This window comes from Hypomesus nipponensis, chromosome 17, assembly GCF_054491055.1.
Source record: "Hypomesus nipponensis isolate SF chromosome 17, ASM5449105v1, whole genome shotgun sequence".
Lineage (NCBI taxonomy): Eukaryota > Metazoa > Chordata > Actinopteri > Osmeriformes > Osmeridae > Hypomesus > Hypomesus nipponensis.
This window is the reverse complement of record NC_140377.1, coordinates 11,349,101-11,459,594: the sequence shown is the minus strand read 5'-3', so window position 1 is coordinate 11,459,594 and position 110,494 is coordinate 11,349,101. Positions and strand designations below refer to the sequence as shown.

Genomic DNA, 110,494 nt, shown 5'->3' with positions numbered 1-110,494 from the left:
ACAGCTGGCAGCCTGAATGAATTATTGTTGTTCAATATAAAACTCCTCTTTAGAGAACTGCTGCTGTCACTTGGCCCTCCTCTAATAAGCAACAGCACGGTGATTCATTTCCAGCAGGCTGATCAATCTATGGCTAACTAACCCAGCTCAGCATGTGCTATACAGACTTAAGATATCCCACAACATTTGTTGCTTGCATGTCTGTCTTTCTGTGTCTGCATGTAGGTGTGTGTGTGTGTGTGTGTGTGTGTGGGGGGGGGGGGGGTCACAGGTTGTGTTTTGAGTTGATCTGCAGTGCAGGGTCTGTCCAGGTCTAGAGAAACAGGGCTCAAAGCTGTCAGCCATCTCTAATGGACTGACTCAGCACACAGCCCTGTCCAGGCTCTTCTGGGTGGGATGTGTTCAGTATAACCAGCTCCTGTGCTGTCCTGGGCAGGGCAGTGTGTGTGTGGGGGAGCCTATGTTGAACATCACTCTCCTGTTAGGACTGATACACACATGCAGGCACACACACGTACGGTGGTTTACATGTAATCCACACCTGCCCACATGCACAAGAAAAAACACTCCCTTTGGGCCTCCCACTCAACTGTCACTATGACAACAGGCTGCAGGTGTTGTGGACCTGACTGTTTTTATCACTGCCTCTGACTCTCTGTGTATGTGTGTGTTTATAAATATTTGTTCACAGACCTATTTATTTGCTTCCCTGAGTGAAAGAAGCTTTCTACTGACAGTGTTTGTGTGTGTGCGTGTGTATGTTTATGGACTGTGCCTCCAGACAGTATCTACTACCTTTCTATTAGCAACAACCCATGGATCTAGTCAGCAGTAAAACGTTTTCCTACGTTTCCTTAGTGAGTATAATAATAATAATAATAATTTTATACCGTACCATACAATACTATTAAGCATGTTAACTAACGACACTCAATATTTAATCAGAGTATGTTTTTTACATAGCCTCTCTAACTGAACAGGAAGAGTTGAGGGACATTCACTTCCTATTGGAGGAGATACTGAAGATTCGCTCCCAAGCACACAACCACACACAGACTGAATAGTAACCATAATGCCAAGAAAAACAGACAAGTTCAAAGCGATTTTACTGGTCAAGTACATTTCCGTGTGTGTATAGGTGTGTGTTTTGCATGCCAGACCTTTGCTACAGGTTTATGTTGTCCATTGTAACACACACAGTCATATCCACGGAGCACTACAAACTAGGTCAAGCCCTGAGTGCTTCAACTCCCACAATCTGTTCCCCAGTGTAGGATAGAAGACTCAAGACCCCCCCCCCTCTCCTCACCCAGGATGGAGCTAATTATGCTTATTAGGAAATTAATCCAGGGTTTCAGACGACTTTGTCTCAAAAGCAATGATTTGTTTACCAGTTTGGTGTGTGAAATGAGTATGTGAGTCATTGACAATATGCCAGCCTCTTAGCTGCCACAAAGAGTAGGCCTGATGTCCTCTTGTCAGAGTGTGGAAATCTGAGGTATAGAGACATGCTGATGTTTCACCTCCTTACTGTCTGTGTATGTGGGAATGTGAAGGGGTTTTAACTTTATAGAGAGGTTGATGTGAAGGGAGTGGATTTTGGAGAGTGAGACAAGGACTTAATCTCTCCCCCTGTCTCTCTCCTTCACCTCCTTCCTCTTTTCATCCTTCCCATCTTGGCACTAGTGAGCAGCTCTGGAATGGGACTGAAAAACGGCCCGGGACTTTGAAACGCAGACCGACCCACGGCTGTGTATTATGATTATATTTTTTTTTTTTTTTGCATTATGCCGTGGCCGTTTGACCGGCCATTCAGGAAATCTCCCGACGGCCAGTTCGACCCTGCTGGTGAGCTACTGGTATTAACACAAGCAGAAGCTATACTATTAGTATCTATTATGGTGATAACACAAGCCATTCTCCACTCCTGGGCATGTGCTAAATAACCTACCAGTGCTTAGCAGCCTCGATCAAGCTGATAGATATTACACTCCCTTTCAAAAGTGTAATGTGAGTACTTCAGCGACTGAACAAAATCCTCTACCTTCACATTGGATGATTCAGGAGATAACTAGCTAGCTATTAGTATGACTGCCATTGTTTGAAGCAGAGGGGAGATTGAGATAGAAAGTTTATGCAAATGTGGGAATATATGCTTCATATTCAAGCATAGAAGAGAGACCAGCCACATCTTAGGAGTCCATGCAATACTCTTCTAAACCTAACCATATATGTGTGGAAAGCTGGGACACACTTTCTACTAACTCTCCACAACCATGATGTTGCAGTTTTAGACTCTACTTCTGTAACGCTTTACATTCTTTTTTTGTCTTTTTCAGACTGTCTCTTAGTTTGCATCTGTCTGATTCATCCTCTGTATGCTGTATCTCGTTCTTACCGTCACTCTTTACCTCTCTGTTTCACTCTCTCCCTCGTCACTCTCTCTGTTCATCGTGTAATTGGGTAGATTATACCTAATCCCCAACATATCCTTTGGTTGTTTGCTGGCTGTCTGGCACTGTTTAAAAGGGATAAGAAAGTGCTAAATGTATTTGTGTGTGTTTGTGTGTACAGTACACACCCGAGTACATAAATACACTACCATAGATACTCCACAGTCTATCAGCTTACTTGTTTCAAACAAGCCACTCCTCATTCCTGTAACAAAGGTCAGGTTCTGCCTGTGCACAATGTCACAAAACATGAAAAAGATGAAAGCTAATGGTTGACATGGCAACTGCTCCTCTCGTTGATGAGGTTTGTTCTTTGAGGAGTTGATGCCTGGTTATGCCTGGGGAGATGGGAGAGAGAGATGGAAGGGGGGAATAGGGGAGCAGAGGGAGTGACGGTTGAAGAAAGACAGTCAAGCATAAAAGATTGGGAAACAAAGCAGTTTGATCTGGAACGCATGAGTGCTCCTTCTCTGCTTATTTGTTTTTCTATCGTTTATTTATTCTTCTCAAAAGAAGGATGATTTATAACGATGATACACACTAAAGCCTGTGAGCCAGATAGTCTTTTCTGCATTTTCTTTTAGGATTATTGCCATGAACAGGTGGTTGGAAGAGGTCTACAGTGCAGTTGGAAAATCATGGCCTGGTCCAAACATTCTACTTAGGTAGTAGTGTGGCACCATATCAGTGGTGTGTTTGAGGGTTTCACCTGCATGTGTTTTACCACTCTTCACATTTCCTGAAAATAGCCTTTGATTTCCCTGAGGGGGGATTTCCTCCCTCACTGCTACCCCCCTTCAGTTTCTCCATTTGTTTCATGAGCTGCATTATCGTTCATTACCTCTTAAGACAAAATAAATTACAGTAGAATCATCAACATGGCTTGTAAATTAGAATACAGTAATTGTAGGGATTGAATTATTTTCCAAATATTTTCAAATACCAAGTACTTTTTCAAATACTTGTTTTTCTTACTGGATCAGTTTTATATTTTTCTGTTACTGTCTCTTCATCTCCTTACTAATATATATATATTTGTGTCTCCCCTCCATCACTGTTCCTCCTCTTTTACCTTGACACTCTCTCCGGTGTTTGTGCTGTGTTTCTGGGGCATTACAGTTGCGATGGCTGGGACACATGCACACACACACACACACACACACAAACAGTTCCCTGAAGAAGGCACTTGTTACCTGTTCCACTCTGACTGTGTGTATGTGCAGTGGGTGCGTGCGTCTGTTAGAGAGTACTGTCAGGCCTGTGTGTGTCTGTTGGCTTTGTTAGTGACAAGTGACTGCTCTGTCAGCTACTCTCTCTCAGGATGCCATTCCGCCCCTCACTCAACACCACTCCTCTCTTCCTCTTTTATGATCTCTCTCTCTCGCTCATTCACTTTCTGACTACCACTCTCTCTGTACCCTATACCATACTTTTTTGTAATCTCTCTCTCTTTCCCCATCCTATGAAATTTCTTCTATCTTCGCAAATAAATAATATCCATTACTCTAACCAAGTGGCTGAACTGAAGGAGACATTAACATGCTTAGTTTGGAAATGCAAGTCAATTGTATTACATTTAGAAAGATCCATCTATGCATCCATATATCCAGTGGTCATGCAGGACATGTATAGGCTGTGTCTATCTATGTATATCTGCCACATGACGCCCACCCATCCCCTTCCCCATCCCTGTCTCTGTCTGGCTCCCTCCTTCAGTCTTTTTCTCCCACCTCCATCTTTACCTCTCACTTTCTCTTTCTTTGACTGACAGTTGGACATGTTTAGATTTAGGTAGGTGTACCTAGCTTAGAAAAAGGGATTTATTGCCCTTCCTAGTCCCCTTACAAACATAACATTGCCTCTGTCTTTCTACTCCTACTGTCCTTTCTCCACCTGACCCCTTTTTCCTTCACCACATCCTTGTTGTTTCCCACCTACATGTCTCCTCTCCTTCCTTTAGCTTGTGAGGACATGTGGCGCCAGGCTTTAGCTGATTAAAGTGGCCCTTGCTAGCATTGATTAATGGGATGAGTGTATTGTCAATTTGCCAGCTCTGAGCCTCATTCAGCGGCTGCACACAACTATGTACTCAGGGCTGCGTTCAGGATCCCAACCCCAGAGGTCCTTAAACGGTGTGTAACGTTCTTGAACAACATTTTTTTAAATAATTGTATTTGGAAGTTAAATGACAAATGTGCTTTCCCTTCCTGACATACCACTACATACCATACATTTTAACATTCATTTAGCAGTCGCTCTTATCCAGAGCGATTTACAGTAAGTACAGGGACATTACCCGAGGCAAGTAGGGTGAAGTGCCTTGCCCAAGGACACAACGTCATTTTTCACAAACCAGCAACCTTCAGATTACTAGCCCGATTCCCTAACCACTCAGCCACCTTGACTCCCTACCTCCTCCCTACCAACACAGTATTATTGTACTCCTAGATTTGTCTCAAAAATTTACTGTCCAAATGACAATACAGGATGGTGCCGTAACATATCATACAGTACATTGAGTAGTGGTAGAACTACTTCTAGTAGTAGCAGTATTTGCACCTGACCACTTGTGGCCTACTCTGTTCTAAGTGGGATCCTCTGGGACTTTTGGCTCCTTAATTCTATATCCATGAATCTCAAGCCAGTCTCATCCCCATTTATCAGTCATGTTTTAGTCTATCCTATCATTTCGACACGCCAATCTCCTTCCCTGGCTGCCCTCCTCTCCCTTCTCACTTCTTTGTTGTGTTCTTGTTCTTCAAGGACTCAAAGGCTCTGTTTCCGACTCGTGTCTGGAAGGTCCTCTGCTGATGCTTTGCTTCCCTGTGGCTTTATCCCACTATCTCTCGATCCATCAATATCTCTATTTTTCTATCTCTATTCATCTCCATCTCTCTATTCACCTCTATCTCTCTATCCGTCTCAATTCCATTATCCATCTATCCTTCTGTCTCGCTTCTCTCTCTTAATTCTTCTCTGTTGCACTTAGCTCTCTATCCACAATATCCTTTCTATGTTATTCTTACGTAAAGTTACCTGGCAACGCAGGAGAGTGACATGCTTTGTCATCATTCCGGCCTAGCGAACAGAAACCTAGAGGCCATTTAGTCTGCTATCGCTTGTTGAATCTCTCACTATATCTTCCTCAATGGTCCTTTTGATAAACTACCTATAGTTTGTTACCACACATTCATGTATGTATGTATGTATGTATGTATGTATGTATGTATGTATGTATGTATGTATGTATGTATGTATGTATGTATGTATGTATGTATGTATGTATGTATGTATGTATGTATGTTATGTATGATGCATAAATGTGTTCATGAATGTGTCTGTGTGTGCGTGAATGGCTTTGAACTTAGTAAAGAACTAGGCAAAATAGCTCAATAACAACAAGTCGTCTCATTTAGACAATCAGTGTGTGATTAATCATCTTGGTTCCACTGCATTGAGAAAACCCAAGTGCTCAGCTATGGCGATTTGTGGGCCATTTTGTGTCCCATTACTGTGAGTGTGTGTGTGTGTAGGACGGGAGGGTTTGTTGTTTTCGAGTGAGAGAGTGTTGTGATGATCTGCTACTCATTCAAGCACGCGTTTATGTTTGTACATCCCTCCCATTTATTTTCTGTAAGAAACACATCCCCCTTTCCCCCTCATTTGCCCTCATCCCTTGTAAAAAAAACATTGTGTGTCTGAATATGTGTGTGCGTGTATACCCCCCAATCAGAGATAGCTCATAAAGCAGCTTAAATGATTGGCCCTTTCTGTCAAGCTATTTGTAAAGGAGTCACATTATTCGTGTTTTTCTATTTTGTGGGGACCACAGCTTTCAGCAACACAACATGCAAGTTATACCACAGGATGAGGGGTAGCATTGAGGAGAATAACTGGAGGTCTACAGGTTTCTATACATTTTGTCACAGGGCATAGTCCATGAACCGCTAGTCCCTTTCATTCTGTCTAATTCATACTACTACTAGTAGTAGTAGTAGTAGTAGTAATAGTAATTAGAGTGTCAATATTAGTATAACCATTATAACTAATATTTTTCCCTCTCAGGCTGTGAGCCCTGTGGAGAGTGGTCATGACCAGCCAGGGCAGCAGTAGAAGTGGCAGAGGGAGTGGCCATGACGCCTCTGCTCCTCCCCCGCCTCATCAGACTCCTCCCCAGCGCTCATTCCCCGGTCCCAAGCTGCAGGTGCAGCGCTCGCTCTCCCGCGACACCATCACAATCCACTTCTCAGCCCTGGGCAAGGAGGAAGAAGAGGAGGATGAGGAGTTGTATGGGGCAGCTGTGGCATCAATAGGGGTGGCGGGACCATCTAAAGGTCAGGAAGGCCCGGTGCCTGAGGAAACCATGGGAATTGCGACAGCCCTGGAGGCGAGTGAAGAGCTACTTTTTGAGGCTGGGAGTCCTGATCCAACCATTACCTCTGCTGCAGCGGATCTGCCTCTATCCCAAACCCAACCTGTCGTACCCAGCAAACACTCACACACCCAGGCTGTGGCTATCATCCCAGCCTCCCCCCACCCCACTCCACCAGCCAGCTCCTCGTGGCCATCAGAAAAATCTCCTGTACTGCCGCATGCATCTGTTACCGGCTCCTCCTCCTCCAGTTCCTCCTCTCCATCAAGGTCTGCGGCTACGTTGTCCTCTTCCAAGCCATTCCTCAGTCTGGTTCGCTCCCTCTCCAACGACGTTGAGTCGAAAGACACCGCGTCCGCCCTGCCCCCTCCCCCTGGGCGCCATCGCCACCTGATGAAATCTTTCGTCAGGTCTCTGTCCACCGACACGTCCAAACCTGACCACCAGGAGATGTTGCATCCTCACCAACTTGCCCAGACCACGCAGCACCAACGTCCTCCAGAGTCCAGACGCAACATGCAGCTCTTCAAGCAGTTCTCCCAGCCTCGAATGTGCACCCCCACCCCCCCTGTCACCCCCAGGGCTGGGGGCGACTCGAAAACTGCTCCGTCCTCCCCCCTGCCCTCGCCAGATGGCAGGTCCTTCTTCAAGGTCCAGGAGGTGGAAGCCAGGATAGAAGATACCAAGCGCAGGCTGTCGGAAGTGATGTGCGAACCTTTACAGCTGCTGAGTAAGATAATGGGGGATGAAGGTGGGACAGTGAGTGCAGGAGGAGGAGGAGCCGCCACCTTCACGACCCCCCATCGATCCAAATCGCTCTCCTCCAGCACCTCAGAGCTCAGCACTGTGCCAGCTGTTAACGGGCATGCCGAAAGCAACAACAACTACAGTATCAAGGAGGAGGAGGGGGGCGAGCTGGAGGAGGAGACCCCCACAGGCCAAGGCCCAGACATGGTTTTCTTCTCCTTCCCAGCCCCTGCTCAAGCTCCAGCCCACAGCCAGAACTTCTCCCCCCCTCTTCCCAGGTCGCCCTCCTTGGGCCTGGGCCGCTGCACCATGTCTGCCCTGGTGGCTCGGCAGGAGGAGGAGGACTTTTGCGAGTTGTACAGCGAGGACTTTGAGCTTTGCACAGACACGGAGACCCCTGAGGGGGAGCGCCCCGAGTCACGGCAGCCTCACACTGGCAGCACTGGTGTCTGTAGCGAGGTGGAGAGTGAAGTGGAGGAGGAGGAGGAGCTGTCTAGCGTGCCTATGACAGCGTTGGTCTTTCTCACGCAGTTGGTGTACCTCTACCTGGTTTTACCCGTTCCATCATACATGTGTGCAGTGGTCCAGGGGGTCGTGGCCGGGTTCATGCTGGCCATCCTGGTCCTCTGGTTGTCCGCCCCTGGAGGAACTTCATACAGGCTGGGGAAACTCAGACGAAGGGGCCCGCAGTGGAATGTAGCCCAACTGGACATCAAAGAACCAGGCGTCTTCAAGGTAGGTTATTTCAGACTTTGTGACAGTTGGATCGTGTTCACACTTGTAGTTCGGTTCTCTTGGTCCAGACCCAAAAAATAAATGATACATTTAGTCTAAGTTCGATTAGCGTTCACACTGGCATTTTTAACACTGAACTTAAACAAAAGTCACAAGGATAAGGTTGTAACCTGATTGGACAGCTTTTATGGTTTGTTTGGAAGTGAATCTGACACACTTGTCAGGCGGTCTCGGTCCGCTTGTTTGGTGCGCACCAAGGTTCGAATGGTAGCGTTTACACTTGTTCACCTGATAAGTGTGAAAACAACCTAAATCTTAATTTACTGAAGAATACTTGTCTTCAGGAAAACATTTTATTTATTTAAATGATCTTACTATGGGTCTAACCAACTCATCAACAAATACAATGTTAGCAAAAAGTGACTGGGCGTTCTGTAATTTAGTTTTTCCTAACTTTTCATCAAGTGTATACCAGTAGCCTATAGATGCCATTGTACTTGTATAAGCAAAAAATATGGGTGGCACACCAAACAATGGAGTTAGTCTGTGCAAGAAACAGTTCCATTATTGTAGAGTAAATGCTAAGGATTTGGTCAAAATGTGGTTATCAGAGGTATCATACGTGGCCTCCGAGGTGTGTGGCCAGCTCACAGTGGGCTAGCTATTTGTCATTACTTGGAACTGATGGCCCATAGCTACATCTTACAACAAGATTGGCTTTGCTTGCTGCAAGGACTTTTGTTGATATCATCTACATGATACTGGCTGGCTAATGCATTAAATGTACCCACTGGCTTTTTATGTGGTGTACAGAGAGGACAGCTACATCTCTCTGTGTCATTACCTGATGTGTTCAGCTGAGGGAAAAGGTTTGTTACAGTTTTAGTGGTATGGAGACGGCATCAAGCGTTTGGTTTCGTAATGAGTGATCAAATAAAAAATTGGTGTGTTTCATGAGAATTTTAGTACTTGTTGTAGTACCAATGACAAGAAGAGCTCTATATTTTAGAAATTACTTGAAGCACACATGCCAAGTTTTCCGATAGAATAAAGATAACACTATTTTATTTTCTCACTGTACCTTTATCCTGGGGTTAACCAGCAGTATTAAAGTATATGTTTGTTACGCGTGCTTTCTAGTGCTAGTTATTTGCCTCACAACTTCCTTTAAAATAAATCAATTCACTGGAAATCATCTGAAGGAGCAACTGTTATGGTTATGCAAGAGATGATATATAGGTGTGTGTTTGTTTGTGAAAGCCTGTTCTGTATGTGTGTGTGTGTTAGTGATTGTGGTGCGTGTGTGTTTCTAACCTGCGTGGGCTTCAATTTGCAAAACAGAAAGCCCTGATGCCCACAAGCTATATCTGTGCCGGAAAGAAGCAGCCACATGAAAACGGAGCATAGTGTAGAACCTAGCAGGCTGACGGAAGAGGGGACAGTGGTCATCTCACAGCTCTTTCACCCACACCCATTCTGCGAGGTCATTCTAATCCATGTCTCAAGATAGAAAGTATATTTTTGTTTTGTTTTATTTTTTATGCAGCATCCTGATAATTAAACACTTGGTGTGTGAATTTCACACTCCTGTACCAATAACAGTTGAAAAACCCTTTTTATGTGTGTGTGTGTGCGTGTGTGTGGGGGGTTGTGTGTCTGTGTTCTTGTACAAATCCATTTCTTTGTCATCAGGGCTGGATGAATGAGATCCAGAGCTATGACCCACAGACTTACCATGCCACACTGACCCACTCTGTCTACGTGCGACTGGAAGGCGCCACCCTTCGACTCTCCAAGCCCAACCGAAACATTGCACGCCGCGCTACCCACAATGAACCCAAACCTGACGTCACCTACATTAGCCAGAAGATCTATGACCTGACTGACAGCAAGGTAGTTTAAAATCTTTGTATGTATTTGTAGGACAGTGTGTATGTCTCTTGCACTTGGAGTGGAGAAAATGTTGACCATGCATGTTTACACGTGTAGGTTGAATGTGTCTTTGTGTGTGCATGGAACTGTGTTAATAGGGAGAGACAGAGTATGTCTTGCCATATCATGCATTTGGGAGTGATCCTTTGCAAATAGGTCATGTTTGTACATAATAGGTCATGTGCTTGGGAACAAAGTACATGTTCCTATGAGACATATTAAATGTCACATAGTACCTCACAAGTCCTGCATTGTGTATCCTTTGTGTATTTAGTTTACATGCTGCTGGTTTATTGTGGAGACACTCATTTTAGACTCTCAATTGAACAATGCCTGTTTGTCTAATACAGATTCAGTCACACAAGACAAGGAAAAGGGTGTCCCCTGTAGCTTGAAACTGACAAACGTTTGACTCTATAGAGACACTTTAGTGTGCGTCCATCTGCATGTGTCTATTTGTGTATGTGTCTGTCTCTGTGTCCACAGATCCACCTGGTGCCCCAGAGCCTAGCCAGAAAGCGTGTGTGGAACAAAAAGTACCCCATCTGTATCCAGCTGGCCAAGCAGGATGACTTCATGGCCAAAGCCCAGGGAGAGAGGTCCGAACCTGGGGAGGAGAGGGGAACCGTGGGGGTTGAGAGGCTGGAGGGAGCCGGGGTAGGAGAGGAGACCAGGAGACTGCCGGGGGGGGAGATGACTCTCTACTTGTTTGGGAGGACTGGGAGAGAGAAGGAAGAGTGGTTCCGGAGGATCCTGATGGCATCCAGGTCAAGGTTGGAGGGGAGGAGTGGCAGTCTGCCAAGAGTGAAGAGTGGTGAGTGGATGCACACAGACACATGCACACACAGACACACGCACACACACACGTGCCATGCTCTTTCTCTGACATACTCTTTGTCTCTCATTCTCTTTTTGTTCTGTCTCTCATGTTCTCTCACACAAGCACAGGTAGGTACATCACCTAATCACAGCATGTGTGTCTAACTGCACAAGTATGAGATATGTGCCTAAGCTGCCTAAGAGTGGAATCCTAAGCTTGTGCTAAGCTAGGCTTCCACCCCTCCACAAAGCAGTGGGACTGGGTCATGAGGATTACACACGTATTGAGACGTAGTACATTGTCTGATTATTGTACTGCACTGTAAAATTTGTCACCAAGTATAAATCCATGCCTCATATTTCACTTTGGAGAGCTAGTACAGTATGGAATATCTGCAGTGTCTGTGTTTGTGCAAATATAGCACAAAAATATCAAATATACTGTATAAATGACCTAATTGTATACACATGACTGAACAAAAGTAGTATGTGAATCCTTCTTCTATTTTTTTCCAAACACACACACTAACACACACACAGCCTTCCCCCACTCCCACAGTCGCAGTGGCAGTGGCCAGTCTGGAGGAGCAGGTGCAAGCGCAGGAGGAGGAGCAGGAGGAGGCTTGGGCTCCCAGAGCAGGAGCAGCAGCCGGGGCAGTCTGATGGAGGAGGTGCCCCCATCCCATCCCCATAATTCCAGGGGAAGTCTGGCTGGGGGTGTCCGTCAGAAGATGATGCTGGACTATAGCATCTACATGGCCAAGTATGTGAGCTCCACGCCCCCCCTGGACAGCCCTACCGCCTCTACCAGCCCCCCTGCTCTCAGCCCAACCACCAGCTCAAGAACCAGAATGAAGGTAATAACTTACTGCTTGACTATAGATCTTATTTGTTCAGAACATACATTCTATGTTCTAATGTGCTAGTGTAGATAATGGAACAGTCTCACAGTACTGTACATTCTTCCAGTTGCCAAGCAGTCAAGGTGAGCGGGCTGAGCCAGAGGCCTGGGTCAATGCCCTCCTAGGGAGGATCTTTTGGGACTTCCTCGGGGAGAAGTATTGGGCTGACATGGTCTCCAAAAAAATCCAGATGAAGCTCAGCAAAATCAGGGTGGGTGCTGACTCTGACCTGCCCTGTTTCAAAAAGAGTAATAAAAACACACACACACATATCCCTTTCTCAGTATTTGTCCCAGCTGAGAGGTGTTGTGTGTTTCAGCTGCCCTACTTTATGAATGAGCTGACTCTGACAGAGCTGGACATGGGTGTGGCCCTTCCAAAGATCCACCAGTCCTCCAAACCCTCTGTGGACCATCAAGGTAGACCCCTGTGGAAGTACAACCCTCCACCTTCTCTGTCTCTCTCTCTTTCTTCTCTTTTTTCCCTCTCTCCATTTTCCCTCTCTGTTCTCTGTGTCCCCCACCCCCTGGTCTGGAGTTAGACTCTCTGAATGAACACCACGCTCTAGTGGCTAGATTCACTAAACTTCCCGTTCCCTGTCATCTTTCCCTTTTTCCCTTCTTCCCTCCCCCTCTCCATCCATTTCTGAATCCCTGAGTGGTCTGAAAAGAGACTCTTCAATTTCCACATCCAGAACTTCAGGGGAAAGAGTTGCTCATTCTCACAGTCACCAGAGTATCTGACAGAAAACTAAGGAAAGGAGGGGAGAGAGGAGGGTAGAGAGGAGGGAGAAGGGGAGGATAGGGGGGTGCACTTTACTATTTGATTCAACTCTCAAGTGACATGGAGGCAGAGGGTGGGGTGTGTGTTTATGTGAGTTTATGGGTGTGTTTGGGGAATATAGTTAACAGGGGGTGAATGTCTTTAACCTATAGAGATGGTTTACTCAAGTACCTTTACTCATTTGCTATCTTGCCATTTCTCCTTGGTTCACAGTAAGACTCAAAAATGCAGTCCGTGTTTCACAGGGAATATTCCCCAGGCATTATCAGCCTACCACTGCACTTAATGAGTCCTGGGGGATTACTCTATGGTCATCAGCAGCTATGTGCTCCATTCCACCAGAAGTGAAGCTAGAAACTGCACATAGAGCTAAAAGTTCTATTGACCTTTTTTGATGAACATTCTAGAATTTTCATTCGTCAAGTTTGGCCCTTGAAAGCTTCCGGTTTCAGACGCGCGAATGATTGTTTTGATGGAAGTCAGCTAGTTTAGAAGCATAAGTGAGCACGTGCAGGTGCCAAAAAATGGGACAACGATATGACTGGGTTGCTGCTGTAAATAATAGTTGATCTTTCAACGTTTCAATAGTAGCTAATATTGGTGGAAATACCGTTAGAATAGCGTTGATTTGGGTTGTTTTTTTCAACGTTGTTTCAATATTAAATAAGGGTGCAAAATGATGATGGGTCAACATAGTCTGGCGTTGGTTCAATAAAATTAGCGTTGAAAGCGTAGTTTTAATGAGGTTTGCTATCTGGGTTAGTAGGCTACTTTAAAAAGGTGGTTTGGGGTGCCATAACTTCCCTTACAAAAAAGAAGTATACTTCAAGTTTATTTTGTAAGTATACTTAGTATAAAAAGTATACTATTATCATGTTACTTAAAGTATACTAGCAGTGTACTTATTTATATACTTTTTTTGTTCTAAGTAAACTGAATTGGCCCACTTTTTAGGTCATTTAGTACACTTTAAAGTACACTTGTAGTGTATTTCAAGGTGTATTTTACTTTTGAATACTGCAAAGTAGCCTGTGTAGTGAACTTTCAGTTCATCAAGTATACTTCCTCAAGTACTTCAAAGTATACTTTGGAATACTCTAAAGTAGCCTGTGTAGTGCACTTTCAGTTCATCAAGTATACTTCCTAAAGTACTTCAAAGTATACTTTGGAATACTCTAAAGTAACCTGTGTAGTGCACTTTGAGTTAATGAAGTATACTTCCTAAAGAACCTCAAAGTATACTTTGCAATACTTTCAAGTGCACTTTCATTTAATGTATGTACATCAACAAGTCAACTTCTAAATGTAATTTTACTATTATTTACTAATGTTAAAATGTTTATGGGCCCCTCAAACACCTCAGATCTTCAGTCACTTGGCGAAGAGCTATAGCTCTAGCTCTATGCTACTGTACCTTAGGTAGGCTATCAATTTCAGATCAGCCTAAAATAAATTATAGTCTAAAATAAATAACGTTCTGATCCAGTGGGTCGGTTAGGGGACACTATTCGATGTATCGCTGCTATTCACAGCCAGTTAATTGATGGTAATATGCGTTAGTCATGTTAACTCGATGGTAAAGTGGCTAGCGACTAATGTATGAGATGCGCTAACCGGATGTAGTTCAGGCCCTTGTGTTCTAAACTGGTCTGTTATTGTTTACGTTTCAAAAGAGGTCTATAATAGATCAATCTTCCTGAATGTGCAGAGAACTTGCCCGTTCTTTACTGCTTTGTCATTGATCTTCATTTCGTTGTTCTTTGAATTTTGAGAGAGCAGGAGACAAAAAGAGAGATAGGGAGAGAGAGACAGAACGCGAGAGAGAAAGTGTTCAGAGAGGGAAATTAAGTGTACAAAGAATAAAACAAAGAATTTCCTTAGAAAGGAATAAGGCTTTGGTATTTTTATTACTTTTGTTGAGCCCAAAGACAAGAGCTCAGCTTATTTAGTGTTGGCTCACTTTGTCTCACTACAGGGTGTTACTGAGTTCAGTCAAATAGTACATCAGCAGGCTACATCTCCAATAGGACCCCAACCTCTCTTCTCTGGCAGGAATTCAGATCCCCCCTCCTATATCAGGAAGTTGCCTGGCGACTCCAGCCAATCAGTGGAGAGGCTGGCTGAGAGATGACCTTTGTGGTTTTGGGGAAATGCTTCATCTTTTTGGCAGCTCAGTGTGACATTTTACAGCTGTTGGGAGTCTGGCAGGCAGGAGAGTCTTAGGTTAGTCCACTGAAACAAAATTCATTAAGCAGACTCCCATTTGATAACTTAATCTAAAGGTTAGTTAGTAAGGTTAAAGCCTCGTACCAATTTTAGAGGGAGTGCAGAGAGAGCGTTGCTTGATATTCTGGCATTGCATTAAAAACTATTCATGTTTGAGAACCTGTGTTGTAATTGTTTAATACAGTTTTTTTCAAATTCTTACACACTTAAAAAAAAAATGTTTTTACTCACACACAAATCCATCAACTGCACACATAACATGGACATGTAGATTTAACTTGGGCGGAGTGGATGATCTAAGGGAAGCACTCCCTGTCTCCTCGATGCAACATATACATACATGACATATCAGAATCAGAATGGGATTTATTCGCCATGAAAGTTTGCACAGACAAGGAATTTGCTTTGGCAGGAAGGTGCCATACAGTAAACATATAGGAATCTTAAATTTAAATATGTGGTCTAACTATACTAAGGTTACATAAACTAGCAGTACTAAGTGGAATACAATTAAAATAAAATAGAATATACAATAAAGTAGAATATAAGCTGCCAATTTACAATATAAAATACAATATAAAATACAAATATTACAGGAGTTGAGTGTAGTGCAAAAAGTTTTTAAGGACATTCAGTCAGTGTGAGCTTTGGCCTTGTTGAGGAGGCCAACAGCGGAAGGGAAGAAACTGTTTGTATGGCTTGAGGTTTTGGTCCTGATGGACCGCAGCCTTCTGCCAGAGGGGGGGGACTGAAACAGGGGAGGGAGGAATGAGGGAGGAATGAGGGAGGGAGCAATAGAGATATAATCCCCCTGGTGGATAGAACATAGACAGCATGGGGGAGAAGGGGATGGTGAAGGGCGGCAGCAGCACTGATCATACAACAACCGGGGTGAGTGTGTGCGTATCCGCACGTCTTTTAAAGACGCCTTATCAGACGTGGCCCGATGGATATGCACTGCTAACATGAGTGTGGAAATGGGCGGAGGAAGGAAGGTGGAGTAAGACGCCTTACGTCCCCGATGACTGACGTGCGCTGTCCGATTGCCCTGCCTGAACGAGCTGCGCTTATTTATTCCTGAGCTCCTTTGTACATTTCTGTACAAGATTGAAATGGAAGAGATGATAAAAAAATTCATGGCAAACACGAAAACAAGATTGAAACCAAACTTACCATTTTTTTTACTATAAGCATTTGTGGTTGTGAATACAGTATTACACAGTACAAAAGAAAGAGTGTAGTAGGACAGAAACCAAACCTAATTTTGAAAAAGGTGATTACGGAATGGTGTGTCTGTGTGTGCCATGAACTGTAGCATACAGTAATATATACTATTTTTGACAATGCTGTCAGAATGTCTTCTTACAGTCACTGTACTGTTGCACGGTATGATACAGTAATCCACCAGACTGTGATCAATCATGCAGTGCACTGCAGTCAATGGATGCATGGGTGATAAAATATATGTTTGTGTGTAGTATACTGTGTGTTGTGCTGAAACAGCTAGAATGTGTACATTAGAATGTGTATATTACAGTATATTGTTACATAACTGTTATCTATTCTACAGTAAAGGTTCAAATTATACCCACCATCAAGTCAAATTAGGCTATTTATAGGCCTATTCTAAAGCCATGATTTGTTGGGGTTGAGTAAAGCAATGAGTGTTCTCACATGTGAGGAGTTAGTGTAAGGCACTGATGAATTAGTGTGTCATTTTGATTGGTTGTGTTTTAAAAAGTAAATTAAGATGCTTCCTGTTAGTCTGGAGGGTCTCGTATTGGGGACAACTACAGAAAACCCAGAATCGGGACGGACCAATGAAATTGCCAGGGCGGGCTTTATATGATGAAGGAAAGATGATCAACAGTAAGGTAATCAACAACGTCATGAAAGAGCCCTTGGGTTGAATTAGTTTTCAACAAACAACATAATACGTTGCTCTGATTGGTTGTAGGTCTATCCAATTGAGCGTAGAGGCATTTGTTTTACGAGTTCGGTTGAAACACGCTCCGTATTCAAAGCCCAACGGAGAGTTTTCAGACTCATATTCTGACTAGAATTATGAGTATGACAACGTCAGGCTATTTAAAACTGAGTCAAAGGCCCAAAATGTGCGTACGGTTTTGCAGATTTGAGGTGTGGTTCTGTTGTTTGAGTGTCAGGTTCAGAAATTGTGTGAAAAGCAAGGAATTTGTGTGTAAGCATTTGAAAAAAACTCATATCAAACATGTCAACATGTATTTGTGAGCTGCCATAAGGGGGGGATCCCGGGCCTACTCAGACCAGGGTGCCCTTCCTGCTCCGGATGGACCTCTTGGGAGACTGTTGTGTGAATCACTTTTTAGTAATGCCTCATCTCCTCTCCCTCCCTGTTTATCTTTACACCCCCTCTTTTCCCTCTGCTCCTGTCTCTCTGACTTTCCTACTCCCTCTCAACTCCTCTGCCATCTCTGCTTTCTTCTGCCTTCCATACAGGGCTGTGGTTTGACCTGGAGGTATCCTACACAGGCTCTTTCCTCATGACCCTGGAAACCAAAATGAACTTGGCTCGTCTGGGGAAGGAGGGTGAAGGCCTGGGGGAGCAGGGCAAGGAAGGGTAGGAAAACACAGACACAAAGTCTCTAGCTCGAGGGTGTTGTAATGTGGTCTTATTGAGAGAATGTGTTTACATGGTTCAATGACCCTGTCTTTGTTACTGCTAATAATGTCAGTGAATGTGGGGAGGTACAGCTGCTTTCATTTCTGTCTTCCTTGTATTTACTGAACTATTTCTTTCTGGTCAATCCTTTTCTGGATGCTAACCTCCTTGGATGTGCCTTTTCTGTGATGGGTGAGTTTGGAAAAGCTTGCTATATCAACCCCAAAACGAGCAAATACATATTTTTTCGATCTCTCAAATGATGCATCTTTGTTTTGAAAGTCATTCTTACAGCCAAAACCTCTGAATGAACACTGTTAATATTTTGTGTGGAATTGTTAAGCTGGAACTGGAATTATTTTATGCTTGGAAAGTGCCCTTTGTGGATTCAGTCTAACAGAAATCTGAGTAAATCCTCCAGCTTAACATTAGAGATGGCATTTGGAGTCACGGGGGAATAGCTTTAGTTGTTGGCGTAAATGTCTCTCTTTTTAAGAATACTCAGGGGTTCAAATTGTAGAATTTTCTCTGACAGAAATAAGAGCCTTGTTGAAAACAGATAAGCTTTGTGGCATTTCAAGCCTGGTGGTTGTCTGGTGCCACCCCAAATTCTGATCACAGTTTTGGTCCCATCAAGAAGATACTTACCGTGTAACTGTGTGTGTCCAGGCCCAGACCGCGGGCCTACTGTCTGGCTGACAGTGATGAAGAGTCCTCCAGTGCAGGTTCCTCGGATGAAGAGGATCCCCCAGAACTCCTCACCGACAAAACCACTCTGCCAGGGGCAGAAGGGTGAGCAACAGTCAGTCATATCTGCTGTCACACAGACATACAGTACATACATAAAGTAAAGCAAAAATTATTTAAGAAATAATGAAATTTCAATCAGGACACTCACATACTTATTCATTTATTGATAAGCATAGACAAAGAAATAGGTTTGACTTTGGTGGAGTGGATGTATCAAGGGGAAGCCCTCACTGCCTCTAGCATTAGTGAGCAACATACACCACATTACAAATCATGCAAATTATATATTTCTCTGATTTTCCTAAATAGTTTATGCAAATGAGTATAATTTTCAAATCATCAACCGTTAGGGTATAATACAAATTTTATCGAACAAACCTCCCAATGATAACAGTAGTTTTTTTATAAAATAAAAACTTGCTGTTCCAAATGATGATGCACAACAGTGTTACGCCTACTGGGAGATCCAGGCCACGACACTCCCCATCTCCCGACTATTAGGGTTCCTTAGGATTGTCTCAGAGCTCCGCTGGATATAAGCGTGATTTTTGTTTCCGTTAATTGTTCTTTAATAAGAACACCGGAGTTTGTTTGCTGTCTTGTTTTTGCCGATGGACATCCATTAAAACCACAACCTCCAGCATTCATATTCGTCTCCTGCCTACGTTCAACTCAACTGCATTGTGACAAATAGGTTTTATAGGTTGTAAAGAACTGAAAATGGTCATTTGTTGAATTTGCAGCATTAGGAGGTCATATTTACTGAAATCAAAACCTATTTCAATCAAAAAGATCTTAACGGGGCAAGTTACATGTTAACATAGGACCCCTTTTTTATATCACCTTCACAATTCTTGCATCCATTGAACTCATCCATTGAGTTTTTGTAGAGTTTCTGCTTGAATTTCTTGCAGGATGTCAGAATAGCCTCCCAGAGCTGCTGTTTTGATGCGAACTGCCTCCCAACCTTTTGCTTGAGGATGCTCCAAAGGTTCTCAATAGGGTTGAGGTCAGGGGAGGATGGTGGCGACACCATGAGTTTCTCTCCTTTTATGCCCACAGCAGCCAATTACACAGAGGTATTCTTTGCAACATGACATGGTACATTGTCATGCATGAAGATGATTTGTACCATGGAAGAAAGTGGTCAGTCAGAAACTCTATATACTTTGACCAAGGTCATTTTCACACCTTTAGGGACCCTAAAGGGGTCTACCAGCTCTCTCCCCATGATTCCAGCCCAAAACATAATTTTTCCTCGCTGACATTTCAGCCGTGTTGGGACATGGTGGCCATCCACCAACTATCTATTACTCAATCCATCTGGACCATCCAGCGTTGCATGGCGCTCAGTAAACAACACTGTATGAAAATTAGTCTTCATGCATTTCTGAATAGTAAGTTTATGCACAACTGCAAGCTGCAATCTGGAGGATCCACCTTGAGGTTTGTGGGACTCCAGAGGCACCAGCAGCTTCAAATACCCGTTTGTTGCTTTGTAATTGCATTTTAGCCGCTGCTCTCTTAATCTGATGAATTTGTAAAGCAGAAACCTTCCTCCTTATGCCTTTATCTGCACAAACTCGTCTGCGCTCTGAATCAGCCACAATTCTTTTCACAGTACGATGATCACGTTTTTGTGAAATATCTAATGTTTTCTAGTGATGTTATGCTCGATACCGTGCTCACGAAGCGGTATCGACCTTTCGAAACAATTTGTACCGATACAAACGTGTCGAGCGTGGCTTCAAATGGGCAAAAACCACGTGATCAGAGTCTAAGTGTCGAAGTGACGTCCGAAGCATTGGACGTCACACGAGCAGCTGAGACAAACGGCGTTTTATTCAAACGCTTACAAGACATCAGACATCGCTAATATTCGTAGGTTATAAAGAGGAGAAAGGCCTATTTACGGACACTACATTCATTGACAGAACCAGATACAGATAGATTGCCAGAGCTAGATAGACAGAGATAGATACAGATATGAGATAGTAGGTGTACACAAGCACATAGCCTACATCTTTCTCTAGTTTTACCAGCCTTCAAATGTGGCCATCCCTTTCCCGGTGGCAAAAGCATGTTCCAAAACCTTCACCGCTAGCTTACATTGTCATATAGTAATATATTATTTTAGCATATACTTCTACTAAAACAGGGTGAGGAGAGGCGATCTCAATGTATTTGAGTGAGGGGTTGCGCTCTTACCCCGAGGCCATACGCAATTGAACTTTAGGTTAATACTGTAATAAGAACCTAAAAATAAATTTCATAAACGTAAAGTAGCAAAGACGTTACGTTGTTTATAATACAACAAGATATATGATAACATATTTGACACTTGCAAATAGAAACATTTGTCACATAACCTATATTTATCAAGTTGTCAATGACGATTTTGAGACTGCAGCTCGAGGACTTGACGTCACTTGATTCCTTCCATCGCTCGATACAGTCGCCATACAATAAACTGACCAGCAGATGTCCCTATGGAGAAGATGTATCGAACGCTTCGAAAAAATGATACTTTTTCGAGACAATTGTGTCAAATAGCTCGTTGCTTCGAAAAGCTTCGTTTCCCCCATCACTAATGTTTTCATGCCTTGTCCAAGGCATTGCACTATTTGACACTTTTCGGCAGTAGAGAGATCCTTTTTCTTTCCCAAATTGCTTGAAACCTGTGGCCTGCATAGTAATGTGGAACGTCCATCTTAAGTAGTTTTCCTTTAATTGGGCTCACCTGGCAAACTAATGATTACAGGTGTCTGTGATTGATTTCAGTGACAGAGCATACAGAAGGTGTGATATTGATCTTTGGTGCTATTATGGTAAAGTGAAGTTCTGAACTCCACGTAGGTTTGAAGGAGGTCTTTCTTTTTGGCATCTGAAAGCCCACACGAATGGTAAATTGCGATGGTGGGCAGGAAGGGTCAAAAAGGAGGACAAAAGGGCGAAAAGGAGGACACGCAACAGCTGTCTGGAAAAAGGGCTGGAAAACCATGGGATTCAGATGGCTGAGCGGTTAGGGAGTTGGGCTAGTAATCAGAAGGTTGCTGGTTCGATTCCCGGCCATGCCACTAACGTTGTGTCCTTGGGCAAGGCACTTCACCCTACTTGCCTCGGGAAATGTCCCTGTACTTACTGTAAGTCGCTCTGGATAAGAGTGTCTGCTAAATGACTAAATGCAACTGTAAAACTGGACTGTCTGGAGAAATCCCCCCCCCCCCCCACCAACTTTTTGGGATTGTCCTCCTTTTTGGACCCAACTGTCCTCCTTTTCAGGGTCATGCTTCTGGTCACCCTAATTATGAAGCTACCCGGAAGCTAACTAAAGCTAGCTAGCTACCGTTTCGGAAAAATAACTTGCGCTTTGGGGCCGTTGGAAATATTAAGAACTCACACGTCTAAAGGTAAGACTTGTAAGACCGCCTATACTCGTGCATTGCTTGGTGTGGTATCTATTCCAGTGCGGTTTATACTCAGATTTACAAACACAAAGCTCCCATTCTGGTGGGGTGCGGTTTATAGAAAATGCGGCTTATTTTCCGAAAAATATGGTAAGCTAAAAAGTTCTGAAACTATAACATTCCACTTTTATACTGGTGCAAAAATCAAGAAGACTAACAAATAAATATTTAAGACAATATGCATGTAAAAAATCTCGGGTGCCTTAGACTTATGCACAGTACTTGATATACTGTATATAAAGACATAACAATGCATGTATAGTATACATACTCACAGAATATACGTACATAATGTACATACACACCATCACCATATCAATAATTCACAGCATTTATAGTTATAGTAGATACAGTACAATCAAAAGCAACAGAAACCCAGGAACTGTTGCACTGAGGCTGTTCAGCAAGCGTGGCCTCCCACACACAATGCTGGGAGGGCCATCACCTACAGTAGCCACAGCGCTGGAAACGAGGGAGTTCCCATTGAATAAGTGATGACCCTGACTTGCTCTCTCAGCTATGTGGGAGGCCACAGGCCCAGCAAGATCATGCGCTTCGTGGACAAGATTGCCAAGTCTAAGTACTTCCAGAAGGCCACGGAGACAGAGTTCATCAAGAAGAGGATGGAAGAGGTGTCCAACACGCCCCTGCTACTCACCGTGGAGGTCCAGGAGTGTCGCGGGTCGCTGGCTGTCAACATCCCCCCACCCCCCACTGACAGGATATGGTATGTTCCAGGAGGACTTCTCACTATGGTGTGATTATTCAACTATAGGGAAATATTGTTTGGCTAAATCAGGAACTCCCTCTGCTGTTCAGGTAAGGGGCATGCATGTGTACTTCTCTGCACACAATCAGGTGGTTGTGTCTTCTGCAACTGAAATGCAAAAATGTTGAAAGATATTTACAAAAATGAATGAATTTTTATGTCCGTATGTAAGCTTTCAATTACTTAAAATCTTTCCTGCATGGCTCAAGTTACGTTTCACATTCTACAGAAAACACTCTGGTCAACCCAGTGTAATAGTTGAACTACTGACCCCCCGCCCCCCCCCCCCCACACACACACAATTGCAGGTATGGCTTCAGGAGCCCCCCCCACTTGGAGCTGAAAGCCCGGCCCAAACTTGGGGAGCGGGAGGTAACATTGGCTCACGTCACCGACTGGATCGAGAAGAAGCTGGACCAGGAGTTCCAGGTAGGCCCATAACACCCTTCCATGATCACTGGTTTAGACGGATTTATGGTAAGTCAATAAGTAGCAATTTGTTTGGCGAATTACATCTGTGCGCATACTTTTTTAGATCAATAGGATGCTATCCAAATGTTTGCTGACATTCTGGTCCCTGTTCACCTCATAATTAAGAACTAGTTTGAATAGGGTGAGGTGAATTTGTGAATGAGAGGGTGGCCATGAAAGGGGTTTTGGCTCTCCCACAGCCACTAAGTATGGGTCTCACCTCACCCTTGTCTGGTTTTTAGAAGAGGCCCATTTATCCAGGTTTTACTAAGTAATCATTATCCAGCCTCACTTCTCCACCCCCTCCCCTGAAGAGAAAAACAGATATGCTTCGTTTTCCCTGTCATTTGTTAATGAACCACAGCATAGTGTCTCTGGATGTAGCCACAAATACCACATCTGTGACAGTTAAATGCAATGGAGCTTTTGCCCTTCTTTACCTACAGAATACAGGGAACGATGGACGTTCTCCAGGATTTTGTTGTGGAGATCAATCATTTTTATAGCCATTGTAACCTCGCTGCTGTGGCTTGATGATTTGATGTTTGTCATTCTTGCCGGCACATTAGTCAACCCAGAGTTTTCTTCATATAAACCAGATATACAGGCATTCCATCCAGCTGAAATATATTTAGTTTGTGGGGACACTAGGCACATTTAAAAAAGCTATGACATAATCTTGAATTGTTATACACTTGACACTTCCAACTGCTCCACTCTGTTTTTGTTGGCTTACAGAAAATATTTGTGATGCCAAACATGGATGACGTGTGGCTACCCATCATGCACTCTGCCATGGACACTCGTTCCAACACATACTTTGGTACTGTGACATCCGATGCCTTGAGAGACATGGACCACTCTGAACCTGAGGTCTCTGATATGTGAAAACACACACTTACGGTGTGTGTGGAATACCATGGCAATACGACAGAAAGGCACAGGCCCACCTGGAGACACTTGTTGTGGACTTGAGAGTTGGGGCCTACTGTTCACTCTTCATGGCAGTAGTTGAGTCCCATTGCCGTGGCCACACTTACATGAAAGGAAGGTAAATCGTTTACTTTGATGATAAGTAAATCTGTTGCTAAAGGTAATAGATCTGGATATCTGCAAGTTGTCTGTTAAACAGGTCCTCAGTTAATTTGCCAGTCCCCTCGTGAAATAAGATCAACAGAAAATGTTGCCTATGAAGACTCGCAGGAGACACTGTTAAACAAACATCCTCACTAAAAGAAAACTAGGCCTATAGACTCATGATTGTGACATAATAAGGCTTAGATCACAGTTTTTTCTCTTCCAACAAGATGGCCGTCCCCTGAATACCAGATGAACCACAATACCTGTGATGTTTAGCAGCTTCACCAAACAACATAGATGTACACTTCTGACAAGTGTGTGTATCCATAATGTTGTTTTTATTGATGTGCCCCAGTCTTATTTTACTGTCAGATACTCAAATGCCCATGAGCCAAGCCTGGGTTGAGGGTTTCCATTTCTAAACACATTGGTGTTTTTGATTCAGTGAATTCATTGTTTCATCATGCTACTGCATCTAATGCACACGTAATGGGGTTCAGAGACAGTTGAGTTCTCCTGGCCCAACCCACTTTGCTGCCTGTGTCATCTTCGCTGCCTGTGTCACCTGCATGGCACCCCGTATATGCAAACAGATCAATGCCACTGTGTCCATTAAACTACGATACCAGCTGGAACTTCTCCCTGTGCCAAAAGAGCCCACAGGAGACAGGTCCGAGTAGTCAAGGAAACCTCAACTCGTCCTTCAATGTCTTCAGCAAAACAATTGCTCTAAACCAGTTCAACTAAAAACATAATTTTTGCAGTGTATCACAAATGACAGATTACTTATACAGATATCTATGTTCCAATTGTTGTATGTAGGCCTAATGAATGTACAATAAACTGGGTTCAGTTTCATAAAAGTACAACCTACTTAAATTGATGTCAGCGGTGTACCGCTTGCTGATAGATGGGGTTGTGAACACAGCTGACATTAAGATTAGCGAACTGTCAGTTTTCTTGGCCATAGCAGTCCCATCTTTACACTTACAGGGATACTGAGCTTCTCCCCCCTCTACCATTGCAGGTGATAACTATACTGCTCAACTGCCAGGGTTGAGCCAGTCTGCAAACAAAAATTATGGTTTTGTCTATGTAGCTATTGTTGGTGTCATGTTTCACATTCTGTACAGTACATATGAAACACAAAGGTAATATCAACTATCTGCAAATGCCAGACTAGAAATGTGTTCCATGAAATTTGCCAAGAACATGCTTGCACTTCTGTTTTACAGTTAAGATCTGTTTTTAGTCATTCTTTTCCATTTTTGTGTTGGCTAACAGTGTATGAGGCAGAAGTGCCTTTTAAATAATCTGACATTCCTCTCGAGTTGGTCCAATTGGTTCCAGTTTCAAACTGAAAGCAAACTTTTGAACATGTGTGCCATCTACTGTGTATGCTCTTGGTTTTAAACTTGTTTAGCTTTTATTACATTTGCAGTGGTAAAAAATGACATTGCTATTGTGTTCAGTGATTGTGACACAACGTTATATGGTGGCTCAATAAATATCCTTTTGCTTCAAAATGAATCACCTGATAATTTAACAAATTCCTTTAAATGGTTAGCCATCTTTGAAAAACGTATGCTTAGGTTATGCTTAAGACACATCTGCAGCATAAATGTCATGATGACATTGATATAACTCGGTGGACTGATCCAAATAATACTGGTTTATGTAAAAATTATGGGTTAAGATATGTTAATGAACTCACATTCAAAATCCAAACGTTAGACAAACTTGAAATGGTATACACTTGTGGGTTGCCTTTAAAAGAGAGACTTGGTAGAAAAGCCAAGAAACCCCAGTTATAAACAATCCGTTTTCTGCTCTTGCACTATAGCTTGGCCTAAGCAGCCATTGTTAAGGCCACCCAGGTTCAAAGAAAGTGCATACCACAGAATGATGACTACGGCAAACTGCAATAAATTGATTTTTATTTAGACACTTCACCTTCAGTCAAAACATTTCAAAAGCAATTTCAATGAAAGCATCTTTACAGCCACAGGAACAGGCCACGTGGCGAGGAAATGGGCCGGATTACCTGGAATAAAACAAAATTGGTCACAACCCTTCCATTCGTTGGAGATTATACCTATAAACAATATTGGTCATGTCAGTCATGTAAATTGACTTCATTATCATTCAGAAGTCTAACGCGTTAAACACATCACGCATAACCCTCTACGTTTCATATACAATACGCAAGTTAAACCACTTGACATTACCCACCATTCTCGTCGGAAACATGGAAGGCTTATCTAGACTCCAGTCATGGACACTGGGTCAGAGGGCCATGCCGACCGCCATGTGCTCCTGCAACGTGGTAGCAGCACTTCGCAGACTGACGCAGATTTCCTGTTAAACATATCGTCAGCAATCAAATTTCTCATTCCTTAATATAAATCGACGGCGACTATTTATAAGAGGTACCACTTACCTTGGATAAATTGTGGACTGCGTTTAAGCAGGCTCACGAGTGTCACGACCTGCCTATCGTCCACATTTGTCTTGCAAACTTGTAAATGACTATCCATTTATCCATATTTATCAAAATGGTAAACGTACAATACATGCTCTACCACCAAAGCTAAATATGACACCCACATTATTAAATATGTTTAGTAACCCGCTTCACACACAGAGTAAATTACAGCTATACATTGAGTCAAGAGCAACGGTCGGCTGGCGGAAGCTTTTATATAAAGGTTTTACAACGCCTATCCGGTAGGTTGCCGAGTCCTCATTGGTTGTCAATTTTCTCCTCGTTCTCTCTGTGGACGTCAGAAACACAGTCCCTCCCCCACATATCATGAGGAAGCCAACTGAAGCAGGGAAAACTCTCAATAAACTGAGATAGGAGAGTGCTCTACGGTTACCCTGAAGAGAAAGCTATTAAAAAAAAAAATGTTCAGACAAGCCCGTTAGATCTTGGTTAGCTATATACAGCGCCTGTTTTCTATGTCAAACTCGCTCTGTTCTCGGTTGGACTCGAGATGGACTGGACAGTTTTCAGCCGGGGCCCATGGTTCATTTTCACGTTGCTGTGCTGCATTGACCCTCTACGGATGGTAAGCTGTAAACCCAGCTTTAGCTAACAAACTAGCTAGATGGCTAGCTGGCTTGTTGTTATTGACTGTGATACAGTGTTCAGTAACTAGTCATTTGGTGTGATGCCATTTAATAAGTAAGGTAAAAATGGCACGACAATGGCATTCGCCTTAATTTGCGGTAAAGTACGCTGTGCTTGAGACGTGGGGTTCATTGTTAGCAAGCTGCTTAGCGTTACATCTTAATATCTTGGCTCGCTAGGTAACTAACTACTAATGTTAGCTAGATACGTTGCTAGATATTGTGTGGTTAAATCTAGTCGGCCACTTACACAGTACTGGCCAGCTAACGTATGCATTGCATTGCTTTAGACAACACCTAATTCTGTAATTTACGGACCTGTAGGCTATGTACTGTATATGTAAATATCAGCGTAGCTGTCAAGTAAGCACGCTCTGATTAATGCAATCATAGCTAGTTAGCCATTTACTTTTAAGCGAAGATTAAACCAGTGCAATATATACAGCCTTCTACTTGCCAGTTTAGCTTGGTGGATAAGATTAACTAGCTTTAAACCCCTCCTGGAAGGGACCTCCTCCTGAAAACAATTAGACTATTTGATTAGTAGAACCTCTGTCCTCTGCTGGTTTGTGTGTAATAGCTGGTTGGGTCTTCAGTTTGTTGATTTGAAATGCCACTCGGTAAATAGGTGGGAAGGGCAGCTGATGGGGCAACAAAGTAAATATAGTTTAATACTCGGCTTCTTCATAATCACACTTGATTATGAATAACTTGATTTGAAAAGCGAAGACCCAAGAAATATCTAAATGGTTATTGTAGCAGCCTAGTCGGTTTTAAATCCAACAACAATATGTTGGAAGTAGAAAGTGATGTGTAGTTTAAATTTGTATGTCTGGGTATTGTGTTGCCCTTGTTGGGTCTACATGAACTGCTCCCCAGAATGTTGACAAATAGAATGTGTTGCATGAATAAGTGGACATGTGCTATGATGAGTCAAACATTCACGTTATGGTGAGATTAGACTTTTGAGTGATCTCAAAAATCCTGGTTATTTGGAATATTGTTTTAATAGTTTTGAAAGTATTATAATTATTTATGCATTACATGATTACGTGATAGAGTTTAACACAAGTCATGCACGTCGTATAAAATGCAAAAAGATAGATTGACAGACTGAGTAAACATCTACTACTGCAAACAAGTAAGACAGACGTGTTGCTTGCCTTGCATGGTACCTCTGCTAATGGAAGGAACGTTTTTAGACCAATTTGGAAACTTTCCGTGAAGGGTGAGTTAATTGAGGAATAAAGCCTTTACTAGAATGAACGGGTACACATAAGGGCGCATGGGTAGAGAATATTCAGAGTCTAGTTTACAGGTGTATAGCCTACTTTTTATTGGTTAGTATTTTTAATCATAGGGGAATTTATGCTACTCATAATCCAGCCGAAGTTTGGTAAGTGACTATATTTGTATTTGTAAAAAGTCGGCAAGGCTACAGGTTCATAAGAGTTCTCTGTCCTGGTCCTCTCAACTGTTTTCTATCAGTCTAACTTTTGTCATATATCGTGCAAAAACGTAATTTCTAAATGTATTAATCCCTTATGCATTGAGTTTATGATGGAGCCAGGAGCTTGCTGCAAGATTCAGTTGCACTGACTTCAGGAAGCAGCTCACAGTTCTGGTTTCTGTTCTCATAGTAGTTGCATCAGATAAGGTTTTAGCCGCATTTTTGTAGGACCTTCAGCAGGTTATCAGACATGCTCAATATTACTTTTTTTGCAGCAGGTGTGTAGGTTGGTGGGGAGTGGGGACCTACTGATGTTCCACCAGGCACTGGCAAAAAGCAGTGCAAGAAAAGTGTCTGTCGTGAGAACTTATGCTCTAAGTATCAGAAGCGTCACATTACCCTGAAAAAGATGCTTGTGTTTGCCTCTTTGTGTTCCCTGAGAAGTGTCTATTACTATCGACAAATGGTGGGAACCTACCAATTGCACGTGCTTGTAAACTTCTGGCACTGATGTTAGGAGTGTAGGAGGGTGAAGAGACAGTCTCTACTGGGACGAATGGGCACGTTTTATATACTGTCCCTTTGAGCCGCCGTCTGGCCTCATTGGAGTAAGACAGAGAGAGCCCGAACCTGCCAAGAATTTGGTTTCGCCCTGTTCTTGTGCATTATGTAACACGCTTTCGCAATGTCTGACTTTTCCATGTTTAAAAGCTGTTTAACATTGACATTTAAGGAAGGAATCCTATGTCCCTTTGTTTTTGTTTTTGTCTTCCACTCTTTAATCCACCAGCATAGCCGTGCGACACATCTGACAGATGTATGAGAGTTCTGGGGTCGGGTCTAAGGGTGCTGCTATTTCAATAATCATGTTTCTCTTGCAGCACATGTTGTTTTTGCTTGTGAAACTGAGTGTAATGGAGGTTATGGAGGGTGAATCAACTGCAAGTTGACTTGTTGATGTTTTTTCTAAACTGTCATGTCCTGTGGTTCATGTGTAGTCAGTGCTGCTTTGTAGGAACTGCCACAGGTGTACAGTATTGACACAAGCTCTCACACGTTGTGTACTGTAAGGTTAGAGTATGGGAACTGTGCCAACACGAAGGGACAGACACTTACTTTTCATTGCGCTGGACAATAAAATATTTTTGCTTGTCAGATTGGAAGTTCCTTATTCAACCCTTGTAAATTATTTTCACGTGATTTGGCATTTCTGTTTTTTATTTTATTTATTAAAACACACACAAAATAAGCATCAAATGTATGCACAGCTGATTAAAGTGTTAACGCCAGGAGTTTTAAGATCCATCCTAGAGAGTAGCCTTGTATAAACACTCAACAAGTAAAATGAACACTCCACGTGTTAAATTAGCTGAAATGTGCTGTGTAGTGGGCCGTTGCAAGTCTGATTCAGCTAAGGCCAGGTCGTACACTGAACTGTGCTCTGTTTGTCCTGCATGCCATGCGCTCAGGCCTAACTGTCAGGGTCTGGGGGGCTTTTTATGTCTCAATAGCAATTTACTCTACCACCCTGAGCCCCTGGTAATTGGCTGAGTGCAGAAAGAAGAGCCTCTTAGTAATTGGCGGTTGGTGATCTGCCTCAAACAACAGGGGCTATATTCAATACCCTGAGGTCTTTTTCAGAATAGGCTGCAGTGTTGCCATTGATACCAGTGTATACATTTATACACGTATAGCTATGTCTATAAATGGTTTAGTGTAAGCACTCCTCTGCTATGTCACTTCCTCTTGTATTATTAGGTGCGTTCAACTTCATGGAGCGCCGTCATCGCCGGCAGCTGCCTGCAGCCAGGCTGACTTGAAGCAGCCAATGGCATTTTCAGCTTCAAGGCATCCGGCTGGTGTTGGCGCAGCCGGCTGTCGGAGCCGCCGGCGCTGCATGAAGTCGAACGCACCTATAGTGTGCCAAGAGCAAGATGAAAACCAGAGTTTGGGTTATCAGGTTAATGTGTTTTTTTTAAATAGTGCATACACTTCACTTCCGGCTAGCCCAAGCCTGTTCTTGCAGGCCATGTGGTGAGAAAGTTGATTGTTAGTTTGCTGCTGTCTGATCTCCCTTTTCAACTGTTTATACCTTGCTTCATGCTCACCTCTTTCTTGCTATCTTTCTCTCTGCCTCTCCCTCCTTCTTTCCCTCAGTCGACTGTATCAGAGACAGTCCACCCAGTGTGTGTCCACTCCCTTCCTCCCTGTTGAGTTCTTAAGACTGCTGAGCCCAGTCCAAGCCTGCCCATGTGGGCCTGTGTCTGTCTGCTCAAGTGGGAATAGAGTCTGGAAGGAGCCTCAACCACATGGTCTTCTCAGCCCACTGTTCATCTGTGTACTTCCAACAGCCCCCTTTTCTCTCTTGCCATGTCCATGCTTAAACCTGGCACACTTTATCAGGAATGAGGCAGTGTAAAAGTGTGGAAAGTGCACGTGTTGTGCCTCGAACGCTTTGTGACCCCCCCCATATCTCCCCTACTCCCCACTCTTATCTGAGACTTGCTGTTTCAACTCCTGGAATGGTTTCATGCCTGCAGGTAGCTCATTTGACTTTGTTTGTTTGCCCTAAGGTATTTACTTCATAAAACAATCATTTGGGGCTTGTTCAAAGAGAGAGAGAGAGAGGCGGGGGGGGGGGGGTGTGTGTAAGAGCTGGTTAGGGTAAACCCCTCTGGGCTACTCATCCCCACCACCCCCTCCTGGGGTGTGACTATTCTCTGGTAGAAGGCACTCCTGGTGCAATATAACCTGCTAGGGAAGAAGAGCACATGTTCATCGCCTATGGTCTTTACCTCTTTTATGGATCTTGGGCTATGTCACCAAATGGCCTCATAGAATAGAAGGAATGTAAAATGAGTTTGTTAGCTGGATGGTTAGCCAAAACCTAATGGGGGGGGGGGCGACTGTGATCTGTAATTAATTTTGTTAATTAGTGGCGTGAGTTCATTCCTATTGCACATGCATAAGGACGCATTGGATATCAACCCCTACCTCCTATGGTTTTATGAATGCTAAAAAAGTATTAATTCATTGCTAGTCAGTCAATTTTACATACAGAAACCTGTACAGTTAGATGAGGCCTCCTGTGTGACTTGGCTCATCAGTTTTTGTATTTTGTTCAGGGTTTTTGCCAAGGCAGCACTGTATCTCTTCCTGAAAGTCTGCTGTTTGTGTCCACCCTCGACGGAAACCTGCATGCCGTGAGCAAGAGATCTGGCTCTATCAAATGGACGTTGAAAGAAGGTAAGAGAGAGGGAGAGAGCTCTACTGTACAATTCACTTGTTTGTTACTGTGTTTCTTTCTAGCTAACGTTCAGGTTACGCCTACAAAACAAAAGCCTCTTTGTGGTGTGCCCCAGGACCCACAATGGGACCCCACTAGCTTTTTGAAAGGGAAGATATTTTAAGTGTTTGTCTATTGTCAAGCAGAGCCAACCTGATTTATAACCGAGACATTGTGATGAGATATCATTACACGAAGAATGCTCAAAGTGTAGAAGGGAGGTGGGGTTTGTAAAGAAGCAGAGCATCCTCAATCAGAAGGTTGCCGGATGGATCCCCCGCCGTGCCAACTGACGTTGTGTCCTTGGGCAAGGCCCTTCACCCTACTTGCCTCGGGGGGAATGTCCCTGTACTTACTGTAAGTCGCTCTGGACAAGAGCGTCTGCTAAATGACTAAATGTAAATGTAAAATGAGGTGGAGTAGAAAGGCATAGAAAGGCATAGCAAACGGCATTTGGTTTAAGTGAAATGTCCCAATTAGTAAGGAGAGGTTGTTTGCTGTTGTCGACTGTGTGAAAGTTGTTCAAACGGATGTTTCCCTCTCATGCCTATTGCTGGCACATGAGTTAAATGCAGTTGTCTTCTGCTTGTTCAGCTGGTAATCATTAACAGAGAGAGTGGAGCAGATATAGCCTAGTTGTAGTCAAGGTCACTGTGGGCAAGGGTGAATTACTCTGTGATGATTGTACCTACACTCACATTCAAACATCAAGTCTTTCGATTACTTAGATTTGTTAGCACAATTAGCATGTTGATGCAGGTCATATCCTAAGTCATACGTGCCAGCAAGGTTCAAAGAACATATTGATATCCTTGCCAGACAGAATTGTTTAAGCTGAAATTGGAAAGAACAAAAATGTGTAGTTCTTCTCAAGTTACACCTAGTAGTCAGTCAGCATCACTGACACAGGTGAGTGTGGTTGCTTCTACCAACGCCCTGAGTTTCCTGAAACACCTGTTGAACTTGAGCCTTGGTGGCCCACACCGTGTGTGTGTGTGTGTGCGCGTGCGTATGGAGGCCTCAGAGCCGGCAGCATAACCAGCCAGCCCAGCCCAGCACCCTCCTTTGAACCCCAAATGTGATGTTCAGGTCCATACCAGAGACTCCTCCTCGTGACCTAAGTCACCCAGACAAACACACACAGATATGGTTGTTGTTGTTGTTGTACCTTGGGATTTAAACTTCATAGGGTTTGTATTTCGGCTCTAGAGTACTTTGCTGAGAAACGGCCGTTGATGTCAAGTAAATGGAGTTGGAGGCATGCCTCTTAACAAATGTTTGTTTTACTCCCTGAACCATGTGGCGTATGTTCCTGTACTCAATATTGATGCATGAGGATGAATCAGACCCAGCAATAATTCATGAACCACTGCAGGCCAACATAATGTTGTTTTCCCAACATCCCAATACATTCTTTGAATATTGAAACCTGGCTACACCCTCCCTCAGAGGTTATTTTCCCATGTAATTCGCCCCCCCCCCCAGTGTTGGTTCACTGCAGCATCGTGTCTCTGAGGCCTGGGTGTCTGTCTGGCCCTCAGCTAGTGTCAGCCTGACATCAGGGGTCAACTGAAGCCTCCTCCCCATAAACTGTGTTTAACTTGTTTTATCAGGAAGATTGGGGGGGCATTAGCCTCTTATCAGTTCCTGCTCTCCCATAAACAGTAAGAGGATGCAACCTAGCCTAATATTGGGTTTACACTAGCACAAACAAAGGCATTAACAAGAACAAGAATGTATCATACAAGACTGTATGTAGGCTTGCAGTAACATGTGTACTGTGCGTGTGATTGGTAGAGAGAGTCAAATGAGCTCTGTATGGCTCTTGGAATAGTTAACCTTGTGTTCACATCTATGCACAATTGCTCAATAGGCATTGGAAATGTTTTTGCAATTCACAGAAACGTATTTCTGTTTTTCCTTTTACAGATCCTGTTCTACAAGTCCCTACACATGTGGCAGAGTGAGTAGCATTTTGTGTGTATGTACAAACGTGTGTGTGTGAGTCATTTACAGGAAGCCAGATGCTGACTATGCATATCTCTACTCTTCTTCCTTATTTTAATGACAGAAATGCAGTTACACTATGCCTAGTCTAAAGAGACCAAATTGTGTATAGTTTGAGAGGGAAAATAACGGTTAGGTTATTATCTCTCTAATAATGTGTAATATCTGTGTGTACAAATGTAGAATGTACAAATGTACATTACTGGGGAAATTGTAGGGTGTGCTTGCTTGCGTCGGTTGCAGGTGGGTCCGTTTTCCCTTCTAGTGATATTTTCAAGCATTTAGCCTACTCATATTGCATAATTCATTAAGAACACCCATTGAAACAAGAAACCCCCTTTGAAACAAGTGACTGTAACAACGTTGTCACTGGCAGTATTTCAGATGGAATTGCGATTCAAATAGTACCGTCTGTTAACTGAAAATAAGCCCCCCAAAACTTAAATAAGTTTGATATTAATTTAGGGGGACATGGCTAATTCAAAAGCAGTTTGCTAGAGGCACGCTAGCTGCCGTTGCTATCCACACTTCACTGATTGGCTGTTTATCAATCCACGTTTTCTTCCGTTCTTGTGTTCTTGGGAACTCGTTTGACGTCATCTTTCATTACCCAAGTACGGTTCCAGTCCAAAGAAGTCGCCAAGAATGCCAAAAATACCCGGAAATGTTCCTGATCCGCTCCTTTTATCGAGGATGCTTAGGATGGTGACTTGACCGGCGAGAACGCTTCTGATTTCCCAGAAGTCCTTGCGGACTTGCAAGACCATTCTCGCAAGAACGATCTTCAAAAGAATGCCAGCCATTGTTTGAAAGCGCCAGAAATGAGAATGTTTCTTTTGTAAGGGATAATGTACAGAACGCCGGTCATTATCAGGAAAATAAGCCCTGACAGAGCGAAATTGCACCCTGACGCGAAGCAGAGTGGTTTTGTTCCGCCCTGAAGGGGCTTATCTGTGACTCTGAGGCTAACTCAAATTCTAAGTTTTACACAAATAACAAAAATATGCTGACCCGCTGGCTGTCTTCGCAATCGCCATATCTTTAAAACACTGCTCTCCATTAGGATGTAGAATTGACCCTGGTACGAAATTTAGAAAATACTCATCAGACATAGATCGGCAACACTGTTGTTGACGAGTGTCAACACTCGTTGACAATACTGTTGTTGCTGCCTCAATAAAAAAAAAAGTCAATGGAGGCTGACGGGGCTCCTCACGTAGCAAACAAATCTACGTTTTTACAGCAACCTACATTAAAATCCCACCACCTGGCTGCCTTCACAATAGTCATATCGTCTTAACATTTCCCTCTTTCTGTTTTTTTGTGTGTAAAATTTAACTATAAAATCGTCTCGTCTCGTCATCTTCCGCTTGTCCGGGGATCGGGTCGCGGGGGCAACGAGCTAAGCAGGGAGGCCCAGGCTTCCCTCTCCCCGGCCACTTCCACCACCTCTTCCTGGGGGACCCCGAGGCGTTCCCAGGCCAGCCGAGTGACATAGTCCCTCCAGCGTGTCCTGGGTCTTCCCCGGGGCCTCTTCCCAGTGGGACGTGCCCGGAACACCTCACCAGGGAGGCGTCCAGGAGGCATCCTAATCAGATGCCCGAGCCACCTCAGCTGGCTCCTCTCGACACGGAGGAGCAGCGGTTCTACTCTGAGCCCCTCCCGGATGACCGAGCTTCTCACCCTATCTCTAAGGGAGAGCCCGGACACCCTGCGGAGAAAGCTCATTTCGGCCGCTTGTATTCGCGATCTCGTTCTTTCGGTCACTACCCATAGTTCGTGACCATAGGTGAGGGTAGGAACGTAGATCGACTGGTAAATAGAGAGCTTCGCCTTTCGACTCAGCTCCTTCTTCACCACGACGGACCGATGCAGAGCCCGCATCACTGCGGACGCCGCACCGATCCGCCTGTCGACCTCGCGCTCCATTCTTCCCTCACTCGTGAACAAGACCCCGAGATACTTGAACTCCTCCACTTGGTTCAGGATCTCCTCCCCGACCCGGAGATGGCACTCCACCCTTTTCCGGTCGATAACCATGGCCTCAGATTTGGAGGTGCTGATTTGCATCCCAGCCGCTTCACATTCGGTTGCGAACCGCTCCAGTGAGAGCTGAAGGTCACGGCCCGATGAAGCCAACAGGACCACATCATCTGCAAAAAGCAGCGACCCGATCTTGAGGTCACCAAACCGGACCCCCTCAACACCCTGGCTGCGCCTAGAAATCCTGTCCATATAGGTAATGAACAGAATCGGTGACATAGGGCAGCCCTGGCGGAGTCCAACCCTCACCGGAAACAAGTTCGACTTACTACCGGCAATGCGGACCAAACTCTGGCACCGGTCGTACAGGGACCGGACAGCCCCGATCAGGGAATCCGGTACCCCGTACTCTCGGAGCACCCCCCACATGAGCCCCCGAGGGACACGGTCGAACGCCTTTTCCAAATCCACAAAACATGTGTAGACTGGTTGGGCGAACTCCCATGTACCCTCCAGGACTCCGCGGAGGGTATAGAGCTGGTCCACTGTTCCACGGCCAGGACGAAAACCACATTGCTCCTCCTGAATCCGAGGTTCGACAATCCGGCGGACCCTCCTCTCCAGGACCCCCGAATAGACTTTCCCAGGGAGGCTGAGGAGTGTGATCCCCCTAAAGTTGGAGCACACCCTCCGGTCCCCCTTTTTAAAGAGGGGAACCACCACCCCGGTCTGCCAGTCCAGAGGCACTGTCCCCGATGTCCACGCGATGTTGCAGAGTCGTGTCAACCAAGACAGCCCTACAACATCCAGAGCCTTAAGGAACTCCGGGCGGACCTCGTCCACCCCAGGGGCCCTGCCACCGCGGAGCTTTTCAACCACCTCGGCGACCTCGGCCCCAGAGATAGGAGGGCCCCCCCCGATGTCCCCAGACTCTGCCTCCACGTCGGAAAGCGTGTTGGTGGAATTAAGGAGGTCTTCAAAGTATTCCTTCCACCGATCCAGGACGTCCCCCGTCGAAGTCAGCAGCGCACCGTCCCCACCGTATACAGTGTTGACAGAGCACTGCTTCCCCCTCCTGAGTCGCCGGATGGTGGTCCAGAACCTTTTTGAAGCCGTTCGGAAGTCATTCTCCATGGCCTCGCCGAACTCCTCCCATGCCCGGGTTTTTGCCTCCGCGACCGCCAGAGCCGCGTTCCGCTTGGCCTGCCGGTACACATCAGCTGCCTCAGGAGTCCTACCAGCCAATAAAGCCCGATAGGCCTCCTTCTTCAGCTTGACGGCATCCCTCACCTCCGGAGTCCACCACCGGGTCCGAGGGTTACCGCCGCGACATGCACCGACCGCCTTGCGGCCGCAGCTCCGGTCAGCCGCTTCAACAATGGAGGCCCGGAACATGGCCCATTCGGACTCAATGTCCCCGGCCCCCCCCGAGACATGATCGAAGCTCTCCCGGAGGTGGGAGTTGAAGCTCCTTCTGACAGAGGGTTCCGCCAGCCGTTCCCAGCAGACCCTCACATTACGTTTGGGCCTGCCAGGCCTGACCGGCGTCCTCCCCCACCATCGGAGCCAACTCACCACCAGGTGGTGATCAGTTGACAGCTCCGCCCCTCTCCTCACCCGAGTGTCCAAGACATGCGGCCTCAAGTCCGACGACACGACTACGAAGTCGATCATCGAACTGAGACCTCGGGTGTCCTGGTGCCAGGTGCACATATGGACACCCTTATGCTTGAACATGGTGTTCGTTATGGACAAGCCGTGTTTAGCACAGAAGTCCAACAACAGAACACCACTCGGGTTCAGATCTGGGGGGCCGTTCCTCCCAATCACGCCCCTCCAGGTCTCACTGTCATTGCCCACATGAGCATTGAAGTCCCCCAGGAGGACGAGGGAATCCCCGGGAGGAGCGCTTTCCAGCACCCCATCCAGAGACTCCAAAAAGGGTGGGTACTCTGAGCTGCCGTTTGGTGCATAAGCACAAACGACAGTGAGGACCCGTCCCCCCACCCGAAGGCGGAGGGAGGCTACCCTCTCATCCACCGGGGTGAACCCCAATGTACAGGCACCGAACCGAGGGGAAACAAGTATTCCCACCCCAGCTCGACGCCTCTCACCAAGGGCAACTCCAGAGTGGAAGAGAGTCCAGCCCCTCTCAAGGAGACTGGTTCCGGAGCCCGTGCTGTGCGTCGAGGCGAGGCCGACTATATCTAGCCGGAAACTCTCTACCTCGCGCACCAGCTCAGGCTCCTTTCCCGCCAGCGAGGTGACGTTCCACGTCCCTAAAGCTAGCTTCTGCAGCCGAGGATCGGACCGCCAAGGCCCCCGCCTTCGGCCGCCGCCCGTCTCACACTGCACCCGACCCCCATGACCCCTCCTGCGGATGGTGAGCCCACTGGAAGAGGGTCCCACGTTGTCTCTTCGGGCTGTGCCCGACCGGGCCCCATGGGAAAAGGCCCGGCCACCAGGCGCTCGCCATCGAGCCCCACCCCCGGGCCTGGCTCCAGGGGGGGGCCCCGGTGACCCGCTTCCGGGCAGGGGCAACTGGGAACCATTGTTGTGTTTCTTCATGGTTGGTTTTTTTGAGCCACGCTTTGTCTGGTCTTTCACCTGGAACCTGTTTGCCTTGGGAGACCCTACCAGGGGCATAAAGCCCCCGACAACATAGCTTCCAGGATCACTAGGACACGCAAACCCCTCCACCGCGGTAAGGTGGTGACTCACGGAGGGGTAACTATAACTTTAACTATAAAATTTGCTACGAAAATACTACTTTGACACTTTCTAGCATGGCTGCCGCCTAAAAGACTAGGCAGTCTCACGGGCGACCCGCACTCGCTCAAATTACAAAGACTTTCACGATCGAAATCAAAAATCCGAGGTTGCAGTTCCATTCAATCGCTTTCTCAACAAAGCCAAATGGTTGGGATTTTTGGGGGGTGGTACAAAAACGTTGTAACCTCCTAAACTGTGCAACGGAACATAAATCCCAATACAAGCATCGCAATCGAGACCAAGACAAACATTTTGACACAGGCGTTGTCTATGTAGTCCAAATATTGACTGAGCCTTAGGGGCGCGAAAATAAACAATAATAACAATAATATTATAAATGTATTATGTAGGAAACAGCAAACAAATGAAGGCTACATAGTCATTTGCATGAATGTAGGCTAACGAAGCATTGTAAATTTGACTAGAATAGATGTGGAGGTTGACTTCAGAGATGACAGAGAATTTAAATTGTGATCTGAGAAATATAGTTACTAAAACCACAGAGAATAACTGTCATCCCCAGCTGCATCAAGGCCACTGCTACAATTCCAGAAATACTTCTGTCACCGACATCATCGCTAGCACTGTGCCCTATCTATAATTCCAGCAATCTGTGTGTGTTACCAATTTGATCATGGACACAATACTTTAGTTTATTAAAACAAACAAAAATGTGTGTATTATCCACAGTTGGACCACCTTCATCACTTTTTGAAAGTTGCCTTGGAGAAACCCAAGACAAATTTCCATCACAAAAGTGGTGTTTGTCTCTGTTATTTTTTTCTCCAGACCAGCATTTCTGCCTGACCCCAATGATGGCAGCCTGTACTCTCTGGGGGGGAAGAACAACGAAGGGCTCACGGTAGGAGGAATAACAGCCTGTACTCTCAATGGTTACTAAGGAACACTCGGTTTCCTCTCTACCTAGAAGTGTGCTACATCTCCTTACCACAGTCGATAAGCAGGTCATGAGTTTGTGCACCAACTTTGAGTGTGTATGTGTGTGAGAGATGTCTGTGCTAATTCCCCATATTTTGACAGAAACTGCCCTTCACAATACCGGAGCTAGTTCAGGCATCACCTTGTCGAAGCTCTGACGGAATCCTCTACATGGGTAAGACCTTTACAAAGCACCTGGTAACACACACTCACATACATATACAAAGCACAAAATGACACATACTGCCTGAAAGGGCTGCCTGGTATGCAACATCAACTTGTGAAACTGCAGTAATTCGTTTTTCTTTGAAGACCACCATAGTTTCCAACAATCTCAGACTGGATTTGACACAACAAAGACAGACATGCAGAATCAGGCTGTCTTTAGTTTTAAAAGCCACTCACAGAAAATAATATTTGCATATTATGTAGTACACAGTGTGTCAGGCTTGACTCCTGAGTGAATGTTATCTCTTCGGAGTAGAAGACGTTAGAATATTTCCATCCCGTTCCAAGCCCCAGCTCTTTGGAATTCAACACCGTTTGAAGCTGTTGAACACGTTATCGAGTCACTCGTTATCTGTGTAGTAGTAGCCAGGGCATTCCTTTACGGAAGCCACTGCTAGCACAAAGGAAGATACTATTGTGTAAAAGCTCAGTGTACTTGTTTTCTTCACAAGACGCCCGTCACTCAATGCCAAACCAACAGCAATCATCCGCCTGTCTGAACAAAGCCCACAGAGAGGAACTACTCAGGCCTTAACAGCATCCCACTCTCTGGGTGTGGTTGGCTCCACAGCAGGCGCTGTTTCCTAATCCGTTGGTTTTGCCAAGGGCCAGCCAGACTCACTGTCAGTGCCACTCCCTTCACCAACGAACTAGGAAGTCGGTCCGAGGCTGTGGTAGTTGTGACTGTAAATAATGATAAGCTGTCACCGCCCAATCCCATTTGGTAAAGTGACATTTGTATGTAAACATGGGGTAATCAGCTGTTAACTGGACCTCCCATTAAGGTTGTCCGTTGTCTGAAGAGTGTGTGTGCGCGTGTGTCTAGGTAAGAAGCAGGACCTGTGGTATGTGGTGGACCTGCTGACGGGAGAGAAGCAGCAGACGCTGACTTCATCGTTTGCTGAGATGCTGTGTCCCTCTTCATCGCTCCTTTACCTGGGACGCACTGGTGAGGCCCTGCAACGGAACACCTTCTGTCCTAACTGTAACCTGCACACACCTACCATCCTACCTGTAACTTGCACACACCTGCCATTCATCCTACCTGTAACCCACACACACCTACCTTCATACCTGTAACCCACACACACTTAGTATCCTACCTGTAATCCTCCAACCCACATGCACCCACCATCCTACTTGTAACCCTCTAACCTACACACATCTACCCAGATATAATATACTCACACGTATACTGTGTGTTACACCCTGTCCCCCCTCCAGAGTACACCATCACAATGTACGACACAAAGAGCAGAGAACTGCGCTGGAACGCCACCTACTCAGACTACGCCTCTACTCTGCCCGACGACGAAACCAAATACAGTAAGAAACCGTTTATCCCCCGACTCCCCCCACTCCTAACTAGGGTTGGGTATAGTTTGGATTCATACGATTCCGATGCCTAACCGGTTCTTTTAATATGATTACGTTTTCTAAACAATTCTTAAACCGATTCTTGAAAAAATGAAAATAATCAAAGAAAGGCTCTTTTGTAGAGTTTTTTTTATTAACTATTTAAATGTAACAATATATTAACGTTTTAAAGTAGCCTACTTAAATATATAATAAATAAACCTAAGTCACCTAACACACAACTAGAATAATGTAACAATAAATAACATTACACTATTAACAAGTAACAACAAAATAAATATTGGTATGCTAACTCAACCAGCTTCAAACTTTAGCAGTTCTTTTGCAGAAGAATTACCATAATTTGCCTTCTCTGGCAAGATTCGACACCGCTCTTGACTTTTGACATGTCCTGTACAGGAGAAAACTCTTTCAGGTGGTGTCGAAGAGGCCTGTACACACGGGTATGAGTTTGAAAGGGTAGGCAAATTGGGGAGGCTGTCCCGGGACCAGGGACTGATGTCCGCAAGCTGTTGAACACGGTGCATCTCTCTGCTTTAAGATGTATTCCATGTGTTGCCGCATGTTTCAATACATTCAACGTGGTTCCCCCTTTGCACATAATTGTTTTGAAACATTTGTTGCATTTTGCGATGTCCGAATCTTTGGCTGTGAAATACAGCCACACTTTCAACCGCTTCGCTTTAGGCATTTTAACCCTTCAGCCATCAGGTCACAATGACCCCAAGATGACACAAGAGTTAAATGCACTAAAATCTAGCTAACGATAGACTAGCAGAGCAAGTGTAATATGTAGCCTAGATTTACGGTAGCTAGTTAACGGTAGACTACAGAGAAAGTGTGATATTTTACGTCTGTTTCGGAGCGACAGAGGGAAAATATTTCAGTCGACACATTAAGTGGAACCAAAATGAGGAACAAAAATGTGCGTTCTATTCCGGTCCGATTCCTACCGATTGCATAGGAACCGGTTCCATAGTGGAACCCAGTTTTTACCCAAACCTACTCCTAACCAAACTCTCATCAATGTCGCCACAATATATCACATGAAATCACCTTGACGTTTTTTAATAGACGAGTGTACAACTTGACAAGCCCCTCTCCGGTCTCGGCAGAGAATGCCCACTTTGTGTCGAACGGGGACGGGCTGGTGGTGACGGTGGACAGTGAGTCGGGCGATGTGCAGTGGGTCCAGAACTACAACTCCCCCGTAGTGGCCATGTACATCTGGCAGCGTGAGGGCCTGCGCAAGGTGGCGCACACCAACGTCGCCGTGGAGACTCTGCGGTACCTGACCTTCATGTCCGGGGAAGTGGGACGTATCACGCAGTGGAAGTACCCCTTTCCCAAGGAGAAGAAGCCCAAGAACAAGCTTATGTAAGCAGGGCGGATACACACACACACACACAGATACATACATACATACATACATACATACATACATACATACATACATACATACATACATACATACACACACACACACACACACACACACACACACACACACACACACACACACACACACACACACACACACACACACACGCACGGTTACAGAGATACAAACCAACATGGATGGAGATAAAAGAAATGGAGATGCAGGTGGACACACACAAACGCACCACCGAAACTCTTGTTTCTCGTTTCTTCTGAAAACGGCTGTTGTGTTAATAGAAACGGCACTGTGAATTGAAACCGTGATCCAAAGACACCTCCTGTGTTCTCTAAAATCAACAAGGCCTCGCATGTCTACACAATATTGCCTGGTTGTGCAATCTAACTTCAGCTTGAAACCCATGCAGGCCTGTATAAGGGATTCACAGCTGCTGCATTCCAGTCACAGCTGTCACATGCCCAAGTGAGTTAAGCAAATCCACGGTGGATGTCTCTTAATGAGCCTCGAGATCAAATGTGCCCATATTACGTTAAAACTTCAAATGGCAAAACAAAGGCATGTTCATACTGTACAGGAAGTGCCTTGAAGGAGAAACCCATCACAAGGGCAGGGATCCAATTCAACGGATCATTAAGGAAAGAATTATCCGACTCATTAGAGTCCGTTTTCAGTTTAGAAACACTTCACTATAGTCTTATTTAGAGGAGAGTGGCCTTGCTATACCCACTAAAAATTAGTGTTGGACATTGATATGTACATTTGTGTGTTTAGAATCAACATTCACAACTGAAACACTTACACTTTAAAAACCTATCCAGTGCTAGGCTAACATAGCAAACAACCTGAAGCAACACATAACCTAACAAGACATTACCCCCCCCCCCCCCCCCTTTGCTGTCTGTACCACAGGTCCACTCTCTATGTGGGCAAATACTCCACCAGCCTGTATGCCTCGCCCTCCCTGGTTCATGATGGAGTCACAGTTGTGGTGAGTCACACCTGTCCTGGATTGGTCTTCAGCCGGGTGTATGTGGATGGAGTCATTATGACCCTGTCCCTGTCCTGGGGTAGTCAGGCATGTTTACCTGGCCCTGCCCCAAGTTGACTCTACCTCTGGACAGGATCCCAGCACCAGAGAACCAGGTTCCGAGAAACAGATTACCAGGTTCCCAGCTACAAACAGGGTGTTTTGTCAGTGTTGAAGCAAGTTGAAAGGGACGTGATTCCATCCGCTTTCTCTTTCTGTGTGTGGTCCGATCTGTGTGTGTGGTGCAGCCCCGTGGCAGCACGTTCCCCATGTTGGAGGGCCCCAGCAGCCGGGAGGCGAACGAGGAAGAGTGTGTGATCACGCCCAGCACTAGTGTAAAGTTCAACGCCGCCCTGCGAGAACGCAACCGCATCAACTTCATGAGGAACCACCTGCTGCTCATAGGTACACACCACCTCTCTGGTCCTTGATATTCTCCTGCCAGGCTAAATAGTCGACATAGTCCCCCCCCCTCCTCCGCCCAGGACCTAGACGCGTTCAGAACTGTCTTTCAGTGAGAGCGCTGCCCTCTGCTGGCCACTATGGTGAAAGCACTGTCTGTTAATGGAGTGTATTCCTTCCTTCTTTCTTTCTTTCTTTCTTTCTTTCTTTCTTTCTTTCTTTCTTTCTTTCTTTCTGACTCTCTTTGTCTGTCAGGTCACCACGAGACACCTCCTGATGCTCATAACAAGATCTTGGAGAAATTTCCAGACAGCATCCCTCGACATCAGGGCAATGTCATCCCTCCCACCACCGAAAAGACATTAGAAGAGGTGTGTGTGTGTGTGTGAGAAAGAGAGATAGGCCGAATCCCAATACTCCCCCTTACCTCTTCCCCTTAGCCCTTCCCCTTAACTTACCCCTTCCCCTTGGCCCTCGAAAGTAAGGGGTAAGGGCTACATAGCCCTAGGAAATGGGACACCACTTGGTTACAGGTACGTCATCTAACACGTATCGATATCTCCAAAGCAAGTAGTGTTATGCACTGATTTAAACGAAATTCGCTGCTAATGGAGTTTACTTTAAACTGTAGACATGCTAGTCAAAGAAATGCGGGACTGTTGTGCAATTCAGCACTGTAATATTAGCGTACCAAACTAGCGATTTTTAGAAACGTTTCAATTAGGAAAATGGTTGCAAATATATATGTTCATGACTGCATATAACACAAAACAAGACTGTCATAATTTTCTTATCAATTAATTAAGCCGAAAATATTATATTTAGCGGACTCTCTGGATGATCTGGCCGCCATTGTTGCTGGTCGCGCAGTTTTCACATAGCCCTAGGGTTCAAGTAAGCTCCCGACCTCACTTGGTTTTAAGGGGTGTATACCCCTTAGTCTTAGCCCTTCCCCTAGCTCAAAAAGAGTATTGGGACACCACTAGCTCTCACGGGAACGCGCAAAACGAAGGGGAAGGGGTAAGGGGTAAGGGGGAGTATTGGGATTCGGCCATAGTAAATGCTTGGGTTACTCGTTAGCGCCAAATCACTGCTAATGGATCCCTGTCGCACTACTTCCTGGCACCCCTTTTACATTTAATCTTCCTCTCCTCCATGTACTATTGCTCCCCTCCTCCACCGTTCCCTCCACGCCAGAAGGCGAATGAGAGCGGCCGAGAGGAGGGTCCCCCGGCCCCGCCCCACACCGCCGTCCAAGAGCAGCCTCCCGGTGGGGGCGGAGGAGGAGTGGGGGGGCGATCGTCAGCCAAGCCTGAGGCCCCTGTGGACACCATGCTCAAAGACATGGCCACCATCATCTTCTCCACCTTCCTCCTGGCTGGCTGGCTGGCCTTCGTGATCACCTACCCAAAGGTGAGCGTGTGGCCAGGGCTCCACCTACTGGTCAGCTGTGGAGCAGCAGGGATCTTTCACTGCTTGCCTCAGATCTGTGCATATGCAAAATCCCTTTTTGTTGTTGTTGTCGTCGCACTACAAATAAATCCGATCAAACAAACACAGGTTGAATGCTTAATCTCTTTGAACATGTGAGTGCATGTGTCCACTCCCGTAGTACCCCCCCACATGCCCACGTACACACCAACGGTGTCTCACCCCGGCCCTCCTCCCCATCTTCTGTCCCCCAGAGCGTGCACAAGCAGCAGCAGCTGCAGCACCAGGAGTTCCAGAGGCAGATGGAGGAGAGGCTGGAGCTGCTCCAGAAGCAGCAGCCCTTCCCCCCACCCTCCGACCTGGGCCTGGCCCCGGACACAGACTACCTGGAAGTGGCCCGCGCCCGCTTCGAAAGCTCCGACCACAGCAGCCCCAACATCACGCCCCGGGCCTCCAACCACTCCAACCTGTCTGTGTCCGAGCTGGGCAGCTCCGCCAACGAGCATGACGATGGAGGTACGAAATGACACACACACACACACACACCGAGTACGCACACAGATTCATTTATACATATTTCTTTAAAACAATGAGATTCAAAACGGCTTAGCCTTAGCCTTCTGGATTGATCCATTGTTAGTGTTCATAAAGGTAAATGCGTCTGTGTTTTACCAGATGAGGACATCAACACAGTTCGTGTGGGAAACATCACGTTCAGCCCCAAAAATGTGCTGGGGCATGGTGCAGAGGGAACCATCGTGTACAAGTGAGTCTCCATCTATGCCAGTGGACGACACTAACACCTCCTAAGCTCTTAAATTTAGTCTGTGAGTCATAGTCTTACATAGGTATCAGTTTTAAGGGCAGAAGTCCTTCACCTGTTATAGTTTCACAAAGGATCATTCCTGGTCTTATTTCAATCAGGAGAGACCTGGATAAGTGAAAGATATTTATTACAGAATAATAAATGAACTACAATGTTTGGTGCTTGGACCCCGCGGGGAATTATATAAATCAACGGGCGCCTGCCCAAAGCCCGAAGAGAATCCCCCGCGGAGGCCAGACACTGGTGGCGGTGGCACAGCCGACGACTAATCGAGCCGAAGATGGAGACAGGAGCCGGGCGGCGACGGGGAGGTGGAGGGTCGCGCACTTGATGGCATGAACAAACTACACAGGGAGGGAATCGTGTTTAAAAGGCACTGATCCTATGACGCCATGTATTGTAGGCGGGAGCACTAATCAACCTGAACCCCAGTGACCGCCCGACCCGGGAACGGGGAAAAGAAGGGCTTTCTTAGCGGGGGGAGTGAGCAGTGTTTACTACGATTGAGCCCGAGTGCGGGGATCGGTCTTGCCTGACTGAACTTGCGCTATGCTTCATATGTAAGGAGAATGATGTGACCCTCCTGTGAGCCTTGGTTCTGTGTTCTCCAGGGGTCAGTTTGATAACCGTCCGGTGGCGGTGAAGAGGATCCTGCCGGAGTGCTTCAGCTTCGCTGACCGAGAAGTGCAGCTGCTGCGCGAGTCAGACGAGCACCCCAACGTCATCCGCTACTTCTGCACCGAGCGAGACCGCCAGTTCCAGTACATCGCCATCGAACTGTGCGCCGCCTCGCTGCAAGAGGCATGTGCCCTTCACTTAACCTCTCTCCCTCTCTTTTGTTTCTCATCCTTGCACCCTTTCTGTTGTTTGTCTCCAGTTACTTTTCACCTGCGCTCACGTACTTGTTTGTGCTGGGGTGTTTATTTCAGTATGTGGAGAGGAAGGACTTTGACCGGCGCGGACTGGAGCCTGTCGTGTTGCTGCACCAGACCATGTCAGGGCTGGCTCATCTGCACTCTCTCAACATAGGTACTGCTATCATCTGTTCCATGTGGCTTTTCTGTCATACACTCACCAGGGCAGTTTCCTTTCACTGCATTAATAGTCCTGAACCAAGAACAACTTTGAATTAGACTCGGTGGTTCTCAACTGGTCTATCCTCAGGACCCACATTTGCGCTTGGTCATACACGACCCCAAAATAAATTAAATAACTTTTGTGATGCTCTTAGCTCCTGGAATTCTTGTTGAGAATACGCAACAGTTTTTTCTGCATAGCCCAAGTGTTTTTGTCTAAAAGGTGCTTTAGCTTTGATGGCTTCATGTTTTTGTTACCCAGTCTGTTGCTACAGGGCTCCAGACTGTGACCAAATGGTCGCATTTTGCAACCAGTTTTTGAGACAGTGCGAGTATTTTTTACAAGCACTCGCGCATGTGTGACCTACACATTTTTAATTCATCGGGTTTGCACAATGTCAGCACACGTTAGCAACAACGCATAGATACAACGTTCTATTGAGACAGCAAAATGTACTTTCCTTCTGCATTAGTACCGTAGCTTAAAGTCTAGGAAAGTTGAGGCTATTTTTCGCTAGGTACCTATAAACCTTAGCCTGGCTGCCAGCCCAACTTCTCCCAGTCCACAAAAAGATTTGCTCGGGAAGTTGGGTCTGGAGGGTCTCGTATTGGGAACAACTACATAAAACCAGGATCTGGGCGGACCAATGAAATTACCAGGGCGGGCTTTATACGATAATGGACAGATGATCAACAGTAACGTAATCAACAACGTCACGAAAGAGCCCTTGGGTTGAATTTGTTTCCAACAAACAACATATTACCGGAGCCTGTTTAAGGAGAGCCTGCCCACTCCCTATTAAGCCCCATTGTACCGAATTTTATTGCAATTCCACCAGAGTTCCACTGGGAGTGATCGCGGTCGAGAGCAAAATGAATGGGAGTCTATGGAGCTAAACGGCTAAATTTGTCTCTTTCGCCCTGATTGTCGTTGATAAATCTCAGATTTGATTGTAGTTTTTGCATGTTCAATATGGATTACGGGTCAAAAGTTGAATGAACGAGTACTTATGTCCTTTCGATTTCTTACAGGGTAAGTCGTTGTTGCCCATTACACGCTAGCATTCTGCTAACGAATGCTGATTGGTTAGTGAAGGCCTGACTACCATATATATATATATATATATATCTATATCTATATCTATGCTGACTACGACCAGAGATCCCGCTTGATGGCATCCGAAGCAGAACCAGAATGTCAGAGCATTAGCAACAACATTAGCAAGCCAAAACTCTTTCTAGCATGTGTATTGACAGGGAGAGCCTAACCTGTCAGCTGTGTTGTCGATGCCTTGAGAGAAAAGTGGAAGTAACCAGAGCTCGCCGTCAAGCAGTAGCTCTGGTCGTATGATGTGTATGACGTCAATGCCATTTTAAAAGTATTGTATTTTTTTTTGCCTCCCCTTTCGAATTCAGAATTCAAATTACTAGACAAAAAATTTTATCCTGAGAAAAGTGGATTTTGAGGGGTATAGCTCCATAGACCTCCATTCATTCTGCACTCGACCGTTAGCGCCCTCATATGGAACTTGAGTGGAACTGCAACCAGTTCAGAACCCGGAAGTTTCTCAAGAGTAGGAGTTCTCTCTTTATTAGACTGTGGCTCTGTTCGAAAACTCTTAAAATGCGTCCTTCCTTCCTTTTAATACAGCGAGGTCTGTTCGAAATGTCTTAAATCCTCTCTTCCTGTCTAATAAGATACCTTGAAATACGTCACATAACGGTCATTTTTTAAGAGAGCATATGAGCTGCCTTGCTGTCATAATGGAGGCACGTATTACCCATAACTCTGTGCGCGGGGTTACCGTGAGCAACAAGTTAAACAGAATCCTTTGACCGCCATTGCTCTACGTTTTTACAAGTACTTATTTTATTGATGACACTCCTAATTTGTAAATTTGCTCCGACTTTTCGATAACGCACAGTAGCTAGCATCGCCGTGCAGTGCAAACACTAAGTAGTTGCTGCGTTTTATCATAATCCTATCAAATGAGTGAAACACAAACACAAATGTTATGAGCTATTGAGCCTATATCTAACACAAGTTTAAATACAGCTTAACTTGATTTAGTGTGACAATAAACTCAATGCAATTGACTGCCGTCTGACAAAGCGCGCTAGTGCCATAGATATAGTGCGAGCACATAAGTACACGCAGCGCGATGACGTACATCCTGTCTTAATAGGCTGTTCGAAAACAACGGTTTTTAAGATACCTTACCCCGAAGAGAGCTGTCTCGTTAGATATGGAGGACCAAACCTGCCATATTTAAAAATGAATGAATGAATAAATCAATGTCCACATCCATGCATTTATCCATAAATAAATGAATACATGTTCTAATTAATGCACAATTGTCAATCAATATTACCTTATAATTTACATGTATTTATGTATTTATTTGTGTATTCATTTATCTATTCATTTATTTATTCATTCATGTATTCATTTATTCATTCATTTATTCATTCATTTATTCATTCATTCCTGTATTTCTTCTTCTCAATATGTTAATGAGATGTGTCAATCAAAATAGGTAGGCGGTATTTGACACACCATTGGCTAATCGTTTTCCACGCTTTGTATTTGATTATGTAGCCTTACATCCATCCTTGCTGTCATGGACAACATAGCCTACATGGACAGGCTGGCCGACCTTGTTGAAAACAAAGATTTAATTCACCATATATGATATTTGGATAAACAAACATGTTATAAAGATTTTAATACGTTAGTTGTGGGCTATCACTTAACACCCAACTTCACTACGCTGACTGGCCAACCATGTGTTTACCCCGATAAAAACGTAAACATTTTAAAATAAAAAATCCTGATTGTTGATTGTCAAACCAACATATTTGTCCTGTGTGTAAGAGCGAGATAGACAATCTGGCATATAGCCCCCAATCAAGCAGAAGAGAAATTTGTGAAGATTGACGACACAAAGTTAATCATCGAAGATGAAAAGTAGCTTAGTCCTAAATGGAGTTGTATGCCCCATAGCACATATTTTACAAAGACTACGGCAACAAAAGCCAAATGTTGCCACGTTATATTGGGAATGGGATGCCGTTGCGACGGTTATTGTTGGAGCAACAAGTTGCCTAAATAGCCTGTAGCCTATGCCATGTTTATGTACATGTCAGCTTTACATGTAGAAAAGAAAATCTCAGAGAAGGTGAAAGGCTTGGTGACCGGCGTGGAGAAATGCGCGTCTAGTGTGAACAGCATCGCGCCATTCGTAGTATATTGTGGCGCTCCAGGGCGCTTCGCAGCCAGTGTGTCCCAGGCGTTAGCTAGATTGAATCTATGGCTCTGGATTGATTGCAATGTCTGAACATCAGTTTCCACGCCTACTGGCCTCCTCTCATTATCATATTGGGAACAATGAATGAATGAATGAATAAATGAATAAATAAATGAATATATAAATGAAAGAATGAATGAATGAAGACATAAATAAATAAATCAATCAATAAACCAATACATAAATGAATACAAAATAAATAAATACATAAATGTAAAATATATGTAACTATTGATTGACAATTGTGCATTAATTAATATATATATTCGTTTATTTTTGTCTAAATGCATGGATGTGGACATTTATTTATTCATTCATTCATTTGTAAATATGGCAGGTTTGGTCCTCCATAGTTAGACACCTGTCTAGTAAGACATCAAGGATTAAGACAGCTGTCTAAGTTTTCGAACAGAGCCATTCTCTGATATTACGTTGCTCTGATTGGTTGTCGGTCTATCCAATTGAGTGTAGAGGCATTTGTTTTACGAGTTCGGTTGAAACACGCCCTGTAGTCACAGCCCAACGGAGAGTTTTCAGACTCATATTCTGACTAATTATGATTATGACAACGTCAGGCTATATAAACCTAGCTAAAAGTCTTGGAAAGTTTAGAATATTTTTTGCTAGGTTCCTACGAACTTGTTTTAATCTGCCAGACAAGTGGGTGCCCCTTCGTTCTTTTGGTGATTAGTTTCACGATCCCGTCTTACCCGGCGTCATGGAGCCTTGCAGCTAAATACTTATTTAGCACTAGCGTTGCTACTGTACCTATCCCTGCATGTGTTTGAGCTGTTGCGCTGTTATACTCGGCAAGTATCGTGTTGTGGTGTCGGAGGACTGATCGAAAAGTGCATCATACATCTAAGTTATTTAGCTAAGACTTGCATGTACAGTATATAATGTCACATTAAATAATGTATTTAAACTCAAGCTTATATGGTGCGTTGCAGGGGCGATTCTAGGATCAGACCTTTAGGGGTGCTCAGCCCCCGATGAGAATGTGACATGAATACAGTGCCTTGCAAAAGTGCTAAACGTAAACCCCCTTGCTAATATAAATCCCTAATTTCACTGGCTAACAATTAATACATTTATGTATTATTATGCAAAATATTGAATGAAAAAACTAAGGATGTCCCTTTCTTAATGAACTACCAGCATCAAATTATAATAAACAATATATTTAAGAAAATATTTAAAAAATATTTGGAGTGCTTGAGCACTCTGCAGTTTTAATTGACAGACATTTGTGTTTTAGAACGCGTTCACAGGTCACAGGGGCATGAGCCTACATACCTTTAAAAATAAGAGCGCACCATCGGAAGTTTTGTAAAGTTATAAAAATGTAAGTTAAACTTTTTGATGGCGCCTAAGCAACGGAAGCACACGTCTGTGACTTGCATCACACCAGCTTGCGAGCCCCTTTTGGGTCGGACTCGGGACCCATCAGTTGAGAAGCACTGAATTAGACCACTCTTACTCTGATCCCTCACTAAATTGCTCCTCCCAAGGTTTCATACAATTCGTTCCTCAATTAGTTTTCCTGGGAGTTTTTCCTTGTCTACCTTGAAGGTTTAGATTGTTTTAGGTGCAGTTCTATGGGCATATGTGAAGCCCTCTGTGACACTGCTTGAATAAAGGGTTATACAAATTAATTAGGGTTCGTCCGTCAGGAGGACCCTATTGTAATTGTTGGTATTATTATTATTATTATTGTAATTTATCTCATGAACACATTGGTAAAAAGTTTTGAAATTTGGCATATTTTCCAAACACAGACTGGCCCACATTAGACCATTGGGGGCGCTACAGGCCACGCCCAAATGTCCACTTTTTAGAGTGATTGTATTTCCACCCCATTGCTCCAATTCTTCTGAAACTTGGTTTGCATGCCTCATTTTTCATGAGGAACAATAAAGCCTAAAGGACCCATAAAGTCCACCGTGATGTATTTTCCTATACAGTGATAATTTGGGAAAACCTTCTAAATAGATCTCCTCCTACAAAAAAGGTCAAATTGACTTGACATTTTGTACAGATATGTATCATTGACATATTTAAAAATGTTACTTAAGACAGTTGAATCAAATACAAAATGTCTGAAAGGGGTGTATTTATGTAAATGTCCACATTGCCTCAATAAGTTTGTGTCACTAAATCAAATTTATTTTTGAATGATGGTTTTTCAAACCCAATAGGCTTTAAGATGACACCACCCTGAAGTACCCTGCAAAGTTTCACCTTGATATGTAAAAATATGACTGAATTACAGCTATTTGAGCTGTAATTCAGTCCAAATCGGACAATGTTGCCATTGGAGAAACATCTTATTTTATTATCCAGTTGATGACTGAACATAGCAGATTCCAAATCTGTCAATGGCTCAATTGGCTGAGATGTTGTGCTGATAAACAAATGGTTGTAGGTTCAAAACCTGTCAGAGGCAATTTTTTGAACACTTTTTTTTGGACAGACCGGTTTCTAGTGTTCCGGTCAATCGTCCGGTTGTAAAACATAGCAATGAGTGTTTATTTGAGCCCATAACAACACTCCGATCATTTGATAAGCGAGATTGTGTAAACCACTGCAAAACAAGCCAAGTTTACAACAGTAGCTAGTTACTTGGAGTCTACGTATGGTAGTTCGAATGAAGTATATTGATCATCAGAAATCTCTCTGAAGTACCATTAACAATTTCACCTTGGTATGTCAAAATATGATTGCATTAGAGTTGTTTCAACCTTGGCTGGACAGCTTACTTTTTTGTACAGTAACTGAACATGACAATATTCAACACTGAGAATAGCTCAACGAGTTGGAATGGTGACCTGCAAAGTATAAGGGGGTGTAGGTTCGAATCCAGCCACACTGTTTGAGTCTGTCTTAAATTTGAATATGTTTAGTTAAACAGGATGACATAGTTCTGAAGTACCATGCACAATTTCACCTTGATATGTCAAAAGATCATTGAATTACAGCTGTTTAAACTTTGGCCGAATTGACCAATCCACGCTACAGGAGAAACGGCTTTCTTTTTTTAAACAGAAACTGACCAGAATTTCTCAGCTTTGAGTGTAGCTCAATAGGTTGAATTGTTGTGCTGCAAAGCGCAAGGTCACAGGTTCGAATCCAGACACAGTCTTTTGGCCTGTCATAATTTTGATTACTTGTTTAACTAAACAGGCAGACATCATTCTGAAATACCATGCGCAATTTCACTTTGAAATGTCAACCGTTTCTTAACCTTTGTCCCAAAGCTGACCAAAAACTAATACTCATATCACGCAGTCGGAGCACAGCTAGATAATTAGCGTCAGCCACTTGGGTACTCAGCATGCAGTGCGGCATGTCCAAAAACGCAAAGACTTGTGGAAAATAGTTTGGTTACAAAAGCCGTGCGAGGGATTTTAGTTGTTGTGTTCGTTCAGTTAGATGTTTGTAATGTTATTTTTGGTTAGTTAATATAATCTTGTTGGTCACCCTGATTGTGTATGTTGTGTAGTTTAACCAGAGAGTCGGCTGCTATACTGTCACAGGCTATTCTTGCAAGGCGCTGAATATGAGCTCTGCCTTAGCCCGGTTGTCCACATGACTTGTTAGTTGTGCATTGACTGAGAGTCTGGAAAGAGATCAACTCAAGAAGAGTTTCAATATCCTATGAAAAGTTAATACTCAGCCCTTACTAATTATAATATCTCAGCCGTTGATGTGTAGAAGAGAAGCTAGAGAGACTGACTTGCTCATGAGTTCAAATCCCCGTTCAGCCTATTGTTGTTGGCCAAACATGAAGTAGTTTTGCTCTCTTGTTGTCCAAGTCTCGATCTTCTACAGTGTACATGTTTACAATATTTTGCCATTTTGCGGAGGAACCCACATCGCTGCTTGCAGCTATATTTTAAATTAGATTTATTGTCTTTAGAAAGCTGCATTCAATTAAACTACTCTTAACGCGTTTTTCCCTCTTCACCCAGTCCACCGGGACCTGAAGCCTCACAACATCCTTGTGTCCATGCCCAACGCGCATGGCCGCGTGCGGGCCATGATCTCAGACTTCGGCCTGTGTAAGAAACTGGCGGTGGGCCGGCACAGCTTCAGCAGAAGGTCGGGGGTCCCGGGCACCGAGGGCTGGATCGCACCGGAGGTTCTCAGCGAGGACTGCAAAGACAACCCTGTGAGTGGGGAAAAATGAGTCCAAGAAGCTGAGCTTTTTGTTCCTTTTTTTTTTCTTCTGATAAACAAGTAATCCGTTTTGAAGAAAGAAAAACTAAGCTGCTCTTATGTTTTTGAAAAAGACACATTTTTACGTTTTTCACTGATGTTTGCTGAGAGGACACCTCTCATCCATAAGTGTACCTACAGTATCAGGGTTGCATAATTAGTTATTAGTCCATAATTCATTCCAGTTTGGTATTTTTGGGCATTTGTTCATTATTTTATTATTCAAAGTATTTATTCTTGGGGGGGTATTTTTTATTTGATCTTGAATTTATTAACTACATACATTGTTCTTTCTCTCAACCTCTCCCTCCATTCGTCAGACCTGTACTGTAGACATCTTCTCTGCCGGATGTGTGTTCTACTACGTGGTGTCCCAAGGCAGTCACCCGTTTGGCAAGTCCCTGCAGAGGCAAGCCAACATCCTGCTGGGGACCTACAGCTTGGACCAGCTGCAGCCTGACAGACATGGTGAGGGCTACTTCCTCTTCCTGTCTGCTGATGTCACTTCCTCTGGAGAGGCGTGATGTTTTTATCGTTTTAATCTATGATTTTAAATGTGTACTGAAACAGGTTCACTATTTGTGAACGACTTGAATCTGGATGATAAAGTGTTGCTTGGTTAATAGTTTTTCCACACAAAATGTCAACAACAAGTGTGTTTTAAAGCTTTTTTGTGCGCTTGTCTCTCCCAGACGACATAGTGGCCAGACACCTGATAGAGCAGATGCTGAACATGGATCCACAGAGGAGGCCCTCAGTTGACAGTGTGCTCAAACACCCCTTCTTCTGGAGCCTGGAGAGGGAGCTGCAGTTCTTCCAGGTCTGATGGACTCTCCAATCAAACCCCCTCCTACAACAAAGGTCAAACAAACTAACCAGTCAATGTGCATAAATATGCCTTGATCTTTCTCTTTCAGGACGTGAGTGACCGCATAGAGAAGGAGCCACTGGACGGACCAATTGTGAGGCAACTGGAGCGAGGGGGGCGGGCCGTGGTGAAGGGGGACTGGAGGGAACACATCACAGTGCCCCTTCAGACAGGTGAGAGGCCAGAAACAGCTGCTCTGTCACACAGCAAGCGCAGAGATGGCTTCTTTCTGCTTCATGTCACTATTTACTGGAACAGCAGGTCTGAGTTTACCTTAAGCCTCAAAGTTCTGCTGCCTCAGTCACCTACCAAGTTAGATACTGCTGTAACAAGCATGCTACCGGGTGGGGATTCAATACGGTTTGCAGGCATTAGTCACACAACAGTACTTAAATAATAATGTAACATTATTATGGAGCTGTAGACTGGAGTACATTGATCTGTAAGTGATTGAGGATGTGTTATTTCCTGGACAAGCCATTGCTTTTTTTGACTTGAGCGCAAGCTGAAGTTCCTGCAGCCATCTTCACCATACCACCTGAGCTGTCAAGAACTATATACAATATAACTCTCTGTCAGATTGAGCATTTGTGATAATATAACTTAATTTTGTGCTTTTCTGTTGTTTATTTACAATTTCTGTATTGTCTATAATTAGTGCTGTCAGTTAAACGCGTTATTAACGGCGTTAACGCAAAAACATTTTAACGGTGTAATTTTGTAGTTAACAGCAAACTTTGTAGTATTTTTTACATGCTGTTGCAATAACTACTGGCGTTAGAAAAACTAAAACACACTGGATCTAGCTAGACCGGAAACAAAACAACAGGCAGACACTTGTTTGGGCTTGCGAGCCGGCTAAAGACAAGAAAGCTAACGTTACGTTTTGAGTGGATGGCGAGCGCGAGATGCCGAAATGGATGCCAATAAGATTCTGAATGGAAAGTTTACTTTTAAAAAGTTGCCAAATGGTTCCATCAAAAAGACCAAAGTGATCTGTGTGTTTTACTGTTGTGAACTGAGCTATCATACCAGCACGTCCAGTCTGAAATACCACTTGATGGCCAAGCACACAGCTGATGCAAATTCTCCGCCCCCTCGTCAAAGCCAGGCAATTGCAATGTTGTTTTCAATAAAAAAAACAAAAACATTTGCACTAAGCAATCCAATCCACTTTTTCATTTTGATAATTTTTGCTTGGCTGGTGCCAGTGGTCATCATTTGACTGGGGTGGTTGAAGTGCTTAGGTCATGTTCAGTTGAAAGGGTCTTATGGTGGGGTTCAAACATTCCTGATGATTCTCTCTTGGGACAGATCTGCGTAAATTCCGGTCATACAAAGGCGGGTCAGTTCGAGATCTTCTCCGAGCCATGAGGAACAAGGTGAGCATGATGATGCAGCTCAGTGTTAAACTATTACATATCAAGAAGTTCAAACCAGTTTAACTGGGTTCATAGTGTACTGAAAGGTTTTCCATTCAATTTTTACAGTCTCTTTTGTGTGGTTAGCAACGACGGTTGAATGACTGGTTTCATCTCCTTGTCTGTCTCCTCTACAGAAGCACCATTACAGAGAGCTGCCTGCAGAGGTCCAGGAGACCTTGGGCTCCATCCCTGAAGACTTTGTCTCCTACTTCACCTTCCGTTTCCCCCACCTTCTGCTGCACACCTACCTGGCAATGCACACCTGCGCCCTCGAGAGGCCCTTCCTGCCCTACTACCCCAGCCCAGAGCAGCTCGCTTGGGCACGGACTCCACACATACCTCCCGGACCAGGCATGTCAGTCAAACTTCCCTGCACTAAAGAATCTGCGCAAACACACACGTCCATACAGTCACAGTCAGAAGAGCCTGTGGCTTTATTCCAGCCTCTTCCCACTTCAGCCCCCACACAGCCTCTAATTGCTACAGCCCCCACACAGCCTTTAATTGCTACAGCCCCCACACAGCCTCTACCCACTACAGCCCCCACACAGCCTATAACTGCTAAAGCCCTCACAGAGCCTCTACCCGCTACAGCCCCCACTCAGCCTCTACCCACTACAGCCTCCACACAGCCTCTACCGGCTATAGCCCCCACTCAGCCTCTACTGGCTACTGCCTCCACACAGTCTCTGCCGGTTACAGACCCCACACAGCCTCTACCCACTACAGCCCCCACACAGCTGGTGCCAAATACAATTCCAGTAGAGACAGCATCGTTCACCTCACCTGAAGACCGAACCTTGCCTAGTCTGCCAGCCACGTCCACACCTCCAGAGCCATATGCACAGACAGTGATTCCCTCCTTACCTGCAGAGACCACTCCTACATCTGCGCCATCCCGAGCTCCAGAACGTGTTCCTCCCCAATCACACATGGAACCAGGGCCTCCTATGGACCCAGTCACTCTGAACCCAGAGCCTTTGTGAGACAGGATGAAAACTGATGGATGCAGTACAGGGTGGAGCTTTGCCTTACTAGTGAACAGGAACTGGGGTTTATGATGTTCTGCTGTACCTGTATTGGTGAGGAACAGGCCTGCAGTGCCTGGGATTCGCCACTAGGGTTGCAAGCAGCAGTCAAAACCTTAGTTATGTGCCTTCTGTTGGACCGGTACACAAGATGGTCTGGCTCAGTACCCCACGATTCTACCTTCCACAAGTCAGGGTGTTATTTTTTAATTGACCATTTTGGGTGGACATAAACTTGGGGTTAAATTCAGCACAGACAGAAACTATTTTTGCCATGGAGTCCCACTACAATGTAATGAATTGCGTAGTGTCAAGATGTTGTGGAGTGCAAAATGTGAGGAGGTCTGTGTTCATGTTGTCAAACACTGAGTTGAGTCTGACCGTGGTAGTTTTATCAGAAATTATATTTTACTCAGTGAACATGCATTATGTAAAGAGGTGTATATTTTTGTACAGATTAAGATTTTGATCATGATGTAATTGATGTGGCCATTGTGCCTTTTTTTATAACACTGTGCTGTGTGTCTTGGGGCCTAAAAGGCATGGGTTTTGCTTGCTGCTACTGCTGATGACTGATGCTGCTAGAAACTGCTATTCTCTCTTGAACCAGATATCTGTGTGTTCTTGAGTAGAAGGTATTTATTCCAAAAGGTAAACCGGTTAGATCTAACATGCCATTTTTTTTGACAATTCGACATGTGACTAATAGTGTTACGTTGAAAAGGTACATTTGGGTACAGCTAGTATGAATCCATGTCTCTCTAAATTAATGGGCCATCTGAAAATAGCTTTACACGTAAACTAACTACTGTTATCAATTCTAAAAGAAATCTTGAATTGTCTTTGATTCAAGAAATTCTACATACTGTACATCTACATGTTTCAATCTTTGCTATAATTGACCAAATAAGGCCTTTAATTTATTAATCTTTATTTTAGGTTTATTTTGTTCTTAGTGAAATTACGTTTGTCAAGTCAACTGTGCTTACTGCTCACCTAAGAATTAAAATAGTATATTTTACAACTTAGTTATGTTTTAATTTAGGAAATTGTTATGCAATCAGGAACACCTTTTTTTTGCTGTTGTGGAAGGAGTTTAGGGAATCCTTTCAGTGTCTGTATGTCTGAGAATGCCATGCATAATATGCAAGACCAGAATAAACTTGAAAGCCAGAAAGCTGTCAATGTATTCATCAGAAAATATCAGCACGTATTGTTATGTGCACAACAATCATCTCCATGATTTCCATCCAGAACCAAACTCCTCAAAACAAGTTTGGAAACGTTATTTTGGTCGATTATTCCTCCCCTTCAATAATACCAAATGGTATTATATGGCAACTACAGTACGAGCGTTCTGATCATCTTTAAAAAATCTCAGAAAATAGCATTACATCCTTGCTAATCTCAATATCTTTGGAATTGTATTCAAAACATTATTGAAAAAGTAAAGGGTGTGGAAGTAGGCCAGACTGGTGTATATTTTAGATTTTTTGACACAAGTCTGGAAAGGTTATTGAGATAAACAAGGATTTCATGAGTTTTTCAGAGATTAGCGATTTTCGATCATTTTTTAAAAAACATTATTGAAAAAAGTAAAGGTTGTGGAAGTACGCCAGACATTGTTAGAATAATCTGGTGTGTATTTGATATTTTTTGAAAAAAAATTGAAAAAGATATTGAGATTAGCGAGGATTTAATGCTATTTTCAGAGATTTCAGCGATTCTATATCATAAAAAAAATGTTTTATTGAAAAAGTAAAGGGTGTGGAAGTAGGTCAGACATTGTTGGAATACTCTGCTGTTTGTTTGAGGTTTTATAGTCGTACAAATATTATTGTCATAATTTTTCAAAATTGTATGGGTAATTTTCATCCGGTCCCTAACTCGACGCTGCAATTTAGCGTCTTCCGAATGTGAGACGAATGTCGAAAATGAAACTAACAGGTCTACTACACCTTTTATGATAAATGAAACTAGTTTTATCTTCTTTTTCAAGGATAAACGAAACTTACTGAAAGGGGTATTCGTGTTGTCGATCTCGCCAGGGCAGGGCGAGACCGACACATCGTCTGCACTCGGAAATTGTATTGAACGAGTTCGCTTGTGAATTTAACAGATTTTGCTTACAAGTTGTAAGAACAAAGGACATGAGAAATCAAAAAACGTGGAAATGGACGACTTCTGCATGAACCTATCCAACTGCTGGGAGAAGTAGGCGACGGTAAATCATGTTCGAGTAAATCATGTTCGCATTCCCGGATGATACCTACTCTTGTATAATTAATTAATTAATTAGTTGTAGTTTGACGAAACGATGCTATTTTTACAAGCCTAAATTCCCTCGTCTTAAACTTTGAGGAAACTGTCAGTAGGATATTTAATTAATGTTTCATCAAAATACAAGTTTTGTTGTGCTGCACTTGAGAGCCAATACGATTTGTATGTCATTCTTCTCGTAAAATCCGAATGATTCACTCACGAAAATAGACGTAATTCTGAGCTGCACTTGAAAAACGACGTTGATGTCGATGTTGTGCTACACTGTCCTATAATCGGATCGAGGGTAATATGTGAATTATGTTGTAGTTGTGACTGCTGTTATGTCACTGTCTGGTTAAAGCGAGCATCTTTTGTATTCATTTGTAAAAATCACTTTTCACTTCTGATTCTTGATCACGTTGTACTTGTTGTAGGCTACTTACTAAATGCCAATTGTAATATAATCGTCTGTTACATGAGCAAGGGCGTAACCACGCATTCTTTGGGGGGGGGGTCGTGTCCCCCCCAATATTGAGAAAATACCAATCTGTCCCCCCTAATATACAGCAGAAAATATGTCAAATATATGTTCTTTTTTTTTTTTACCCATTCAACGGATCGGTGTTATGTCTTATTTATTTTCAATTTATTTCCGTTTGTTAAGAAAAACATAAGTGTGTAAATTCCCCCTTCTAATTGTACACTTCTGTGATCCACCTTGCGTCGGTCTGCGTTGTCATGGTTACCTAAAACTTGTTCGTCAGTCAGTTGAGCGCAAAGAAAGTAATGTTAGTTAACTAAACTTGTTGGAGAGGAGGTAGAGTAGGCTAATGGAGGATTTGAGGTTACCCTAAAAGCGAGAAAACCTGACCAGCAGCCAAGCATATGCGTTTTTTCCAGACAGTAAGTAACTTGATACTATGTGTAAGCAAGTAAAACCAGTAGCCTCATAAAAGAAAGCATGAGTCGCTGTTTTTCTGATAGAATGACACTTGAGAATGTGATCACAATGCAGGCACTGCAATGCCGTGTCTCTGAGAAATTTCACTATTCCTTTAGATGTGAATTCAAATGGTCAATGTAGTCCTTGAAACTATGTTCTAAATGTGCACATTTTCATAGGCCTATATAAATTGTAGGCAATGCACGTAACAACAACAACAAAAACGGGTACAAACTCTTCGCCTTTCGGCGAAATTTGCAGTTTTTGATCCAAAATAGGTCATTTGTGTGATTCGTGTATCTGCAATAAAAAAGGGGTTCCTCCGAGTAGCCTAGTCTGTGAACGCAAACTGTCATGAATAGCCTATCTTTTTCAAGCTTGTTTGGCCAACCAATGTCAACATGGCACGCACGCTTTTCATTTCGAGTCTTCGGGTCTGTAACCATAGATATATATATATATATATATATATATATATATATATATATATATATATATATATATATATATATATATGTCTGTAACTGCCAGAGCCCCAAACATGACTTCCGAAATTTGTGGTCACGAAATTCTAATTTTTGGCCACGAAATGGGGATAACTATATTGCGGGCAGTTCTGCTATAGCTTACCTGTGTGGGGCTAACCAGAGCAAGCTGAAGGTGCAGTCATGGACAGAGATGATTGTATTGTATTTTAGGCTGGTGGATGTCCGTGGTAAAGTTGGTTTGAAGTTGGATTTCAACAGATATTCGTACAGTATTTTGTTATTTTAACCGGTGTTAGCACCGCTACGACTGGCCACTAAGCCAATGCCTAAACAACGCGTATGTTAGGGACCATCAACAAATTACACGTTTCAAAAGTCAATACCTTCTCAACAACATGAACTAGGAGCGTCAAAGTAATGTTAAACTGTTGAAGATGTATGCATTCATGCTGCTAAGCCTTTATTTTGTTCATTTTCATCTCAAGTTATTAAAAATGAATTCTTTATTCAAAATAAACCTTCAAACTTCAATAGCTTTTTGGTCATGTGACATATAATCCTCAAATTCTGTTAACTGACTGTCATATAGGCCTATATATTATGTATTTATTTTAAAATATATTCCCCGAGGAGCATGCCCCGGACCCCCGAGGGGGTTTGGATCCTTGTCACCTTTTTCATCCCTGATGAGTTTGCACCCCTGAAAAAATATGGGGAAGGATACTCATTTGGACCCCCCCAATGTCTAAACCATGGTTACGCCCTTGTACATGAGTATTGCTACATTATTTTACAAATGTATATAAAATGCCCCTGCTCACAGGTCCCTCATACCAGAATTCAACTCTTATTTCCCTCTCAGTAAATTACGTGCTGCACAACTGTTTTGTGTTTACAATCATATCCATTTTATAGATCCTGCTTCCCACAGCCTAGTGAGTATCTTCTAACTTGCAATGTAGGCTACAGTGCTTGGTTTTAGTACCTGATAAGCCAAGCCTGGACCTTCCCTTTGTGAATGGCAAGTGAAAAACATCTAATAAATGATGACAAAACTTTTGTCGGTCTCTAAATATTCTGGCTCTTCTGAGCGCACCTCTCACTATCCGCGCACCAAGCTCCACAGGATCTTCTATGAACGGTGACAAAATGATCGTCAAGAATGAGTTAGTGGGCAGGGTTTTTATACCGGTTGATCTCTGATCTCCAACTTAACCTGCCCCCGACCAGGTTAGCCGTTCAGCATGTGTTACTATGGTGATCTAACCCGGCAACAAGTGATCAACCGTCGTAGTACAGAAAACCCTGGGTTGAACCTGAAGTTACCTTGCGAACGCCAAATCTTGATTCGTAGTATAGGCCCCTGGTCATTGTGTACAATCCAGTGTGTAATCTAGGGGGCAGTGGTTCTCAAACCTGTCCTCAAGTACCACCTACCCTGCATGTTTGAGATGTTTCCCTGCTCCAACACACCTGATTCAAATGCATGTTCGTTACCAGGCTTCTCCTCTACCTCCCTCCCTCTGTAGCATGGGCATATCTAGCCCTATTTTGGGGGGCTGGAGCCCCCCCAAAAGTTTCATTAGCCCCTTCAAATGTTTATCATGTATATATATTTTTCTTTTTTCTTTCATATTTTAAATCTAAGTTTGTAAATTTCTCTTCCTTAAACCCACTAGAGGAAACTATTTAAAAGGATATTTTGAAACATTTCTTCTGGGGGAACATGCCCCCAGACCCCCCTAGTTTTGCTGGGTCACAGGAAAAATAATAGGTTTTATCTATAGGGCTTAGCCCCCCCAAAAGTGGGAACCTAGATTTGCCCCTGTAGCTCCTTAACCTATTTGTAGAGGGAAAGCATCTTCCTCCTTTCCTCAGCTGCTGAGTTTGAGACGGAGAATTAGAGGGAAGGAGGGCTGGGAGCAGGGGCAGTTTTAGGCACGGGCGGACCGGGCAGACGCCCGGGGCAGCATTTTTTCATGTCACATGGGGGGCGAACCGCAAAAAAATAAAATAAAAATCGCTGCGCGGTTTTGTCTCATCTATCATTTCACTTTGTGAGGAATTGGGATATTGGCGCCCCCTTTAAGCAGCTGCAGGCACCCCTGCTTGCTGAGACGGTGCCGTGCAGCATTTTCCGCAGTTTGTGCCGCCAGGTAGTAGCGGTCTACGTTCCGTGTACTCTCGGGGGCGGCCGGCGGGGTAGGGGGCGGCACAAGATTGGGCAAGGCACTTACCCTACTTCCCTCGGGGAATGTCCCTCCTTGTACCTTCTGTAAGTCGCTCTGGATATGAGCGTCTGCTAAATGACTAAATGTATATTTGAACAAGAAAACCTCAAACTATTGTGGTTTAACCTTTACCTTGATATTTTGGCACTAAATATTGCATGCTATGCATTCTTGTGTCTGAATTAACCATAGGACAGAATACAATCTGTTCCAGACGATATTCAGGGAAATGTTTGTCTGGACAAACAAAGCATTTAACGTCAATGACTAAAACTTGTTTTTCAGTATTTCCTAACAATCCTGAACATCCTGATTTACATTGGGGAGGAGAAACCCAAATCTACTGAGCCGGTAATTTTAAAGTCAAACACACACACACACACACACACACACACAATAAAGCAACAGGTCCCAGTGCTTACCTTGTGGCTGTGTGGGATGGACATGCATTATGGCTGTGGATGTGTCACAGCATTTTAAATAGACCTGAAGTTATTTACTCTTTTGTTGGTGTTGGTAATACATGCTGCTTAAAAAGAACACATTGTGAATTTCACTTAAACTTTTCTGTTTGTCAGATTGATGCGTACGAGATTCGTACGTTCCAGCAGTGAGCTTTGACACAGAATACCAATAATGGGTAAGAAACATTTCAGAGAAATGTGTCTGACTTTATACTTAGAATACTGAATATTTAACAATGGTATTTTGTAGTGTAAAGCCCTTTTCTATGATGTATGTTGCATGCAACAGCAGAACAAGAAGACATGTTGCCGGTTGAAGAATGGACTGAAGTTCAAGTGAGCTCCTGGTTAAGGACTATTGGAGTGAAGGAGCAGTATATTACAAGGATTAGAGAGGAAGAGGTAAATGGGACAGTCCTTCTTGAATTGACTGAGGACTTTCTGAGGAAAGAATTTGAAATGAAATCAGGACCTGCTTTGTTGATTCTCAAGAAGAGAGACAGCCTTCTCAAGCAGAGATCAAAGGTCGAGGAAAAACCACAAATTGCCCAAAATATTAGAAAAGGAAGTAAAAAGCATAAAGAGGTTCCAGAGGCAGAACATGTCCCAAAGGATACAACTCCTCCAGAACAATCTGTTAGTGTGTTGACCACAAAGAGAGACTGTAAGCCACGACCATTTGATAAGGAAGGGATTGATTCCACTTATGTCAAACACAATGTACTGCAACCTGAATCTGGTGCTTTTGATCTGATTTGTCCTTGTCATGAGTACAAGTCTTTCACCATTGCAGCCACTCTGGACCGCACAAGACTGCAGGCAAAATTTGCCAAAGAGGTTCTCAAATTTGGCAGTGGCTGTATGAATATAAGATCAAATGGTACAATACACTTTGGTGTGATGGACAGTAGAGATGATGCGGGCTATGTACATGGTGAGATTATTGGTTTTCCTGTGCCGGAGAAAGACATGTATGTTGACGCATTAGATTACATTGAGAAGAGCTGTTCTTCACACAGTGAACACATGCGGCAATGCATTCGTCCCCCACGTTTCATAGAGGTCCTGGACATGGATAGTGCAGAAAAAAGGTATGTGGTAGAGGTTGACATAGTGCCTTCCGTCAGCATTGTGAGGAAAAATATGTATTCTGTTCGTCTGCCAAACTTCAAAGAGTCAAATAACAAAATTTACTATGAAAAAGACACGTTTTTCCGAAGGGTAGGCTCAAAAACAGAGCCAGTGAGCGATCAATTAGACTTCTTCAAGCGAGTCGAGGACAGAGATGCTCTACGAGATGAGGCAGAGCATTGTCAATATTTAAGCACTCCAGGCATTGGCCAAGATCTTGGAAGAAAGCTCACAATGCTGGTAACTAACGGTAAGAAGTTCATAGAGAAAGAGAAGTGGTACATTCTTGTTGCAAACAAATTCAGACCTGACGATTTGAGAAGCATTGACTTCTTACTCAACATGAACATATTCTGTGTGTTTGACTTTGACCCAGATTCCAAGGTGTCAGGGCTCTGCAGTAAATACATTCAGCACCATGCTGCAAATATGCATTTCATGCAGAACTACAAAATACCAAGTGGTATGCCCCTTGACCAATTTGTGAGTCACCTTCATTTATTTGAGCAGACGAGCTGGATATTCTGCAATGGACGCAAAGATTACAAAGGAAATGAAAACCCCTGTGACGAAATGACATGGATCAAAACAAAAATGACCCTCCTCAGAGAATCTGTGTCGCTGATCTGCAAACAGATCTTACCAAAAGGTACATTCTTGGTATTGTTTCTCCTCACATCCCCAGTTGAAAAACCTCTCTTGCATGCCTTCTTTGAGTTCTTCACTGATATGGAGGGCCATGACGACATCATATGCATATCAGAATCTGAGGAAAACTACCAGAAGTGGCAGAGCTTTACAGAAAGTTCTTGTGGAACAGAAACTGTTAACCGCTTCAGTGTTGTTGGGATGAAAATTAGTCATGTTGATGCTACTCTGCAACAAATCCAACCTGTCACCTCTAGAGCAACTAAGCACTTGCCTATCTTTGTTAAAGGACAGTGCCTTCTTGAAACAAGAGAAGAAGAAAGAATGTACTCCCTGGAAATCATCAGTATGGACCATTGTAATGAAACAACTGATGACTTCATAAAATCAAACAAAGATACCAATGAACGTGAGTTTTACCATGGTGGAAAAGTGACCTGGTTGAATTTCTGGCTTGCAGAAAAGGGGTATGTTGGAGAAGTGATTCAGAGGGATGCATATCGGGAAATATCTGACATTCTGACTGAGACCCTGAAATGGAGTGTGGAACAATTTCCTGTGAACAGTATCAACATCTACCATCACCCGGGGAGTGGTGGAAGCACTGTGGCAAGACAGATCGTGTGGAATAATAGGAAAGACCTCAGATGTGCTATTGTGAAGCCATCATACTCAGCTGCAATAGTCGCTGAACATGCCGTTCAGCTGAGAGAGTATGAGGAAAGAGACCCCCAGAAGTGTGTCCCTGTGCTGCTTTTGATTGAAGACTGCGACAAAGAAAAGTTAGATGATCTGAGAAATGAATTAGAAAATGCCATGAACACTAAGAAAATAAAACAGGGGCGATGCTTTATTTTGTTGAGCTGCAGACGTTCACATAACCCAGAGAAGATGTGCAAAGACTCCCCATTGAATAATGTGTCTGTCACTCACCAACTGTCACCTGAAGAGAAGATCAAGTTTGCAGGGAAACTACAGAAACTGGAGAAACAGTACAACATAGAATTCATCTTGACTTTTGTCTTGATGAGTGTAGAATTTAAGCATCAGAAAATTGTGGAGTATGTGGAAAACTTTGTGAAACATTTACTACAAGACATTGACCGCAAAGATGTTGTCACCCGCCTCATTCACTATGTGGCTTTGCTGAACACCTATGTTCCAAACTCTTTCATTTCCCAGTCCCACTGGGAAGCCCTGATGCCACTACCCTTACACATGGATAGGTTCCGGCAACATACTTTTGAAAAGTCATTGAGTGATCCGGCCAAACTCGTCTTGGTACATCTGAAAGATGTCAAGACACACATTGAATCACTTCGAATAATCCATCCATTAGTGGCAAAGGAAATCCTTCAGCAACTCCTTGGTAACCAAAAGCTGCAAAGTTGTTTGGCAATGAATCTGCTCCGAGAGGATGTGCTTTTTGAGCATCGATTTGGAAGAGAGGAGTATGTAAAATTCCTGAGAGCATTGTTCATGCAACGCTGCAGAATCAGTAATGGAGATGAATACGACAGCTTTTTTTCACCTCTTATTGAGCATGTGTGTGCAAATGAAACTCCTGCCATAGCAATAGAGCTACTCACGCAAGCTTACCAACGCTTCAACAAAGATGCATTCTTTGCTCAGCAACTTGCTCGGCTCAATTACACCCATGAGAAATTTGAACAGGCAGAACACTGGGCAGAAATGGCAGCCAAACAAATGCCTAGTAACTCATACATACTTGACACAAAAGGTCAGGTGTACAGAAAGTGGTTCCATGCCAAGTTTAAAGTAATTGAGAAGGTAGCAAAGACTGCTGAAAACACAGCAGATGCTGTGAAAACTGCCCTGAGAGCCATTGACTGTTTCAAAGAATGTGAAAATGCAGCCATCTCAGACCGTGAAAACATGAATAACTCAGGTTTCTTTGCAACCGTTGAAGTTGGATGCAGCTTGTTGAAGCTCATTTTCTCATTGCACATTTTCTCAAACAAAGCTCAGGGCCACTCAGAATGTATGGAGTATTTGCTCACAGAATACATTCCAGAAGAACTTAGGAAGCCATGGGAACCATTTCACTGCCAGCTAAAAAAACTTCAAATGAGGCTACATGAGTCTCTTGAGTGGATCTCAGAAGACCTGAGTTACTTCCAGACAGATATTGATGCTGATGAGGCAGAAACCATTGAATGTCCTGAAATTAAACGTTATCCACTGAAATGGCTTGTGAAGAAATCCACTGAGTATGGGAAATACTTCTGCGAAGCATCTACCAGTACAGCTCTGAGTCAGTCAAACCCAGCTACGTTGACTCCATTCATGAAACGCTTGATCATTTATCGCCTTGGAGGGGGAAATGTAACCACTGTCTTCTCCATTATGACAGACCCAAAAGAAAAACATTCGGCAAAAGTTCTCGAGAACATCATATCTCTCTATCCAAGCAACCCTCAGAAAGCTAGACTGCAACAAATGGATCTGGTCAACTACATAGCAGTACATATTGCTTTGAGCTGCATGTCACCTCAGTCTCCAAAGGTAGCTTCCCTGAAAGACCTCCAGACACTCAGTCAGCAGTTCCCTACAGACAAACGAAAGTGTCTGCCCAGCGCCCTGTTCCTACTCACCTTACTGTTCTGGCCAGAGGACGACGACACAGACAAAGAAAACAAATATGACATGGTTCAGTCAGCCGTTGAGTGTCTTAAAAAGAGCTACTGGACCAAAATGAAGGATATTCCTACCAGAAAGAGAAGAATTTACACACATTTTTTCTTAAGCAATGGAAGCGGCTGGAGCAAGATTGTCCACAAGAGCAAAGTGGAAGCAAACACAAAGATCCTTTCTGTGTCTGAGAAGAGAATGAAGTGGTTCCGTGGAGAGGCGTGGAAAATGCCTGAAATAGCTCACCTTTTGAAGACTGTATCTGGGTGGACAGAAGATGGAGTCATCTATCTTACTGGCCCAAAACAGAAGAAATTTTGTATTCCTCCACTGAATATAGCCTCTGTGCCCTACAGCAATGAGAACATTACTTTTTACTTGGGCTTCACATTTAGAGGACCTGTTGCATACAACATCACAGTGAAAGAATAGAATGTAAAAGTGATCAGAATTATTTTTTTCCATAAATGGAAAATGTCTTGCTTTTGTTGGTAACTGGATAATAAATCTTCCGGAGTTTGGGAGAGATGTAAATACTTAAGCAACGAGTGAATTACTTTCCTACTTTCTCAATTGCTTTCTTTTTTTCAGAATTTAACAGTTGCACAGTGTGCTTAATGCATCTTAGGCAACCAGGCATCTTTAGTTACGTAGTCATGCCTGGAATATTGTCAAAGGAAGTCCTACATAACAGCTTCACCTTTTATCGATGTAATGGAGCAAACGCTGTAGATATATGTAAAATCTGATTAAGACAACCACTATGAATATAGAAAGATGTCTCATTCAATAAATGATATGGAACACGCAAATTGCACTTATAGCCATTCTACATTTTATGGGGATGGTTGCCCACCCTATACATTTGACAGTAAAAATGTTTTACAGTATACCCCACTATATGATAATATTAGGGTATTGCATGCAATTATTTCCTTATTCTTATTGACTATTTTTGTAAGTGGATTAATTTTTGATTTCACATTAAAATGATCATGATTGTGACCTGGTTCAATTGTTGAATTGTTATTTTTGCCAGTGAAATGTCAGGTAACACCAAAGCATTAATACTAATGTATGCTTTTGAAATATGTAGATAAATAAAAAGAAATGCTAATGTTTTATTTCGCCATTTGTTGTGTTGTCACTGAATTATAGTAATTTATAACTATTGGAAAACTGTACATACTGTTTAGGACAATAGTTTAGGACACTAGTTTTATTCTTAACCCCCTATTTTGACGATCTGAAACGCAAGTATCAAAACGCAAAGCGCAAGTAACTTTGTGGGCGTGACTTCAGCTTGGTTGTTATTTTGCCGGCGGGATAAATGACTTTGCGCCTGGCGCAAATCTAAAAAGGGTTGGTCTGAAGTAGCTACATTACTAATGGGTGTGGTTTGGGCGTAACGTGCAATAAACCAATCAGAGCATCATCTCACATTCCCTTTAAGAGCAGCGCTTGTTCCATAGCGAATTGCTATTATAACGGCGGATTTGCCAGGCGCACGCCAGCAGTTCACAGCCGAGGAGATTGACGTTGTCGTCAGGGCCGTAAAATATAGAGAAGTGACATTGTGTGAGAAAAGCAGAGCAGTTTTCTCATTGCACTAAATTGCCCACTCATGCTACTCATTCAAATTATTATTCTTATTTTTACATATATATATATATATATATTTTGTTATTGTTATATTTTAAAATTGTTTAGTTCTTAGAATTAGTTTAAGTAATGTACTTAATTTATACCAGCATATGTTTATTGTTTGCACCTTCCTACCACAGCAAATAGCGTATTTGTGTAACATAAGCTTCATGGCGAATAAACCGAATTCTGATTCGATGGGCATGGGAGAAGAAACCTAACCAAATTAGCTTCGGTTAAACAGTCATGGGAGGAAATTGCCACCGTTGTTACAAATGAAGTTCACATACATAGAAATTTCTTATGAAAATATTTTTATAATCACTGAAGAAATGTAACACGCCATAAATCAAAACAAAGTAACTTAACTTCGCAGAAAGAAGACCCTGGCCCCGCCAGCAGTGTGCACGGACCAAGCTTGCGCCCTTAAAATAGCATCTGAATATTACGCCATTGACTTTAAACCACGTTTTTCCTGGTCAGTGGCGGAATTGTTTTTCGGAAACTGCAAAATAGCACCAGGGAACGTTCGCGCCGGAACACGCCTCCTTTTTCACTGAACCGCCCACGGGAGCGCAAAGTCATTTCGACGTGCGTCTGTGGAGGGAAAAGTCGGCTTTGCGTCGAGTGCACACTAGGAATGACACTTGCGTCGTTGACTAAGTCAATTGCGCTGGGTGCAAGATAGGGCCCCTAGTGCCTTAATACATATTGTTTAAGACAAAATATCGGTAAATTAGCAAATTATTCTCCATCTATTAATTACCTTGCTATTCCTGTTCCTTCTACTAACCCAATTTTGCAAAATGTTTATATTCTATGGATAGATAACCATAACACCAACAATGAGCACTTTCATATTGTGTAAGCATCCAGTGGAGCACAGTAGAGGTTACTACATGTTGTACAATATATTGACTATAGTACACTAGCTTACATCTCAGCCAGTTTGTCTCTTCTTGTTCCTGAGGTGGGTGAAAGCCATCTGATGTAAGGTCTTGTTAGTTAGTCTTCTGATGTGCCTCTATTTATTTTGTGATTCATTTTGATAGTAACACCAGGTTACTTGTTACCAGTCCTGTCAACCAGAGGCCAAATGAACCAAACTCTTCATTTGATTATTATTATCAGTAGTTATTGTTTGTTGTATTTGTTTTGTTTTATTATTTTTGGTAAGGCTAGTAATTGTGGTATGGGATGCAGCTGAAAGAAAATACACACTGTTGGGTGTTACATTTTTTAAAGTCTCTTTTTTGTTCTAAAAGCCTTTAAAAATGTCAATGACATCATACAATCTATGGAACGCCGAGTTAGTCACAATTAAATAAAGAAATAGGTAAATACATACATAAAAAAGATGGCTGTGAAATAAACTCTGAAATAAAAAAATATGGCTATAAATATAGCATTATATAATTATATAGCTGAATCAATTTACCGACATCAATAAATAAATACATTTATTTATTTCAAAATGACTTTTTTGTAAGACACATTTATTTATTTCATGGGACTTTTATTTCCTACTGCCACATTTATTTATTTTTTCAGACTTTTACGCACCACATGTATTCCCATATATATTTCCACACCACATAAGGCAAAATTATGAAATTAAAACTCCCATTAGCAAAGGTACATTCATTAGTAACTCATTAGCACCACCAAGTTAGCAAACACATCCAATAAACTCAATACAATTAAACTGCACTGTTGCCACATGTTGGGAAATAACCAAATACAAGCAATATAACACATTTAATGAATGCAAACTTTACAAGCATGAAACAAACTGTATTGTGGTCACCTAGACTATTCTAGGTTGTGGTTCAGTGAAAGCACGGATTCTTCGGTAGGCTATAATTGTTAAATCCTACTTGAGAAAGTATACTGTTCACAGCTGTCAATAGGAAATTACCATTACCTGAATGACTTGTAGTGATTGGGAAGTTATGCCTGTTCTGATGATGGCATAAACCATGTTATATTGTTTACATTTACGATACAATTATTCATTTAGGAGACGCTTTTATCCAAAGCGACTTCCAAGAGAGAGTTTTACAAAGTGCATAGGTCACTGATAACAACAAGATAGACCCAAAAACATTGCGAGTAGCCAAAACATGAAGCACATATTGTGAACAACCAAAATAAGTGCCAAAGGGAAGAACCATAAGAGCATGTAGTTAAGCAAGTGACAATTAAACAACATGAACCGCTATAAGTGCAAGTGTACCTGTAGAAAAGCAAGCAACAATAAAACAAAAAAAATTCACAGCGAGTACAACGATTTAAATCTGTTACCACTAACCACAAGAGCAACAAGTCTCTAAGCAAGAGTCATTGTGATCCTTGAGGAAACTAACAGTGGGTCAAGCAAACCAGGCGATTCTAGGTTTTAAAACTGGGTGCAAAAACATGCTCAAAATTTATACTAGATCTTAAAATGTATAATTAATCATTAGAGTACAACAAACCATGATAGAACATACAACTCTGACATCACTTTAACGTTGTCTAAAAATATTTTTGTTTTTTTACATTGGCTGTTTATCAATCCGAAGAACGCTGAGAACGCAAGAAGGCCTACAATCTTTTGAAGAACGTTATTGCAAGCGTCCTTGCGAGAATGGTCTTGCAAGTCCGCAAGACTTCTGGGAAATCAGAAGCGTTCTCGCTGGCCAAGTCACCATCCGATGCATCCTCGATAAAAGGGGCGGATCAGGAACATTTCCGGGTATTTTTGGCGTTCTTGGTGACTTGTGTTCTTTGGAATGGAACCGTACTTGGGCAACGAAAGATGACGTCTAACAAGTTCGCAAGAACACAAGAACGGAAAAAAATGTGGATTGATAAACGGCCATTAATTTGAAAATGTACGTAGCCTTATGCACGACTTGATTTCACTCAATAAAGTTTGAAAAAACAAGTCAATGAAGTTCTCAATAAAGACATTTTAACACATGAAACATGTAGCCTTATGCACACTTGATTTCACTCAATAAGATTTGACAAAACAAGTCAGTGACGGCGGCGAAGTTAGTAGGTGTGTTGTTTGGCGACGATGTCTGTCTCACACGGCTTAGTGGCGACGTACTTATCTCAGACGTACTTAGTAGGCGTATATTGGGAGTGGAAAGGGACATGGATAACCTGCCTAAGGAGACTGTCGTTTGACATCTACTTCTGGATACGTTGCTACGTCGTCAGACCTATTTATGGATTACATACTTGTGGATAACATCGCCGCCATACTTTTAAGTACATTTTAGAGTAAATTTATAGTTATAAAGTTTTTGCCATTCATCATTTTGGAGCTAAGTTGCTATGTCGTCGCACCTACTTGTGGATAACGTACTTTTGGATAACGTCGTCGCCATCGCCCCCTGACGTTTGTTGTGAGAGTAAAACTCCCCATATTGTGAAATTATTTAACTGCCCTGCTTCCTGTATTCATGTCTTCTGTGATGCTCAACTTGAGTGTATCAGACATGTGCACTTTATAGATCTATAATAAATACCTTGAATTTAAATATTGAACTTGTACTTGGTGATTCACTTCATTGACTTGGTACTTTCACAGCAATTGGGTGCTATCTAATACAGGGATTCCCAAAGTGTGGTGGTGCGCGAGCTGCCTCTAGGGGGTGCGCGAGAGGAAAAATGTAATGGTGGTCTATTGGTGTAATATGATTTATTATATGGCAACGACAGTACAAGCTTTCTGATTGGCTAATGGGTCCTGCTAGCCGCGTATTGCCCTCCTCGCCCGTCTGACACAGATCCGGACCAATTATTTGTTTGTAAACATTCGGGATGCGCGCGCAGCATGGTGGCAGAAAACAGGGAAAATATAGCCATTATAACGGCAAGAGAATTACACGGATTATTCCAATAGTTAGATTTTAAAAGACCAAAAAGGTCGACCTTTTTGAGAGAAAGCAATTCCACATTGATCTGTCACATCAGAATTTTGATTTGTGGCACGAAAGTCTTGAAATTTGAGTGAGAATGTCGCCCGGTAGACCGCATAGGCGGCAGCCATGTCAAAGTTAATCTTTTTTACAGTTTTACAGTCAGTCCTACAACAACAACAAAAAGTCGAGCAGGGCAGCTTTGAAGAGATCTGGGAATTCTGCTTTTTGCCAGCTGGTTTTTGTGATTTGTGTAAAACTGGCAATCTGAGTGAGACTGCGTCCCCGTTACTGTACAGTAGTAGCCTGGCTGCCAGCCCAACTTCTCCCCACCCACAAAAAAATGTGTTCGGGAAGTTGGGTCTGGAGGGTCTCGTATAGGGGAACAACTACAGAAAACCAGAATCTGGGCGTACCAATGAAATTAGCCAGGGCGGGCTTTATACGATGATGGACAGATGATCAACAGTAACGTAATCACCCACGTCACAAAAGAGCGCTTAAGTTGAATTAGTTTTGAACAAACAACATATTATTGCTCTGATTGGTTGTAGGTCTATCCAATTGAGCGAAGAGGCATTTGTTTTCCAGACTCGTTTGAAACACGCCCCGTAGTCAATGCCCAACGGAGAGTTCTCAGACTCGAATTATGAGTATGACAACGTCAGGCTAGTACAGTAGTGTTTTGACGTTAGCCTCAGTCAGACTCGGGTCGCTCACTGGCAGTCTGTTTGCAAGGGCGTAACCATGGTTTAGACATTGGGGGGGGTATCCTTCCCCATATTTTTTCAGGGGTGCAAACTCATCAGGGATGAAAAAGGTGACAAGGATCCAAACCCCCTCGGGGGTCCGGGGCATGCTCCTCGGGGAATATATTTTAAAATAAATACATAATATATAGGCCTATATGATAGTCAGTGAACACTGAAATTAATTTGAGGATTATAGGTCACATGACCAAAAAGCTATTGAAGTTTGAAGGTTTATTTTGAATTAAGAATTGTTTTTTAATATCTTGAGATGAAAATGAACAAAATAAAGGCTTAGCAGCATGAATGCATACATCTTCAACAGTTTAAAATTTCTTTGACGCTCCTAGTTCATGTTGTTGGGAAGGTATTGACTTTTGAAACGTGTAATTTGTTGATGGTCCCTAACATACGCGTTGTTTAGGCATTGGCTTAGCGGCCAGTCGTAGCGTTGCTAACACCGGTTAAAATAACAAAATACTGTACGAATATCTGTTGAAATCCAACTTCAAACCAACTTTACCACGGTCATCCACCAGCCTAAAATACAATACAATCATCTCTGTCCATGACTGCACCTTTAGCTTGCTCTGGGTAGCCCCACACAGGTAGGTTAAGCTATAGCAGAACTGCCCGCAATATAGTTATCCCCAAAATAGCATTTCGTGGCCACGAATTAGAATTTCGTGACCACAAATTTCGGAAGTCATGTCTGGGGCTCTGGCAGTTACATATGGAAGATCATAGGGGCCAAAACTAAATAAATAAATACTTGGATAAATAAATAATGATATAACACAAAGCTTAAATAAATGACACAAAATATATAAATGTTACAATTATTTGTGTGTATATATATATATATATATATATGTTTACGTTTTCATGTGTTTACATGTATTTATTTATACTTACATTTATTTATTTATACTTACATTTATTTATCCTTACATTTACATTTATCCACGGCGTAACTTGCACACAGCAAAATAAATCTGTTGTCTCACGTCACCAAGTCAGGGGGCGGGTTAAAGCCTCTGATTGGTGAATGAACAGTATTACACACCATGCAGACTCCACCAGTCGATCAAGCTCTCTTCAATCAAGAGGGATCTCTCTACAGCTGCTAGGGGTGTGCGACACTGGTATAGATCCGATACCAAGGAGTAAATACAGGGCTAGTATTGCCAATACCGATACCTTTGGCTTAGAAAATCAGTTTATCTACTTTCGTGTCGGGGAAAGCAATGCATCAAAATTGATTAAGTGAATGCATCTTCAATATGAATATTTGAATGAACATTTAAAATGTTTCCTTTAATGAATTGTTCATGATTATGATCATAATAAAACACAGGACAACGAGTTTTGTCAAAAATACAAATGTGTACCACTGAGTCGTGTTACTGCACGTACACGGCAACAACTCAGCCTAGCAGGGGAGGGGCAAAGTGAGTTTGAGCGAAGCTAGACGGTGTTTGCACAACCACTCTGGTGTAAAGGGAGTTGTGTACTCAATGTGGAATTGAAACTTAAGTATCGATCTTATCACATTATCAATCAGGCTATTGATACCAACGTTGGTTGGTCGGTCTTGAGATCTATTTGCCCACCCCTATGCTGTATCATCTCGCAGAGGATCGTGAACACATTTTCATCGATGTCTGTGTCAGTTAGGGTCAATATTATTGCTATAAATTCAGCAAAGCTCTCAATATGATGTAAAAAAGAAGTGAATTGGCAGGTGCCTCCATCTCTTCAGCTACCGCCAACTTTTCGACCACTGTAGCGTTCAGTATTTCATTCATTGAATCCGCACAATGTGCTGCCATCTTGGATTAGTCAAAAGCAGTCGAATCAAGTTGAACCACCAATCAGAGGCTTTAACTGGCCCCCTGACTTGGTGACGTGAGACAACAGATTTATTTTGCTGTGTGCAAGTTACGCCGTGGATAAATGTAAATGTAAGGATAAATAAATAAATAAATGTAAGTATAAATAAATAAATGTAAGTATAAATAAATACATGTAAACACATGAAAACGTAAACATATATATATATATACACACACAAATACATGTAACATTTATATATTTTGTGTCATTTATTTAAGCTTTGTGTTATATAATTGTTTATTTATCCAAGTATTTATTTATTTAGTTTTGGCCCCTATAATCCTCCATAGTTACAGACTCGAAATGAAAAGCGTGCATGCCATGCTGACATTGGTTGGCCAAACAAGCTTGAAAAAGATAGGCTATTCATGACAGTTTGCGTTCGCAGACTAGGCTACCCGGAGGAACCCCTTTTTTTTATTGCAGATACACGAATCACACAAATGACCTATTTTGGATCAAAAACTGCGAATTTCGCCAAAAGGCGAAGAGTTTGCACCCGTTTTTGTTGTTGTTGTTACGTGCATTGCCTACAATTTATATAGGCCTATGAAAATGTGCACATTTAGAACATAGTTTCAAGGACTACATTGACCATTTGAATTCACATCTAAAGGAATAGTGAAATTTCTCACAGAGACACGGCATTGCAGTGCCTGCATAGTGACCACATGTCATTCTGTCAGAAAAACAGCGACTCATGCTTTCTTTTATGAGGCTACTGGTTTTACTTGCTTACACATTTACTATCAAGTTACTTACTGTCTGGAAAAAGGCATATGCTTGGCTGCTAGTCAAGTTTTCTCGCTTTTTAGGTAACCTCAAATCCTCCATCAGCCTACTCTACCTCCTCTCCAACAAGTTAACTAACATTACTTACTTTGCGCTCAACTGACTGACAAACAAGTTTTAGGTAACCATGACAACGCAGACCGACGCAAGGTGGATCACAGAAGTGTACAATTAGAAGGGGGGATTCACACACTTATGTTTTTCTTAACAAACGGAAATAAATTGAAAATGCATAACACATAACACCGATCCATTGAATGGGTAAAAAAAAAAAAAAAGAACATATATTTGACATATTTTCTGCTGTATATTGGGGGGGACAGATTGGTATTTTCTCAATATTGGGGGGGGACACGACCCCCCCAAAGAATGCGTGGTTACGCCCTTGGTTGTTTGTCACTCCATTCTACACTTAGAACGTCAGGAAGGACTGCCTTTGGTAGATACGAGCTCGTGAAGATAGCCAGAATCTCGGATTTCTTCAACCAAGCCTGTTTCATTCATCATTTGCCTGAGAAAGCGACCTCCGTTACTAGCTAGCCAGGCTAGTTTTGCCCGTTTCACTCCTCAGGCTATTTAAAGGTAGGCCTACATGTTAGCCAATGAATGCCAGCAAGATTGGCACGTGACTTAAGGAAATATATTGATGTGTTCCTGTCAAATAAATATTTCTCTAGTTTCTCTCCCATGAGAACTAGTTCAGAAAACGTGTTTCTTTCAACTGCACTGTTAAAACTGGGTCAAATACTTACGCCAGGATCGCTGCAGAAACCTACTCTGCTAAAACAGGGCGTTTTCACCCATGTAGTTTGTTTGCTTTGTTCCGATTCAGGCACTAATATGATAAAATGTTGCTGTTGCCCCTTTGTTCGGTTTGTGTTTACATTGCAACCTTTAACAGTGGACTAAATCTTGTAAACAAACTCCACGCGCTAGCAAACTGTTCTCTCATTGGTACGATTTAAATACGGCTTAATAGGCTGTTGCTTTTTTTTTTTTTAAGGTGTGGGGGAGTGGGGGTGCGTGAACCCGGTCGGGATGTAGTAGGGGGTGCGTGGCCTAAAAAGTTTGGGAACCGCTGATCTAATACATCTTCAGTATTAACCCTGTAAGTTGTGAATTTAATGGTAAAGAATCATGTTTAAAGCAATTACAATAGGCTAGTGACAAATAAACGTTGTTATCATGTTATAACAGTGTGCTAGGTTCTGTTAGTGAAGTGTCCACACAAAAAATGAAAACCTTCACTGATGGTCTGAATATGTTTAATTTGCTGTCTTGCACTTCTACACCAGAGCTAATCAGAGAAGTATAGTCAGAAGGTAAAATTATCAATTAAAACTCCATTAGCAATAGGCTACATTCATTAGTAACTTTGAACCACCAAGTTAGCAAACACATCAAACAAACTCACTAGACTACACTGTTGCCACATGTTGGGAAATAACCAAATACAAGCAATATAACAAATGTAATGAATGCAAACTTTACAAGCACCAAATACACTGTATTGTGGTCACCTAGACTATTCTAGGTTGTGGTTCAGTGAAAGCACAGCTTCTTCAGTTGGCTATAATTGTTAAATAATAGACAATGGCAGACACAAGGACACGGTAGGGCAGGGCAAAACCAAAAACGGGGGCACGGCTGTGGCCGTGACATTATGCCTGTCCAAAGGTGGGTGACTGTATTATACCAGACTTCATGTACTGTTTGTACAGTTGTACATGGGTTGTGTGTATGGGCAGTCTCAGGGTTATGTCACAGGTGTTGGCCTCTGGGAACACCCTTGGTGCTGGGGGAGGACCAGGGGGACAGAAAGATAGTCAAAATATAGTATTTTCCTTAGAGTAGAGGTGCTAGACATGTCGTAAATGGATACAGGTCACTATACAGACGTTGAATGTATTCATTTACACAAGATGGTAGCCTACACTAAACCTTTCAAAGTGCCAATACACACATCTGTATAAGCCCGGCATGAGGTGTGTAGCCAACCAGTGCTTGTTTAATGCTGTCATAACTGGATTCATAAGAAGATTAGATAAGAACTTCAGGAAGTGACAAGCCACGGTAATAAGAATAAACATGTATTTATTTAATAAAATGTGCTTACAAAGAAACGGTTGGTAAATTAGTAGTGTAGGGAATGGGTGTGGGATCAGTGCAAGTGTTGAGTGTAAAGAATCATTACAAACTAAAAAGCAAACAGTAATGATGTTCCTGCTTGTAATGGAGACCCAGCTTGTTATGGCACAGCTTATTAAGGACCGAGGCACAGGTCACAGCTGTGCCCCTGCAGCAATCACAGCTCCTCTACCTGCCTGCCAACCTGCAACAGAACCAAAGACACAGCAACAGAAGACAGAGAAAGGAGACCCAAACAGTGCACATAAAGGCAACAATCTGGTTTATACTATCATCACAACAGGCATAGCCTCCCGGTCACTACAAGTCATTCAGGTAATGGTAATGTCCTATTGACTCATACAGCTGTGAACAGTATCCTTTCTGAAGTAGAGCCATGGCTAGTGTTTGATGACCATGGCAGTGTTTAACAGCATTCAACTCAAGTTAAAAGCACTAGGCCTACATCTTACACAGCAGAAAGACAAATATTTATTTCAGGTCATCTACAAGTCCCAGTGTGCCAGCAGCAGCTTGGTTTGGACTGGTTGCACAGTGAAACCCACCTGCAAGGTTGCTGCCATAAGTTGACCTGAAATGAGTTGGGCCTTTGGGACGTCATAGATGATCTGTTAAGTATAAAGACAACAGTGTGTGAATGTGAAGGACAGCCGATGAACCTTTATTTATCTCACCGTGTGTATTTCACTTTTCTAAGTCTATACAAGAAAGATGACCGCTCAACAAATTGGCATCACAATATATTGGCACGAGAACCTATCACTTCATAACTGCTACCTCCAATCACTGTACATACTGCCCTGTCACTGTACATACTTTCCTGTCAGTGTACATACTGCCCTGTCACTGTTGGCTACATATACGTTGACCCTGGTACCTTACTGTCATGTTTTTTAATATGGCATCATGGTCCTGGGGAAACTTCGTTTCTGCCAAGTCGGCGTTAATTACGCGTGGTTAACACACGGGGGCGTCTTAATACTTGCCCACTAGGCCTTCCATAAAACCAGGCGTTAATTTCGTGTGGTTTGCTCGACACGTCTCAAAATTTGAGACGCAATTTACGTGTGTAAATGGCAACGTGTCACGTGACACGTTCAAAGCACGCGTTTTTTTAGACGCGTGCTTTTGACACGTCTCAAAGTTTGAGACGTAATTTACGTGTGTAAATGGTAACGTGTCACTTGACACGCGTCAATTCGAGGCGAAAAAGACGCCGACTTTGTATGGAAGTCTGCGTTTTTTACGCGTGGTTGAGACGGCTTTGCATGCCAAGTCGGCGTTAATTACGCGTGGTTAACACACGGGGGCGTCTTAATACTTGACCAATAGGCCTTCCATATAATACTTGCCCACTAGGCCTTCCATAGAGGAGAGCCTTGCCACTCCCTATTAAACCCCATTGTACCGAATTTGGCTGCAGTTCCACCAGAGTTCCACTGGGGGTGATCGCGAGCGAGTGCATGTTGAATGGGAGTCTATGGAGCTAAACGGCTAAATTTGTCTCTTTCGCCTGATTGTACAACGGCACTTAAGAATGCTTGGCTGGACTTGTTAGTTTCCTCCAGGATCACTATGACTCTTATTGAGTGACTTGTTGCTATTGTAGGTTAGATATAACGAAGTTAAGTCTTGTACTTGCTGTGTAATATTTTACTGTTGATTGTTCTTTTACAGGTACAGTCCTGCACTTTTGTGGTTCGTGTTGTTTTAATTTGTAACTTGTATAACTACATGCTCTTATGGGTCTTCCCTTTTTGGCACTTGTTTAGCTTTTTCACAATGTATGCTTCATGTTTTGGCTGCTTGCAATGTTTGGGACTATCTCGTTGTTATGATCAGTGACCTATGCTCTTTTGTAAAGCTCTCTCTTGGAAGTCGCTTTGGATAAAAGCGTCTGCTAAATGAATAAATGTAAAATGTAAATGTAAATGATTGTCGTTGAAAAATCTCCGATTTGATTGTAGTTTGTGCACGTTCAACATGGATTATAGGTCGAAAATTGAATGAACGAGTACTTATGTCCTTTTGATTTCTTACATGGTGAGTCGTTGTTGCCCATAACACATTAGCATTCTGCTACTGAATGCTGATTGGTTAGTAAAGGACTGATACGACCAGAGCTCCCGCTTGATGGCATCCGAAGCGGAATCAGAATGTCGGAGCATTAGCAACATTAGCAACAACATTAGCAAGCCAAAACTCTTTCAAGCATGTGTATTGACAGGGAGAGCCTAACCTGTCAGCTGTGTTGTCCATGCCCTGAGAGAAAAAAGTAAGTGACCAGAGCTTGCCGTCAAGCAGTAGCTCTGGTCGTGTGTACACGATGTGTATGACGTCAATGACATTTTCAAAAGCTTTTTAGAACAGAAAGGCGACTTTCAAAAAATCTAAAACCCGGCAGTGTGTATTTTTTTGGCCTCCCCTTTCGAATTCAGAATTCAAATTACTGGACAAAAAATTATATCCTGAGAAAAGTGGATTTTGAGGGGTACCGCTCCATAGACCTCCATTCATTCTGCACTCGCTCGTTAGCGCCCTCACATGGAATTTAAACCAGTTCAGAACCCGGAAGTTTCCCGAGAGTGGCAGTTCTCTCTATATTAGACATTCTCTGGTCGTAACTTGACAGGGCCACATGAAAAAAAACGAACGTGGGTTCCGTTTGTCTCAACTGACTTGCCGTATAAATGTGAATTTTGTTAGCTAGTCAGCTATTTATTAACTTTGTAGTTTGCTATCTAACATGCTTTTTTCAGGAGGTATGGCTAGCTACCTCAAAATCTAGTTAAATTCCGCACTGGCCCGTGCTCTTTTTGCGAAGATATGTAAATGTCTGTTAGTAGTAGTAGTAGTAGTAGTAACTTCGGAGATTCTGCCGTCTGTTTATGCATAACCGAGGAGAGGGAAATTACATGAAAACCTGCTGTTTAGTAATATCTACCTAGTGATGTGTAGTTTGTGTCACGATATCTACCTTGTCTATCTAGTTTACGTTACTGGAGAATGTTCAAACTATTCAACTCGTCAACGCCAGCAAACGACTACAGTACAGTTTGACTTACAAGTATGGGTTTGATTAGCCGTCTCACCACCCGTCTATCAGTGTCGTTAATGCTGGCTTTGTTGATCTGTTATCTAAGCCTGTGCTTCCATCAACAAGCCTCTGTGATGATGTTAACAGAAGAACAGTGTAAGAAAACACCTGTTCATGTGATAGATAGAAGCAGTTTAGAGAATCCAGAGACAACAAAAAGAGTGGCTAGGCCTCAGCATCAAACACCCGTTCCCACATTGTCCAAAGAAGCCTCACTCATCGCCAGGTTCAGCAAACCCAGTGAATCTGAATGCAGCTTGCCTTTGGAAAGCCGATTTAACTGTGCCAGAGACCGGGTCTTGAGCCAGACAGAGTGTGAGGAAAGAAGTTGCTGCTATGCCCCTATTCCACATGCAGTGCCGGGAGCCCCTTGGTGCTTCTACCCCTCATCCTACAGTGGGTACAGAATGGGGCCCCTCACCCCCACCTCCAGGGGCCTGGCTGCCACTCTGAAGAGGTCCACTCCCTCCTACCTTCCCAAGGACATCCCCACTCTTAGATTGGAGGTGTTGGAAGAGACCGCAGGAAGGCTGCACCTCACTGTGAGTCTGGCTCAATTTTCTCCAGTTAGATGTGTACTTAATCAGGCCTTCCTGTGTAAAAAGAATAGGGCCGGACTGGTATTCTGGTTAATCTGCAGTCACCAATACAATGCCTCTGAAAGCCATGAGGGAAAATTATGCTCACTCAGGTCGCGATATGTAGGTGGCAGTCTGGGTGCTTAAAATATGCAATGGATAATTGATAACCTTATGGTTACCCCTTCTGTAGTTGAAGGATCCATTTACTCAGCGATATGAGGTTCCACTGGGCCCTGGCCACGCCAGCAGAGGTGCCGACCCCCAGGACCCCCTCTACATCACTGAATTCCAGCCTGACCCTTTCGGCTTCATTGTGCGCCGCAAGTCTAATGGCCGGGTCATGTGAGTAGTCATAAGTGTCTGTGAAGACCCTCCTGTCTCTACATGTCAGTCTGCCTTTCGATCTGCAGACAGGCAGGCAGGCTGGCCGTTTCTGTGCATGTCTGTGTAGACCTCTGTCGGTCTGCCTACCTGACAGCCTCATTCTCAATCCTGAATTACAAGACCATTCCTGAGCATGGAATAACCAATCCTGCCTTCATCATGACTTAAAACTGTAACAGGCAGACCTTCCACAACGTACCCCCTAACAACCCCTTGTGCTGTGTGTCTCAGTGTGAACACCACAGTGGCTCCGTTGTTGTTTGCTGACCAGTACCTGCAGCTCTCCACGTCCCTGGCCTCGGGCCTGGTGTCTGGGCTTGGGGAGCACTACACTCTCCTGAACCTGGAACTCAACTGGACCTCCTTCACCCTGTGGAACAGGGACATGGCACCACATGTAAGCTCCCCCCCCCAATATGTGTATCCCCTGTGGCTCAGATATGTTCCAGGAATGAACAGCTTGTCATTTAAACGCTTTGAGTAGGACAAGTCTATTTGTTTGGATTAGAACGTGACGCCCCCAAAAGGCTTTCATCTGCACAACTGGTTAATGCCAGATCTCTTCTGCCAGAGTGATGCCAACCTGTATGGGTCCCACCCCTTCTACATGGTACAGGAGAAAGATGGTCTGGCTCACGGAGTCTTCCTGCTCAACAGCAACGCCATGGGTAGTAGAAATGTCAACAATACACACACACACCTGTCTGTGTGTTTTATAACTCGTTTATTGACTTCTCTGTTACTTTGCAGAGGTGGTATTACAGCCCACTCCTGCTCTTACCTGGGTAACTGTTGGCGGGATCCTGGACCTCTATGTGTTCCTGGGACCAGATCCTCAGAGTGTGGTCCAACAGTACCTTCAAGTTATAGGTAGATTAACCCATAAGCTTGGACTGAAGTAAACATTGACATAGGCCTAAATGACCAATGCAAAGTACCTGACAACAATTTATTTTGAGGCAAAATGATATCTAGTGGACGATGTAATTTGTTTGAATCTAAATTGTGGCCCTCCTTTGGCTTTGTCAAGGCCCCGTCACACCTTAAGGTTCTGGTCAACGTTCTATGACGTTAGAGGAAACGTTGGTAATCGTCCATGGTCGCTGGTATAGCGCCAGAAGAGCGTTGTGTAGACGCTGGTAATCGTCGGTAATCGTCGTTGATCAGCGGAAAACACAAAAAAAAGTTTTGAACATGCACAAAAGTTCTCATGGAGACCAGCGTTCTTCAACATTTAATTTTTACTGCTGGATAACGCTGAACGTTTGTGGAAAGTTTAATGTTGCACGGGTTTGGCTATCGTTAGTCAGTCGTTACCCTAGCGTTACTTGGTTGTTTTCACCGTTTGCTTTGCAGTGAACAAGTCACTGGCGGCCTGTCAACAACACTGAACGGACCCCTAGCGCACACAGCGCTACTTTGTCTTACTTGGTCGCTGTTACACGCTCCTCATGCGTCAGTCCCACGCTAGTCATGCATCAGTCCAACGCTTAGTCACACATTAGTCACATGCCAGATGTGTCCACCTCGCCCTAGAACGCTCAAAATTGAACGATTAGAATGTTCAGAGAACGTTGACCAGAACATTATGGTGTGATGGGGCCTTTTAAAATCACTGGTCTAGCTGATATTGGTGACCGCTGTGTGGTTTTAGAATAGGGATTCAGGGAAAAAATGAGTGTGGACACAGGCAAAAGAAGCATCCATCTCTCTGGACAGAAGTGGGGGAGACAAGGAAAGGCAGCTAGTCGACTGCGTCTTCCCCCTTTTACCTTTGGTCAGGGACGTAGGTATCATTATAGCATTTGTAGGTATACTTTGTCGTTAAAATGTAGGTTTCATTAGACATGTCCCACGCACTTTTTGAAAATGGCTAATCTGTCCCCCCCACGCACACAAACTCTTTCATTACAAAAAAATGTATTTAATGGATGAATCCTCAGCTATTCAATAAAGCTTTCATCCCACCCACATTTGAAAACAAACCTACTCTCCTGCCTCAGGTTATCCTTTGATGCCTCCTTACTGGGCCCTGGGGTTCCACCTGTGTCGCTGGGGTTACTCATCCACAAACGCCACCAGGGAAGTGGTCAGACGCATGCACCAAGCCAACTTCCCCCTGGTAACTACTCTAGGGGTTAATAGCAAGTGCTATCCTTTCTATCATCAGCTATCATTTAGGTTAACTTCAGCGAAAGAATACTGCATTAGCTTGCTGCCATTGGATACTCTTCTTCTGTTGTAGTAGCACAACCATATCATAGTTATGTTTGAATTAGCATGCAAGCCTTCTTGACCTTCAGGTTTGGGGTGGTTGGGTGTTGTTGTGGTCAGGACGTGCAGTGGAATGACCTGGATTACGCAGACAAGCGCAGGGTGTTCACCTTTGACCCCCGCCGTTTCGGGGATCTTCCAGAGATGGTGGAGGAGCTGCATCAGAAGGGAATGAAGTACATTCTCATCCTGGTGAGAGATGGGGTTCTCTCATATAGTAAATGGTACACAATACATTCACAGACTTCTACTAAAAGCCGTGCAGTAGAAAAGTGTGAATGTATTCAAGAAATGCAAAGGAAACGACATTTCCCTTATCATAATGAAATTGCCACTGATTTCAGTCCTGCATTTAGAAATATAACTCAAAGAAAATGCACATTACACATCATATTCCCTTATCCTAAGGAAATTGCCACTGATTTTAGTCCTGCATTTTTCCTACAACTGAAACTCATGTTCCATTTGTCAACCAGCAGAGAGCAGCAGAAGCTTGATGATTGCACGTGAACAGTTGTACCACTCCACCTGAGTGTCATGGTTCCTCCTACCAGGATCCAGGCATCAGTAGCAGTAGCCCTGCCGGTACCTACCCGCCCTTTGACGAGGGCCAGAGGAGAGGAGTCTTCATCAGGAACGCCACCGGTCAGACCCTCATAGGGAAGGTCAGCTAGCTCTTAAATCTCATGGTTTTTAAATGAGTCCCTGTGTGTAGCATGTGGCTTGGTAATGTCTGCTAGTGTGTGTCTGAATGTGTGTTTGTCTCAATGTCTCTGACTTGTTGTGTGCATGTGTTAAGGTGTGGCCTGGCCCGACAGCTTTCCCAGACTTCACCAACCCGGAGACAGTTTTGTGGTGGGAGGACTGCATCAGAGAGTTCCACTCCAGGGTCCTTGTTGACGGCCTGTGGATTGTAAGTTACCAGGTTGAGTGTGTACATACATGTGTGTACCCTCTGTTCTTCTAAAACTACAAAACCGCAACCTATTCTGTCATGCCACTTTCCCCAGGATATGAATGAGCCAGCCAGTTTTGTGCCAGGCTCAGTAGAGGGATGCCCTGACAGTGATCTGGAAAGCCCCCCCTTCGTGCCAAGTTAGTGTGCTACCGTTACTAGCTGACCCAATTTTAAGAAACAATCTTTACTCTCCTTTTTTCATCATCCAAAACATCTTCAATTGGATAAACTCTGAGTGGGATATGAATTTGTTTTATTGTTACTGCCACTTACCATAATATTGTTTCTTCTTCATAAACAGGGGTGGTTGGAGGCAAGCTGAACTCAGGCACTCTCTGCATGTCAGCACTGCAGAACCTGTCCTCCCACTACAACCTTCACAACCTCTACGGCCTGAGCGAAGCTAGTGCCACCCACAGGTCGGAGTGAGATATTACACTGCAGAGATGATGGCACAACTTTGAAAGACTGCACAAAAAGAATCGGGCCCCTGACAAGAAATAGTATTTGCGGTATCTGGGTACTTGATGGCTATATTAGGATTATATTAACCTAGATGAAACAGAAAACTGGATATGTTTTAGCATGTTAAACCATGGGCAATTTTAATCATTAAACTGAATGACCTGGGCACTCCAGTAGCTCACTGTGTAAGTGTGCGTACCATGTAGGCTAAGCTCTTACCAGAGCGGCCTGGGGTTGAATCAGGCATTGGCCCTGTGCTGCATGTCTTCCCTGCCCTGCCTGTCACACTTTACTATAAATTGTCCAATAAAGCATGAACAATGCCCCAATTATATATTCAAACTGAATAACCCTTAATGTTCCAGTGCCCTGGTGAGGGTGCGCGGGGCGCGACCCTTCGTCCTGTCCCGCTCCTCCTTCCCTGGTATTGGCCAATTCTCTGGAGTGTGGACTGGGGACGTGCAAAGTGACTGGGAACAGCTCCGGTTCTCCATTCCAGGTTAGAACAGGACCTGTCCCAACCCCCCCTCTGGCAGTGCACCTACATTATCACACAGTTACATTATCATCGACGTGGAGTATACTGCCCTAGACAGGCACAATATTCGACCAGTGGAATAGTATTGTTTATCAAGCTGTTATAGATACTTTCCCATAGTCATAAATGGCACGAGTGACGAGTTCCTTAACAAGTACATAAAATGACTGGTCATTGAATGGTGGCATGGATGTTCTCCTTTGTTCCCCCCCAGCGGTGCTGCTGTTTGGCCTGTTTGGAGTGCCCCTGGCAGGTGCCGACGTGTGTGGGTTTGGGGGGGACACCACGGAGGAGCTGTGTGTGCGCTGGATGCAGCTGGGAGCGTTCTACCCCTTCATGAGAAACCACAACGACAAGCCCAACGCTGTAAGACATGCACCTGTGTGTGTGTGTGTGTGTGTGTGTGTGTGTGTGTGTGTGTGTGTGTGCGTGCGTGCGTGCGTGCGTGCGTGCGTGCGTGTGTGTGCGCGCGCCTTGATCTTGAAAAAGCTGTGATCTTTTTAGCAGCAATCATAGTTGTATAAATGTATTTTGCAGTTACTTCACACCTTTTCTGCATAGCAATGTATAAGCCTGTAAGTGATCAATTGTAGAATAGGCCAATGTGTTTTCTCTGTGTCCATGTAATGGTCTATGTGTTATGAATAGAGGTAGCACTATGAATAATGAACAGAAGTAACTCTAGCCTGTGTGCCTGTGTTGGTGTGTGTCAGCCCCAGGAGCCCTATGTGTTTGGGCAGAAGGCCCAGGCAGCTATGCGGAGTGCAGTCATGCTGCGTTACTCTCTCCTGCCCTTCCTCTACACCCTCTTCCACCACGCTCACACCTCTGCAGACACCGTGGCCAGGCCTCTCTTCCTCGAGTATGTATCTCCTCTCGCCTCTCTTCTCGCCTCCTCTCCTCCTCGCCTCACTTGCCCTCTCCAATTCAATTCCCGTCTGCAAAATTATGTCAGAAAACCTCTGTAATCCACTATCATGAAACTCCCAGGTTCCCCTCTGACCCGAACAGCCAAACCATCGACAGACAGTTTCTGTGGGGGAGTTCTCTTCTCATCAGCCCAGTGTTGGAGCAGGGAGCAGAGGAGCTGGCTGCTTATCTCCCCCCAGGGACTTGGTACAGTCTGCACAATGTAGATATCATCCCTCTCATTCATCTGGTTTGGGTGGGGTGTTGAGTCCTCCACAAATGCCATCGTCCTAACAGAGAGCACTTTCTATTTTGCAAAGAATAAATGGTAAAGAAATTCCATGCAAGCTTATTTTTATTATCATCTCATTGTTCCTGTGAAGGGCCAGCCATTCTACAGCCGAGGCCAGTACCTGCTCCTCCCAGCTCCGCTAGACACCATCCAAGTCCACGTGAGGGAGGGACACATCATCCCACAGCAGGTGCAAGGGCTGGAGAGGCTTTCTGCTTTACCACCGCCAGTAGTCTGATGTTTACTGCTGATGACGCTAACCTACTGATTCTGCTGCATATTCACAACTAAAACATTTATTTATATATTTAAAAAAAAGATGATTTGATAAGTGATTGTGTAAAAACCTGCTGTCACAGGAACCAGCATTGACCACTTCAGCTTCACGCAATAACCCATTCCTCCTGACGGTGGCGCTGTGTGCGAGAGGCTGGGCATGGGGCGACCTGTTCTGGGACGATGGGGACAGCCTGGACACCTTTGAGAAGGGAGACTACTCCTATGTCATCTTCATCGCTGGGCAGGTATGAGACTGAGACTGTGTGAGTCAGTGTATTCAGTGGAAAGAGATCAAAATCTTAGTGTTCTTAGAGGTCAGTGTGATACAACTTGTGGGTGATTGATGATATTATGATTCTCATTTGGACACAATTTGACCAGATAAGTGCATGCTACCTTTAAAAGAGTTAAGGACAGAATACAAGCATGAATCTATACATTGTATTGGGCTTTTAAATTTAAATTAAGTAAGTATTGTATATGCAGTGCAGATACTGCTTAGAGCATTTGTCTTTAACCCTGGTCCTTAGGGCCCACTGTCCTGTATGTTTTAGATGTTTCCTGCAGAAGCCTGTTAATGACCCAGTCATTTGAATCAGTTGTGTTGGAGCAGGGAAACATCTAAAACATACAGGATGGGGGGGACTAGGGTTGAAGAATGTGTCCAAGAGGATCCCCCTCCCTTTTTTTGCTTGTGGGTGACCTTTGACATCTGCTGGCAGTCCCAGGTAGTGAGCGACCCCCTGAAGCTGAACGGAGGTCTGGATGGTCTGGTGCTGGGGGGGATGCGGGTGTTCGGAGTGCTCCTTCCACCCCGCAGCGTGTGGGCCAACGGGGAGAAGGTCATGGACTTCACGTACTACTCAGACAACAAGGTGATTGATCTAATCAATAGCCCTTTTTACATGCAATGCCACATAGGGCTTTACATACGGCCAAAGAACTGCACCTAAACTCTCAAGGAAGACGAGGAAAAACTCCCAGGAAAACCCAAGATACATTTTTTTTTACTTTGATCCCCACACTGCCATTCCTTCTTTATATAGACATGTCTCACCTTATTTGCCTTGCTGTCCTAACAGCTGTACTCAAGGGTTTACGTGCTTCTAAAAAGGGCAATATAAATACAATTTGATTTTATCATTTTTTACATTTTAAATATGATTTTCTGATTATTGTGGATCTTTCAGGTTAATTTTGGCTGCCTGATCGACTTCTGTTTTACTACCTTTTGTCTCTCTGTAGGTTCTGACTGTGACCCATCTTGCTCTACCCATGTCTGAGGTTTTTACAATCCAGTGGACTCTATAACCCAGTGGACTGCATTACGTAGTAGCCTTTTGGAATCCAGAGGTTCTGTTTCGGAATTCTTCTTGCTTAGCTATACCCTCACCTCTCAATCCTTGTTCACTGCTGCTCTTAAAAGAAGACTGTTTGTTTCAGAGATCACTGTTTCCTTCATTTGTTTCAGGGATCATTGTTTTGATGTAAATTACATTTCTATTGCATTGAAAGTGTCTATATGAAACACGATTGTAGTGTACAGTGTATATATGGATATGCTACAGTAAAACTGAATTCATCTTTTCCATTTCGTCATTGTTACAGACTGATTTTTGACAAACGGGCTCAGAGAAGCCTTGCTACAAAGCCTACTTTCAGGATACCATTTAGATTTAGGATGGTCATCTCATTTTATCTACTCAAACTAACTAATTTGATGTAGTACCAATATTTTTTGTTAATCTCGTAATTTTGGACAGCTTTGTAATAAAGTTGTCAATTGCTAATGCTCACACAAGTTTGATATGCATTACCAACATTATCTTGACTTGTGGTACCCCGATTAACTTGCATCGTAGAATAACTATATTTATCACAGGATTTCTTATATTTGTATTTCTTATCTAAAATAAATGGACTACTATGTGAGATATTGTTTCTATCTTTTCAGTAATTAAATCAGCAACGCAAGTTACTGCACACGTGCGCAGTAAACCCGAAAGCCTTGTGTGGACAAATGTTTCGAACTTGAATTCAAAACATCCGCTAAAATCAGTCATTGGATTATAAATACATTATCCTGAGATCAGCCGTAGGCTACTACACTGACTCTGGCAACGTTGGTCCTGATGATGCGCATGTGAGTTCTGGATAAACCAACTGCATTCAAGCTTTCAGCATTGACCTCTAAAACGTCATGTCTTATTTAAAAGGTTAACGTATGGTTTGTCATTCTATCATGTTTTGTTTAGCTTTATCTACAAAGCTTTTTCGGTCCTATAAAGTTTTTGAACAAAATTAGGTAAAACATCTATACACTCCGAAAGCTTTTCATATTTCCAAATCTAATCCATACTGGTCTGTGAAGATATTGCCATCCCGGAAGCAGTGGAATTTGGAGGGTTGTCTTAAAAGAACTGATCGCTTGCTTAACGTGTGGGACCGCACGCACAGAAGGGACATAAACAAGTGGCTGCCTTCAACGCGTAACAAAATACCGTGGACAAGACTACAAGCAACACCAATATCAGCTCCGTTTTACAAATGGATGGGCGGAAAGGGCTGTAGTCTCGGGCGGGACAGAGGGTGAGGACGCAAGGCTGCAGTTGAGCAGAGGCTATGCATTCTCTGCCCGCACAGGTGTATTCCAGTGTTCAAATGGATCCGGTGGCTCCGGTATACATATGAAAACCGTATGGTTTTCCTCCGACAATGTGGAAACGTTTGTGTAAGATGAAGTTGGGGGTAGGGAACTGAATTGTAGCTATTGGAAAGCCGAGATCATAGACTGATATATGTATTATTCAGTTATGGTAGCGCTTATAATTCATGCTTGGGTTAATCTTAGCAAATGTCTGTGACCGGCTCACACAAAAAGTGCAGCGATAGTAAGAACACTGTCCAATCCTTGCCTGTCTAACGGATGTTGCTTGTCATACAGTATTGCTACATCTGATGTAGCACTGTCATCATGGCACACCTCTCTTGATAAGGCTACAATGTTACACGTAGTTTTGGCTTATGCTTTTCACACAGCTACTCATCATAGTATACCCTCTCCCGTATTTGATTTTACAATCTGACCAGTTTTCAAGCTTATACAGAAACGTCTATTAGTCTGAAAATGTTGTATGTTTACAGTTTATATTTCAGATATATGAACATCTATCAAGCATATGAACGTTTTTATTACTTAGTCTGTGAATGATGTAAGGCTTTTGAGTCATCCATCCAAAAGCGTGCTCATTAGATAGTCAGCCTTTTGGATAGCAAGTCCATGAGAGGCTCATTATTCAACGTTCTTTGTACAAGGGGTCAGCTCTGCTCTCTACAGTTGCAGTGTATGGGTGAACAGAGATAGGCAGTTCATTATTTAAACTTGTATTCAAATGTCAAGGAAACAGCTTTACTAACGTAGCCTTAGGGGTGGACACATGCACCCATTGAAAGGAAATTGAGACCCTGGAACTCATAGACGTCATTCCATACAGAGGGCTGCAACTGAAATAAACTGAATAGGAGTTATGTTTCACTAAAGAACATGGGAGTATCATACAGTCATTTCTTGTGTAGTTTGAGGCTGATCCAACTCAGAACACAAAAGCAGCAATAGTACCAACAAGTTGATTCTAAACCTCATAGGGCTTCAAAGATTCAATAGAATGTCCAACACTCTTGCCATAGTGTTACAAATGTTATTCTGGAAATTTCTGTTCTCCAGCAATCAGCCTGTGTCAGTGGTGCCAGTTTGGGGTGACAGAGGTGTTTTGGGGGCCACAGGCGCTACCCAGTCATTGGACAGAACAGTGTTGGGTCAGATGATTTAAATTGGGTTTGGTGCACACACTCTTAAGATGTTGACAGCTCTACAGAAATAACGTGTGAAAGACTGAGATAAATAATATTTGTGTGCATGCGAGCAAGAGAGAGAGAGTTGTGTAGTATCAATGGCATGGTTGCTGAATATAGTCATATCACACTGTCTGAGTTTAGCCCTGTTATCATGCATTCCAGAGTAACTAAAGGCACACTAGCATCAAATGCTGTTGCTGATGCTTAACACTGTTTCTCTGCTGTTGTGCTGTGTAGTGACCGATGTTATTATTATTTAAATGAGTTGTGGCTGACACTTGAAATGTGGTGTGATAGGTTCAAGCTTGTTTTACATGTGGATTAGCCTAGCCTGTGAATCTAATGGCCAACAGCATGCAGCTCTGCAATGCAAAAATAGCTTGGTTGGTAATTTTCTATAACAGTATTTATCAAAGATTATGTTGCATAGGTCTAGCACTACATGTGAATGAGAAAAATTACTATTGATTTCATTTTGCTCCTCGCCAATGGAACAGGTTGACTATAAAGAGCTGAAATAAAAAGCAGTGATTGTTTTCATGTTGATCTTTTTTGCACGTTGGCGAAACCCTCCCCTGTTCTTGTACGTAGATGCCTAAAATGTCTGAACTCCAGAATGGTTACATATCCTGTTTAAATCTCGTCAAACAGGAAGCATTCTCTCCTGTAAGTTTGAGATTTGCTGTAGTTTGGTCTGGTAGTCTATAGTTAATTCTGAGTTACCAATGCTGCTAGTAAAAGTAAAGTACCCTATGTGGATACACTTGGTCCAGACCTGGCAACATTTTACCCAGGAGGTAAAATGCTTCACTGGAGGAAGTGGCAGGCAGCTAAGTGAACCAGGGGAGGCAAACATTTCTCTACTCTACTGTGGAAGAAAAGGAGGAAGCATTCCACAGATTAAGGAGCTGTGAAAATGCAGTTGAGAGCATACTTTACCTTTGAGACAACTTTGCTGCATGGTATAGGGTCAGACAGGACACATATGTGCTCTACTTAGCAGCACAACTCTATGAATAACTGGGTTTTTCTGGCAGAACTGTGAGTATGGTTATTGTAAATGAACTATGAATGATCTTATGTTATTCTGTGAATAGACTAAAATGGCTTTCAGTGGTATTCTGACCTTTCAGTGGAGCCAGATTTTAAGCAACTCTAATCGAAAGAGTGAGACGCTTATTAAAAAGACTACCAGGATATACAGTGTGTGTGGGTGTGTGTGTGTGTGTGTAATCATCCTTGCATGGATGCTGACATCTGTAAACTCCTGATAGCAGCTAGGCATTTCACACAAGTGTGTATGCGTGTGTACACAAACCTCCTGTTTATTCAAGGTGGGACACACGCTTGATTCCACACAGCTACAGTACCCAGGCCAGTTGAGTATGTTTGTATAGCTGAAATGGTGGCCTTAGACACGGCACTGGAAAACACTAAATGCAGAAGAGTTACATTCCAGAAGGTCAGGTGAGGACACTGTGGTTTCTATTGAAGGTTCCATCTCAGAACTAACTGAATGGTTATGAGGATTAGTTATAAAATAATTTTCCATTTGGATTGAGTCCTGTAAGAATGTGTTGCCACACTTTTTGTGTATGTACTACGTGCTTATCATATCCTTCTCTGCCTCCTTATTTGTTCCCGCCATCTCCTTAAAAAGTATCTTCCTGTACTCTTCTTTCCCCATCCTCTCATCACTGACCCTCTTGTCTTCCCTTAACGTCCCTCTCCACCTCTCTCTCCCATCTCTCAGAGGATGGGCTCAGGCTCTCCCTGCTGGAGGGGATGTCTCTGGGTCGGCTCCTGCGGCGTGCCTCCTCCAAGGCCTCCGACCTCCTGACCTATAACCCCGGGTCGGGGGGCTCGCGCAGCGGCCTGGACGGAGAGATCATCTTCTCCAAGAACAATGTGTGTGTGCATCCCGCTGACCCCCTACCAGGCCTGGCTGAGCACCACCCAGGTACCTGCCCTGACCCTAAGATGTTTGTGTGTGTCTTTTCAATGGGCTGTTTAATGGGACAGGGCTTTGCATCCATCTTGATATGCCAGCTGATGTACTCTCTGTCTACATCTTGGTGAAGACATTTTTTTTTATCTCTAATTGACTTAACAACTTTTTGTCAGTAGCTTAGCCTATCGATTAAGGGGCCACTCGGAAGCATGTACGCTGTCTGCTTCATTTGATCTTGATAGGATAAGCATTCTGTAGCTAATAATTATCAATTAAAATTGATAATTGTATTTATCAATTAACTATTTATCAATTAAAATTACTTCAGCATAATAATGCACCTAAAATACAAACGTGAGCAAGGGCAGCAATCGCTATGCAATTTCGCTAGCAGGGGAAGAATAGCTTACAAACGAACATCATCAGTTAACTTAATTTAAAATAGCAAGAACTATAGACTTAATACAATAACAGCCTTAAATTAACTGACAACGTAAGTTATATGACTTAGCTCTACAGTTCTCAAGGACGCACAGACGCAATCTCAACTGCGCTGCTGATAGACGGCCTAAAATGTTGTACAGCCCTATTTATGATACCGTGGTGGCAGAAATTTAGCCGTGGCAGGCCGCCATGGAAAAATCAACATAGAGGAAACGCTGTTGTGCGGGAGACTCCCCGAACTTCCGGGAGACTTGGGACCTGACATCAAAGGTCCAGGGATTCATGAACACATAAGAACAAAGTTGAGTTCAAATGGAAAAAAAAGCAATTCCATTTAAAGGTAATTTACATGAACACATGTTCAGAACAAAATGAAATTCAAATGAAGAACAAATTGACTGCAATTCTCTTCGTAGATCTGGCATAACTTACCCCAGGCCCTTTGGCACAATTTACCCCAATCCCACGTTTTTGGGAAAAATGCATCATCCAGCAGTTTTGAGCTAAAATCATGCTAGCTGTATAGACTCATTGTTTAGCTTACCAAAGCACTAAAACATGTGTGAAATGTTTTCAAACTTGTCTATAACTGTTCAGACACAACAATCAAAAAACCTTGATCATAGAAATTTTACTTTGGAAGGCAAAAAACTGTTTTTTGAACTTAAATGTGTTTACCTCTCATGCAATGAGGCTCTCTTCTTCACAGGATGAGTAAAATGACTGAAAATGTGTGGTCCCATGACCAATTTCTTCTATGGTTCACTAGAAACAGGGGGTGGCACAACTTCCCCGCTGGCACAACTTACCCCACTCTTCCCTACAGACTTAGATATTGTAGGTGACAGATACTGTCAACAAATGAGTGTTGTTCAGTAACATATTTTTGAATAGTGACATTTTTACTGGTATTGGTACCGACAACTGAAATGTTGGTACCATAACAACACCAGTCCTAGCTATTCTTCTTCAACATCTGGCTTTCTCTTCTACCTACTGCTGAGCCATTTTCATTCACTTCTCTACTTAATCATCTGTCTCTCCCTCTTTTTTCACCTTTCCATCACCTGCTTTCCTCCATGTCTTTACAAATCCCCCACTCTGACACAATCATGTCTTCTATTCTCCCTCTTTTAACCCCCTCCTCTATTTTAAGTGAGAGAGGATGACCTTCTCTCAAACACCTTTTGAAATGCCTCCGCGCAACCTATCCACAATGAAACCACACTTCAAAATGCCCTTTAAATGCTTGGATAATGTTTTACTGTTTCTTCTTTTTCTTCTTTCAGTTTTACCTGATGTGTGCTATGTGGTACTGACATATACTGTACATAAGCTGTTATTCAAGGTTACATTAGTGTCTGTTCTTCTACCTCCTTTCTAAATGTCAGCAGTGTAAACAATTGTACATGATCCCAACCTTGTCTAGAATCTCAATCTCTTTTCAGAGTATTTGTTGTCACCTTTTTATGCACTTTTGTTGCATTCCTTTATGTATCTTTATGTGCTTGGATGTCTGTCAAACCTTACATAGCCACCATATGGACAATGGACACTTATATAGCAACAGAATATGTCTATGTACCTTCTAGTGTATACCAGTTTTTGTAGTGTTTCTTTTTCTGTCGAGATCCAGTTAGATATGTGTGTTATGTTATTGTGTTGTCAGGCCTGTTGAGATCTCAGGTTACATAGTGTGTGTGATGGTGTTCTTCTGTGTGCTCTCCCCTCAGGCTACTTGTGTGTTCATATGGAGAAGGACGAGAGCCTGGGCACCACTCTGATTCTCACCTGGGTGCCCAATTCCCGCATCCAGAGACAGGACGAGGAGGCCCTACGCTACATCACCCCCGAGAGCTCGCCCGTCCGCAGGAACGCCCACCGACGCCTGCGCAGGTAGCCCTCTGGCTGGTCTCCGGGTAGGGGGAAGTGGGTGGCTGTCACCACAGCAAATGAATCTGCGTCCGTAAAAAGAATTCCTGTGCTTCTTCTGACTTAATTAACTAATTTATTTCTACTGTCATTTAATGTAACTAATTGGATGTCAGAACAGCAGTCAGCGAACGTGGTAGTTTGGGGTCTGTTAGCTCATGCTTCATGTGGAGGTTAGGTTGAACTGTTAAACTATTAAATCAATTCATTGCTTCCTACAGAAAATGTCGCTGGAACTGTGGCAAGTCTTTGTAGAGTCTCAGGGGCCTATGGTGTGATATGTTTATTGCTTTGTTAGGATCTACTAGCCTGGCTGCCAGCCCAATTTAGCCCCGCCCACAAAAACATTTGGTCGGGAAGTTGGGTCTGGAGTTGTTTGGGAAAAAGTATGTCCGAACAGGAGCTGTTCTGACCAATCAAATTGTCAGGGCGGGCTTTATACAATGATGGACAGATGATCAACAGAAATGTAATCAACCACGTCATCAAAGAGCGCTTGGGTTGAATTTGTTTTTAACCAACATATTACGTTGGTGTGATTGGTTGTAGGTCCATCCAATTTAGCGAAGAGGCATTTTTTTCCGGGTTCAGTTGAAACACGCCCCATACTTATAACCCAACGGAGCGGTTTCAGACTCATAGTCTGACTAGAATTATGAGTATGACAACGTCAGGCTAAGGATCTACCTCTCTCTCCAGTCTTTTGCTCCCTCTAGTGGCCTCTGGGGGGGAAACAGTGTACATCTATCTCAAATGGAGGGTCAGAATTTTGACAGAATGTTCCACCCTATTAAAAAAACTGCTAATCTGACTGCCATCCCCACTTTTGATGAATATTTTTTATTTAACGGCTGCATCCTCAGTTATTAATAAAAGATCTCCCACCCACATTTGAAAACAACCCTGGTCAAATGTCACCAGGGTTTACGTGAGGAGCTGCAGCAATGTGAGGTTACTTGGTGGGACCAACAGTAAACAAGTGGGACTATCGGACCAAGCATGCATGCTTGTAACAAATGCATGAATCAGGAGAGTTTCTGTCCTCTAAATGATATTCCATTGGTCGCAGCTGACATGCCGTTAGGGTGCGACAGCCCGTCATAGCTCCTGGTTTGTTAATGCATGGTCTTGTATATGAGATAAATGTATATGAGATCCAATGCAACAAATCAAAGGTTTGTTATTCTCATTAATGCCCACCCATCTATTAACAGGCCCCACTCTCGACCCCCACCTGCCCAAGAGGAAGAGGATGAGGATACGAGGACCACTGGTCCCCAGAGCTGCGAGAACCAGACCTTGGCCGGGGAGGCTGGCTCGGAGCCTGGCCTTCCCCAGCAACTGCAGCCCCAGCCTGGGGAGGAGGGAGACGAGGGCTCCTGTGAGCTCTCAGCGGACGAGGTGAGCCGTGACAGCAACATGGGCTCAGACTCTGACACGTTCTCCTCGCCCTTCTGCCTGTCGCCAGTCAGCGAGGCCCTCTGCGAAAGCAGTAGCTCTGTCTTTCTGGATAACGAGAACAGGTGAGGTGTTTGTGTGCATGTGTTTTTGTCTTTGTGTGTTTTACAACTGCTTGCTCCAAATTGTGGTATCCAACTGAGGATACCACAATATTTGTTATGTTAATATGGATAAAAGATTTCCAATGGGATTGTAGCTGAGTTAAATAGTGATGAAATTACTGCAATTGTGTATGTGTATGCACAATCTTGAATAAGATGTAAACAAACTGTTGCCAGTTTCTCAAATGACTAGTACCACCATTTAAACTAGATTGTAGTTCTCCAAAGGTACCACAAGGGGGAGCCACAAGAAAACAAATAAAGCTCTGTGATGTGGATGTTCACAAAAAAAGTTATGAAAGCAGATATGAAACAGTAATTGGGTTAATGGTGAGTATATGAGTTGCGTATTATCGCAGTGTGTCCAATGAATGACGTTGTCAGTGGTCCTATAAAATATATCATGGACAAATGGGAATTTAACCCACAACCTGGGTGTTGCAAAACAATATACTCCAATAACTAAACCATCTGGACAACTATCAAGTTTGTTTCAGGCCTAGTGGCCATTTTTCTTTTATGATTCCCTCAGAGGACAATTTACAGAGTTATTTGGCCAGAAGCGCAGCCCAAATTGCGTGCTTGTGTGTGTTTAAGTGCAGCGCAAGTATGTGACTTGGCAGCTGTCTCTTGCACTGCCTCTAACCTTTATTTTATCCCTTTACTACTCAATCCCTTTCTCATTATTGTTCTCAACCCACTCTCTCACGATTCACTCTACCCACCACTCTCTCTCTCTCTTTTCCTCTCACAGTATCTCACACACACCCTCTTTCCCCTCTTGTCTCTTTCGCCCTCTCTCTCCCACTTGTTTTATCGCTCACACTTCATATTCTGCCTCCACCTGATGATAGTGCACACTATGAGGCCAGTTTGTTTCATTGCTGCTTGGAAGCACAGTGAAAGGTGCCATTATGTCTCTAATGGTCTTGTGGCAAAAATGGAATGTGGTCCACAATTTATCTTCCTGTCTGTCCTGCCTGCTGGGCCTGGAAGAATAATTGTAAACCTTTCTCTCCATCACTCCATTTCTCTGTTCGCTCTTGTCTTCCTCCTACATCCCACCCTTTACTTGTGTCTCCTCTTTTTCCTCTCGTCCCCTTTCTCTCCAGTCCCTCCCTCCCTCTGTGTTAACAGCTCTTTGATTCCTCCTGCTCCTTCGGTTGTAGCACTGGGCTGAATGTCAGCTCCCCGGATTAAAGGAATGAAGAGGGCTGCAGCAGCCAAGCCCTCTGGAACTTTCTCCCAGCTTTAATTGACTCTGTTAAGGGGCCTGGAACTGGAAACATGTCACTTGGAATCATTCAAAGAGAAAGAATATGTGTGTGTTTGAGAGAGTACTGTAAAAGAAAGAACGAAAGAAAGCAGAGCTTTCTGTGTGTGTGTGAGAGAGGGCAAGAAAGAAAAAAGAGAGAGAGAGGGGTAGAGAAAGAGAGAGAAGAGTAAAAATTAAGTGTGTGGTTTGAATGCAAGTAGCCTTTCACCCTTTGAAAATGGTTCTGCAGCGTATTTCAGACATTTTTTGACTGCACTACATTAAGTATGCAAACTGGTGAATCCCAAACCATACCCACTATTGTTGTCAGAACCTCTTCCATCCTCTCCCACTTCTCCACAAGATTGAGGCAAGGGGGATTGGGGATATCTGGAGGCTGGAAGCCCTGGTTCTCAGGGTGATACCACAGCTTTCTCCCCAGGATAGATTGTCTCTGATATTGGGAGTGGAACATGCATGGGCACCCTGGTCTCACTCGGTCCCCATTCGAGGGAGATGTATCACAAGATGGTGTTTTCGTAAACGTTTCTGTGGACTTTGGAATAACATATAGCAGACTCTTAGCAGGAACTTTTTTATTTGGCAGAGCTGGTTCTTTATGTCACTGAAAACCAAACTTTACAGGCCCTCTTTTAATCATGTTATGGCTGCTCTTTGCATTGTGGGGCTGGGTAATTGCATTAGTGGAACCACATAGCGTTTAAATGATCAGTAATGGTCAGTAAATAATTGAGTTATAATAATAACTAAATACCTGAGTAAGCTCTCTTCTCTGACTAGGCTAGCTTTCCTGAGTTTTAACCAGATTATGATACATCACTTGATCTAGCTCCTGAGTTGGCTTTCAGTATCCTTTTCCACATAAACCTCTTTGTGGTGTGATGCATTGAATGTGGATGGTAAATAAGCAGACCCAGAGGAAATCCTGAAGTCTCCATCGATTAGGGTTATTATTCTCCAATACATTACAAAGGTAAATGATAAGGTCAGAAATAATTGATTTAGTGTGCAATTGATCTGGTCTGTCTCTTTCTCATGGGGCCCATGTTCAATGTGTTTTCATTGTATAGTTCAGAGCATTGAAAACAAGTCGTGGTAAGGATTAACAATGTCATTTTGCAGTCTTTGAGACAGCTGCTTTTGCGAGTTGTTTATGACTTCCTATCCAAGAGCGTATTTCTATGTCACAGAGTTTCTCAGAGCTAGCTGCAGTCGTGTCTGAGGGTGTGTTGTGGTCGTTAGCTATGGTTGATGGAATCCCTCACCCATTTTGTGTGTATGTGTGTGTGCCCTGCTGCATTAGAGGACTGAGCTCAGGTTTCAGTACTGGGAAAACATGTTTTCCGTGGGTGAACGACAGTAGAAATTGGGCAGCAGACAGCGTGATTTGTGTGTATGTGTCTCCCTCTGTCATAATATCCTACATGCATTCCTTCCATTCTCCATCCCCTGTTCCAAGACGTCTGGGTGCACCGCAGGAGTGTAAGGTTTCAACTAAAAACTTATCCTATGTCAGATTTGTGTTTTCTCCAACAGGTGTAAAGAGGTTATGAATGGTAATCTTCATAACAAAAACAGTAATCTGTTTTGGGAGTTGAACCTCAAACTGCAGTAATCTCAAATCTATTTCCCCTGTTTTCCCAGGGAGCTCGGTGATGAGTCTATGACGCACTCTGCCAGCTCCGCCTCCAGCCTTGACAGCCATGCCCCCTCTGAGAGCGGCCAATCACAGGGTGTGCGGTGGGAGGAGCAGCAGAAGGTGCTGGCGTTGGAGCAGCTGTGCGGGGTGTTTAGGGTGGACCTGGGCCACATGAGGTCACTGCGCCTCTTCTTCAGGTCAGAGAGGGGTCATGTCGGAATCATGTTGTTTTAGTACTCCATGACTTCACATTCATATTGGAGGGTGAGAACCACAAGTTACACTTCAAATCAACATTTATTTGTATAGCCCTTTTTACACACAAGCATGTCACAGAGGGCTTCACATACGCTCATAGAAGTGCCCTTCAACCAACCTAAACCCTCAGGAAAGACACATTAAACCAAATAAGTTAATCCGGGAAAACAGTCATGGGGTAGTGACTTGTGTTTTAACCTCCTTAACGCAAACATAGTGGTAGACCTATATCAACCAGGACTCCCTACTAATGCAGCAGCATAATTTTTTATCAATCACTTTGCCAAATATCTGACCATCAATTTTGGTTGCAGTGACGAGGCGTGCACCAGTGGTCAGCTGGTGATTGCTAGCAGAGAAAGCCAGTACAAGATCCTCCACTTTCACCACGCTGGGCTAGACAAGCTTGCGGAGGTCTTCCAGCAGTGGAAATGCTGCAGAGAGACCCAGCTCAAAGACCAGGTGGGATTAACACCAGTCCAGAACATTCCCTAGGCCGGAACGACCTAGCCCATATTGGCTAGTAAGTCCAAAGAGACTTACCTGTTTATATATAAATATAACCAACCAATAAAACCAGAATGAGCCTGAAACATGCATTTCTTAGACTACTGCAAATAGCCAAATTACATACCGTATTTCTTCGAATAAACGCCGCCCTCGAATAAACGCCGCACCAAAAATGAACGTTGTGTAATAAACGCCGCCCTCAAATAAAAGCAGAAATAGATTTGCAGGAGCCGAAAAAGTGTTAGTCAAAAATAATTAGCATAATACAACACTTTTTACGGATGCAAAACTATTTCTGCACCTGCTAATCTTGTTCTGCTCCTGCAAATCTTTTTCTGCTCCTGAGAGCAGGTGGAGACGATCTGGATAGGTAGTTAAGATAAGTGGAACGTATATACTTTAGCGAACACTTCATCAAAGCTAAGCACAAGTAAAATTAAACAAGTATATTAACGCCGCCCTCGAATAAGCGCCGCCTTCGAATACACGGCACACCAAAAATGAATGTTATTTAATAAACGCTGCAGCGTTTATTTGAATAAATACGGTATATAGGGTCATTAAAACCAGAATGAACCTCAAACATGCATTTCCTCTACTACAACAAATGTCAGCTGGATATCTCAGAGATGGGACTGAGGACTCTCCCAACATCATCTCAGTGGGTCAGGTCTATGAGTACGTCAGACGCATCATCTCTCTCTCTTTCCTCCCAGGTGGCGGATGAAAAGTCGTGCATGCAGTTCTCCATCCGGAGGCTCACCCTGCCCTCGGCAGAGACCCACCCTGAAGAGAGGCTGTACCGCAGGCTTGACGTCACCACCTGGCTCCGGCACCTCAACCACAGCGGGCAGGTGGAGGAGGAGTACAAGCTGCGCAAGGTGTGTGTGTGTGTGTGTGTATGCAATTGGGGGGGGGGGATTGTGGAGGGGGGAGGTGTAAAAAGTTCTTCATACCTAAATCTACTATAATTATACACACATATGTTTTTATAAATGAGCCAAAGTACTTTTTTCCCCACTATCAGACATGCTGTCTTAGGGTGTTTGTTTTAAACTGAGGGTTTTGGTCACAATACATGGAAATACTAGTGAGTCAGTAGAACAGTAATGACTCACTAATCTTTTATCACGCTATGTAAATGACTTGTCAGCAGTAAGATCAAACTCCAGTGAGATGGAGACACAGTGAACAAGCCCAGGGGAAGCAGCTTCTGACTGGACATGAACGCCACACATGCTCAGACTATGAGAGCTTAAGTTTCACATTGATGCACATCTCCGGCACCCTTACACAGCGTGTGGCTAGCAGGCAGTGCGCGGTGCAGTTTCTACTTTAGCATGGCCATAAGATAATCTGGATTGTAAAAGCATTTGTTGACTGCAGAGTAGCCTGTTAGCCGTTAGCAATACCCAGGCTTACAGTACTCTGTGTGACCTCCCCACCTCGCCCACCAGGCTATCTTCTTTGGGGGAATCGACCCATCCATCCGAGGGGAAGTGTGGCCCTTCCTACTCCAGTACTACAGCTGTGACTCCACCTCCCAGGAGAGGGAGGCCTGGAGGCTACAGAAACGCTCCAACTACCATGACATCCAGCAGAGGAGGTGGGTCTGGACAGGACCTGTGTGTGTGTGTGTGCGTGTGCGTGGGCATGTGCGTTAATCAGGGCTCCAAGCATCTCAAAGCTACATGGACACGCATGCGTGCACACACACACACACACACAGGGACCTCTTGTGGGTTCGCGTTGCAGCTATAGAGCAGTCAGTAGGTACAATTACAGAAGTGTTAAGGGAAAGTGTGAATCCAAGGGCCCATTAGGAGAGAGGATGTCAATGCTGATCAAATCTTATCCTTGTGTCAAACACAATAGACGGAGAGCAGTGCTCAATGTACTTGTGTAAAACACACGCACGGACACAGACCTGTTACCTTCTTTCACTAAAAGTGTGTGCGCTTGTGTGTGTGTGTGTGTAGTGCCAAGCACATTTTGCTGGTGTGTGTGTGAGTGAATTAATATAGTAATTGGAAAGATTTCACCAGTATGGCACATTAACCTTTCGAATATGCTGGAAAGCCAGTTAATAGGAGCACAATGCCGATGTGGTCTATTATTGGAACACTTGACTCTCATAGCTACGGCAGATCATTATGGGATGGGGCTGGGTCTCAATAGGCAGGATCAGACCCCCCTTCTCTCTGCCACCACACTGAGTCAAGACAATGGGAAAGAGATGAGAGCCAATTTGTAGATTGTTGAGATGCACCCTTTTTTTCCTGCCTAGTTCCACCGTGATAGTAGAGGTGGCGCTATTTTTCACAATCCATGAAAATGATTAGAGATCAGCTGCATGGTTGAACAACTCAATACCTTGTTAATTTTTTTCAAACCATTTTTATTCGTTTTGTTTCAGGTCAGGCTATAGTTATGATATAGTCTGTGAATAGTGACTGTTTTACTGATATTGGAAATAAGAAAGCAACAAGTGATGGTTAGAGATTCAGGCAGTAAGCTTCAGGACTACAGGAGAGGAAGGAAGCAAGGGATTATGGAGATAAATAGTGAAATGGAGAAAAGGAATGAGAAGTATAGCATTTTTAAGGGTGTGGCAATGAGAAAGATGGAAAGAAAAAAACAGGGAATGAGTTGGAAAGAGAAGAGATGAAGGGGGGATGATTAGAGAGAGAGGGAGAGGAAACGCCCTACAGAGACTAGGAGACAGCCAGCCATGCCCACAGAAGTAAACAGTTGCGTGTAGTTGCATCAGGCTGTGGTGTTATTGTTCCTGACGGGGCCTGCATGGAAAACAAACAGTGTTAATTAAATCCCCTCTGCTTGTTAAGGTTGCACACAGCTCCCCACTAACACACAGGTGCGCGTGTGTTTGAAATGTGTGTACGATCAGGTGTGCGTGTTTGAGTATGTTAAGCTGTGTGTCTGTTTGCTGGAGGTGTGCGCATGTATGTTTCAAAGTTAAGTCATAATACATTTCTGATGTTCCTTTTAAACCTCCTTATTTTTTTATAATGTAATACACAGATTGTTTTCCAAACCATTTGAAGAGATTAGGACTAAAGCCCAGCAACATCATTTGACCTTTATTTTCAACCCCCATATTGGTTTCCAGGTTGTCTATGAGCCCAGAGGAGCACAGTGACTTCTGGAGGAAGGTCCAGTTCACAGTGGACAAAGACGTAGTGAGAACCGATCGTAGCAACCTCTTCTTCAGGGGAGAGAACAACCCCAACGTGGAAAGCATGAGGTCAGGACAACACTCCTCTCCTTCCTCTCTCCTTTTCCTTTCTTCACATTACTGTCCTTCTCTGACCTCTCTGTTTCTTCTCTGCCCACTTCCTCATCCTTTATCTCCATCCCTATTTCACCATCTGTCCTCCCTCCCTTTCTTTCCCTCAACCCACCCTTATCATAACCATCCCATAGCTCACTGCACAGACGCAAACTCGTTCACTCGTATTTTTTCTTCCAAATTTCGAGCCCTCTGGGAGCAGCAAATGAGTTTCATGCTTTATTGACTCTAGCAAAGCTGTTTGAGCACTTCTGATGCATGCTCATAGCTAATAGCTTTCTAAATGAGTAGCTGGAGGATTTAAAGAACATGCTGTTAGTTAAGTATTAACCATCGGCACTAGCTTGCAGCATTTTTTTCAGGTGCTTATTGAGGCCATAGAGTGTTTCAGTGTCACCATGAAGACATTTATTAGCATTTTCTAAACGTAAGAGATGCTCATAGTACATTCTGCAGCTTCTCTGGAACAGATTTAAACTCACAGTGGCCACATGGCAGTGACTATGAGTGAGGTTCTATGTAGAGTGAGTGAGTGGTCCCCTGGGTGCTCCCCCAGGCGTATCCTGCTGAACTACGCGGTGCTGAACCCAGACATGGGCTACTGTCAGGGCATGTCCGACCTGGTGGCCCCCCTGCTGACGGAGGTCCAGGATGAGAGCGACACCTTCTGGTGTTTCGTGGGCCTGATGGAGAACACCATCTTCATCAGTTCACCCCGTGATGAGGACATGGAGAGGCAGCTGGTGAGGGGGAGGGAGGGAAGGGGGGAAGGATGGAGGGAGTGGGAGAAAGGGAGAGCGAGACAGAAAGGGAGGGAGGGAGAAAGGGAGAGGGAGACAGAAAGGGAGGGAGGGAGAAAGGGAGAGATGAAGGGAAAGAGAGCGGGAGCGAGGGAAGGGAGGGAGAAAGGCAGAGAGTGGGGGAGAAATGGAGGGAGCGAGACTTCTCTCTGCGTCTTAACCTTTTCCCATCCCCCTAGATGTACCTGAGGGAGCTCCTGCGTGTGATGCTGCCCCGGTTCCACCAGCACCTGACCAGGTTGGGGGAGGACGGCCTGCAGCTGCTCTTCTGCCACCGCTGGATCCTGCTCTGCTTCAAACGAGAGTTCCCCGACACTGAGGCCCTGCACATGTGGGAGGCCTGCTGGGCTCACTACCAGGTGCGACACACACTCACACACCACTAGCAGGAATGCCATGCGGTCACACATCACTACCAGGTACGACACATCCCCCTACCAGGAACGCCATAAACTCTAGACTCAGTCCAAGCTGGGTAAAACAGCTTTCACATTATGGAAGAGGTTACCATAACCTTCATAGAAACCTTCTGTAGCGAGGTTCTACTCAAAGGGCAGGTTGACATTGACGATGAAAGTAATATTTCAGGATGATGCTCCCTCACTCTCACCCACACAGACAGACTACTTCCACCTGTTCCTCTGCGTGGCCATCATTGTGCTGTACGGGGAGGACGTGACTGAACAGCAGCTAGCTACAGACCAAATGCTGCTGCACTTCAGCAACCTGTCCATGCACATGAATGGGGACCTGGTGCTGCGCAAGGTTAGCATGTTACCATGACGTCATGCTACGTTATTGTGGATGTGTATTCATTGATTGGAAAAAGTCTACATTGTTTACTCACTTTAATGTCCTGTCTAATGTATTTTTATTTTATATTCTACACATAAAAACTTGAACAACATCTGGGCTGATTTAACACCCATTTCAAGAAAATATTGGATGGCATGTTATCATCTCTTACTAGTATGCTACAGTCAGATTCAATAGACAGTGTACTTTCACTCTGCTGCTCAGCCCCTCTGAGGCCTTGAGATACTTAATGGTATCCTGTCATCCCCAGGATTTATGAGTCGCTGCATTGGTAGTGTGCCTGTGTCTCCTCTTCATGTTTATGGATGGTGCATTACTGCAGCTAGCCAGGGCTGCGGCCCCTAACAGAGCTGGGTGGGCCCACTTTAGTATGCAGGTGCTCCACTAGCAGAGACTTTGGCAGAACCACTGTGTGAATGGATACCACTCAAACCATTTGAAGTGAAAGCTTTACACCTGAAATTTATAATGGGCTCAGCGACTATTGGTTTACCCAAATGCTATTTAAATATGCAAGTGATATGGTAAGTTGTTTTGCATGGACAACGTAAGCTGAGTTTTTTTTTCTTTTTTTTCTAACAGACGATTGATATCTGTTCAATTCTCCTCGGTTATTCTCTTCAATCCATCCACCATTTATTTAATCCAATTCAAAAAAAAAAAAGTATTTTCTCTCTGCCTCTGCATTTTGCTTTTGTACTCTCTATTTACCTTTCTTCTCATCCCTCTGAATTTCCTTCTCACACATTACTTCCCTCTCTCTCCTCAGGCTCGCAGTCTGCTTTACCAGTTCCGTCTTCTACCCAGAATCCCTTGCAGCCTCCATGACCTGTGTAAGCTGTGCGGTCCAGGGATGTGGGACAGTCGCTACGTTCCTTCCGTGGAATGTTCTGGTGAGCATCCAGACTCCCAGAGCTGCCCCTATGGAGGCACCTCTACCCCCCAACCCTCCCCGTCCCCCACTCCCTTTCCCTCACCCAACCCCACCACCATCCTGCCCCTTGAAGGTAAGAGGGGTTCCAAGACCCGAGACATCTTCACCTTCCGCAAGCAATCTTGAGGGTCTCAGAGTCGACCAGCGCTATAATGTGATGAGCCCATCTGGAGTTGCAATAATGCTGTTCCACCACTAGGATTCCTGACATATCAGCTCACCCTCCCATAATTGCAACCTCCAAGCTAGTAAGGGACTGTCACTTCTGTTTGCTGTGACATTGAACACTGCCTTTCTATGAATGTTTCATTAACATTCAGTACCATCGTCTCAAATGGCACTACAGTCCATGAAGAAGTGTTGTCTACTTTGCTGTTGGAGGAGAATGGACAATCTAGCGTTTGTCTGTCACAGTTTCAGAGTTCACTTTTAAGTCTGAATGGTTGTGGCCCAGTGGTGTCACTGGGCAGGCCTGGTTAAAGGACTCAAAACAGACTGAGAGTTATAAAGTCTGAGATGCATTGGTCCAACTTGAACTGGACTGGAATTGGACTTGAAACTGTTCAATGGAATGTTTTGAGTGAATTGTCCCAATGTATGTGTGTATCTCGAAACTCAGAGCAGAGCTTTAGTTGCTCTGAGTTGTTACCCACCCCCCCCCCCCCATTCTTAACTTGTTCTTCATCTCATTATTGGAATTTAGTTTTTCTTTCAGGGTCCATGTTTACCCTTGAGTGAGAGATTATTGGAGTTTGAGTTTGCTATCAAAATATTTAGCAATATTACATAGTTGCAGTATATCCTTGCATGAGCAATCTTTGTATACTGTAGGAGGCACAACTTGTTTGTGCCACACAAACACAAAAAGCCCAAAATAGAGGGAAGAAGCTGTTTACACAACAAAGGTTTTGCACCAAAACAGGGCTCTAAACATTTCCTTGTCGGATTTATTTACGGGACTTGCTCATGCGTTCTCATTGTCTATAACTGTCAGCTGTTCGGCATAACAATGCTGTCAGCCCATTTTACAGTGATAAAAAAGGGTATGGCTAAATGGGTCGCTGATCCAAGCAATAGCAAATGATTAATGAGTAGAGAGGATGTGTTGCCACGCGGGATAACATAACAGTTATGGATGTT

At 43.6% G+C, this 110,494-nt stretch overlaps 5 protein-coding genes, 1 long non-coding RNA gene and 1 other non-coding gene across 16 annotated transcripts; 5 read left to right on the top strand and 2 right to left on the bottom strand.

The window, feature by feature from the left end:
- The first annotated feature begins 6,543 nt into the window (after positions 1–6,543).
- On the top strand, positions 6,544–25,640 carry tex2 (testis expressed 2). Its single transcript, XM_084676807.1, has 11 exons — positions 6,544–8,307; positions 10,000–10,200; positions 10,726–11,053; positions 11,599–11,915; positions 12,028–12,171; positions 12,280–12,379; positions 17,448–17,568; positions 18,286–18,402; positions 22,345–22,554; positions 22,905–23,025; positions 23,806–25,640. The coding sequence occupies exons 1-11, from the start codon at positions 6,544–6,546 to the stop codon at positions 23,953–23,955; spliced, it is 3,573 nt and encodes a 1,190-aa protein (XP_084532933.1). The 3' UTR covers positions 23,956–25,640.
- Positions 25,641–25,901: 261 nt separating this feature from the next.
- LOC146253562 (small nucleolar RNA SNORA50) lies at positions 25,902–26,041 on the bottom strand. The gene has a single exon (XR_014731966.1). It is a non-coding gene; the product is annotated as a small nucleolar RNA SNORA50 (small nucleolar RNA).
- Positions 26,042–26,067: 26 nt separating this feature from the next.
- Positions 26,068–26,845, bottom strand: LOC146253561 (uncharacterized). The gene is made up of 3 exons (XR_014731671.1): positions 26,588–26,845; positions 26,380–26,505; positions 26,068–26,191 (listed from the first exon to the last, which is right to left on the bottom strand). It is a non-coding gene; the product is annotated as an uncharacterized LOC146253561 (long non-coding RNA).
- Positions 26,846–26,955: 110 nt separating this feature from the next.
- Positions 26,956–59,505, top strand: ern1 (endoplasmic reticulum to nucleus signaling 1). The gene is made up of 22 exons (XM_084676805.1): positions 26,956–27,218; positions 31,855–31,975; positions 33,945–33,978; positions 39,567–39,639; positions 39,819–39,891; positions 40,771–40,893; positions 41,169–41,270; positions 42,437–42,698; positions 43,630–43,708; positions 43,996–44,152; positions 44,405–44,520; positions 45,347–45,562; positions 45,835–46,096; positions 46,256–46,346; positions 47,018–47,207; positions 47,336–47,435; positions 54,762–54,961; positions 55,329–55,476; positions 55,701–55,828; positions 55,926–56,049; positions 57,191–57,258; positions 57,435–59,505. Exons 1-22 carry the CDS (start codon positions 27,144–27,146, stop codon positions 58,284–58,286), a joined length of 3,594 nt encoding a protein of 1,197 aa, XP_084532931.1. The 5' UTR covers positions 26,956–27,143; the 3' UTR covers positions 58,287–59,505.
- Positions 59,506–60,268: 763 nt separating this feature from the next.
- Positions 60,269–70,279, top strand: samd9l (sterile alpha motif domain containing 9 like). 6 transcript variants are annotated; one of them, XM_084678472.1, is made up of 5 exons: positions 60,563–61,493; positions 64,538–64,603; positions 64,831–64,892; positions 65,006–66,097; positions 66,224–70,279. In XM_084678472.1, the coding sequence occupies exons 3-5, from the start codon at positions 64,889–64,891 to the stop codon at positions 69,577–69,579; spliced, it is 4,452 nt and encodes a 1,483-aa protein (XP_084534598.1). In that variant the 5' UTR covers positions 60,563–61,493; positions 64,538–64,603; positions 64,831–64,888; the 3' UTR covers positions 69,580–70,279. The 6 variants fall into 6 exon arrangements, with proteins under 6 accessions (XP_084534596.1, XP_084534598.1, XP_084534599.1 ...); XM_084678473.1 differs by having other exon boundaries at positions 65,006–66,496; positions 66,785–70,279; XM_084678470.1 differs by lacking the exon at positions 60,563–61,493 and adding an exon at positions 60,269–60,552 and having other exon boundaries at positions 65,006–70,279.
- A 12,547-nt stretch (positions 70,280–82,826) lies between these two features.
- On the top strand, positions 82,827–91,999 carry gaa (alpha glucosidase). Of its 4 annotated transcripts, none has more exons than XM_084678106.1 (19): positions 82,862–83,929; positions 84,159–84,310; positions 84,584–84,749; positions 84,924–85,020; positions 85,103–85,222; positions 86,356–86,474; positions 86,687–86,818; positions 87,181–87,291; positions 87,426–87,539; positions 87,637–87,721; positions 87,886–88,003; positions 88,415–88,548; positions 88,802–88,953; positions 89,301–89,449; positions 89,599–89,719; positions 89,880–89,978; positions 90,148–90,312; positions 90,790–90,942; positions 91,313–91,999. In XM_084678106.1, the coding sequence occupies exons 1-19, from the start codon at positions 83,360–83,362 to the stop codon at positions 91,376–91,378; spliced, it is 2,823 nt and encodes a 940-aa protein (XP_084534232.1). In that variant the 5' UTR covers positions 82,862–83,359; the 3' UTR covers positions 91,379–91,999. The 4 variants fall into 4 exon arrangements, with proteins under 4 accessions (XP_084534234.1, XP_084534233.1, XP_084534232.1 ...); XM_084678105.1 differs by having other exon boundaries at positions 82,863–83,929; positions 89,578–89,719; XM_084678108.1 differs by lacking the exons at positions 90,790–90,942; positions 91,313–91,999 and having other exon boundaries at positions 82,827–83,929; positions 89,599–89,703; positions 90,148–90,282.
- A 3,708-nt stretch (positions 92,000–95,707) lies between these two features.
- On the top strand, positions 95,708–109,480 carry tbc1d16 (TBC1 domain family, member 16). Of its 2 annotated transcripts, XM_084678419.1 has the most exons (13): positions 95,708–95,882; positions 98,051–98,213; positions 99,464–99,772; positions 102,732–102,923; positions 103,299–103,446; positions 103,843–103,845; positions 104,211–104,375; positions 104,952–105,100; positions 106,625–106,759; positions 107,361–107,547; positions 107,784–107,963; positions 108,223–108,369; positions 109,190–109,480. In XM_084678419.1, the coding sequence occupies exons 1-13, from the start codon at positions 95,708–95,710 to the stop codon at positions 109,478–109,480; spliced, it is 2,244 nt and encodes a 747-aa protein (XP_084534545.1). The 2 variants fall into 2 exon arrangements, with proteins under 2 accessions (XP_084534545.1, XP_084534544.1); XM_084678418.1 differs by lacking the exon at positions 103,843–103,845.
- The last annotated feature ends 1,014 nt before the right edge of the window (positions 109,481–110,494 follow it).

Excerpts from the sequence above, each read along its gene's own strand:
- tex2 (XM_084676807.1), top strand. The coding sequence starts at position 6,544 with ATGACCAGCCAGGGCAGCAGTAGAAGTGGCAGAGGGAGTGGCCATGAC. Across the intron at positions 11,916-12,027 it reads GCTCAAGAACCAGAATGAAG|TTGCCAAGCAGTCAAGGTGA; the intron begins GTAATAACTTAC and ends ACATTCTTCCAG. Across the intron at positions 23,026-23,805 it reads AGCTGGACCAGGAGTTCCAG|AAAATATTTGTGATGCCAAA; the intron begins GTAGGCCCATAA and ends GTTGGCTTACAG.
- tbc1d16 (XM_084678419.1), top strand. The coding sequence starts at position 95,708 with ATGTCTCTGGGTCGGCTCCTGCGGCGTGCCTCCTCCAAGGCCTCCGAC. Across the intron at positions 104,376-104,951 it reads AGGAGTACAAGCTGCGCAAG|GCTATCTTCTTTGGGGGAAT; the intron begins GTGTGTGTGTGT and ends CTCGCCCACCAG. Across the intron at positions 106,760-107,360 it reads CCCAACGTGGAAAGCATGAG|GCGTATCCTGCTGAACTACG; the intron begins GTCAGGACAACA and ends GTGCTCCCCCAG.
- ern1 (XM_084676805.1), top strand. The coding sequence starts at position 27,144 with ATGGACTGGACAGTTTTCAGCCGGGGCCCATGGTTCATTTTCACGTTG. Across the intron at positions 31,976-33,944 it reads CAAATGGACGTTGAAAGAAG|ATCCTGTTCTACAAGTCCCT; the intron begins GTAAGAGAGAGG and ends TTCCTTTTACAG. Across the intron at positions 33,979-39,566 it reads GTCCCTACACATGTGGCAGA|ACCAGCATTTCTGCCTGACC; the intron begins GTGAGTAGCATT and ends TTTTTTCTCCAG.
- gaa (XM_084678105.1), top strand. The coding sequence starts at position 83,360 with ATGGGTTTGATTAGCCGTCTCACCACCCGTCTATCAGTGTCGTTAATG. Across the intron at positions 86,819-87,180 it reads TGAAGTACATTCTCATCCTG|GATCCAGGCATCAGTAGCAG; the intron begins GTGAGAGATGGG and ends TCCTCCTACCAG. Across the intron at positions 87,540-87,636 it reads TTGTTGACGGCCTGTGGATT|GATATGAATGAGCCAGCCAG; the intron begins GTAAGTTACCAG and ends CACTTTCCCCAG.